The sequence below is a fragment of the Marmota flaviventris genome, chromosome 13 (assembly GCF_047511675.1).
Source record: "Marmota flaviventris isolate mMarFla1 chromosome 13, mMarFla1.hap1, whole genome shotgun sequence".
Taxonomy (NCBI): Eukaryota; Metazoa; Chordata; class Mammalia; order Rodentia; family Sciuridae; genus Marmota; species Marmota flaviventris.
The window spans coordinates 68,336,228-68,476,942 of NC_092510.1; the positions used below are offsets into that span (position 1 = coordinate 68,336,228).

A 140,715-nucleotide genomic window follows, 5' to 3' on the forward strand; every position below is an offset into this window, starting at 1 on the left:
TCCCCTACCCTTTTTTTTTTTTTTGAGACAGAGTGTGGCTAAGTTGCTGAGCCTCCTGAATTTGCAATCCTCCTCCCGCAGCCTCCTGAATCTCTGGGTTTACAGGCCTGCATCACTGTGCCTTCCCAGTTTGTCCACCTATTTGGTTGTGCTGGGAATTGAACCCAGGGCCTTGCCCATATGAGGCAAGCACTCTACCAACTGAGCTAAATCTCCGGCCCCTGTCCAGCTATGTTTACTTGACTTTTTTTCCTGCTTAACTCTTTAACCTGCCCTTATATATCCTGAACCAAGTAAAACATTTCTTGGGGCGGGGCATGGGTCATTGAACTCCAGTCTACAAAGACAAGTAACAATTCTGTCATGGACATTAGGTTACTTACTATCTTCTGTGGGCAGTTATGTAACTACAAAGTTTCTATGTTTACCCTGTGGCTGATAAAGAGAAAGCTAAAGCTGTTTCATTCACTGGTAGTATTTCTCAAGGTGCTTCCTCCTTTTGGTACTGGGGATTGGAATGCATCTGTGCTATACCACTGAGCTACATCCCCAGACCTTTTTTTGCTTTTTGAGTCAGGATCTTGCTAAATTGCCTGGACTAGAGTTGAGGTGCCTCTTGCCCCTGCTCCCCTCCCACAAGTCATTTTAAAGATCCTTAATTCTTCATTTGCCTTTGGTCCCAAACAAGAAAATCTGGGTCAGCTAGTGAAAAAAAAAAAAATTTTTTTTTTTCTTACTTTGGATCCTGTTGCTTTCCTCCCATGCTATTTCAGCCCTAGCCCTGCCCTATTCCCAGTGGCCTTTACCTTCATTCCTTCTGTGCTCTGCTGGGCATCTTTAGAGGAAAACTTCACACCAACTTCCTCTACTATAAATTTGCTCCCTCCCTTCATCTCTACACTTGTCTTTGCCAACATACACCACAACTTCTTCCCTACTTTTTTTTTTTTTAAGCCCATATCCCTTCCTGGCTCTTTTCCATCTTTAACACTCTTGTTGAAATCCTCCCCCCTCCTTTTTTTTTTTTTTTTTTTTTTTTTTTTTGATGAGAACTGGGGTTTTTTAAAAGGCTGGGCTTTGGTTATTTATTCTGCATGATCCACTTCTGCCTTCCTTCCTCTTCTATCACCTTTTTTCTTATTCTGGACTGTTTTGAAACTCCATTATGCTTATTTTCACCCAAAGCCTTACACTTTTATGATTAAAATTATTCCTCTGAATTCAGTAAAAACTACATTTTTTTGTATAAAAATAGTTCTCAATTCACATCTCGTTCAGTCTCTTCTCCCAATGTTTTGCATCCAGAGATGTGACAGGTCCATTACTGTAAAGTTCATTGAGTGAAAATTTAAGATTTCTTAAAATAATAAATTTAAGATTGGTGTTGTGCTAAGCACTGTGTAGTGAATTTCATAATCCTGGTACCAGATTCCTAAATGCTTACAAACAAAAAATGCTATCACACATGTGCATGAATGTTGCCATACACTTCGCACAACAGAACCAAAAGCCAACAAATAAATAATGCACACACAGGCACATACAATTACATTACAATCAAGCCAATTACATTTTGGGGTGGAAGATGAGGGTAGGTAAGCAATTAGGATAGAAACAAAAAACCAACCTTTAATATTTTGTTTTCAGACTAGAGAAGGGTGAGAGGAAAGAGTTATCCCTGTGAAGATGGTATCTTCATAAAAGAAGCTGAGTTTCAACAATTGGGAAGGATGACTTTAAGGCTGTGGTGAATGGAAGGAGGATGGGTGGAGGGCCAGAGTTCCAAGAACACAAGGTTGCTATACCCAGCAGCCCAGTATTCTGACAGAGAATATAAAAGATTTTCTTACTGTGATACTGATTGCAACCATAGTTAACTTTCTAATAATCCATTTTGAAATTTGTCTATCTCTATACCATTGGAGTCATTCTTTTTTAAAAAAAAAAATATTTATTTATTTTTTCAGTTGTAGTTGGACACAATATCTTTATTTTATTTATTTATGTGGTGCTGAGGATTGAACCCAGGGTCTCACATGTGCTAGGCGAGCGCTCTACCGCTGAGCCACAATCCCAGCCCTGGAGTCATTCTTTTTTTTTTTAAATTTATTATTATTATTTTTTAGTTGTAGATGGACACAACATCTTTCTTTATTTATTTTTAAGTGGTGCTGAGGATTAAACCCAGGGCCTCACACAGCTAGGCCAGTGCTCTACCACTGAGCCACAATCCCAGCCCTCCCTGGAGTCATTCTTAACCAAAATTTTCTTTATTATTTTTTCTACTTACAAATTCCTATATTCATGATAGCCCCCTACCAATTAACCCCTAGTTAACTACTATTAATTTTCACCAAATTACCTATCTACCTGTATGCTTTGATTTTTCCTGCCTGCTCCACAATCTACTTATGGTAGTAGTGGCTTAAAATTCCACTTGTGACTCTTGCCTTTATCTCATTTGTAGATTACTGATTTCTTAAAATAATAGATTTAAAACTTGATACTTTGAAGGATTCTAGTTTTTTATTTTTTTATTTTGTGTGTGTGTGTGTTTTTTTTACCCAAAACAGAATTTACAGTTCTACTTATCTTTAATAAGCTCTTTGCCCAGCTGTCTCTATTGAATGGATTGCTTCTTCCTGAGATGGAGCTGCCTGTTCTACCCTTATCAAGTTTAGTAACTAGAGAGTAGTGAAGCTGAAACATATCTTGCTTATCTACTCCTTTTCCCCTCTTAATTCTACTCTTTGGAACAATATGGGAGACATCAGTTTTCAATATGGCAGCTTTTTAAAGATTTGAAAAATTTGGGGTTTCTTTTTGTTAGCTATTTGTCTAAGCTTTCTCTTTACTTCAACATTGTCCAATGGAACTTTCTGCCAAGGTGGAAATGCTCTCTCCCATGTGAGCCACATGTGACTCTTAAACATTTGTAATGTGCCTAGTGAGACTGAGGAACTGTATTTTAAAATTGTATTTAATTTTAATTTAGCTAGCCCCATGAGTCCAGTGGCTTCTGTGTTAGTACAGCTCTGACTCTCTAGGAGTTAGTATTTGTCACACAGTTCTCTTCTTGGCCACTTCATAAATCTTATAAAGCATGGTAAAAATGTGTAACTGGCTCTTGAAGTTACTGTCTTCTGAGGCCATCTCACATTATGCAACTGAGAAATAGCTCAAACTCAACTCCCAAAGCCCTGATGAATAATGTCAAATTTACCAAAGTTTTCTTAGAAGGGCAAGAAGGCAAGGTTGTAGCTCACATCCCATACCCCAAAAGAAGAACTTAAAAATGTCTTCATTGAATATCTGTCTTTTCCTAGAGTCCCATTCCCTAGTGGCTCCCATACTGGCTACCAAATCACCCCTCTCTTCTCTCCTTCTCTTCTTTATCAAAAGAAATTCTTTTTCTCATTGAGCTTTGCCTGCCCATTTTCTTTAAGCACCACCATTTGCCCTCTTCCCTTCTGAGGAGAGTTTTTAGGTGTGCTTTTTAAATTCTGGGGGATGGTTACTGGGGATTGAACCCAAAGCCTCATGCACGTAAGGCAGACATTCTTCCACAGAGCTCTACCCTAGCCCTCAGCTGTGCTTTTGCTTTTCTATCCTGTCTGCTTTAAAACCAACAGGCATTTTCTGGACCCACTTTCTTGGGGGGTATAACTAGGGGAAGAAGGTGATAAGTACATATATATTTTTTCCTCTTATACATAATTCCTGAATTCCTTCCAGTAGTCCTCTCATCTTTGCTGGACATTCTTTTTTTTTTTTTTTTGCATTGGTTTTTTTTTTTTTGCTGGACATTCTTAAGCATTGTTTTACAGAAGAATCTTTAGTGTCTTTTTTTTTTTTTTTTTGGTGGCGGGGTGTGTGGGTACCAGGGATTAAACCTAGGGGCACTTAACCACTGAGCCACCTCCCCAGCTAATTTTTTTAAAATTACATATTAAATTTTTGAGACAGGGCTTTCTCTTTACTAAATTACTCAGGGCCTTCCCAAGTTGCTGAGGCTGGCTTTGAACTTGTGATCCTCCTGCCTCAGCCTCCTGAGCTGCTGAAATTATAGGTGTGTACCATAATGCCGGCTAATGTCATTTTGTCATTCTATATCTACAGTTGAATATATCCTAAAGCTACTTTTATAGATAGTTCCTTTGTCTATTTTCCTTTGGTTTTTGCTCTTAACTTTTCCTTCTATGTTATTTGTAATAGGTTTATCATTTTTACCGGTCCAGGCATAAATATGCCACATCCACTGAAGGAGCAGCATTTATTTTTCTGCTGCTTGTCACTCAATATCTCATCCTCCATTAATTAACTTTTTGACTCATCATTGTTGTCCATACTTACTTCCCTTTAATGTCTGTTGTTCTCATCTCTTCCAATCCATCTCTGAATAAAATTCACTTTTTTATTTTGGGGGGTGGGGTGGGTACTGGAGATTGAATCCAGGGACACTATCACTGAGCTATATCCCTAACCCTTTTTACTTTTCTGTTCTGAGACAAAGTCTTGCTAAGTTGCTGAGGCTGGCTCTAACATGTGATCCTCCTGCCTCAGTCTCCTGAGTCACTGGGTTTTCAGGCATGTGCCCCTTTGCTGGGCAAAATTCACTATTAAAGATAGATAATTTTCGGGGTCTCAAAAATATTTTGAGGGATCTTACATAAGTCTTTGTACTGGGACCTAATTTTGTATACGTAGCATTGATTTCCCTGTGGATTGGAACTGATGGGGTTTTGGGAGCAGAATATCCTCTCATGCAGAGTTTGCCAACCTTGGCACTGTTACCATTTGCGGCTGGATTATCCTTTGTTGGGAAAGGGGTGCTCTCCTGTACATTGTAGGATATTTAGCAGCTATTCACTAGATGCCATTGGTATCCTCTCATTTATGACAACCAAAAATGTTTCCAGACGTTGCTTGTTCCAGGTAGGCAATATTTCCCCCATTCCAGTGTTGAGAACTATTGTACTAGAATAATTGCCTTCTGAATTTTGTTAGTTGTACCTTTTCTCCCCAGATGCCGATTTTGCTTAACCTGGCCTGTAAAAGTGTGGTCTTTGAACTTACTTGATAGGAGATTGCCTCTCAAATCGGGTTCCTGAGCTTATCCTAGATCTACTGAATCAGAAACACTGGAGGTAGAATCCAGAGATGGGATTTTTACATAACAGTCCCCCTGCCCTTAATCAGGTAATTCTATGCCCTAGGTTTGACCCTCCTGTGGCATAACTGCTGCATTACCCACATTTTTTCCTACAAGTCTTCCTGGTGCTTCAGCTTTGCTTCCGCTCTTGGACTCATGATGCCAACACAAATAGGGAGGCCTCAGGTAACCAGGACAACTGGAGCACAGGAAACCATAAAGACTCAGCGCTCCCACAGGCATCACGGATGGTGGCTATCCTGGCTTGCTTTCTCCTTAGGGATTCAGTCAGCCTTCTTACTTCCTAGCCTCAAAGTACCCAGACTGGAAGATACCCAGGTCCATACCACAGATCCTGACTTCACAGACCTGGTAATGGAATATGGAATGGGCAGGGGCTGGGGATGTGGCTCAGCACATGCTTGGCATGAAGTCAGGGTTTGATCCCAAGAAAACAAACAAGACACAAAAGGAATGGTGAGGGAAGCTTTTGTTCTAACATTGATATTCCATGTCACCTTGGTGATAACTAAATGGTGAATTTTTTATGGTAAGAATTACATTTCCCCGAGAGCTAGTTAGATTACAAGTTTTGAAGTCAGGATGTTTCCATTTATTTATATTATTAATACCTATTTCATTGGACCTTGAGTATTGGATGTTTTTCATCCTCCTCACTAGATGTTCATAATTTGTTTTGGGCCAGAAGATTTAGAAAGGTACTATTTTTTTTTTTTTTTTTTTTTTTGATTGTGGTGCTAGGGATCCAACCTAGGCCCTCATGCATGCATGCCAGACAAGCACTCTACCAATGGGCCACAACCCCAACTTAGTAAAAAGAATTTAAAAAAAATTTTTTTTAAATTTTTGTTATTGAGGATTGGACCCAGGGACACTTAACCACTGAGCCACATTCTCAGCCATTTTTATTTTTATTTCAAGATAGAGTGTCCTTAAGTTGCTTAGGGCCTTACTAAGTTGCTGAGGCTGCTTTTGAACTTGCAATTTGAACTTCTTCAGTCTCTCAAGCCACTGGGATTTTATGTGTGTGCCACCACACCCAGCTCAGCAATACACTTTTAATACACTGGGAACAGGTAAGGTTTAGCCAGAAAAGAATAGTTGCTAAATAGTGAATTTAGATTTAATTTACACTTCATTATCAAAGCTAATCATTTGTTTAAGGAAAATCATCTGGCTTGGTTAAGTCCTGTTAAAATCATGAATAAATGAAAAGCTACTTAGATGCTTGAAAATGTTAAATTGACCACCTCCATGGAGCATTCAAGACAGATTAAAGTAAGGGACCGAAAAGATCCCTTAAAGTAAGGCAGAATTGCTAATTCTTTTCAAACAGTGGAAGGACTGTCATGTGGGGGAGGGATCACATTTACTTGGTTTAACTCCAGAAGGTGGAATGAAAACTTTTATTTAGATGACAGTAATAGTGGACACATTTTGGCTTGATAAGGATGAACTTTTGAATAATTTTAGGACCCCAAATTGGAATGAGATAAATTATTAGGGAGTGAATTATTTGTGACCTCCATACATTCCTTATGTAGAGGTTAGATTACCATTTGCACAAGTTTGGATAAGGTTTTGGTCATTAAATTAGGTTTAACCTGTAAGGAGAAACAGGCAAATTTAGCCAAAATCAATTCATCTTTTTTTTATTATATGATTCTGTGGCAACTGTTCAAGTTATTACTATTTTTTTAGGCATTTCTGCCAAGTTTACCCCCTGAGTCATTCAACATTAGAGTTGTATAAAGGTCTTTAGAGAGTTCTCAAACTTTGTTCCTTAGCCTTCAGGATATTCATGGTCTCAGAAGTGGTTGAGAAGGGTGAAGTGAAAATCTCTGGGCCCTTTACCTATGCTTTAACCAGAACAATCTTGCTTTTATTTGTTTTAAAAATTAGATTTCCTTCAAGAAGGAGGGCTGCTAAAAAAAAAAAAAAAGTGCATTCAAGGGTGCTGGTATTCTAATATCTTTATTTATGGAGGGAAATTTAAGATATGGACCAGGGAAGTGTCACACAGCTAATAAAATTCACAATCAGTTTTCAAATCTAGCTCTTCTAATTTTTTTTCCTTTCTCATTTTTCTTTTTGGTGGTGCTAGGGATTGAACCTAGGGTATTACACATGCTAGGCTAGAACTCTGCTATTGAGCCACATCTTGAGGCTGGCGTCAAATTTGTGAACCTCCTGTCTCAGCTACTTGAGTTGCTGGGATTTATAGGCATGAATCACCATACCCAGCTTTCCCTCCTCATAATTCACTAAAAGTATTCTTTTGTTTTGTTGGCCTCCACCATAATCTAGAATTTTATTTCTTTAGATTTACTATTTTATATTAACCACAAGTAGTCTCCTTTCTACCCAATCTATCCTCCTTATGGTTGGCATCATATATACCATTGCCATTTTATTATTTTTAAAATATCTTCATTGTGAGATTTTCCTGCTGAAGAATCTTCTCTCTATTGCCTTTAGGACTTTTTTTAGCCTATAATTTTAGCATTCTTTAGGATTTTCCTGTTCAGCTTAATGTGAGACCAAATCCATCCTAGTATGAGTAATTAATGGGCTATATAATAGTGAGAATAACTGAGTCCCCCCCTACCCTACCCCTAGACTCCAACTTTGGCAGGGATTTTCATGTGTATGGTTTTGTTGTTGTTGTGTTTGTTTGTTTTTTTTTTAACAGGAATTAAACCCCGGGGTGCTTAACCACTGAGCCACATCCCCAGCCATTTTAATTTTTTTTATTTTGAGACAGGGTCTCGCTAAGTTGCTTAGGACCTTACTAAATTGCTGAGGCTGACCTCAAACTGTGATCCTCCTGCCTTAGCCTCCCAAATCACTCAGATTACAGGCATGTGCCACCATGCTTGGCTTTCATATATATAGTTTTAATCAGATGTGATGAGAAGATAAAAAAAATCACAGCTAGTATAAAGCAGTTTCATAACAACATGTATAATCCTATTTATAGCGTGCTTGCATAGAAATTGGAAGAAAACACATAAACCTATTGACATTAATTCTGATGAAAGAGGTTGAGAACAGGTGGGGAGTGGGCAGGTGAGGAAGGGGAAAATTGAAATATATATTTCTCTACCAAGATGAAGCTTCCCAGGATAGGAGGGAAACTGAAAGAACCCATCTTGGAACTGATGGAGAAGAGCTTGGTAGCCAGAAACTACTCGACTGATTTGCCTGGCTCCATTGCTCACCATTTCTTTGGTTATTGTATTATTGCTAAAGAAGTAAGTAAAATCCCAACAGATAATTTGGTTGGTCAAGTGCCATCCATTGTTCTATCAAGATGCACAGAGAAAGAATCTAAGGGAAAGAGTTCCTAGGGAACTCCTTGGTTTCTGTTAAAGGAGGGAAAACACTTGATTTTAATCTTCCAACAAAGGCTATACAACAGAGGTGGTGAGTTAATTGCTTGAAAGAACACCAGAATACTCAGAGGAAGAACATGGATGCTGGAAGCTAAAAATGACAAATTTCCAGTTCACTAAATCCACCCCCTTCACACACACTTTTTATCTATACCTTGATCCTGGGACTTTTTTTACACTTGACCCAACCCAAGCCTTCTGGTATGATTTTAACACTTCCTGAAGATTGACAGACCATGTGTTAAGGGGTCAGGAGAGAGGAGAAGTGCAAGATGGGCAGGTAGGGCAGTTAGGGTTCACATTTGCTTTGATTCCATTCCTGTGCCTGTGCCAAAAAGCCTTTTTGGTGCCTGATACTTAAACTTTGAAGTTGAATTACAAATTTTAAAAAAGTATTCATCTAGCTTTTCTAACAACCTACATCTCTGATGGTGGAGCCATTCTTTGCTATGCCATATCAGAGTGGCCAAAGGGGCATCTCTGACTATCTCCTGTGCTTGTGTGTGGAGTGGTGGTAGTGTCCTGCTAGATGATTCTCTGCCATCTTGAGAAGGTCCAGGCTCTAAGCTGGTTATGTAACAATGTTCTGTTTTTCCTACAGCAGGGATTCTTTACTTATGAACTATTGACCTTTTGATAAAAAATGGCTCATTTTAATCCTTTTCATAGCTTGGGGCTGATTTTTAAATTTGAGTTAATCATGAAAGGGTATGCAAATTTACACTATGAGTTCTTTGGATGGGAAAACAAATTCCCTAACCCACTCCATTTCCACTAGATAGACACATCCATTACTCTGGCATGTTTCAGAAGGCTAAAAGAGCAAGGATAATCTTATGCTGCCAATGAACTAATTAACCTCTGTTATGATTTGTTAGACAGCTACCATTGATAACAAAAAAGAAATTTTTTCTCTCTCTTTTATCTTTTAGTATTAGGGATTGAGCGCAGGGGCACTTAACCACTGAGACACATCCCCAGTCTTTTTTATTTTTATTTTTGAAACAGATCTCAGTAGTTGCTTGGAGCCTCACTAAATTGCTGAGGCTGACCTTGAACTTGTGATCCTCCTGCCCCAGCTTCCCTAGTTGCTGGGATTACTGCACAAAAAAGACTTGTAAGTAACTCCTTAACTGTCTCAAAATAGTTATGTTTTCCATTTTTTAAAATAAAATTTACACATGAAAAGGTGCACAAATCTTAAAGGACCATCTTAGGTCCTATGGTAAATGTATGATTCAGTGAGTTTTCACAGATATGGTGTATACCTGTGTAGTTATCTCCCCAGTCAAGGTATAGAACCCCTTATTATCCCCTCATTATTATTATTTTTTTTTGTTTAAAATTTTAGTTATAGATGGACACAACACCTTTATTTATATTCATGTGCTGCTGAGGATAGAACCCATTGCTGCATGTGTGCTAGGTAAGTTTTCTACCACTGAGCTACAACCCCAGCCCCTATTTTTAATTTTTTTTGGAGAAATGGTCTCACTATGTTGTCCAGGCTGGCCTTGAACTCCTGAGTTCAAGAAATTCTTCTGCCTCAGCCTCCTGAGTAACTGGCACTACAGGTGCTTGCTACTGTGCCTAGCCCATTACCTTTCACATCATTTTCCCTCACCCAGTCATCTGATTTCTATTCCTGTAGGTTTTTGGTGTTTTTTTTTTTGGCCTATTGTAGGGCTTTATAAACAGAAGCACAGAGTGTGTATCCTGTGTTTGGCTTCTTTAATTCAGCACACTGTTTTTGTTGTTGTTGTTCATGTGTCTGTGTATATCAAACATAAAGTATTGTAGAACAGTGTTTCATGGGGTGTCCTATACCACAGTTTATTTATCCATTCATCTGTTTATGGGTATTTGGGCTAATTTCCACTTTTTGGAAGCTGCTATGAAAATTTACAGACAAGTCTTTTTGTGGAAATATATTTGTATTTTTCTTGGATAAATACCTGTGAATGAGACATTAGATCCTGTGGTAAGTGAATGTACTTGATATAGAATGAGCTGCTTAACTGTTTTCCAAAGTGCCTGGACAATTTTACACTTACCAGCATTGTGTGAGAGTTCCAGTTACTCTTCAGCCTCATTAGCACTTAGTATTTTTAGTTTTTAAAAGAATAATTCTAGTAAGTGTGTAGTGGTGGGTGTCTCATTGTGCATTTTCCTGATGATTAATGATATTGAACATCTTTTCATGTGCTTATCTGCCATCATTATCTCATATTTGGTGGAGTCTACTCAAATCATTTGCCTATTTTTTTTAAAAAAGTAGAATGTTTGGTTTCATTTTATTGAGTCTTAAATGTACTTTATTTTGGATACAACTCCTTTGTGAGTATATGAATTAAAAATATTTGCTCCCAGTTGGTGGCTTGCCTTTTTATTTTCTTTATATGGTGTCTTTTGAAGAGCAGAAGTTTTAAAATTCTGGTCAAGCCTAATTTCTTACTTCCTTTGGCCAATTATTGCATTTAATTAGTTTCTTCCTTCCCCAAACAGGGGAAGGAAGAACACTAACAACATTAACCTAAGAATTTTAAATATATACTTTGCTGACTTCTTTTTTCTATTTATGTATTATTTTTATATAGTTTGCTTCATGGAGCAGGAGGGAAGTTTACTGCCATTAAGGTCAACTCTCTCAAATCTTTCAAACAGTCTTTTCCTTGGGGAGTTGTCCCATAAAATTCTAATCATTACTATTACACAATGTCAAAATACCTTATATATGTAGCATCAGCAGCACACATGCCCACACCCAAAGAAGCAAAGTCATTTCCTATGGAACTCGTGTGTGTGGTAGGTGATACCATGATTGTGGATGAACTCACCAAGGAAGTCTGGGAAGAAGGATGTAGAAACTGGAGGACAGGAGCTCAGGGGAAAAGCCTGTAGTTCAGAGGATGAAGAGGCTCTTCATGGTGAGAAATTAGTTGGACCTTGAGAGTGGAGGATGAGTAGGAGTCTGGGTTGTTGTAGAAACTATTGTAAGAGATTTTGGAAGGAAGTGACAATCACCAGTGTCAAATGATTGAGGTGTCACTGGAGGGACATGATGTCACCTGTAAACTAGTAACTTTACTATGTTCTTCCTCATTTAGATCATTTACTAAAATTTGACACTTGACTATTCAACTCTATAACAAGTATTTATTATTGAGCTAAATGCAAGCTGTGGAGGTGTTGTCTCTTTCTCGCTCTCTCTCCTTTTGTTCTTTGCAGTGCTGGGGATTGAACCCAGGGCCTACACATGCCAGGCTAGCACTCTACCACTGAGCCACATCCCCAGTCCAATTATACCTCTTTGTAGACGAGTATACTGATCATTTATACATGAAATCTCTATCAATTTTTAATGGTTGCTTTAGTTCATTTTGTGCTGCTGTGACAATGCTCAAGAGTAGGAAATTTATAAAGAACGGATTCATAGAGATCCATTTCTTCCAGGTCCAGGGGTCTTGCTGGTGAGGGCCTTGCTGCATCATTCCCTGTGTGGAAAGTAGAAGGGTGGGGGGAGAGAAAGAGGGAGAGAGAGGTCAAACTTATTCTTTTTTTTTTTTTAAAGAGAGAGAGAGAGAGAGAGAGAGAGATTTTTAATATTTATTTTTTAGTTTTTGGCGGACACAACATCTTTCTTTGTATGTGGTGCTGAGGATCGAACCCAGGCCGTACACATGCCAGGCGAGCGTGCTACCGCTTTAGCCACATCCCCAGCCCAAACTTATTCTTTAGTTAGGAACACACTTCTGTGATAATAATCTTGATCCATCCATGAAGGGACAAGTCCTCAGGACCTAATCACCTCTTAAAGGGCCTACCTCTCAACTCTGTTGCATTGAAGATTCAATTTCCAACACATGAACTTTGGGTGACATAGTCAAACCAGAACACTGGTATATTTGTTAAATGAACTTATTTCAGTGATGTTTAAAATAACTCTTTATTCGTTCATCCTTATGGAATCTTTTTAAGAAAAAATTTTTTAGATGTTGATGGACCTTTATTTTATTCATTTATTTATATGCAGTGCTGAGAATTGAACCCAGTGCCTCACACATGCTAGGCAAGCACTCTACCACTGAGCCATAATCACAGCCTCTCCTTGTGGTATCTATTTTTTTTTTTAAAAGGAGAGAACATTTTTTTTTTTTTTAAAGAGAGAGAGAGAATTTTAATATTTGTTTTTTAGTTTTTTGGCGGACACAACATCTTTGTTTGTATGTGGTGCTGAGGGTCGAACCCGGGCCTCACACATGCCAAGCGAGCGTCCCCAGCCCTCCTTGTGGTCTCTTTAAAAGAAAACTCTCAGACATTTTCATTACAAAAGTAATAATAATCATTGAAAATCCAGAATATGTGTGTGTGTGTGTGGGGGGGGGGAGTGTTAGCCTCTGATATCCCCAAGAGATAACCACTCTTAATATTTTGATTTATGTGTATGTATATTTTAGGTGAAAGTGAACATTCTGTACATTTTCAACCTTCTGTTTTAATGACGTATGGTAAAGTCTTTGATATATCTCTGAAAAAATATTTAGTGGGTTGCTTAGATTTTAATATACAGGCATAAAAATTTATACAGTATCTGTAGGTGGTGAAATATAAGACAAGTTAGTATGTGACAAAACTGGGATATTACCATTTCAGAGTCACATCTATGTTAGTCAAAAAACAACTTTACCCATATTAATCATTTATTTCATTCAAGTAATTTAGAATAATTTCTGGCTTTTATTTTTATTTATTTTGTTTATTAATTTATTTTGGTACTGGGGCCCTTAAACACTGAGCCACATCCCTAGCCCTTTATTTTTTATTTTGAGACAAGGTCTTGCTAAATTGCTGAGGCTGGCTTTGAACTTGGGATTCTCCTGCCTCAGCCTCCTATAATCTATGAGTCACTGAGATTATAGGAATGTGCCACCATGCCCAGCAATTTTTGGCTTTTTAAATAAAATTTGTCTTCAGAGAATAATTATTTGTTACCAATAAATGCATATTTTTTTTTATTGTTGGTTGTTCAAAACATTACAAATTTCTTGACATATCATATTCCACACTTTGATTCAAGTGGGTTATGAACTCCCACCTTCACCCCATACACAGATTGCAGAATCACATCAGTTACACATCCATTGATTTACATATTGCCATACTAGTGTCTGTTGTGCTCCGCTGCCTTTCCCATCCTCCACCATCCCCCCTCCCCACCTCTCCCCTCCCCTCCCCTCCTCTCTCTCTACCCCCTCCACTGTATAACCCTGAGGGTCTCCTTCCATTTCCAAATAAATGCATATTTTTAAAGATGAAATAACAATGGATGTTATTTTTTCACCTATAAAAAAGACTTTTAGGAAATAATATACTGTTTATAATAATGAAAAATTAGGAGAAATCTAGAATTTTTTTTTTTCTTTTTGACGATAGGGATTGAATTCAGGGACACTCTGCCATCAAGCTACATCTCAGCCCTTTTTAAATTTTTATTTTGAGACACGGTCTCACTAAGTTGCTCAGGCTGGCCTCCAATTTGTTGTCTTCCTGCCTCAGCCTCCTGAGTAATTGGGATTATAGGTATTATTTGGAGTTTTTATGTAAGACTGATCTCTGACTCATCCCAATGTTTAAGGGTTGTCAATCATGTTCTGTTCCTTGTCAGCAGCCCCCTTCCCATGTTATCCTGAGGACTGGGATTTAGTTCACTTTGGATAGGAAAGACCCTTTAAAATTACCATAATAGTTAACATTTACATAATGTTTTACAGCACACAAGTTTCTTTAATATTTATTTTCAGTATAAATAGGTCTTACTCTGGGGATCCTGGAATCTGTTTTTTTTTAACTTTTATGAAGTTAGTTTAAAGCTTAGATTTGAAAAGAAAACATGAGGGTTGTTTTGATTTTTTTTTTCTTGTGAGCCACAGGTGATGGGTAGACTTTTTTGACCTTTTTGTTAGCAGTTGAGTTACTCTCCAAAGCTGACAGGAGATGTTCTCAGCTGTCACTTAGTGGGAGAGGCCAGTATCACATTACCACTTTTTTCCTTCCCAGAGATCTAGCGGGTATTGTGGACAATGACTGAATACCCTACTGCTCACATGGTGTTTATGCAGCCATATAGATAATGCCTGTTGTTTTTAGAATCCTATTCTCATCTAAACACATGTTTTATTTTTTGATTATCATTCGTGGTTCTGAAGGAAGAGTATACATCAAGTCTTGTAGTTCATCTTGTCTGGTGTTTGATCCAGATTTGTTTCATGGAAAATCAAAACAATTGACTCAGTTCTAGGGCCAGAAAGACACAACCAATCTCAGTTTTGTTTTTGTTTTTGTTTGTTTGTTTGGTAGCAGGGATTGAACCCAGGGATGCTGTGTCTCTGGGCTACATTCCCAGCTCTTTTCCTTTTATAATTTTTAAAAATTTGAGACAGAGTCTCACTAACTTTTTTTGGTGGGGGAGGGTACTAGGTATTGAACTCAGGAGCACTCAACTACTGAGCCACATCCCTAGCCCTATTTTGTATTTTATTTAGAGACAGGTTCTCACGGAGTTGCTTAGGGCCTCACTTTTGCTGAGGCTGGCTTTGAACTCTCCATTCTCCTGCCTCAGCCTCCTGAGCCACTGGGATTATAGGTATGTGCCACAGCTGAGTCTCACTAACTTGCCTGGGCTGACCTTAAATTTGTGAGCCTCCTGCCTCAGTTGCCCCAGTTACAATGTGTGCCATCACATCTTGTTTAGCTTTATTTTTATGACATTATACATGAAATTATTTAAATCATGTTTTGTGCCTTTTTTTGGTACCAGGGATTTAACTCAGGTGTGCTTAACCACTGAGCCACCTCCCCAGCCATTTTTAAAAATATTTTATTTAGAGACAGGGTCTCACTGAATTTCTGAGGCTGGCTTTGAACTTGTGATCTTCCTGCCTCAACTTCCGAAATTGAGGATTATGGGCATGAGCCACTGTACTCAGCAATACTTATTTCTTGTAAGATGTTTTAGTCATAATGCTTTTCTTTATACCTATTAATGTGGGACTACACTTTCTATAATACTTCATTATTGTCTTTTGGCTCCAAATTATTGGCTTTCAGAAAAGCCCTTTTAGTTCTGATATCACCATTCTGCCCCCCTGATGTTTTTAATCTCTATGATGGCCCATTTTGTCCACTGCACAGTATGATAATCACTGAAAGTGTAAAGGTCAGGCGAGAGTCGGAGGAAGAGACCACCAAGAGACTGTCTCATGCAACAGCAAAGGGTTTATTGGGGTCCAGCATGCTGGGGCTCAGAGCTCACTTGAATAGAGCAAAGAGCCCTGAGAACAGCTTAAGCAGAGCTTATATACTTTCCTTGGAGAGGGCAGGGAGGGAAGTTCATTGACGGGTCAGGGCGAGTGGGCGGTTTGCCTGCAACTGGGTGAGGGGATACATTCTGCAGTTTGGCAGTTGGGGACAGCACATTTTGGGAACAAGATTAGCAAACAGTTCTCAAGATTATTAACCTTTCAAAACTTTGAGTTTTATAAAACAGAAATTGTTAATTTGAAAGGCACCAAATCTGTCTCCCCCTGTTGCAGGTTTAGAGATATTTGTGGGATAAAGAAGCAGAGTAAGCTGGGTGCAGTGGCGCAGCCTGGAATCCCAGAGGAAGCTGAGGCAGGAGGATTGTGAGTTCAAAGCCAGACTCAGCAGAAGCAAGGTGCTAAGCAACTCAGTGAGATGTGAGACTTGTCTCTAAATAAAATACAAAAATTGGGTTGGGGATGTGGCTCAGTAGTTGAGTGCCCCTGAGTTCCTGAGTTCAATCCCTAGTGAAGAAAGAAGAAGAAGGAGAAGGAGAAGGAGAAGGATAAGAAGAAGGAGAAGAAGCAAGGGGAAAGGTGATTGGAGGGGAATATTAGTGGTAGGCACGTGCATAATTAATCTTTGTGGCTCTTCTTGTGATGCATATTCAAAAATGGTGGCATTAGCATGATCTGAGGGCGATTTCAACCTCCTGACACCAAAAGGCCACCTACCATATACCCATGCAGACGCAAGTGAAGAGTTGGTGGTTTCAACAAAAACAGCCTACAAGCTGGGTGTGCTGTGGTGTGTGCCTGTAATCCCAGCAACTCGGGATGATGAGGCAGGATGATTGCAAGTTCAAAGCCAGCCTCACCAAGTTAGTGAGGCCCTAAGCAACTTAACAGGTCCCTGTCTAAAAATAAAAAGGGCTGGGAATGTGGTTCAGTGGTTAAGCATTTCTGTGTTCAATCCCCAGACCAAAAAAAGAAAAAAAAAAAAAAAAGAAAGAAAGAAAAGAAAAAAAATGCCTACAAGTTTCTGAAAAAGTAACCTGGGCAACTGTTGTCATCATAATGCACATGTCAGCAAAGCTAGTGGAAGACTAATAATACATTGTTCAGCTGTGTTCCCTCCAAAATTAGTGATTTTTAAAGTCAAGTAAAAGCAAGTAACTAATAGCAAGTGAAGTGAGAGGGTTTATTCAGGATTTCTTTCATTTCACTATGAGGGATTTATCACGTGGGTTTATCTATGTAAGGACATAATTTCCTTTGAGGTCCCATTGTCTTCCTTTAAGACATTCAAAATAGCAAGCATCCTCTATTGAAGGTATCTTTTTATATTTTCTTATTTATGATTAATATTAGTTTAACTTAAAATTTGGAGAGGCAGGTTAAAAAATTAACCTGATAAAAATAATGAAAATATTATTTTTAAACATTGAAAGGTAGTACTTGCACATGTTACAAAATTAAAGAAATATAAAATGATAAATAATAAAAAAAATTCCTTTGCATCTTGTCCCTCAAATACCTCATTCCCTTTTAGGTAGGCTATCAATATTAGCAATTTAAAATCCAACATCTATTTTGTAAGGCATAATCAATTTCTGGCCCCTTTTCTGAAGTCCCTCTATTATTAATCATATTTTACTATGTAGTAGAATATATCATGGCTTAATATTGAAAAAATAAATTGAAGACACAGAATACTTAAAATTTTTTTTTGGTAGTTGTAGCTGGATACAACATCTTTATTTAATTTAATTTATTTATTTATCTTTATGTGGTGCTGAGGATCGAACCCAGGGCTTCACTCGTGCTAGGCGAGTGCTCTACCACTGAGCTACAGCCCCAGCCCCAGAATACTTCTAAACATTAATTTTTTTTGTAGTTGTAGATGGACAGCATGCCTTTATTTTATTTGCTTATTTATTTATTTATTTTTGTATGTGGTGCTAAGGATCAAACCCAGTGCTCATGTGTGCTAGGCAAACAATCTGCCACTGAGCCCCAGCCCCAGACCCACCAGAATACTTTTATATTAGAACATTGCATTTAGAAAATTGGCATGCACTGCTTCTGGATGTATTCAAGCTCCTAGATGTCTGACCCCCATGCCACGCATGTGCTTTGCCTGCCTCAATACTTGACCTCCCTGAGGTTACAAATAAAGTTGTAATAATTATACAAATAAAGAGTTATACAAATAAAGAACTGTCAACTTCCTGCTTGCTTACTTTTAGCCCAAGAACTTGTTAATGTGGGGTCCTTTGGCCTCTTTGAGAATGTCAGATGATCCTGGATCTTTGTATACCTGCCTTTAAATTAAAAAAATGCCATTGTTGGGCTGGGTTGTGGCTCAGTGGTAGAGCACTTGCTTTAGCATGTGAGGCACTGGGTTCGATCTTCAGCACCACACAAAAATTAATAAAAGTATTGTGTCCATCTACAACTAAAAAAATGCTGTTGTTGGGAGCCATGTTGCACAGCTGTAATCCCAGTGACTCAGGAGGCTGAGGCAGGAGGATCATGTTCAAGGTCATCCTGGGCAACTTAGTGAGACCCTCTTTCAAAAGAGAAAAATAGAAAGGACTGGGGATATAGCTCAGTTGTTAAGTGTGGCCCAAGTTCAATTTCCAGTACCAAAAAGAAAGCTTTTATTTGCTATTCTACCCTCAATCTGTCTTCTTTCTTTGTCTGATAATACCTGTATTTTTTTCTCACTTAGAAGATGACTTTACCTCCTCATTAGGAATATAGTTGAAATCCTTATTTCATATGACCCTCCCTTTGTTTCAATGTATTGTAGAAGATATTAAATGAGTTTTTTTTATTAATGCCCTGAAATTGGGGGCAAAAACTGGGGCCAAGGAAGCACAAAGTACACGTTTTAGAGATGGTTGCTAATAAATTAGATCAGATAACTTTCTAAGGCTTACAAAGAAGTAGCAGAACTGGCCCTGCTACTTCCAATCCGTCCCTTACACCCAACCTCCATTCCCAACCTATCTAAGATATGACTTTAAGGGAGGGAGTCAGGAGCCTGCCAGGAGTGTGTTCCCCTTCTTTCCCTCCCAAACAAAGCAAGTGGATATCAAAGAGAATCTACATGAAGGAGAGGCTGACTTTGTGTTCCTTGGTTAGACAGTTTAGACAGTGCAGTTGCTCAAGTGCTGTACCTAGCTGAGAAGAAAGGCAATTAGAGACAGGTGGAAGGGCAGAGTGAGGGAATTATCTGTACTCCTTCTGCTTGGCTTAGCAAGGATATGCAAGTTTCTATGATGTAAGGGATACTGAGGAAGATAGCTGAACTTGAGTCATCTTGCTGGTAACACATTCAAAAGTTGCTTGCTGAACAGAAACTAGGAGGATTAAGAGATGGTGCATGCCTGTAATCCCAGTGACTCTGGAGGCTGAGGCAGGAAGATCACAAGTTCAAAGCCAGTCTCAACAAAGTGAGGCGTTAAGCAACTCAGTGAGACCCTGTCTCTAAATAAAATACAAAATAGAGCTGGGGATGTGGCTCAGAGGTCGAGGCTCCTGAGTTCAATATCTGGTACCCCCCTCCCCCAGAAAAAAAGAGATGACTTGGAGTAGAATTGTCTACGTTAGGACATAACTCAGTGGAGAGGCCCCAAAGGACCTTCTGAAGAATGCACAAATGTCCCATATTGGAGCTAGTATCTTGACATCTGTGAACAGTGCAATTGCCACCATTAAATAGACAGTTGTCCCTTTCCTTCCTGCTTTCCTCCCAGTTCTCAACCACTGAAGAACTAGAACCCGTCTAGAGAAACTTCCAGAGGATTAGAAAGAAGAGGAGAAGCATCAGAAGGGACCTTACTCTCCTCCCCACTTCAGGTTCTTTATGCCATCACTCAAGTCTGGGATGGAAGAAGGGAGGCGATTAGCTCTTCACTGGACCTGAGACTGGTGTTTTAAACTAGGATGGGCTGAGTTTGTAGGTAGCCAAAAGGGTACAGAGTGTTATGGACCGTGTCCATAATGTTGTGAAGAAATGCATATAAGGTGTTTGTCATGGCATAGATGAAGTCTGTGGTAAATCTGGGAGTGGTAGCACATACTTGTAATCCTGGCTACTTGGGAGGCAAGGCAAGAGGATTGCAAATTTAAGGCCAGCCTTGGCAACTTAGATACTGTCTAAAATTTTAAAAGTCTGGGGATGTAGCTAGGTGGGAGTGCTTATCTGGTATGCAGGAGGTCCTGGGTTCAATCCGCAGAATTGCCAAAAAACAAAACAACTGAAGTCTATATCCAACTGAAATACATTATATTTACCTATCACTAAATCCATATTTAAATTTATCTATCACTAAATCCATCCCTGAATCCATTTTCCAGTCTTTCCTTGAAGTCTCAGGGGAATTATTTTTTTCCTTTAATGTGAATTTCTCCATCTATACTCTTGTTTACCAATAAGAAAACATTTCTTTGACATCTAAAATATATTGCCAGTGTTGACATACAAAGATGAAACATGGTAAAATTCCTTCTGTCATGGAATGTACCACTTAATGGAGAAGATGGAGAGTAACTACCTAGTTTAAAATCAAAGCACTAAGTAAGAGATTATGAAAGATGGTCTGGGAAGGTCTTAAAGAAGAGTAGTTATAAGGTAGGAGAAAAGGTATTTCAGGTGAGCTGGGACTGTGGCTCAGCAGTAGTGCACCTGCCTTGCATGTGTGAGGCACTCGGTTTGATTCTCCGCAGCACATATAAATAAATAAAATAAAGATCTATCAACAACTAAGGGGAAAATATCTTTAAAAAGGATATTTCAAGATGATGGACAACACATAGGCATGAAATTAGGCAGCTCATTTAGGAAATTATACATAGGTTTGTGGGTTTAGAAGACATACATGGCTTCAGAGAAAGCTGGAGATCCTGTGGGTGAGGGTTCTTATTCTGTATTCTGTAGGCTAGTGACTCTAAATAGTAGTAGGACTTCCCCTGGAAAGGCATTTTAGAAATCATGGGCATTCTTAGTTGTGATGAGGGGTGGGGGCTACTGGACTGGCATTTTAGTAGTTGGGGACCACAGATGCTAGACGCTGCAATGTGAGAACAGTTCCACATAACCAAGAATGTATTTCATGAAAGACGGAATTTTGTCTTAATCTTTGTATCTAGATGCTGATAATACACTTTAAATGTAAAAAAAAAATGTCCTGAAGTCTGCATGATTTAGATATTCTGAGTTCTGCAAGATCTTTGTATGTTCCACTGAACAGTTGTGTAAGGTATATATAAAAAAAATCTTGTTTGTTATCCTAACACTGGTGTTTAATGTATTATCTTTCTTTATGGAATGGCTTCTGACCTTATTTATCACTTTTTCTCTGTGTTTTTTATTGGTGCATTAGAGTTGTGCATAATGGTTGGATTTGTAGTTACATATTAATACATGCATGCAAAAAAACATAATCTGGTCAATATCATTTCCCAGTAATTCCCCCTTTCCTCCCTTCCTCCCTCCCCTGATCTCTTTACTCTACTCTATTTATCTCCCTTAGATTTTCATGACAGATTTTATTTATTTTAAATTCTGACTTACTCATTACTGTAATTAGGTGGGAGCATCTGAGTACTTCCTTAAATCTTTTTTTTTTTCTCCTCCTCCTCCTTCTTCTTCTTCTTCTTTTTTATTTTTGATACCTGGGATCGAATCTAGAGGCACTTAACAACTGAGAACATCCCCAGTCCTTTTTATGTTTTATTTTGAGACAGGATCTTGCTAAGTTGCTTAGGGCCTCCCTAAGTTGTTGAGGCTGACTTTGAATTTGTGATCCTCCTGCCTCAGCCTCCTGAGTTGTAGATTTTATTTGTGGTGTCATATGGTGTCATACCACCATGCCCAGCTTCCTTATCTCTTCTATGCATAGTCATTCAACCATTTGCATATTGAAATACCTATTATTTTATTATAAACTATTGTATTTTATTTCTTGTTTATATTATAGTTAGAATATTTTGTTGATGCTTTGAAATTGTGTGTATATGTTGGTTGCATCATCTATGAATTTCATTTTGGGTTAATAAAGCCTCATTTACAAAATATTTATTAGAAGAGGGAAGACAGTCTTTTTTTGGTGGGGAGGGTAGCTCTATTTTGTATTTTATTTAGAGACAGGGTCTCACTGAGTTGCTTAGTGCTTTGAAGTTGCTGAGGCTGGCTTTGAACTTGTGGTCCTCCTCCCTCAGGCTCCTGAGTTGCTGGGATTATAGGTATGTGCCATTGTGCCTGGCAGGAAGACTTAGTTTTGATAGCATCAGGAGTCACTATATAGCCATTGATTTTTGGTGTTATTTTGAATTTCAGAGCTCAAATATTTTTGTTTATGAATTTCTTAAAATAATAATTCCCTCATACAGTTTTAAGTTGAAATCTAACACTTATTAACACAAGTTTAAATTTACACATTGTGAATAGGAGATAGAAAATATTAATCATAAATCAAATAAGCTGAGCATTATATTTTGTGATGATTTAATAAAGCAGACTTTTAACTATTTTATTGAATAAAGCACACCAATTATGAAATAAGTCACTGAGTACTTTTTTAATTCATGGGTTTTATTGAGTTTATCTAAAATTTTTTGGTGGCTTGCAAAACTTTCCAGTTGCATTTTTCTGTTTGTTTTATATAGGTTATTAAATTTTTGTATAGTAAAATTCAACTTTTTAGGTGTATTCTAGATCTTTAAAAGAAGATGTGTCACACCACCAATAACAACAGAAGAAGAAAATTACAAACCAATATCCTTGATGAACACAGGTGAAAAAAATCCTCAATGAAATATTTGTAAATTGAATTCAACAGCACACTAAAAAGTTCATATTCCATGATCAAGTTGGTTTTATTCCAGGGGTACAAGGATGGTTCAATGAGTTCAAGTCAATAAATATAATATACCACATAAGTAGAATCAATGATAAAATCACATAATCATCTCAATAGATGCAGAAAAAGCCTTTGACAAAATCTAACATCCCATCATGATAAAAGCCCTGAAGAAATGAGATAAGAAGGATCTTACCTCAACATAACAAAGGCTATATATGAAAAACAAATGGCCAACATTATACTAATTGAGGGAAAACTTTTTCCTCTAATATAGGTCTAAGATATGGATGTTCATTTTCACCATTGAATGTAATATTTGAATTTTTAGCCACAGCAATTAGGCAAGGGAAATAAATAAAAGGGATACAAATAGGAAAGGAAGAAGTCAATTTATTCCTATTTGCAGATGATATGATTCATACCTAAAGGCTCCATCAGAGGACTTTAAGATCTGATAAACAAATTTAACAAAGTAGCAGGATACAAAATCAACATATAAAAATCAATAGCTTTTCTATGCATGAATAATGAACCTGCTGAGAAATCAGGAAAATAATTCTGATTTACTATAGCGTTTTTAAAAAACTAGGAATAAAATTAACCAAGAAAGTGAAAGACTTCTACAATAAAAACCACAGAACACTGAAGAAAGAAATTGAAGAATTAGAAGATGGAAAGACCTTTCATGTTCATAGATTGGCAGAGTTAATATTATTAAAATGACCCAATTACTGAAAACAATATATAGATTTAGTTCAATACCCATCAAAATACCAATGATATTCTTTGCAGAACTAGAAAAAACAATCAGAAAATCCATATGGAAACAAAAAAGACCCTAAATAGCCAAATCCTGAGCAGAAAGGGCAACATTGGAGACATAACAATATCAGATTTCATACTACAGAGTCATAGTAACAAAAACAACATGGTACTGGCATAAAAATGGATGTGTAGACTAGAGGGATAGAATAGAGCTATTTATTTATTTATTTTGCTTTACTGGGGATTGGACCTAGGGTCCTATGCCTACTAGGCAGGTGCCCTACCACATTGAGCCCTACTCTCAACCCAGAACAGAACTTTTCTACATAATGAGTACAAAAAGCTACCGCCATCTGATTCTTGCCAAAGGTGCTAAACACTTACATTGGAGAAAAGACAGCCTCTTTAAGAAATGGTGCTGGGAAAACTGGGTATCCATAGGTAGCTGATTGGAATTTGGTCTTTCTCTTTCACCTTGTACAAAAATCAATTCAAAATGGATTGAAGACCTAAGTGTAAAATCTGAAACTTTGAAACTGCTAGAAGAAAATGTAGGGGAAACATTTCAAGATACAGGCACGGGGCAATGACTTCCTGAATAGGATTCCAGTAGCTCAGGAAATAATAGCAAAAATTGACAAATGGATTGCATCAAAGTAAAAAGCTTTTTGCACAGCAAAGGATACAATCAACGGGGTGAAGACAGAGCCTGCAGAAAGGGAGAAACTCTGCCAGCTACTCTTCTGACAGAGAATTAATATCCAGAATAAAGTACTAAAAAACCTTAATACCAAAACCCCAAATAACCCAATTAATAAATGGGCACACGAATTGAACAGACACTTCTCAAAAGAAGTACAAGTAACTGGTAATTGTATGAAAAATGCTCAATGACTTTAGCTATCAGGAAAATGCAAATCAAAACTACATTGAGATTCAGTTTCACCCCAGTTAGAATGGTTGTCATCAGGAAAGCAAAATAAGTGCTGGTAAGGACACAGAAAAAAAGGAACCCTTATATTCTGTTGGTGGGAATGTAAATTAGTAGACACTATGGAAATCAGCATGGAGGTTTCCTCAAAAAATTAAAAATAGGATTACCACGTGATCCAGCTATACCACTCCTCTGTATATACTTGAAGGAATTAAAGCCAGAAAATTTGGGGCTGGGGTTGTGGCTCAGTGGTAGAGCACTCCCCTAGCACCCGTGAGGCACTGGGTTCCATCCTTAGCACTCCATAAAAATGAAATAAAGATATCATGTCCACTTCCAAGTAAAAAATAAATATATAAAAAATGCTACAGAGATGCCTGCCCACCATGTTTATTGCATGGTTATTCTCAATATTTAAGTTATGGAATCAGTCTAGATACACATCAAAAGATGAATGGATAAAGAAAATGTGGTATATATTAATGGAACATTATTTAGTCATAAAGAAGAATGAAATCATGTCATTTGCAGGAAAATGGATAGAACTGGAGATCATTATGTTAAGCAAAGTAAGTCAGACTCAGAAAGACAAGTATCATGTTCTCCCTCAAATGTGAAATCTAGGGGAAAAAAAGAGGATGTGAAATCAGAAGGGAGAATATTAGAGGGGAAGGAGAGAGGGAAGAAGAGGGGTTGAGGGGATGGAAATGATCAAAGTATGTTAAATGCATGTATAAATATGCCACAATGAAAACTATTATTCTGAATAATTAGTGTATATTTAAAAATGTGTCACTAACATATTTTCCTTTGGCTGTACTGGTTATAGAGAATTATAACATTGGCTAAAACACCCCATTTCTATTTTATTTTATTTATTTGATGGGGCTTGGAATCATATAACACCCCATTTCTAATGCCAGGCTTTACCCTTCAAAGAATATGAATACAATGGGGAAAGGCCAGAAAACACATAGTTTAAGGCATCTTGGTTAATCTTTAAAATTTTCTCTAGGCCAATGCTTTCGTTTAAATATCCTTTTGCTGGGTACTTTGGAAGTTCTTACACCCTAGGACAATGAGTCACAATAAGACTTGGCATGGGTGAAGGATATGTCTTTCTTTTGTAAAGTGGGACAAGGACTGATGTCAGCACAGGTCATACTCAGGCAGATCAGTTTTAGGAAAGGGTACGGAAGAAAGTTGAGGATCTGGAACCATTTCTGTATATATATCCCTTGGAAAACCTTTTTGGGCTACCCCTGTTTGATGGCCACTGCCCAGAGGTTTCTTGAAGGTGCCTCAGAGGCTCTCCAAGAAGGGGGAAAGAGAAAGGGATCTCAGGACCATTCCTACTGCTTCATCTGGAGCAGAAGCATTTTTTTCTTCCAGAAGGGCATTTTTTCTTTTTAGTCATTGTCATCTACTCCTCCCCCTCCTCCTAAATTCTGTTTTACATTTAAACTTTTTATTTGAAGGAAGGGCTTTGCTGCTAAAAATAAGTGTGAAAAACACAGCTTCCATGGGGAACCATTTAAGGATTTTAAGCAGGAAAGTGACATAATTAGGTTTTTGCTTGAAAAGGTCACTTTGGCATCTGAACACATTGTGGAGGCTAGGAGGGAGGCAAACTGGATATCCAGAGACTTGAAATGGTCCAAAGGAAAAATTATCAAAACTGGCAACTCTGGGCTCCATCCCAGAGTGGCAGCATCTACTTTAGATGGAGCAGGGGCTTCTGGGATTGCCAGTTCCCACCCAGTGCCCTCTCCATTTGCCTAGTTCCTGAGGATCTTGTCCCTGTCCTCTACCTTTGGGACCCCTGCCTTAAAGTAATCTTTGATTCATTGCTCTTCATCTTGCAGATGTGATCTATCACCAAGGCTCATTTCTTCCTTTAAGTTATTTGAGTTTTGTTTCTTCCTCTATTTCCATCCCATCAGCCTACATTAGGCACTATTTCATGATTAGATTTCTCTAGTAACTCTTACCTCTTCTTCCTGCTTTCAGTTTACCTGCCAATCAGTCCCTCGTTGCAGTTGCATAACTACTCTATTTTTCATATTACAGCACACGCAGAAATAGTTTTGTTTTGTCAAAATTTTGCTTCAGATTTCTTTCCCTCTCCCCAGTTTTCATCTTCTCTAGAAAATTCCAAGCAAAATAGAAGGTTAAAATAGTGATGGATGGGGGCTGGGGCTGGTGCTCAGTGGTACACTTGCCTGGCATGTGTGAGGCACTGGGTTCGATTCTTAGCAGCACATATAAATAACTAAAGGTCTATCAACAACTAAAAATACATATATATTTTAAAAAATGTGATGGATACTTTTCCATTCTCTGGAAGCTGTAGGTACCGTGTTTACCTTTTTCTGGTGAGTTATTTGAAAATTTGTCAGGACTTAAAAGGTGAGGGAACCCATTGGCACTTCCCTCTCGACACTTCTCAGGGAAAGATTTTGTGAAGAAAGTGGAATTTTAAGTGGAGTAGAGCAGAGCCTATAACAGAGAATATTACATTAGAGATTTTATACTATCTGATGTTCCTCAGAGGTGGCAAATAAATACTGGGGTTGGTAATGATGGTGAAGGGTGACAGTGGGAACACAGGGAAGCAGTCTATGAACTTGGGAAGAAAAGTCATTGGAACACTCACAGAGATGTTGGTCCAGCCTGGATAAATAGACAGGCAAAATACCATTCACCTGGAGGTTGAATCATCAAGAATATATGTGTATATTGTTTCTCCTCCTGACAATTATTAAATTCCTTTTGAAAGAGTCACTGACAGTCTATGATGCATTTTCCAATGGAAAACCATTCATCTGGAGTGTGTTTTCAATAAAGCCGATGTTTCTGGCTCCCGTTCATCTTTATTACACATATGTAGACAGGTAAGGTGGAAACTGAAAATATTTTGAATTTAAAATCTTCTTTCTTTTTTGGTGGTGCTGGGGATTGAATCTAGGGTCTTGCACATGCTAAGCTTGCATTGCACCCTCAAGCCCTTAAAAACTTTTTTAGCTCCTCCAAAGAAAGAGATGTATGAATTCAGAGTAAAAACCCTTGGTGCCTTTACAATCATAGCAGCTTTTTGAGGGTGTTGGGAAGGTGAAGTGGACTCAAGATCTGTGTGCTATGTGGTTCTGGAAGGGAGCAGGAAGTGGAGAATAGTGGTGCAGGAACCACAATGGTTTGACCTGCTTTCAGGATTCCCTCTCTCCCTTGCTGGGGCAAGGGAGAGAAATACAGTAATATAGAATTATAATATCTTTCCTTGCCTTCTCTACACTTTACTGATCTTCTCTTTTCACACTGCTGCCTCCTCTTCCTTAATGAAATGTGTCATGTAAAATGTACCTTTCATGACTTATTTGATCTTACTTTTCATGGCTATTCTCTGCCCTCTGTTGGTAGGTTCTCTTGGACCTGTCTGTTTTATTCTCTCACACCTGTGTGATGAGGGCAACTGCATATAGTTAAAGTCTTTTTCTGTAAGTCTAACTGATCAAGTGGAGACAAGACTGGATGATGTTTTGTTTCTCTGGAATCCTGCGGGGATGGGAGGCACAGTCTGGTGTAGAGTAAACCCAAGGATCCAGATTTAGTTGTGAAATCAGGTCACTTATAAAACTGTTCACTGCTGTCAGTTTGGGGCATCAGGGACAACCTACCATGGAGAAGATTAATATGAGCCTGAATCCCATGGTGGTTCCAGAAGTCTGCTAAAGTCTTGAGTGTGGCTGGGATTAGGATTTCTTTCTGCTAAAGAATATGACAGCTTAGAAACTACAACAACTTCTAACAGCTAGCCAATTTGATGCTTTGCAGTTTGGTTATGGATCAGAACCAATCCAGAAATATGAATCAGTGTTTGGGTTGACTCTGTCCAGAAGACATTACAGGTGATACCTGTGGATTGTAGGAAACCATAATGACCCTACAGAAAGGATGCTGGGACCCTAGCTGGGTGCTTCTTAGGCCAGTAGAGTCTATTTTCTCACACTTTGTATGTGCTGTTCTATGGCTTCCTTTTCTCCTGGGTTTGAGGCAGCAGACATTGTCATTGGGGGCTTGCCTTTGATCTCTGCGCCCTAGAGATTCCAACAGTATGTTCCTCAAAGGAAAAGGTTATATCATTCTGCTTTCTTTATATTCACCCCTACAGATTGTGCACTGTTTCCAGAGTTCAATAAATAAATATAATATCAAAGAATAAAATGGCATTGTCCTTAATATCCTTCCCCAAACCACTAGGTGTCGCCTTCATCTCAGAGAAACTGCCCCTCCTCAGTTTACACTCCCACCCCTCCCTCTGCTCAGGAGCTCTTAGCTTCTTGGCACTGTGATTTCTGAAGTGGCTTGAAGCAGAAGAGAAACGGTGGCTCTCAGCAGGGAAAAGAATGGGCTTATGTGCATTTCCTTTGTGACAGTTTGAGAAAACTCCCCAAGGTCCCATAGCAGTTCCCCCTGCAACCATGATGTCATCTCTCACAAGCTGTTCCCCAGGATGGGATCAGCACTCCAGATGTGGGTACTTGGGTGAACTTTCTAGGTTGGAAGCTTGAGGGGGGCGGGGCAGGAGAAGGAGGAGTACAATGGACTTCTTTGCTGGGGCCAGCTGGCTTAGTCATTCTATAAGCATCCATCAGGTGCTAGCCTCTGCTGTACCGGGAGACAAAAGAAAGAAGAGGCCTCAGAGCAGATGGCTAGTGGAAGCTGGTGGGCTATGGCTGACCTCTGAGGACATGTGGAGGGCACAATAGGGACCGTGGTGTCAGGAAGAGGGTGAGTGGAGGGTTGAGTCCCCAAGAAGGAGACTCATGGGCTTCATAAGGTCTCATGAAGAACGGAAGGTGAGAGCCCCTTGGTGCCTGAGGGACCTGTCTTCCAGGGAGCAGGCTTGTCTTCCTATTGAAGGAATGACAGGTCTCTGTCTTTAGGAAGGTGGTATGGTTTTCTACAAAGGGGACTGGCGAGGATACCATAAGTTTGGGGATTCTTGACTGCTTCCTGCAGATTGTAGCGAGCGAGGGACTCAGGGAGTTAAAGAGAAGGCACCTTAAGAAGAGCAAGGTAAGAGAGGAGGGGCAAGACGGCCATGGGGTCGCCCGTGAGATGGAAAGAGAGCGGCAGGGTGGACCAGGGGCTTGCGGGAGGCCCTTAGAGCATGGGGACGCCCGGGAACCTCGCTGGCCTGAGAGGCGCTGGTGCGGAGCCCCCAAGCGCTCACTGGGTGGGTTGGAGAACTGGGAGGTCCCTGGGCGCCGGGTGGGGGGTGGGGGGAGACAGCAGGCGCCGGAGGGTGGGGCCGGGAGGGGGAGGGGCGGCGGGGCGGGGGCAGGCGGCCTGCCCGGGGAGTCACACTCGGCCGCCGCTGCCGGCGCAGCGAGCGGAGACGCGCCGGGCCGAGGCGACCTGACCTGGACGAGCGGCGCGCGCGGGGGCCCAGGCGGGGGGCGGGAGGAAGCGCCGGGCAGCGCCGGCCGCCGGGGCCCAGGAAAAGCGGAGCGGAGAGGAGCGGGGACACGGGCGGGGCCGCCGCAGCTCCGGATGGGACCAGCGTCCGGGCCCGTTAGTCCAAGCTGGAGCTTCTGGAGAAGCCTTCACAGGGAGATTTACCCCTGCCTTTCCCTCCCCTCCGGCCCAGGCCTCGCTTCGCTGCCCGCCTGCCCATGTCCCAGTCCTTCCGCGGCGCGGGCGCCCTCCCACCTTAGCCCCTTGGTCCTGTTTTTCGCAGCTCCCTGCCCTCCCAGCCCCTTAAACTGTGAGGTGCCCCCAGGCCGTTTCTTTGTACCCCCTTCCCCCCACCCCCCACCCCATCCCAAGCTCAGATCCCCTTCTCTTTCTCGGCTTTGGATTCGTCAGGCCACTTCACCCTCACTGTCCCCATCCCGGTCGCAGGCCCCCTTGGTCCCTCTCTCCTCCTGCCACCCTACGCTTAGTCTTAGGTCCTTCCCCTAGGCTGGTAGCCCACTCCTTCCCCACCCCAAGGCTTTCTCCCATCTTCTCTCCCGGTCCCCAGCAATTTGTGTATCCAGACCGACTTAGCTTGTCCCTGTTTCTCTTCCTGGCCCTCTTTCCCAGGCGCCAGGCTGGGTGGCGCTTGTGCCTGCCCGGTAGGCCAGAGTGGCCCCAGGTTCTGGGGGCGGTGGGGCTGCTGCTTTATCCCCATGGCACTGCCATCATTGCTGCTGGTGGTGGCAGCCCTGGCAGGTGGGGTGCGTCCTCCTGGGGCTCGGAATCTGACGCTAGCGGTGGTGCTGCCAGAACACAACCTGAGCTATGCTTGGGCCTGGCCACGGGTGGGTCCTGCTGTTGCACTAGCTGTGGAGGCCCTGGGCCGGGCACTGCCCGTGGACCTGCGATTTGTCAGCTCTGAACTAGATGGCGCCTGCTCTGAGTACCTGGCACCTCTGAGCGCTGTGGACCTTAAGCTGTACCATGACCCTGACCTTCTGTTGGGCCCTGGTTGTGTGTACCCCGCTGCCTCTGTGGCTCGCTTTGCCTCACACTGGCGCCTTCCCCTGCTGACTGCTGGTGCAGTGGCCTCTGGTTTTGCGGCTAAGAATGAGCATTATCGTACCCTGGTTCGCACTGGCCCCTCTGCTCCCAAACTGGGTGAGTTCGTACTGACACTACATGGGCACTTCAATTGGACTGCCCGTGCCACCTTGCTGTATCTGGATGCCCGCACAGATGACCGGCCTCACTACTTCACCATCGAGGGCGTCTTTGAGGCCCTGCTGGGCAGCAACCTCAGTGTGCAGCACCAGGTGTATGCCCGGGAGCCAGGGGGCCCTGAGCAGGCCACCCACTTCATCCGGGCCAACGGGCGCAGTGAGTGTGGCCCGGGCTGTTTTAGGGTCGGGGGAGGAGGGTCACTGTGTTTGTGAAGCTCAGCACTGGGTAGCTGAAGATGGAACTAGGCAAGGAGAAGCTATGTGTGATGGTTGGAAAGGAGAAATGATTGTGGACAGAGCACCTGGGAGAGGGCTCCGGAGTTAGAAGAGAGATTCCTAGTTGTCATAGGCAGAGGGGTTCATGGTCATCATAGGCAAATGTAAACAATAGGAGTACAAAAAAGTGAAGCTTGTCTTGGTAGAATGTGGGCCTGGGGGATGTTGAGTTTGGGGAAGCAATGTGGGGGCCCTAAAGTACTGGATGTGTTGATGACCACTCTGCAGCCTGTGCCTCTTTGTGAACACAGAATGCACACCCCGTCTTTCCCCACCAGACTGGGGCTCTGGGACCCTTTGGTGGTGTACAAATAGAGAGAACTCCTTAAATGGGTTCAGGGCTCAGCAGATATGGTTGGGAAAGGCAGATAAATCTCACTTTGAGAAATTCTGAGCAGCCAGCATCTTCAAGCCTAGGGAAAGGCAGGGAAGAGGAGCAGCAGGCAAGGCTCTGGGGAAAGGTCTGGGTTGAGTGATCACTCCTTTTTTCTAGGGTCTGGAGTCAGGCTCTGACTTCTGCCAGATGGTCCATATGGCCTCAGGGCACTTATGACATGGGTTTCATGGGGGAAGATGGGGAACATCTGCTGGGTGGTCGATAGGTAGGGCACTCTCTTGCTAAAGAGGGACTTGCAGATGATTGAGAGAGGGGATCATGTGGGGGACTGAATGCTTTCTCAGGGTGCTCCTCTGTCATATGCCTGCTCCCAGTTGTGTATATCTGCGGCCCTCTGGAGATGTTGCATGAGATCCTGCTTCAGGCCCAGAGAGAGAACCTGACCAATGGAGACTATGTCTTCTTTTACGTGGATGTCTTTGGGGAGAGTCTCCGTGCGGGCCCCACACGCTCTACAGGTCGGCCCTGGCAGGACAATCGCACCCAGGAACAGGCCCAGGCCCTCAGACAGGCCTTTCAGGTATCATTTGAGCCCTATCTGAAGGAGGAGGGGAAGAGGTACTTGGATGGGGATTATCTGTTTCTCACACGACCCCACAGAAACTCCAGAAGCAGAGCACAAGTTCTGAGCTACAGAAGTGAAAGGAACAGGCTTTCAAAGTCTAGTATCTGTCTTTCCTCCTTCCCCAGCTTTGTGACTTTTGTTGTGTCTGTCAAAGATCCCAAAAACACTGATTTTTCTAAGTGCCAGTAGTAGGCTACACTGTGTGTGGGGGGGAAAAGTTCAGAAAAAGATCTGAGCCAAACCCCCAGGAGGCCTTCCACTCTTTCTGGAGAGGCAATGAATAATTGTAAACTGTTAGAAAAAAATTCAAAAAAGGGTATGAGTATGTGCCTGAAACAGACAATGAGAGCTTCAGTGGTTCAATGTGGGCAGGGTTTAGGGAAGGCTTTTTATAATGGAAGTGAGACTTCATTGTGATTTTAATGATAGATGCCATGTTCACAGAGTGGAAAAGGGGATCCAGGCTGCCTGGGCAAAAAGAAAGATAGGCATGGGTATGTTTAGGGGACCTGGAAAATACTGGAGTATTCTTCTTGTCAGCAAGAAAGAAGGGCTTACTTAAAGCAGAAATAGGAAATAAAGTTGCAAAAGTATAATCAGATTAAACAGGGCTCTAAACTTTAAGCAGTAGGGCTTGAATTTGGGGTCTTTGACATTTGTTTGTGAAGTTAAATTTAGTGACAGAATTCAGGTTGCATTAGATGAGAAGGAGACCAGGCAGTGAGACCAACTACTAGGTTAGAAAGGAATGAGGTGATTGAACAAGGATGATGATAGTAGGAATGGAAAGAAAGGAATTTAAGAATTTGTAGAGAAGGTTCACGTGACAGTTCATTTCCCTCCTCAGCTCCAAACTTTCAATGACTTGTTACCTCAGAATAAAATCCTGACTGCTCATCATGACATCAGAACATATATAGTATGTTCTTAACCCACTGTTTCTACTCACCTCCCTTGTCCTCAGGCCCAGAACTCCAGCTGAGTAGCTGTGCTCTTTCCGTCATCCCAAATCCCTTCCTTGCAAAACCATGCGGGGGTGGTGGGGTGGTGGTGGTGGGAGTAGGGGGGCCGGGGTTGTGGCTCAGTGGTAGAGCGCTTGCCTAGTACACATGAGGCACTGGGTTCGATCCTTAGAACCACATAAATGTAAAATAAAGACATTGTGTCCACCTAAAACTAAAAAATAAATATTAAAAAAAAACACCCATGAATCCTCAGACCCATAAATCTTTCCCTGGTTCCCTCACTAATTTTTTCTCTGAATCATTTATATAAGTGTTTCATATTTATTTATCCATATCCCTTGTTTTTCCCCAAAAGAATTTGAGGTGGTTTATGGGATACCTTGAGGTCCTTTTCAACCCTGAGATTCTTTGGTTCTAAGTAGACATGTATAAGGGCTGGACCTGGGTGGCCATTCTTCTCCAGTGAGTAAGGTTTTATGTGGCTGTGATTATATATTTGGTTGTGACTGACGAGTGTCTGACTGTGAATGACATATCTGTTTGCATGCCTGAGTAGGAGTCTGTGACTGTCACACTTGAACATGGCAATGGCAGACAGGTTTTATTTATGCTATAATTTTTTCCTAAAACAGCCTTCTCACCTTTTGTGTCTGGATAATGCTTCCATATTTTTTAAGACTCAGACCATTTTTTTTCCTTTCTAGGAAACAATCTTTAAATCTTCAGGTTTCCTACCCTTTGCTTAACTCTATCATAGAAATTTTTCTGTGATTTGTTTGAAGACTGACTCATTTTACTAGTATTACTGAGCATCTTTTATGCCCCAGTGATTGTACTGGTATTTGGTAGAGAACATAATAGATATATTTTTGGTCTTTTTGGAGTTTACATTTAATAGGAGAGACAGACACAAATATAAGAAAATATAGGAACATATTGTGATTAGTGTTGCCAGATGGGGAGGTGAGTGGATAAGAAAGAAAAAGGAAGATAATAGATGGTATGAGAAGAGAACAATGAGGGGATTATGGTCAAGGAAGTTCTGTTACTCTCCCAGATGAGCTGTGTTCTTTTTGTGGGAAAAAAACACCTCTTTCTTATATGAGAATTTCTGCCAGCTAAGAGTTCCCAGCACTTAGAATAGGGACCTAATCAACTAACAATCAATTATATCAATCAATCCTCTGTTCTCCCCTCAATTCAGGTCTTATTGAAATAGGAAAATAGAGAAATATTTTGCTACAACAGAAAGAGAAGGGAAGTAGGTGGTGAAGAATATGCTGAGGGAAATCAGGGTATAGTGATGTGCTCCTGTAATCCCAGGTTCTTGGTAGGCTGAGGCAGGAGGAATCATGAGTTCGAGGCCAGCTCTGGCAACTTAGCAAGACCCTCTGTTAACCAAATCAAACCAAAACAAAACCAAAGAATATGCTCAGGGGAAATCCAAGGTGTGGTATAGGGTAGGATGGGTTGAGGGGTGGTGAGGTTCCCTCTGGCAAAGCTTCTTTCAATTCTTTCCCAGTGCTTACACAGAACAGAGAACAGGGAAGTTGGGTGGCCAGCTCCAGCCAAGGATGAAAAAACAGAGCCCTTCTTCCAGAGTCACTGGCCTACTGGAGTCCTAGTCCAGGCTGGCCTGGAAAAGATGATAGGTGAGGCAAGGTGGCCCTGGTGTAAGTGTCTGAAGCCTTTTCAGGATGGTATCATACTTAAGACAAAGTGCCAGCACAGACTGGATACCAGCCACTGGGGGAGAGGGCTCTGAGATTAAATATGTTGATATGATTTTTTTTCTCCCATTTAGTCATAGCAGTTCATGGTCAGAGATCACACTCATATTTGCATTCCACATGTCTAATATGTAATAGGCATTTAATACATATTTGTTGAATTGAATTAAAGTGTGTGTTTTGGGGCAGGGATGAGACTAAAGAATTCGTTCAGAAAGGAGTAGAGCTTGGTACTATAAACCAAGGTGATCAACCAGGAGAGGGAAGAAAAGTAGATGAGTAAAACTAAATAAGCAAATGAGTAGGGTCTGAGGATCCAGAGGCCCAGGCTGGACAAGTGGGGATGACAGGGTTAGATACCCAGGCAGAGGGGCTGGGGTGTAGCTCAGTGGTAGAGCGCTTGCCTAGCACGTGTGAGGCACTGGGTTGAATCCTCAGCATCACATAAAAATAAATAAATAAAATAAAGGTATTACATTCATTTACAACCAAAAAATAATAAAAAAAAGAAACCCAAGCAGAGAATGGTTTGACCAGCCTGAGACTGGTTTACAGATGGGGAATACCTGCAAGCAAGAATGGAGGAAAGCACTAAATCAACAGTTAAAGCAGACCATCTTCTTGGAGACCATTTGTTGTCTCCTCAGGCTACTGTTGACAGAACCTCCTGCTGTGGCCAGAGCAGGTCGCAGAGTGGGTGGCACAGGCGGAGGCAGGCACCTCTGGCCATGCACATTTCCTAGGTGCAATGTGCACTCCTGGCTACCACTCACCACTGAATCCATGTTTGGCCATCTTTGCTTGTTTTTTTCCACCTGGGGTCCACTGTGAAATGGGACTCATTTACCTACCTTCACCTTCTCTCTAGCCCCTGAGCAAGCACAGAAACTGTTTGGAGTTGTTTTTTTTTAGAAGCTAGTTAGTGACCACAGCAAAACAGTCTAACAGTCGTTTTCAAAGTGTGGTCTTTGGGATCCTGGGGGGCCCTGAAATCCTTTTAGGGGAACTATGAGGTTAAAACTATTTAAAAAATAATACTAAGATGTTATTTGCCTTTGTCACTCGCAGTCTGGTTATACAGTGGAGTTTTCCAACTTGTGATGACATCATGTTTCTGACAGCCATGGAAGGCATGCTTCTGCATTCTTATATCTTCAAAATCTATCAGTTTTAATTTCTAATATGGAAAATACTGATAGATAAAACCCATATGAAGTTCTTTGGGATCATAATTTTTTATTTTATATTTTTAGTTATTGATAGACGTTTATTTACTTACACGTGGTGCTGAGAATTGAACCCAGTGCCGCACACGTGCCAGGCAAGTGCGCTATCACTGAGCCCCAGCCCCAGCCTGTTTTTAAAAAATAGTTTTAAAAACTATTTATTTTTTATTTGTAGTTGGACACAATATTGTTATTTTATTTTTTTATTCTTATGTGGTGCAGAGGATCGAACTCAGGGCCTTGCACGTGCTAGGTGAGCGCTCTACCGCTAAGCCACAACCCCATCCCTGGGATCATAATTTTTAAGACTATAAAGGCATGCTGAGACCAAAAATTTCAATTATTGCTAGCCTAGCAAACAAACCAACCTAGAGAATTACTAAGTGTTAAAAAAAAAGTGTTAAAAACCTCTCATGGCCTTTATTGAAATATAAATTATGTAAACCTGGTCTTTTCCTTCTTTTTTTTAATACTATTTATCAATAATGTCCTACCTCTTTATTGTTCTTTTATTCTTGGAACAGTTGTTAATGAATGAACCCCATTCCCCCGCCACATTATTATTATTATTATTATTATTATTATTATGCCTGAGTGGGAGAATATTAGAGCATCTAACTTCTTTAGCAAAAATAATTACATCTTTTTTTCCTTCTTTCATTCTTTCTTCATTCCTTTTTATTGCTTCCTTTTTTATGAACGCAAGCAAGCAAGCAAGAAACTTGACTCTTCTCTGTTTTTTTTTTTCTTTCTGGTTTGGCTTTTTAATATTGTTGTTTTTAAAGAATAATTACATCTTGAAGCAAACTCCAATTTAATATAGTGAATGCATATTAGAAGTTGGCTTCAGTCAGGAATGGTGGTGTGTGCCTTATATAATCAAAGTGACATAGGAGGCTGAGGCAGGATTGCAAGTTCAAGGCCAGCCTCAGCAATTTAGCCAGTCCCCAAACAACTTAGTGAGATCTTGTCTCAAAAATGAAAAAAATGAAAAGGGCTGGGGATATAGCTCAGTGGTAAAGAAAGAAAGCAAGAAATTGACTTCATTATTTCCTACCTGGAATGAATTTATGGATTGTAGATCATATGTGATATATCTAGTACCTCTGTGATCCACATGTACTTTCTACAAGAATGAATAGAACTTAAAAAAAAATTAATTGTAGATGGACACAATACCTTTTTTTAAACATTTATTTTTTAAGTTATAGGTGGACACAATATCATCTTTATTTTATTTTTATGTGGTGCTGAGGATTGAACCCAGTGCCTCACGCATACTAGGCAAACGCTCTACCTCTGAGCTACAACCCCAGCCCACAATACCTTATTTTATTTATTTATTTTTATGCAGCACTGAGGATTGAACCCAGGGCCTCACATGTGCTAGACAAGTGCTTAACCACTGGACTACAACCTCATCCCCAAAATGAACAAAACTTTTTTTTTTTTTTTTTAATATTTTTAGTTGTAGATGGACACAATACCTTTATTTATTTTTTATATGGTGCTGAGGATAGAACCCAGGGCCTCACACATGTGAGACAAGTGCTCTACCACTGAGCCACAACCCTAGCCCCTGAACAAAACTTTTAATGACTAGATTTTAATCTATCATTTCACAAAGCTAGGTTCATAAAGTATATTGAATTGAAGTCTTCCCTTGAAGTTATAAGACCTATTTCCTGTCTGAGCAGAGGCCAGTCTCAGTGACAGTATGACCTGAATCTGAGAGGTCCAGCAGCTAAAGAAGGGGAAACGTGAAGTTTAGAGAGCCAGGCATGCACTTCATGGGTTAAAGGGAGCCTGGCAGGTGAGCATGAAGAGACACCTTTGAGTCATGTGCCAGTGTGGGCAAGGCTTCACATATCATTTGCTTATCTATGCAATGTGTGTGGGCATGTGACTTGTGAGTTTGTCCCTGTGACACGTCTGCTATTTATTTAGTAAGCAGGACAATGCTGCTTATGGTAGGTGTTCCATACATGTGGAATGACTGAACTCACAACTTTTCACAGGTAGAATTTCTGTCTCGAAGTATTTCCCACAGTTGCCATAGGGGTTGAAATCTCTTTAATTCACTGTGTGGAGGCACTGTGTGCAAGTGACCCACATGAAAATGTCAACTTCGAACCAATAACATTAAACAGTAATTAACACTTTGGAGAGGAGTTGTTGATGAGTGTTGTCCTTGATAGATATTGGTACTTGGAAAAGATGGGATGGAGGGCTTCTGTGAGAGCTGTGGTAGCCCAGCCTGGGAGGCCTGGTGGTGGTAGGGAGTTCAGGAAGATGATGGGCTTGGTTTGGGAATGGAGTTAGCTTCTTCTGTTGCTTCCCAGTCTTACTTTCCCATCCTTGTCTGCCTTTCATGGAGGGGTGCCACTCCCCTCACCCATATCTCACCTCCACATAGTTTCGTGCCCTTTTTAGCCTTTGCACTCTCCTGTGTATATTTAATATCGTGTATTTTACCAAGTTTCCCTATTCTGCTTCTCTCTTCCCCTCATGCTCACTTTGAATCCTGTATACTCTTTCCTGTGTGCTGCTGGTAGACTGTATTGGTGATTACATATCGAGAACCCCCAAATCCTGAATATCAGGAATTCCAGAATCGGCTGCTGATCAGAGCCCGGGAAGATTTTGGTGTGGAGCTGGCTCCATCCCTGGTAAGTAGATAGATCTCTCTCTCCTTGAGAGTCAGGCAGACTGGGAGAAAGGGCTCCCTCCTTAACTCAGCATCAAGTCTTGGCCATGGAGTAAGCCGCACTTGGGGGCTATCCATGTCTATCCAAGATATTTCTTTTTGCTGTAGGGACCAGTTAGGTAGGGATGGTACTTTAGGAATGAGAGGAGGGAAGAAAGTAAACCAGAAGGGAGAAGAGGTAGAAGGATATTCCAGGGCTGGGAAAGGTGGCTGGGAAAGGGCCCTTGCAGGACACTTGGAGAGCACTGCTGAAGTTGCCACCCCCAGATGAACCTCATTGCTGGCTGCTTCTATGATGGGATCCTGCTCTATGCTGAAGTCCTGAATGAGACAATACAGGAAGGAGGCACCCGAAAAGATGGACTTCGAATTGTGGAGAAGATGCAGGGACGAAGATATCACGGTAATAAAAAGGGGCAGATGGAGGCCTGAGGGTTGATAGCAGGCTCAGGAGTGGAGTGGGCAGAAGAAACACATCAGGCTCCACAGGGAGTCAGTAGGGTTTGGGATCTTGGCTGAGGTAGACACACTTCAAGAACAGGGGCAGGCTCAGACTCTGCAGCAGCAGGGCAGAGTTGGGGGACAGGATAGGGGCCTAGGGTAGATCTCAAAGTGAGAGGTACTCTTTTTTATCCTAGGTGTCACTGGACTGGTTGTTATGGACAAGAACAATGACCGGGAGACTGATTTTGTTCTGTGGGCCATGGGAGACTTGGATTCTGGGGACTTTCAGGTGATGGGGGAGGAGGCAAGGAAGAGAGTACAGTCCCGTAAAATCCAGCTTTCAAGTGTTTGGTGGGGGCAGAATCAAAGGTCCTAGGGGCAGGGACTTATTTTTGCTGCCAGAGCTGTACCCTGGCTGGGAGAGAAGCAGCAAAATAGCTGGGGTCTGGGGGAGGAGGCTGGCGGGAGCAGGCCTGTGGGCCCAGTGTTCTGCTTCCTCACAGCCTGCAGCCCACTACTCAGGAGCTGAGAAGCAGATTTGGTGGACAGGACGGCCTATTCCCTGGGTGAAGGGGGCCCCCCCCTTGGACAATCCCCCCTGTGCCTTTGACTTGGACGACCCATCCTGTGATAAAAGTGGGTGTGTGCAGGGACTGGGAGCAATTCTTCCTCCCTTTACTTTCCATTCTTTACTTCCACCCTTGCTGACTCCCTGCTCTTAGCTCTAATTTTATCTCTATATCCGTTGCCCTACCTCCTTACCTCTCCCTCAGGAAATCTGTCTACTCCTTGTACCTGTGCCTCTCCCTTCCCCATTCTTACAGCCTCCCACCCAGTCTTTCTCAGGGTCTCTCTCTCCCCTTCAGCTCCACTTTCTACTCTGGCAATTGTGGCTCTGGGCACAGGAATCACCTTCATCATGTTTGGTGTTTCCAGCTTCCTAATTTTCCGGTGAGTTCTGGGCTTTCCACCGACCTGTTTCTTACCTCCCCATTGCCACAGGGTCTCTGGCTGAGGCCAGGGGTTCCTGTAACGTGAGTTAGGGGCAGCAGATCACCTAATCTGGTGATTGTCTCAGACTTAGTGACATCTTCCTCTTTTACCTTTCTCTTTGGTTGTCTTTCAGCCTAGGTGTTTGTTCTACTTTTGGTTCTAGCCTGGGTTACTAAGTAGTGATTTTGAGTGGGGTTAAGGTCAAAGATGACTTTTCTATGGATGGTACCATTTTAAGAACGAACTTGCATCTCCAACCTCTAAGTTTGTGAGTACATATAGGCATGTGCCAGACTTGTAGAGAATATGTACTTATTTTCTAGTCCTGTTCTGTGTCCCCAGTGTAACAACTGTAGCTTTAGGAGCTGCAGGGAAGCCCCTGCAACCCTACTGTTGGCTTGGGGGGCACAGGATCGGGCTTGCCAGTCAACTGAGTGTACAGTCCTTACAGAAAACTAATGCTGGAGAAGGAGCTGGCTAGCATGCTGTGGCGCATTCGCTGGGAAGAACTGCAGTTTGGCAACTCAGAGCGTTATCATAAAGGTGCAGGCAGTCGCCTCACACTGTCACTGGTGAGTCCTTGTCTCTGTTGTTCCTGCTGCCTCCCTCTGAGTTCCTGTCCTTTCCACCCTGGACCTTTCCCAGCACATTGGCCTATAATGATAGCTCCTGCACTACCACCATCATCTAATGTTCCTTTCATCCTTCCGCCTCCATGTTGCCCTTGGCCCCAGCGGGGATCCAGTTACGGCTCGCTCATGACAGCCCATGGGAAATACCAGATCTTTGCCAACACCGGTCACTTCAAGGTGAACAGTCATCTGCTTGTTCTGGTCCCCACCATTTCATCCTGTCTCATCCCATCTGCCACCTCTGCCCCTTAACCTCTTCCCCTCATAACCCCTTCTAAACCCAGCTGGTCTCCTGGATGCTCTCACGGTTCTTCAGTATTTCCTAGCACCAAGAAACTCCTTCTGATACTTACTTTCCTTTTCACTTTCCACCCTCACTATCAGGGAAATGTTGTCGCCATTAAACACGTGAATAAGAAGCGCATTGAGCTGACGCGGCAGGTTCTGTTTGAACTCAAACATGTATGTAATGCTGAATGGGTTGAGGGTGAGGGATAAAAAGGGAGGGGGAAAGGATAGGGGGAGACTATGGAATACTAACATTGCCTAGGAGGACAAGGGGTTTATTTATAGTTGATTTTAAGTTGTAGGTATAACTAAGAGAAAGGTCCTCTTATAGTGGGAGGTTTCTATATCTGATTTTTAGCTCTTTCAATTCTCCTTCCCATTTTTTCTAGATGAGAGACGTCCAGTTCAACCATCTTACTCGCTTCATTGGAGCATGCATAGACCCTCCCAACATTTGTATTGTCACTGAGTACTGTCCTCGTGGGAGTCTACAGGTGAAGGATGGGTGTAGGGGATAATGGTGTGTGTGTGTGGGTGGGGGGATTCCCCAAAGTTACATTGACTTTGTGCCAAATGATAGCCACTGGGACTGGGACAGACACATTATAAATCTATTCCATGTCACTTACCAGGATATTCTAGAAAATGACAGCATCAACTTGGACTGGATGTTTCGTTATTCACTTATTAATGACCTTGTTAAGGTGAGTCTCTCCCACTCCTTAAGAGCTTATCCTCTTTTAAATACCTCCATCATTCAGTCTTTGCTATGATCTCTCTCTTCCTAGTCCTCTGAAAGTCCTGTTCTCTCCATCTCCCCTTATTCCTGTCATTGGGTGATAGTGGATAAACAAAGATTCTGGGGTTTATATTTGGGGGGTGAGATTTATAGGCCACAAGGAGTCCTATACTTGGAGAGAATTTTTGTCTTTCTGCCCTAGATATCTCAGATGTTTCTCCAGTATCTTTTTAATAGCCAAAAGATCATATTAAAATCCCTACACAGGGAAAAGATAAGTGAAATATCCAAGTGCATTTACCTCCTGTTTTTACTCTCATCATTTTACTCTCTGACCAATATTTGGCACACCTATTTTTTTTTTTTTGTTCAGAAACCAAAATTTTAAAAAGAACATTTACTGTTTAGACTAAGAGAAACCAAGGAAGATTGTACTTTATTATTCTTCCAGTATACTAGGTTTCAGCTATTTTGAAATACCCAGAGGCCAAGGAATTGTGGAGGCATAAAATTGAATCCTGCATGGGTTAGACAGGTGTTGAAAAGAAAGTCTAGTGGCTCACACTGCATTGTACCTGAAGCCGGCTTTGGTTTTCTGCTAAAATCTCATGAAGTAGTTTAAAATTTGTGTGTGTGTGTGTGAGAAAGTTTGCCATCAAATGAGAGAGAAAAATATTAGGTAAAGTTGATACATATAAGAAAACATGACTCTTTTGAGAGAACAATGATTTGATGGAAAAGTGGTTTTGGAAAATATCCTTGCAGTTTCCACACAAGTAAATTCAGAAATTGGGAAATTCTTGAAGTTTTGTGGCTAGAAAAAAGAATGGAAAGGAAGAGTTCACAGGGACTAGTTTTGAGTTGTTCCAAGTCCAGAGCTAAACATTTAGCAGAGGTATTTTGTGATAGCATATAGAACTTATATCCTTTGTGTGTGTATGTTACTGAGGATTGAACCCAGAGATACTGTATCTGAAAGATGCATCCTTAGTCCTTTTTAATCTTTTTATTTTGAGACAAGTTTTCACTAAGTTGCCCAGGCTGGCCTCTAATTTGTGATTCTCCTGCTTGTCTCTCAAGTTGCTGGGATTATAGGCATGTACCACAGTGCCTCACAGTCCTACTGGCACTGACTGGGGTGGCTCCCAGAGTTTTGTTTTGGGGAAGCACAGCCCTGTCCTTTTAAGATCTTTTAGTTTTTGGAAGCAAAGTTTCTCTCATCTCTGGGCCTGTGGAGCCAGCAGCCTCAGGCTTCTGCATTGGCCTGACAGTTGTCTTCTACTTTTGTCCATTTTCCAAGTTTTTCTAATTTACTACTTTCTCCACTTTCTGCTGGTCCAGCATCCCCTCTAGTAGAGCATATTCATCCTCCATCCTGACCCATATGTCTATATATACATGGTTATGTGTTAAAGTTTACAACTGGTTAGTCTTTGGTGCATCTAGCTACTCTTGTAACAGGGTCTCAAGTGTGTCTTCCTATTAGTAGCCTAATTAGGCATTAGAGGCCACCACGAGTGCATATTATTCTTGGAGTTCTCCTTCATAATTCTTTTCCTTTCACTATTCAGAAAATTGACTGCCTTTCCAGGATAGTAAGTGGTAGCTCCTCTTATTCCTGCTCTTAAGCATTTTTTTATATTGCTGGGTACCTATATATATTCATATTACCAGGAAGGAATGACTCTCCTATTCTTCCTGCTTCCTTGTATAGAAACTATTTAAGGGATGCCTTCCAAAATCAGCTTATTGTTTTTATGGTCCCAAGATCTTTAGGTAGCTAACCTAGTGCCCATCTGTTGGAAAGGGTATAGTTAAAGTCAGTTATGATCCAGATACTTGATCTGTATCCTATCCTGCAGGGCATGGCTTTTCTCCACAACAGCATTATTTCATCTCATGGAAGTCTCAAGTCCTCCAACTGTGTGGTGGATAGTCGTTTTGTGCTCAAAATCACAGACTATGGCTTGGCCAGCTTCCGATCAACTGCTGAACCTGATGATAGCCACGCCCTCTATGCCAGTGAGGCCTGCCCCATAATGCACTTTTTACACTGCTCCTCTGGCCTTGATCAGTTCCACTTAGGGAGGGTGGGAGAGGGAGACAAGTTACAGTAATAAATGAGTGGGTGGGGGTACCCTATTTGGGGGACCTGGCTAGCTTGTTTCCTCTTTTCAGAGAAGCTGTGGACTGCCCCAGAACTGCTCAGTGGGAACTCCTTGCCAACCACAGGCATGCAAAAGGCTGATGTCTACAGCTTCGGGATCATCCTGCAGGAGATAGCACTTCGCAGTGGTCCATTCTACTTGGAGGGCCTAGACCTCAGCCCCAAAGGTGAGAGTTGATCTGCTATCCATAGTCTTTTCTTCCTTGGGGGACTCTGTTCTTCATCCAAACCTTTTATCACCCTCAGAGATTGTCCAGAAGGTAAGAAATAGTCAGCGGCCATATTTCCGGCCAAGCATTGACAGAACCCAACTGAATGAAGAGCTAGTTTTGCTGATGGAGAGATGTTGGGCCCAGGATTCAGCTGAGCGACCGGACTTTGGACAGATCAAGGGTTTCATTCGCCGCTTTAACAAGTGAGAAGACACTAAAGGGCAAGGGCTCCATAGGGATAGAAGCCTCATCAGGTCTTCATGGATGAAGTGGGGCTGGTGGGTTGGATAGAAAGTCTGGGGAGTCTTGAGAATCTTGGAGCAGGTGACATATCCTGGCCTCCCTGCAGGGAAGGTGGCACCAGTATATTGGACAACCTCTTGCTACGCATGGAACAGTATGCCAATAACCTGGAGAAACTGGTGGAGGAACGCACACAGGCTTATCTAGAGGAAAAACGCAAGGCTGAAGCTCTGCTCTACCAAATTCTGCCCCAGTGAGAACTTTGTCCCCCTTCCTGAATTTTCCTTTCAGATTCAGCTGTTGAATTCTGCCTCAGTCTCCTGAAAGCCCACTTCCCAAGCCTCCAAACCTGTTTTGTTATATCTTGCCATAGTGAGCCCTCCTGGCTATAGACTAATTGCTTTCATTCTGTCTCCAAATGAGCTGGGCTCTTTCTGGGGTTTCTCATCCTTCCTCCTTAGGACACTGTTCTACCTTGCCTCTGCTTCAGCAAGTATATGTAAAATAATCCCAAATTGAAACACTGTGTCCCCACCACTTATGCACCTTACTATGTGCTAGACAATGTCTTCTCAACCACTTTCCTTTTCCTTCACCAACCCCAGCTTTCCCATTACAACTTAGCTCTGTCTGCTGCAGCCACATATTGCTTTCCTCTTTCCCTCTCCCACATCTTTCTTGGAATTTCGCTCACACTACACCCTTGTTCTCTAGTTCAGTGGCAGAGCAGTTAAAACGGGGAGAGACTGTACAGGCTGAGGCCTTTGACAGTGTTACCATCTACTTCAGTGACATCGTTGGCTTCACAGCATTGTCAGCTGAGAGCACCCCTATGCAGGTAAGAGCCATGTGTGAGAGGTAGTGTGTAGGATAGGGACCTGGGAGCTTCACTAATAGGGAAGACTAGTTCATTCTGGAGTTCCCATATTTTGTTAAGAGTTTGTAGCTTGAGAATGCTTAGAAAGTTGGGCATGAGCTTCAGGGCCTCTTCTATCTTCTTAGGTGGTGACACTTTTTAAATTATTTTAATTTAGGTGGTGACACTTCTTAATGACCTGTATACCTGTTTTGATGCCATAATTGACAACTTTGATGTCTACAAGGTGAGAGTTGGGGTTGCCTTCCTACTGAGACCCCTTTAAGGTCCAGGCTCCTGGAACCTCCCCACATAGATTACCCACTCCATGGTCAGTTTTCACTCTAGGGTCTCTAGAGTGCAATGCTGAAGTGCACTTCGTACATGGATGTGGCTCCAGGATTCTAATTGTACATTCAGGTCTAATAACTTGTGAACCCTTAAGCTTCTTTAATCAGAACCATCACAGACTTTAGTCCCTATCTCTCTGAGTATATAAATATTGCCTACCCATCTTCTCTTTTTCTCCTCCAGACATGGAACAATCCCTACAGGATATGGGTACAAATTGATTCAGTGGGGTGAGGGGCAAGTATGAATAATGTTGTAAGGCTTTTTGTTGAAGTCACCGACTTGGCAGAGAGTTAGCTTTATTGTCCTTGGGAGTGCAAATGAGCTGTATTTAAATATTGGCTTTATAGCTAGCTTTGTGGTCTTAGGTAAGTAACAGCACCTCCCTGATCCTTGGTGGTTTTAAGATGGGAATAATAGACTGAGTGCAGCAGTGCACACTTGTAATTCTGACTGTTTGGGAGGTTGAGGCAGAAGGATCACAAGTTCAAGGCCAGCCTGGGCAACTTAGTGAGACCCTGTCTCAAAATAAAAATAATAAAATAAAAGGACTAGGATATAGCTTAGTGGTAGAGAACCTTGGGTCCTGGGTTCAGTCTCCAGTATCAAGGAAAAAAAAAAAAAAAGGAATAAGAGATTGTATGGGAAGTGCCTAGCACTGTGTAGTGCATGGTAGATAATAAATATCCATTCCTGCCCCTTCCCTTTGGGTTTACTGATCTATAGTTTCTGTAACAAAGAACTCCCATCAGATACATCAGTTATTCTGTCAGTTGTTTCTATTTTCCTCTATTTTATTAAAAAATCTATTTATATAATTATTTTCTAAACCAAGAGTAAGTTTCAGATAGAGGACCAGTTTATCCCTAAATTCTTAGTGTGTATATCCTAAAAATTTCACAGCACATTTCCTAAAAATAAGAGCATTCTCTTGTATAACTTTGGTACAATTACTAAAATCAAGTGCCTGCTTTCTCACTGTCTGGCAGTTTGGGTGGTCTGGCTCATGTCATTGGTCTGCTTTACCTTCTTGCCAATCTTTGTGCTCTTCAGGTTAGCTCGTTTTCTTGCTTTCCATTTCCTGGCAACAGGGCCTGTCTGTCCATGTCCTGTTGTGGAAAGGGTGTCTAGTCATTCAGCAAATGCTTACTGAGTATTTGCCAGGGTTTCTTGACTGCCCTTCTTCCCAGATTCTCAGGACTACAGCTTTTATTTTTTAGTTGAAATTTTGGCCTCCCAGGTGGTCAGGATGATGCCTGATACTGTCTAGCTTGTCTACAGGTACTTTTTCTCATTCCTACTGATACAGAGAGAAGTGATGTTTTAATCCCCCTCTAAATCAGGTGGAGACGATTGGGGATGCCTACATGGTGGTGTCTGGCCTCCCAGGCCGAAATGGTCAACGCCATGCACCAGAAATTGCCCGGATGGCCCTAGCGTTACTAGATGCAGTTTCTTCCTTCCGTATCCGCCACCGACCCCATGACCAGCTGAGGCTACGCATAGGGGTTCATACTGGTAAGACTAACTCTCACTCCAACCCTAGATGCCATGTTTCCCAGGCTCTCTCCAACCTGTTTCTTTTCATAGGGCCAGTCTGTGCTGGGGTTGTTGGCCTGAAGATGCCCCGCTATTGTCTTTTTGGAGATACAGTGAATACTGCTTCCCGAATGGAGTCTAATGGTCAAGGTGAGACATTAGCCTTCAACCCCAGCCTCAGCCTCACTCTGTCTTGCTCTCTTCTTTTCAGAGCTCCTCCAAATCTTCAATACAAGAGACCACAACTCCTAAGTGGCCCATCCTTGTGCACATTTTGGTTCTAGTGAATGTGTGTGCTGGGAGGACTGGGAGCCTCCTGGGGGGTGGTTGGTTGGGTAAGGTGCTCTTCAGCACTGTCAATTCTTCTATTTCCTTTTTCTTTGACTTTTTTTTTTTTCCTATCATACCCCATGCTACCCCAGCCCTGAAGATCCATGTCTCCTCTACCACCAAGGATGCCCTGGATGAGCTAGGATGTTTCCAGCTAGAGCTTCGGGGTGATGTGGAGATGAAGGTGATGGCAGGCCATGGGGAGGGGGTCATGGAAAGGGAGAATGAAAGTGATTATGTGGCTGGGGGTGAAGAGAGGGAGATCAAGGACTAACAGAAGAGTCTGAACCATGTTTACTCCCTCTGCTTCCAGGGAAAAGGAAAGATGCGAACTTATTGGCTCATAGGAGAGCGGAAAGGACCTCCTGGACTGCTGTAAACCCTACATCTTCCCAAGCTAGACAATCTCCTGCTTCTGGCACCTGGATGAGCAGTAGCCACCATCTCTCCATATACCAGAAACAGACGTTGTCACATGAGATGGAAAATGTGCACAAAAACCCCACCTTATATGGAAGTCATAGCCCTCTGCAGCTCAGTTTTGTACATATATCTGTCCTTCTCTGGTTTGGTCCCCTTCTTCCCTACCTCCTGTAAATATATATATCTAAACCAGAATATTTTGGCCAAATATAAAATAACAAGAAGTAGTAGTCATGGTGTCATAGTCTGGGGTAGGTAACTCCAAGGAAAGGTTATAGGGTATGCACACAGTGACTCACAGAATCAGTCAATTAGCAGTCTCAGGATGAAGAACCTTTATGTAAAGCTCCTTCATCAAGTACAGAGGGAATTAACTTCCTTCTGCTCACCTCTCTGATATAAGCAGAAACAGATTCCAAATTCCATATCCAACTTCCCCCTTCAACTTTTACACAGGACCCATTCTGCCCCCTGGATGCCCCTGCCCTTCTCTCTGACAGGCAAGGGAAGACATTTCCCCTAATTGGTGGGGATAATTCTCAAGTTCATAGGGCAAAGGCTGACCCAGAGACAAGGGCACTGGTGTTGAGAAGCTGCAGTTCTTCCGGAACGGTGTGTCCAGTGTCCTGATGTTACTGACACCCTGGATCAATGCCAACATGAGGACAGGTCCCTCTCCCCACAATAGACAGACTCTTCCCTGTCTTCTCTTCTCCATCCCCCCTTCTCCATCCCCCCACACCTAGTCACTCTCACACACCGGTAACTGCGGTGCCCTCTGAATCCAGAAGCTTTCAGGCTGTTCCCGACGATAATCATGAGGCTGTAGGGAGAAATACTGAATAATTGGACTTTGGTCCTTTCTCTCAACTTCTGGACTAGGAACTTTCCCACCACCTATCAATCAGAGCCCTGCTGTGCAAGTGGGGTAGGATGGGTTCTCACCTTCGTTGGGGCAGGAGGCCCTCCTTGCACCAGCTCCATTTTGTAGTCATGGTGTGTCACTGACTCCGCCTTAAAGGGCTTCTTTATGGGTTCCAGATCTGCCTGTACCTCTTTACTATGCAGCCCTGGGAGATGTCAAGGCCATTCTCCCCAGTTTTGCTCTTCCCCCTCCCCCTCCCCCTCCCCTAGTTTCTCACCAGATCTGGTGGTGCAGGAGCATCTCCACCATGGCTTCACGCTTCCCTGTGGGAGGGTGAAGTGGGAGTGTGATTACAAAGCAGGCCCCAAAAATTAAAAAAAAAAAAAAGAAAAAGAAAAAGAAAAAGAAACAAATTTGAGAAAAGGAATGGGAATCTTAGATTTTGCCCTTATATCCATCACACAATCCACAGTCCCACCAGAAATTCCTTCCTCTTTTTTTCTCTGCCTGATGGGCTCATTCTGGCTGTCATGCTTCACACCTTGAAGAGGCTGAGAAAGGTTTCTTGGGGGCTGGTATGAATCCTTCTGGGTGGTACTCGAGGGCATGGGTGAAGGTGGTTGGGTGGTCAGCAGTCCCTGGTGTCCATGTCGGAAGAAGAAACTCTCAGAGATATCCTGCCAGTTTGGAACTTGATCCAGGTGGTTTGTAGCTCTCTGTGGGCCGTAAGTTGAATGACTGTGATATCCCTTGTTATCTACCCTCATCACAAACTATTGGCTCCCCTAGAAACTTGGGTCAGCCTTCAAAAAAGAAAAGAAGGTCAAAACTTAATACCTCTTCCTCCCAGTTGTAGAGGAGGCACTGGCCCCGTGGCATTGTTTCATAGAGAAACTTAGGCTTCCCTTCATCTTCTCGGGTTTTCCACAGCCCTCGGGCACCAGGTTCTGAGACTTGCAAAGATTCCCAAGATGGTTGTTTCTGAGGATCCCAGTGGCAGTATTGATTCCAGGAGGTATAATTAGGAAAAAGATCTGGCCTAAGGTTTTTGAACCTTTGAGGAGTGCTGGGCCTGGGCTCAGGGCCAGGGCTAGAACCTGGACCAGCTCCAGAGGCAGGATCAGGACCTGAGGCAGGACCGAAGCCTTGGCCAGAGGTATGGCCACGACCAGTGTCAGAACGAGGGATAGTGGCAAGGCCAGAGGGAGGGATAGTGGCAAGGCCAGAGGGAGGGATAGTGGCAAGGCCAGAGGGAGGGATAGTGCCAGGGCCAGAGGGAAGGATAGTGCCAGGGCCAGAGGGAAGGATAGTGCCAGGGCCAGAGGGAGGGACAGTTCCAGGGCCAGGACCAGTGAGGAAGCCAGGGCTAGAGCCACTTCCAGGACCAGTGCCAGAACTAGGGACTAAACCACGGTCAGGAACAGAACTGGAGCCAGGGAAAGAACTATAGCCACGGAAGCCAGGACCGGGGACAGGGCTGGAGCTGGAACCAGTTAAAGGGTCAGAGCTGAAGCCAGGAACAGGAGCAGCGCTAGAGCTAAGGTCAGTTGTAGTATAGGGATGCCTAGCAGTAGAGGAAACATAGTCAGGGTCAAAGCCAAGAGTTTCACGGCCTATTTGTGGGGTTCCAGCATAGACTGCCCCAAGAAAATTGTCAGAGGAGGGCTCTGTGAACCTAGAATAGGGTGCTGGGGTCTCTGTAAATAATGCAGCTGCTCTGGCGGAGGCGGCGGCTGCGGCAGCTGATGCAGCTGCATCAGCTGCAGTGGTTGCGGATGCCAGGGCTGATGCATGGCCATGTGAAGAAAGAAACGGTTCCGAAACAGTCCCTAGTTCTTCAGCGCAGGGTTGTACTTCTAAAGATCTAAAAGAAAACAAAAGCGTCAAGGTATCAAAAGCCCAGCAGAGGAAGTCCGCTGACCTTTCTTGTCCCTTTTCACTTGAAGCCAGAGCTGTGGCTCTCACCGCGACGGCGATCCCTCTGTAGATTCGTTGGGCTCCATCTTCAGGCTCCAGCTACACGGTTGCCATAGAGACAGCAAAAAATTCCAAGAGACTGCGCAGAACTAAAGCTGGGCGGAAGTGGAGGGAAGAGGTGGAGGCAAGTCCTCTGAGGGGCGGAAGTCTTAAGCTGGGTGCGCTCTCTTTTCTGGTCCCGACTCCATGCTGCCTCAGACGCGGTTTTAAGGTTCCATTGGCCTGAGACCTCGACTTCCCTGTTCAAGCCTGATTCTTTGCGGCTAAGGTGATTCTTTATGGGGATACCTTGGAGACTGGCATAGGACCGTGGCATTGGACAAACGCCTAGTTGATGTGTTGTGGAGGACCAATAGTAGCTTCCTCTTAATTTGCTTGGTTCATTCTCAAAAGTGAGGAGTGAGGAGGCTTTAAAATTGTTTTTAAGGATGAAAATATATAAAACAGTTAAAGAGCAAAACAGAGAACATATGGAGCAGCATATAGCTAACAGCTGGTGTGTTCGTGTGTGTATGTTACTACTTTTCAAATATTAGGCCCTTATATTGACTACCTTCCTCCCAATTCCCTTTTGAACCTGGTTGGGCCTCTGAATGAAGTCCAGGATGCAGCTAGTCTTACACCTGGGTTTTAGTCTCTTTCTACTCATTCAGGCTCATTCCTACTGCTACTTTTCTAAAGTTTGACCCAGGGCAGATTACTAGTCATGAGGCATATCTACAGGCAGGTGCTTTTTTTGACCACACAGTGGGCTTCCTCAGTGTCTCTTACTTTGATCACTGTCAAAGGAGCACACAGCAGAATCACTCTTCTTTCCCCTTTGTGGTATAAATCCTTTTTATTAAAGACAGGCATGCAAAAGTGAGGGAGAATAGGTTTATTAGCATCACAGGGTTCCTTTTCCCATCCAAACATCCAGATCTGAGTTTCTTGGGTCAGTTGGCAGGTTCAACCTGGAGGCCACTGGAGCTGCCGGCCCCCAAGTACGTGAATGTGAAGGTGATATACAGATTGTGCTCCCAGCTTTCCATCATTGATCACTGAAATAGAGCTTGAAGTTAGGGGGTCAGGATTATGGGAGAGGTCAAAGAATGAAGATCATATTGAGGAGCAGGAATTCATAGATGAGGGACCCATGGGCCAAGTCACTCACCAAGTCGGTATCCATCTCCCAGGCCCTCAGCTTTTGCTGTTTTCTTGGCTACAAGGAGAAGGTGTCCTAGAAGCTGTAGGGAGAAGGGAGGGACATAGTTGTCTTTATTCACAGAGGGCAAAACCTCTAGCTTTACCAGGGCTCTTCCCACAACAACTCCTGGCCTTGTTCTTCCCACCTGCTGGTCTTCTTCTTCAGCCTGGCTAATACGAGGAATGGGCTTCTTAGGAATGACCAGAAAATGCACAGGGGCTTGAGGGGCCACATCACGGAACACCAGACACTGGGAGCAATGACAGGCCAGAGACAATCACATTAGTTTATCAGGCTAGCTGTATCTATGAAATTCCTAAGGGGTTTGGTTCCCACCTGTTGGTCCTCATATAGAATGTCAGCTGGAAGGCTTCTGTCCAGGATCCGGGAAAAGATGGTTGGAGCTGCTCCTCCAGGAGCTGCCTGCTGGGCCTTAGCCACTTCATTCCCATTTATCATACCTGCAGCTCCTCGGACCTGCAGGAGAGTCAGATACACCCAAGGGAGGGAACTGGCAATAACTCTTCCATGTACTCACTTGGAGCTGGCAGAGTTGTGCTTTGATAGTTATCAACCTATTACATGCTGGTATTCCATATGTAGGGTGTGTGTGTGTGTTTGTGTGTATGTATATATGTATATGTGTATGTATGTATGTGTGTGTGTGTGTGTGTATATATATATATATATATATATATATATATATATATATATATATAAATGACTATGAGACACTGGGACATAACTGGCAATATTATGCAAGATTCAGGAGTGCAATTGATTCCTGCTAATGTGTGTATAAAATCTAACACGTGCAGGGAAAAGGATCCAAAATGGGAGTCTCAAGATTTATGTCTCAGTTCCTGTTCTAACACTGAATTACCTCAGAAAAATTTCTTCTGTAGCTTCATATAAAAAGGGGCGGTTTGTATTATCTCAACACAGCTTGAAGGTCTGTATACTCCCACCTTGTTAGTATGTGTTCACTTATTTCCATTACTTGTTTTCTGATATTTAAGCCTGGTTACCTGTTTATTTAGGTTTTAATGCATATGTCCTGTTTGACTCTAGCTCTTTCTCATTTGGGTGTCATGTCTGATCTCTTACGTGGATTTTAACTCTAGTAACTTACATCAGTGGAATTACATATTAATTTAGCCAGGCAGTGGTGCACACATGTAATCCCAGAGGCTTGGGAGGCTGAGGCAGGAGGATTGCGAGTTCTAAGCCAGCCTCAGCAATTTAGCAACTTAGTGAGACCCTGTCTCTGAATAAAATACAAAAAAGGGCTGGGATGTGGCTCAGTGGTTGAGTGTCCCTGGATGGTTCATTCCCCAGTACCAAAAATATATAAATAAAATAAATTAAAATAAAAAATAAATAAATCAGCTAAATGAACTCAGTCCTCCCCCAGTTATCCAGGAGGAAGAGATATACCCGTTTCCCATGGACTCAGAGAAAAATAAAGTCAGTGCGTCATAATGGGGGAGAAAAGAACTGGACGAATTAGGCTCTTGACTCCCGAGTTGCTACTGAAAAGTGGGGAAGATCAAAGGTTAACACCTTTGCTTATTAGAAGGCCCAAGGGAGCAGGCAGAGGACTTGCTCTGAGAGACCTCACTTTCTGCTGAGGGAACTGAGGTGACCGGCCAGCTGGGCTTCAGACAACGGAGGGCAGCAGCTGCTGCATTGACCCCGTCCTGACCTCGGCGCCAGGGCCTGTGCGGGGAGGCGGTGATCGCTAGTTCGCTACACCCGCAGCCATCAAGTCCGACCTCACCGCACAATCCTAGAGCTTGATCCTCGGAAAGGGCAGTGGCTCTGCAAGGCTGCTGGGTTGCTTGCGCCGTGGCTCCCGCCACAGAGGGCGTCAGAAACTAAGGAAGTCCCTCCTTGTCCCCGCGGACACTTCTCACCTGCACCCCCCGGGGCCCAGAGGCCGCCAAGGCTCTGCTCGCCGCGCGCAAGCTGGCGGCTAGCACCACCGCAGCAGCCATCCTCCCGGAGCTGCGGGAACCGCTCACTCGTCCCGCACTCTGCGGCCTACGGAAGGTGGGCCGTCGGAGAGGGAGAGCTGGGGTCATTGGCCCCTTCCGCGGCCGGGGGCGGGCCTGGCCACCTCCATTGGATCGCGGTTCCGGGCGCTACTCAAGCCATTGGCTCCGCTGCCACTTTAGAGGCGGAATCTTTTCATCCAATTGGCTGCATCTTCCAACGCAGGGCCAATTCCCACTCCATTGGCTTCGTCTTTTAGCGTAAAAGTTCCTTCTTGAGTGTTGTCTCTGATTTCGCTACGAGATAAATTTCCAAGGATTAAGAAACTTGGAGGTGTAATTTTTCACCTAGTTGGCTTTGACTCACAGCCATAGCTCGGTTTAGGTTAGGGACCCCGAGCTTTCACGTTCCCGGCTAGTCCTTCTCAGTTCTGGCCCCTTCTGGTGGGCTGGAGGAAGGGGGCGGGCTCCGTCAGTTGCTGCACAAAGGTCTAAACGTACTTTGGATCCTTTCACTGTTTTGGCCAGGCGGCGGGCAAGGTTCTGAGGGCATTAGGTACATGTGGTTCCAGGAATCACCTGGGTGGGGCTAAAGATGAACCGGAAGGGGGTCTTTCTAGTTGGTGGTGTTGATACCCAGCATTTTCTCCACACGGGCGGTTTCAGTCACTTGACCATTTCAGAGATTTTTTTTTTTTTTTTTTTTTTTTTTTGTGATACTGGGATTGCACCCAGAGCCTCAGGCACACTAGGCAGGCGCTCTACCACTGAAGTACGTCCCCAGCGCCCCTCACCTTTTGGGGATAATTATTTTCAAATTTTGAGACTGGGTCTTGCTAAATTGCCTAAGCAGTCCTCAAACTTGGGATCCTCCTGCTTCAGCCTTCCAAGATCACAGGCTTGGGTCACCGCGCAGGAACCATTTGGAAGATTTTAAAAGGCAATTCATTCTTGTGTTCTCATTAACACATTCACACCATAAATTATTTCCAGGTCAGTTTTTTTTTTTAATTGGTTTTAGATATATATGACAGTAGTGTGTGTGTGTGTGTGTGTTTTATATATATATATATATATATAAAATATATATAAATTATATATATAAATTATATATATAAATTATATATATATATATGTGTATATATATATATATATATATATATATATGTGTGTGTATATATATATATATATATATATATAATTTTTTTTAATCGGGTGAAGATGGGAACGTCCTACCTTTACTGCACCAAAAAGCAAAGGAATATGCATCTAATGTTCTTTTCTAATCAAGAGTATGATATAGTTAGCTCAGGAGTTTTCAGGGAGACAGGTTCACTCTGCTGGGGTTCATACTTTTGATATAAGAAACATCGTGTCACGAAAATACTCAAGACAGGGTGAATTTAGTCTGAAGTTTAACACAGGATAAATCTCCACTGTTTTTCTTTTTTAAAAAAGCACATGACCTGCCACATATAGGAGCTTAATAACTGTTTGTTGAATTAATCAAATTTGGTGTTACATTTTTTTATAATATATGGCATATTATTCTCCCATCAATTTTTCAAATTATTACATAGGCTATGTCAATATATCAGGTAATGGGGCTGCATACTATTTCCTTAATGAGTTTACCATAGCACTCTGTAGCTGACTTTTAAATGAATTAGTTTTAGATGAATGGTTATCAAGGAGCATATAATCAGTATTGGAAAATTCTTCTAGAGTTAGTACAGTCTCCTTTTCTTTAAAGTTGTGGTGCTGGGGCTTTATGCCTGCTATACAAGGCTCAATCACTGAACTACATCCCTAACCCTACCTGATCTCTTTTATATAACTATATTATTGTTAGAAAGTCCATTGTTCTCCAAAGGGCAGACATTTTTTTTTAATTTTACTTTTTAGTTTTCGGTGAACACAACATCTTTTATTTTTATGTGGTGCTGAGGATTGAACCTAGTGCCCGCGCATGCCAGGCGTGCCAGGTGAGCAGGCTATGCTTGAGCCACGTCCCCAGCCCCAGGGCAGACATTTGATCCTGTGATGTTCCCTAGGGGTCTTAGTAGTCTAGGCTGTATTCCTTCCCTTGGTAGGACAGACGACCTCCCTAAATGTGAGGAAATGTAGAATGACCTCTTCTCTGTATCCCAGAGGCTTCCTTTCTCTATGCTTCTGGGACACCTGAAGACCTTAAAACTCCCTGGAGAAGGCAAGAGGTAAGTGGAACTGAGATCTAGAAGAGGAAGGAAACCAGCCTGGAGGGATAGTGAATACAAAGCTTGTTAAAACTGGTTATTTCCTTGGGTTTTCACAGAGAACAACACTGGTTAATCCTGTTTTACAGATCCAGAAACCAAGGCCCAAAGTGGGGAAGTTCTTCTCTAGAGGCACAGAGCTCCATCAGTGTCAGGCTTTCCAACTCCTGGAAGAATTACCTATCAACTTCCTTGTTACTCCCCCAAATTCACTGTTTTTTTCACAGTTTTCTCTATTCTAAGTCCTTGTTATCACCTACAGCTGTTCTCATGTGAAAGCTGTAATGCTTTGCAGGCTCTGATTGTTGTCTCCTTAATTCAGTCCATGCCACTACAACTGCTACTGGACCTCATTAGAGACTTTTATTCCCTTTCAACTCATCAATTGATTCCTGGAATCATTTTCTTTCCCTATTTGTATCATCCACACCCTCCACATCTTTATGCCAATTCCTTTTGCCTCATTTTCCTGATAATCCTTCCCGACAACCTCCCATCTCCATCTATCAGGTAATCTAAACATTTTTCTTAGGTTTTTCACTTCCAACTGTACCTGAATCCTAAACTATGATCAGGATTTTCTCCAATTCCCCAACATTAGCCTGCCTAAACTCTCACCTTTCCCTTCTTGTCTCCTAATACCCCCTCATTCTTATCCTCTTCATAGAGAAGCTATCAGAAGGGAAATTCTCTAATATGTTTCCTGAAGCTCAGTGAAGGCTCCAAACTTTCTTTCCTCTTCTTGGTCTCAGGAAGTGATGTTCCTTTTTGTTCAGAGCATATCCCTTCACCTCTGCCTGATCTCATACCATTTCTTTTTCTCTGGGATCTTGTCTCACTAGGAATCTTTCCTCTTTCTTCTGCATCTTTCAAGGACATTTTATCTACTGGTCTCTTCCCCCTTTCCTTCCTAAAAAACTGCTTCCTTGACTCCATATCTCCCTCTGGATATTGTCTGACGTTTTCCCTGCATTTTTCATCCAAGCTTCTGGAAGAGTCCCTTTCAAACTCATAGCTATTTTGTTTCTCCCTCTACTATACCAGTATGAAACTGTACTCTCTGAAGTCCCCACTTTCTAATTGTAAAATCCAATGGGCACTATTTAGTCTTTATCTTACAGAAGCCCTAGCTACATCTTAAATCATTGCCCACTTTATCCTTCTTGAAATTTCCTCCCTTCTTGGCTTTCTTGAAATCACTCTGCTTGTGATGTCACAGCCAGAAGGTTGAATGTGGGCATGATGTGGGGCAGATAGCTGGATCCAGCCTTTATCCTGCTTGGTGCTGTCTCTTGCCCCCAAACAGTGCCAACTCTAATGACTTTTGGTTGGCTCTTGGCTCTACTGCCCCATATAGGACTACGTCAAATTCTAGTGGCTTCCATTTTATTGCTGATCTGGGCCAGGCTCAGAAGGGCCTATGCCGTTTGTTGAAGTGTATGTCCCTGGAGGATGGGAGAGTAAATGTTTAAAGGATCAGGTATGGCGGTCAGATGGGGGACCAGGCTGGAGTCTGTGTGGGCTAGGGAATGCAGGGGAACTAGGGTGGGGACTGGGATGACAAGGGAGCCTTTGCATCTGGAGGGCCTCGAAGTCAGAGCTGTTCAGGATGGTTTCTTGGAGGACAGGCATGTCTGCAAATGTCACATATTCTGCTCCTGGGGGTAGAAACCAGTTCAGGCATTGGATTTGGGGAGTGAGAAAATACAGTAGTCCTGGAGGGGACAGTTAAGGTGCCTTTCTGCCCAGCCTCCTGACTACAGATGCTGGGCTGGCCCCCTGTCCCAGATTGCATCCTTACCATGAGGTCTCCCTCCTCGTCGGCGTGTCTCCTGGGTCTCAAAGAAAGTCTCATGTTCCTCCCAGCGCCGGTCACAAGCGGCACAGAGGAAATTAGACTCAAAATTATTGCAGCCACAACCTGAGACAAAAGGACAGCCCAGGAGAATATAGAGAATGGAGAGGCATCTCCATGGGCTGACTACATTCTCAGCTCTTCCTTACCCACCAAACACCAAACAAGTATCTTTTTTATCAGCTCCCCACTCTCCTCCCCAAACTATTTGCATCCTATACTCACTTCTTCCCACCCAATACTCCCCTGCATTAGAAGTTACCACGATGCCTGCAGGGATGAGTTCCAGTGGCTGCATGCTCTTCATGGCTATGTTTGCAGCGACATTGAGCCCTCCAGGCCTTGGGATCAAAAGTGGCTCGTCTCTTGAGCCAGAATTCACCCACCTCTTCTGGGCGTGATGGGATGAAGCAGAACATGAGGCAGCGGCACTGACTCACATTGCAGGGCACAGTTATGTCTATGGGACAAGGATGGGTGGTAGGGTTGGATGAGCACCTGACAGGGCCTGGCCTGCCCATGCCAAATCCTCCCCATATTAACACACACACACACACACACACACACACACAGTTTCACATATCCCAAGACATGATGACAGAGTTGTCCCTCCATACCTGACAAAGGCTGGTCACTTCTCCCCTACCTGAGATAATGTGGTGCTCTCTCAGTAAGTGTCCACAAAAGCACTTGGACTCATCCCCAATCCGGAAGCAGTCCCATAGGTAATGGGGACAGCGCCAACCAATGTAGAGACCTATAAATGGTGAATAATAGGGAATTGTGGAAGGAATGAATAATATGGAAAAGTGAGAAAGAAAAAAAAATCCTAAGCTCTCCCAGATATTTTGACCTATTTCATGGGGTCAGGGTGGAGCTTCACCTCTACCCCAGGTATGTTTATCTCCACCCCACAGTCCTCACAGCTACCCCATTGACTTTTTCCCTCAAGGTTTTCTGATCATCCCATGTCTTCAATTCCCTTCCTATCCCAGGATCAATTCTATATGAGTCCGCCAGAGATGACTGAAGAGTCTTCAGTTTCTGAGCAGGAAGATTACAGGTAAAATTTTGTTTGAAGGTGAACATGAATCTCACTGAGTTCTTTGTGACTGTGGGGTTTCTTTTCTCTTCCCCTCTCCACATTAGAACCCAGCTTTGCTTTGTTCTTTGAAGTGTTAGACACTTAGAGGTGAGGAAGAGGAAACGTGGCCAGATATACAGTATGTGATAGGGATTGGTTCCTAAGGAGAATGGTTAGTGACAGACCCTGAAGAAGAGGAGCTGGTTGGGCACCCTTGGTACCAGGAAATAGAAGGAGGACTTCCCCTATCTTCTCTAGATTGGCTCCTTCATATGTCTCTTCTGTGTTCCTAGTGTTAAGGAACTAATACCCTCTTTGAGCCTGAGAAGGGCTGCCTGTTGCTCTCCAAGGCCCAGGAAAAGGGGGTAGGCCAGAAGTTATGGCTGTTGAAGACCAAGAATATGTTCTGAGACTAGGAAAGGAGACATAGAAAGGAAAGCAAGCTTAATAAATATCCCTGAGAGCAGGCACCAGCAGAAGGCTACAACCTTTGAGAGCCTGGTTTCAGCAGTGGGATCTGAAGCTTTCTGGCTTCATGGCCAGTCTCACCATGAGGCAAGAGTGGTGCTATGTCAACATGGTAGGAGAACCAGAGAGCACCTCCCACTCAGATTTTCTCATCCTTTGTTCTTCTAACCAAGAATTCTGCCTGAGTCCCCATGGAGTAGGACCTGAGGCTGCAGGACTCTTATTCCCATTTGAAGTTTCAACTGAAATTTCACCTCTTCCAAAAAGTTGCCCCTGATTTCCCTTGTCTGTCTAGGACCCATTCCACAGCTTCTTGTGTTATTCCTACCATGATTCCCATTAGTGTGTGAGCTCCTTAAGGGTAATACCTGTCTTTTCATACACATCTCTATTCCTAGCACAGGGCCTGGCATGAAATAGGTACTCAGAGAACACAGACTGCCTGACTGTGTGAGCAATTCTAGGCATAAACCTGAAGTTCCACAAGGAAAAAGAATTGGCATGCTTTGTTTTTAACTCTGGCCAGGGTCACAATCCACAAATTTGTGCCTCAGGCCAGGTTTCCTAGTCTTACCCATAGCTTCTTAGGACCTAAAACCTGTTCAGATGCGTCTTTTGGCTTGGCTGATTCTGTCTTGATGCTGACAGCTTGTAGTACCAATGCCCTATTACACCAAGAAAGCTTGGTTGAGGCAGTGTCACAATGGAAATGGGTGGGAGCCAGGATTCCACCAGAGGAATCCTGAACCCTGTCTGGAGTAACAGGACACAGTGGATAAGCAGGTGATGTACAGAAGTACAGAACAAGGGTCTGTGCCCATAGATCAAGGCTTGGCCTGAGATATGGAATTACCTGGTTATCTTTATATGTTCGGCCTTATTTCCATCTTAAGGGAAAGGAAGTATGAAAGACTTTTAGTGATTCTGAGTTGCCCTCAGGATATAATTCCAACTCTTTAGCTGGGCACAGAAATGCCTGCATAATTCTTCCCTTCCAAAGCTGAGCTGGGTTACTCCCCCTCAAAAACACTATTTGCCAGGTATAATATACTGCTGCTGTTCCTTAAGCTGCCTTGTCGTGTCTCACCTTACTCTTTTCTTGACTTGGCCGCCTCTCCTTACTATCTTACAGATATCAATTGAGAAATCTTTCCTTGTAAGACATTGTTCCTTTACTACCAAAGATTGGGTGTCCCTCTTCTCTACCCCTGCAGCATTCTTGGTATAGAAATTATTAAAGTGAATTATAATTGTCCTTATTGGTGTCACTTATTAGAGTGCAAATTAGTTTTTTGGACTCTAATGAGGAATTTTGTTTTTGAAACTTTTCCAATCCCACCACCTCCACAGCTAGGCTCGTACTGGCACATAGTTGGTGCACAAATATTTGTTGAAATAATTAAAAAAAGCTTACATTTGACATTTATCAACATGTTACATGTACTGTCATGTAGTCATTACTTTCTAGGGACTGAAGATACCCAGTATTAAAAGGGGGCCCCAAATATCTTTGATCAGGATTAAATTACACTTCCTGTTTCAATAGGAAAATGAAGGCATTCAATTTAGAAGAAGAAATGAGAAGAAGGTAGTAGACAAGAGTGTCTAAGAAGGGAAACTAACAAATCCTATATTTGCAAGAAAATAAGCAAGAGTAACAGAAGATATTAAAATAAGCAAAAAACAAAACAAAACCTGTCTCAATGCCTGAAATAAACTAAGAAGCAAATTAGATCATTGTGACTTCATTGGCTAGAGGTAGAGTGGGGAGGGATCCTGCATGGGAATGGGGAAAGTAAATTACACAGAGAAGGGATAAGGATATGGAATTACCTGGTTATCTTTATATCTTAAGCCTTATTTCCATCTTAAGTAGAAAGGAAGTATGAAAGACCAACATAAATGTAGTGACATATATAAATTTATTCTAGAAATCTCAGAATCTTCTCATCAGGTCAGGGTGGCCCTCTTACTGAAGTCAGTAATCCCTATAGATATGAAGTTCAATAACACAGGTAGACATTGTTAAACACAGGATGGTATGTGTTTACACAGCTTGTCTGCACACCCATTACAGAGATACTCAGAGCATGCTGCTAACAGCACAGTTAAAGGTACTAGCTCTGGACTGAGACTTAGATTCAACAGGGCTAGAGGACACAGCTCTCCTCTTCGGTGGGGAGACTCAAAACTTTTGGATATACAAGTTATCATGGATTTCACAAGCAGGGATGGCAGCTTTTTTTTTTTTTTGTACCAGGGATTGAACCCAGGGGTGCTTAATCCCGGACCCACATCCATAGCTCCCTCCCTTTTTTTGGGGTATCTGGAATTGAACTCAGGGGCACTCAATCACTGAGCTACATCCCCATCCCTATTTTGTATTTTACTTAGAGACAGGGACTCATTGAGTTGCTTAGCACCTTGCTTTTGCTGGGGCTGGCTTTTAACTCATGATCCTCCTGCCTCAGCCTCCTGAGCCGCTGGGATTATAGGCATGTGCCATGTGCCCAGCCTCCCAGACCTTTTTATGTTTTATTTTGAGACAGGGTCTTATCTTTCTGTGTTGACAGCCACACTAAGTTGAGTCTGACTTTGAACCTGTGATCCTCCTGCCTTAGCCTCCTGAGCTGCTGGATTATAATCATAAGCCACCACACTGTGTGAGCAATTCTAGGCATAAACCTGAAGTTCCACAAGGAAAAAGAATTGGCATGCTGCTTTGGGATGACAGCTTTTAATTGAGTTGCACCAAAGAGGCTAATGGTTTTTGCCATATCAGAACAACAAGTCTCCTGGAGACTGACCATGGTCCTGGGCCATGTCTGCCTTAGGATCTGTCTGGTACAGGCTACCTGGATCTGGGCCCTAGATCTTGGGCTGGCCTCTGGCCCTTCTGTTTTTAATAAATTTATTAAAATTATTATGGGCCATCTGTGCCTGCCTGGACTTTGTATGAATATTCTCACCTTTTGTCAGACCCACACTGCTATTTCTTGGCTTACCCGCTTGCTCCCCTTCCAGATTCCAGGCAGAATGGCATGGCTGTTTCCACAAGGGGCAGCTATCTATGGAATGGGCAGGTTTCCAGATCCTATTGGATTGGAAGATATCCATGGGCCCTCTTACAGGCCTCTGAAAGGCCACCTAGGCTCACCTGTCTGGATAGCATTCAGGGATGCATCCTTCTCCCATTGGAAAAGATGATTCAACTGAGCACCAGACTTCTCCCTCTCCATTTCCTTAGTCAGGTCCATCAGCTCTGCCTGCTTAGCAGGGACCACTGGGCTGCCTATGTAACCTGGGAAGGAAGGGGATGAGTAACCAGGCGGAAGTGAGAAGTCCCTAAAATTAAGAGGAAGGGCCATGTCCAAGAGGAACACAGTCCTCTCCTTCTGGAGTAGGTCAAGAACAGTAGACAGTGATGAGAACAGGGGAAAGGGCAGGAGCAATTACGGCCAACTCCTTTCTTCTCCTTTTTCTTGCCCAGCTGGTGTTCAGGATGGGCTGTCTGAGCAGTGATGTCATTGGTATCCATTCCCTCCTTGTTCTCCCCTGAATCTTCCTTCTGCTTGGTAGATGTATCCATGTGGTTCTAGGCTGAAGGGCCTGAAACGAAGTGCTTTGGAAAAAGCTCCTGGGAGGATGTCCTTGTCCATGAGACCTCAGTGGAAGAAGACTCAGAGAGGTCATCATCGCTCAATGTATCAGAGGAAGAGAGCTGGTTTACTGGTGAGGACTGAAAAGCAATATGCTTCTCTGGTACTTCAGAATTGTGAGTCTCAAAGGTAGGGGCTTCCAAAGGGACCATGGAGGCTGACTCTTTTAAAGAGGTTACATAGAGATAGAAGGCTCCAAAGGATTTTCAGAGGTATGGGGCTCTAAAAGGGTCTTGAAAGTGGATTTATCTAAAGGGGGTTCAGAGACAGAATGCTCTAAAAGGCTCTCAGAGGCCTGGGCCTCTAAAGGGATCTGGGAGATGGAAGGCTCCAAGGTAGTTTCAGAGAGGGGGGGCTCCTATAAATCTTCAGTAGAGGGGTCCTTGGAAGAGGGGTGTTTCTTGGCATCCATGGTGGTATGAGGCTCTTCTGTGACCTTGTCTGCTTCAATCTAATGGTAGAATAAGGTACAGGCTTCGTTAGTTTTAGACTGGAGGGTCTACAAGTCAGGACAGAGAGCATAGGGTTCACAGGGTTGGGGGCGGGGGTGTTATGGAATTAGGAGAAGATTCTCAGTACATGTGAGACACAAGAAGAAAACAAAAAGAGTGTCTCCAATCCCAATTGATTCAAATGTATGAATTGCCAAGATCATTGTAATGTCATGTGTAGCTAATTAAAAAAAAAAAGAGTGTCTCCAGGTATAATGCCAGGAGGTTCTCTCATGTGTCAAACATGATGAGGCATGCTGCTAATGGGAGGTTAGGGAGCTGAAACTTAAAAGTTTGAAAGGCCGAAGTAGGGCTGGGGATGTGGCTCAAGTGGTAGTGCACTCACCTAGCATGTGTGAAGCACTGGGTTCAATTCTCAGCACCACATAAAAATGAAATAAAGATATTGTATCCACATAAAAAACTAAAAAAATAAATACTTTAAAAAAAAAAAGAAAGGCCGAAGTAGTCAGAATCCCATCAGTAGATGGTAGCAGAGGACCATGCCCTAGGAGGGAGCCTGAACATAGCTATTTGGCCAGTCCAAGAGTTGGGTCCTAGGTATGTCTTTGGCCCCTGGAGGTCAAGCTATGGCATTCCAGAGATTGAGAATATCAAGCCAAAGTTGGGGTTGGCTCTCAAGAGTGAAGAGTATGCCATGATGCCTAAGGCAGGGAGGCCCTGCCTGTAGTCTGGTTTTGTTTAGGGACCACATATACCCTCTCTTGATGATGTCATTTATATTTAAGGATTCAACTACTTCTAGCTGTGTGCTGCTGACTTCTAAGTCCATATTTCCAGTGTAGATCCTCTCTAGACTCTTGTATTTCACACTCACCCAACTGCCCATGGGACATTTCTAAATGGATGTCCCAGAGACATCAAATTGAACTCTGAAAATTATCCTAGTCTTCTTTTTGCTAAGTCCCGATCTTCAAATAGGTAATGAGAACTGCATTTCTATTTTCTAAAAAGTCTTGATACACATTCTCTCCTTTGCTATTCCTCCAGTTTTGTTCATGTTCTCATTATTTTCTGCCTGAATTGTGTAATAACTTTGCCTCTGTACTGCCACCCTCAGCATATTAATTCTTTTTTTATTGGTTGTTCAAAACATTAAAAAGCTCTTGACATATCATATTTCATACATTAGATTCAAGTGGGTTATGAACTCCCATTTTTACCCCAAATATAGATTGCAGAATCACATCGGTTACACATCCACATTTTTACATAATGCCATATTAGTAACTGTTGTATTCTGCTACCTTTCCTATCCTCTACTATCCCCCCAGCATATTAATTCATTTACCCATTATTTTATTCATTTATGTAATTTACACTTTTTGCAAAGAGCCTGATCTTATGCTTTTACTCAAGCACTGTACTAAGCCTTGGATTCAGCTGAGTTTGGGAGAGACAAGTCAACTAACAATGACAAGGAATAATTGATATTATGCTGGGGTAAGTATAGGATGCTATGGGGCTGTCTAATTCCTCCTGGAAGGAGGCCCCAGATAGGTAGTCCTTCTTCCTGACCCAATCAACACAAACCCAACATTAGTCTTGCCTTGCTTAAAAGCATTCAATGACTCAGTTTAAATTTGGATTAAGTCCAAATTTCTTTGCCGTTGACATTCAAGGTCTATTATCATTTGCGATACTACTGAGAATTTCTGCCTTTACTTTCTCTGCTCTCTACTTTTTGCCTTGCTCCAGAGACACTAGATATATCACTTCTTAAACTCATTGGGTGGGTGCAGTGGCACATGACTGTAATCCCAGGAGTTTGGGAGGCTGAGGCAGGAGAATTGCGAGTTGAAAGCCAGCCTCAGCAACTTAGAGAGGCTCTAAGTAATTCAGAGACACCCTGTTTCTAAATACAATTAAAAAAAAAAAGGGCTGGGGATGTGGCTTAGTGGTTAAACACCCCTTGGTTCAATCCTCAGTACCAAAAGACAAAAAACAAAACAAAAACAAACAACAACACAACAAAAAACCCATAATCCATCAGAGCCTTTCCAAAGGAAAGTTTGGGACGGGAAGTAGTGACAGAGGTAGGGTGATAAGTGGGAAGAGGCTCAAAGTCACTTAGAGGGAAAAGTAGCCGGAGGCTGAAGAACTGAAGAATGGGAGGAAAGGAAAGGGAACCAGAGGGGGAGGAGGGACTGAGGGATGGGGAGGAGAAGGATGAAAAGTAGAAGGTGGCAGGACAGGTATTAGGAGGGGACGAGGTTGAAGGTTTGGGTGGGAAGAACCATTGGAGAAACTACATACCTTTGGGCTTTGGCTTGGTTGTTGTCCTTAGATCAGGAAATTATGGTAGATTGAAGAGCAAAGTGTCGATCCCAAGAGAGGAGATGATCTTGGTTGTGGATGAGCTCGGCTGCAGGAGGTGAAAAGTGAAAGGCCTTGCTTGAAAGTCTATTGTTTGGGGAGACTTGAACATCCTCAGACCTTCGCAAAGGGGCTCTTAACCTTACCTGGGGAGTGGCGATAAGGAAGAGGGGGTCCAGGGTCAAGGAGAGGGGATTGACTGAAACCCCTAGAATCCGGGCCGGGAGAGGAGGGATCGGTCACCAGGACAACCGGAACGCCCAGTATTCTCCCTGCCAAATAGCAGTCTAAACATCTTTCTCGAGGCTGCTGTTTCCTGAGGGGACTACCTTGGACCTGCTAAGGGGGTTTTCAGCGAGTCTCTAGGTAGGAAGTGTCGATATTGTGGGTACAACCGTGGGGAGTCTGGATTTGTGAGGGTCCCTCTAGGGTTCCTGTGAGATACCTGTGAGGTGTTCAGTGGGGGCTGTGAGGATCTGAGGGGTCAACGGGCTCAGTTGTATGAGCGAGAAGGAAAGGGTCTCAGGTGAATTGGGCTGGGCGGAGTCTGTTCTCGAAACCCAGCAGGACTAAGTTAGAGACCAGTAGAATTGGTCAGGGGGCGGGCTTTATTGAGAGGGACCAATCGGACTGGGACAGGGGCGGAGCGTCATACGACGTCAGGCCCAGGCCGCCGCCGCGGGGCCTGGTTATCGCCGGTTCAGCGCAGCCCGGAGTCGCCCAGGCCTGAACTCCTACCCAGGTCCCAGACCCCGGCCCCAGGCCCTCGAGGACACCGGAGGCCACCCCTAGGGGGTGGGGAACGGAGCCGCGGGTCAGCTCTGCGAGCGTCCCGCATTGGCCAGTCCGGCCCCGCCCCCGCCCCGGGCCATGGCCCAGCCCTTATCCCGGCCCCTCATCCTATCCCAATCCCAGTCTTGGCCTCCGGCCCCGCCCTCGCCCCATTTCCCAAATCTGTCCCAACCCCGGTCTGGGTCCCAGCGAATGCCAAGGTCCGGGTCCCAATCCAGGGCCCCCCTCCAGTCCCAGTCCTTGTCTCTGGCCTGGCTCCCATCCCGGCCTCGGCTCTTGTTTCACCCTCTGTCACAAATTCTAGCCCAGCCTTTGCCCCCACCCCATTCCCAGGGTTCGCTTAAGTCCCTGACCCAACCTCGGCCCTTGCTCAGGTCCCCACCACAGTCCCACCTTCCATCACACCCCCTGCCCTTATTCAAGCCCCAGTGCTCAGCTCAGCCCAATCCATTATCTCAGCCTTTGCCCTCATCTCTGTGTTTACCCAAGTCTCTCCCGCTGGCCCCCCGCCCCTCTCATACTCTGCCCCTCTCCCAGCCTCGACTCAGGTCTGGGCTCCAGCTGCCGCCAGCCCTATTGCTGTTGTTGCTGTTCTCTGTCCTTGGTCCAGGGGCTGGTGAGTGCGGAAGCAGGAAAAATTGAGGCAAGGATGGGGTTCCAGTAGGGCTGGGTGGGCTGGGGAGAGATTCAGGAGAGATGGGACCTGGGGAGCTAGATCTCTGGGGAAGAAGTGGGGAGAAATAGGGAGGAGAGAGGGTTTATACAACAGAGGAATTGGCAGCATCAAGAGTGGAACTGGGTTTGAGACTCAGCAAGTGGCTAAGAGTTCCTAGATCAGAGACTTAAAGATTTTCTCTGCTGGTGTGTCCATCTTGACCTACCTTGATTCTGGCTTTTCCAAGGAAGTCTTGAGGGCTTTGCTCCTCCTTCTGTCAAAGTTTGATAGGGGAAGACATAGCCTTGTATCAGAAGCCTCTAGTCCACTCTGAGAAGATATGGCCTAAATCTTTGAGATATTGGATATGCTTAGTGCAGAGTATTGAAGATAACATGTAGCAAATAGATGGACCTAGATTAGTTGCCAATATAATGAACTTTCTTCTTGTAGTGAGTCTTTTTCCAAACAAGCTTGATTTGCCTAGAAATAATTCTTGATAGTTTTAGAGCATGGTTGAAACCCAGAGGCTGTTTTACAGATGGGGAAACTGAGGCTCAGTGAGGGAGCAATTTTTAAAGGTCATATCATTTATAAATGGTGCTGGGGCTAGAAAAAGATTTCCTAAATCCTGTCCTTAGTAGTGTTTCCCTCTTCCCACCCCATTGCAATGTACACTGAATAGGAAACAAGATGAAGTAAGGAAAGGTTCAAAGTACAACCTCTCTTCTCCCCAGTCTGCCTACAAAGGGGCTTCATCAGTGAACTGTTTATTATTTATCAACTGTCAACCTGGGGCCACCATCTAGCCCAGAAAGTAACTTGGCTACTAAGAGGTCCAGCTTCTTAGTGAGTGGAATGAGGGAGGAAGAAGGGGTCCTGGCCTAGGGGATTTGCCATATCAGTGGCTCCATAATGAAATGACTGTAGTCTTCATGGCTTCAGCTTCTAACTACCTTCTAACTACCTCTGCTGGATGATGGCACTCTAGATCACATGGAGATGTGCCTAGTGGAATCTTTGGCAATAACAGCTAACAGAACAGCTGTGGGTAAATGTGGGTTTCATTGAGCTCTGTGGGTCTGATTTAGTGTATAGACTTGAGGAGATCAATGCAAGCCAAAGGTCACATACCCTGCAGAGATGCCTGCACATTTATATGCTGTGTGTTAACTGAGGGATCTGTAAGAATATTGGCATGTGCAGTGTTTGTACATGTTTGTGTGTTGATGAGTATAACCACAGGTTTTTGTGGGGTACGTGTAACCCAAGTGTCCTCAGAATACCTATTTTTTTGTGTGAGCATGAGGGGACATGTGGTTCATGCATAAACCTCTTCATCTCTATCTGCTGCTTGTACAGACTTATCACTGAAGTGTTACCTTTAGAAGTAGATGGTTCCTAGGTTGAAGACAGTGTTCACAATATGTAGAACTAATCCACTGGTCTCCAGCCCATCTCCTAGAAGGAAGGAATCATTGAGGAAGATGGGGTTCAGTGTTGATTGTTACATTTGGCAAGTTGGGCACTCAGCAGAGTCAGCAGCCCATCAGCTTTTCAGTTTTGATGAGGGAACCCATACTGGTTAGTTAGCCTAATCCATAGCTTCCATCCCTGCCACCAGAGTTTCTTTGTTCATGAGCCCACTGGGCTGGCTAGGGGAGGAGGGAGACTGCAAGCCACAGTGTATAGGGCTGAAAGTTGTGGATAAAAATATGATTGCCCAGAAGCAGGTTCACTGCTTTGGGGAGAATTATAATGAAACTGAAAAAGAATTCCAAATAGGCCCAACAGCAGGTGGGGCTTCCCTTAGTACTGTTATTAGCCAGTGCCTTGACAATTGTGACCTGGCATTCATGGGTGCTCTGTGACCTAGTGGTGGTGATGGGCTTTGTTTGAAGAGAAACTGTCAGTGTCATAGGATCATCATAGTATAGGACTGCACAAATTCTTATTGTTGATTTCTGGATCTTCTGATTCTGTCTCTGATCTTTGGGTCATTCCTTAGGTTTAGCTGACTCTGGTTGATAACCTGGGCATGCCTTGTCATTTTGAGAAATGATCTTTTGGTGAGGTGTGGTAGCACATGCCTGTAATTCTAGTGACTTGGGAGGCTGGGGCCAGAGGATTGCAAGTATGAGGCCAGTCTCAGCAACTTGGAGGGATCCTGTCTCAAAATAGAAAAGGGTTGGGGATATAGCTCAGTGGTAGAGCACCCCTGGGTTCAATCTCCAACATGTAAATATGTGTGTGTGTGTGTGTGTGTGTGTGTGTATGTATATAAGTATATAATATAAATATATTAAAAATTCTATTTTGTTCTACCTAGTGCTGTTAGGAGCAGTGTCAGCCTCCATGTATGTATATGTGTGTGTATGCATGCATGTGCACATGTGTGTGTGTGTGCAGGGGTTAGTAGTGGTAAATCTCCCTAGCTTCATCATAAAAGTACTGGGACATCAGGATAGGATCATCTGATCTTGGCTAAGGCCTTACTTATGTTTCTTCTTTGGCACAGCTCTGATAGGCCCTGTTCAAGCCCCATATAAAAGCTTGGGGTGAATGGAGCTGTGGACCCTTTCTCAAGGATGTGTCCCCAGAACCACTTCAAGGTTCCTCCCAGCATTCTCAGCTGCTGCTCACTCTTTTTTGCCACCAGCCTATTCTGTGACCTCCACAGCCCTGATTCTTCAGGTCATACTACTGTCTTTCAAATCCCAGGACTCTTTGTGCTCATCTATCCATGTTTGCTAAAAGTCACAAGCTGCTGTTTACACTAGCTCTCTGAGGGACTGACCAACATGTCTCCTAAGAGTAGCAAAGGCTCCGCTACCAGCTTTGAGCAGGAGCAGCCCTTCCCTAAACCCAGCAGAGGGTGCTCTAGAGCTCTTATTTTTTGTAACAGAATCCAGGCTCTTCAGCTGTAGGCCTTCTGTTTCACAGTTGTCACAGCCAGGGCTCCTAGAAAACCTGCCTTCCCCATCAGTTGGTCCCGATGTCCTTTATCACTCTTGGATGCATCTCCTTTGCTTTCTGAGTGCTGTGCTGTGAGCCTAGAAAGGTTCCTGGGCAGTGCTCAGCTTGCAAGGTGGCAGATCTTTGCTGACAGTTGAAACTGATGGTACTGTTGGAACTGGAAAGAGTAGTGCTTGAGTGTAACCATTACCTTTGAGGATGAGCACAGACCAATTTAGAGCAGTGACCTCTACCTATATAGGGAAGCTCTCTGGAGTGTCTGTGACTCTTAAAGTTGCCTCAGTTTAGTGGGGCCAATCTTTACCATGTTCTCTCCTTCAGTAGCCATGCTTTTCTAGATGCCTTTTTCTTTGTTATTTCAAGGAAATAACATTTTGGGAGTTTGTGTCTCCTGTCTTTAGAGACTGTCAGATTTACACCCTTTTGATATTTCCTGCTTGCCTGAAAACTCCCTTCCAGAAACTCCCCACCCTAACCCCTGTTCTGCCTGAAAATACTTGATTTCCCTACCTTCTCACTTGTCATTAAGACATGCTACTAGGCTTCTATGGGGACTGGTCTGAAGTCTCCAGAGTGGTCAGACTCCCTAGAGCTTTACTCTGGAAGACCTTGCCTGTCTTTTAGAACCCTCTTTTTCTATCCAGATAAACTGCTGGGTTATTTTCACTACCACAGCAGTCCTAGTCACCACATGTTGGCTTGGATGGTGCTGACACCACGTTCCTGCTCACCTTGGCTCTGCTCCTGACAACTATGATCAGGTATCTCGGTATTTCAGCTAGAGATGACCGCTTCCTCCCCACCTCCCAGCCTGAATATTCCCAAGTGGTTTGAGATTCCACTGGGTCACCAAATGACTGCCTCACAGGGCCTCCCTCAGGGTAAACACCCCTGGCTGCTTACTCTAACCCTAGAGGGCCTAATGACTCTCTTTTCCTGGGCATTCTGCTGGTGGTCTGCCAGCTCCTGTTCTTGCCTCTGCCACCCAAGCAGGCCCCCTTGCAGCCTCACCACACCTTCCCCTCCCTTCTCCTGCTCTGAGCTAGTATACAGACAGCTCTTGTGAAGCTTCTGAGGGATTTTGCTGCTCCTAACCACCAGGGAACAGAAAGGGGCAGAAAATAAACAAGGAAGTTACACAGTTCCATGCTGACTCCCAGGCCCCACAGGTGGAGTTCTAGCCTGCTCAGTGGCTTAAGAGCCTATGCCAACACACACACACACACACACACACACACACACAAACAAACAAACAAACAAACACACCTTCTATACCTCTGTTTTGTTAGGTTGTTAGGTTTGGTAAGAAGAAAACAATGTCTCCTAAGTAAGGGGGCAGCTGTAGATTATCTAAAGGGCCCTGGTTTTAAATCCTCAGTTTGGTCTAGGTAGGAGCCTCAGTTTCCTTATTTGTAAAATAAGATATTTTTTCTTTTTCCTTTTTTTTTCCTTCTTAACAAGGTCCCTATAAGGATTATACCAAATGCTTACTAGGGCATCATGAGATCTACTTCCTGGCTTGGAGGAGAGCATTTGTTGATTTGGTGCTATGGTTAGGGTGACTGGCATGCCTAATGGAAATGCCCTCTGTTCTGTTCTGCTCTTTTATCTTTCTCCTACTTCCTAGGAGGCCTTTTCCTGACTGATTACTCCACCTGCTCACCCCGAAAGCTGAGTCCTTTTCGCTCCTTTGCCAGCACCGAGCTCTTCCACTTCCATGTTCCTGAAGACACATTCCTGGCAGTTTGGAACCTCATCATATTCAAGGAGCAGGGAGGAACCTTTGGAGATCACTGCCCAGATCAAAGTGTGACTGTGTAAGTGTCTGGGTTGCCCTCCCACTTCCCCTTCTAAATCCAGAACACTTTCCAAACTAAAGTGTGACTTTATGAGTATGTAAACTGATCTCTTGACCCTGATCTTGACCCTTATCCATATTGGAGGGTGACTGAGGGCCGTGAACTCTGTCATCTAACTACTTCCTGACTACTGTATAATAGTGTGAGCAACTGAGCTTACCCTTTTCCCCTTATAGCCTGAACTTCTAACCTGGAACCACTTTATTGTATGGGTCAGTATAGGGAATCCTTTGTTTTTCTGATGATGAGGTACAGTTCTCCTTTCTTTCCCCCATTTCCTATCTCCTATTCCATTGCCTGCTTTCCTTCTCTCCTAATTCTGGTCCCTCAGGTATTTCCGGTCCGGGGCACCCCCTGTCATCAATCCCCTGCATACACACTTCCCAGGGGACACAGCTGTGCCTGGGGTTTTCTCACTGACCCTCAGCTGGACATTGCCCAACCGCACCTCAGGCATCTTTAACGTCAGCAGCCCGTTACCTGGGGACTGGTTCTTGGCTGCCCACCTTCCCCAGGCGCATGGCCACATCTCTGTCAAGGTGGGTGTATATTGCCCAGGGTAGGAGGGATCAGAGTTGCCTCTCCATCTCTGCTGAATTTATTGCATGGGCTACCAGTCACACTAATCTTGAGCCAGGGTGGGCAGCAGCACAAGGGTGGTTGTGGTAGAGCATGGCTTCAGGCCAGCAGGTCATTTGGTGAGATAGTCTGCAGGATACAACTTGGGAGCCTTAGGGAGATATAGTGGTTCCAGGAAAATGAAGACAAAGTCCATAACCTGGAATTAGAGGTTCTGGCACTGGGGTGTAGTGTCCCTTCCTATTGGAACTTACTAGGGTTAATCAAGGTGACCAGAAGCCAACAAGAGACTGGTCATATCTGCTGTACAAATTCAGCACTGGTCAAATCTGCTGTACAAATTCAGCAGTGTTGTTTCTAGGATCTTGTTTACATTTTGGCTGGTGAGATCCCTGAAGTCTCTCTTATTTCACAGCCTAATCTCTAGAACAAGAGGGAGTATGTTGCTCATCCATCATAGTTTCAGACAGCACTCCTCACCCTGTGGAAACCATAAGAGAAGCCCTCTTCTGTTAAAAGGAGATTTTGGGTGGCCAGTGTCCATTATGACTTGGCCTTCATTTGATTTAAATATCAGCACTGATTTTACAAAGCAGAGATTATTAAAGTCTAAAGGGCAGGTTAAAGGTCAGGGTGCTTCTCTGGTTGGGAGAGGAAGGAAATGTCACAGTGTTTTCCTGCCACTCTCATGTGTTTGGCTGGGTTTCCTTGCAGTTGTAAGGAGAGCTGTAAGTTTCCTACTCCTGTTTGTTGGAGAAGGGGGGAGGGCACGATGATTTGGACATTGTCAGAGTGGGATAGCCATATGTGTGGGGCTATTAGTAAGGGCAAAGGTCAAAGCATGAACAGAGAAAATATTTAAAGAACAGGACATTATAGAATAAGAAAGCTGGTGGAATTTTTGGTCACTGATAATTGGGAGTGGAAGAAATTCCCACCCAGGTCAATATTTGACTTTGATATATCTCTCCAGGATAAGTTTCTTGAGGAATGAGACAGTGATTGTGTCAGACTCACCTCTTCACTTCCTGTTGGAGTCCAGCATTAAGAACATGTGTTAATAATGCCTTTGAATGAGCTGTGAATTGCACAGGGACAAGTACACTGGCTTTGTTATTGGCAGAGACATGAACTAGGAATGAGGTAGTCTCTGGAGGCCTCGATAATAGGCCTAGTTTTCCTAAGAGTGATGAGGAAGAGAGCCTGGGAGCCCTCTGGATGAGTTCATGCTGGAAGCTTACCTGGAAAAGGCTCTGGGATCTAGGTAGGCCTTGAGCTGTATCAGAACCAGGGAGGAATGTCTTCATGGGTCTTTGGCCAAATTTCAAAGAACCTGCTCCGAATCCCAACTCTGATCCTTGACTTGCTTTTTGAGAACTGATGAGGAGACTCTTCAATCCCTTCTCTAATTATCCATAATCTTCCTAAATGAGCAGAGGATCCTGGGGCTTAGTCCTGGGCTGGGATTATGGCAGCTGTGGCCTGAGTAGAAGTGGACAGGATTTCTTATAGCTGCCAAATTGGGAAAATGGGGAATCAGAGATAGTAGTACAGAGAAAGGCTGCTCTAAACCTAAAGCATGATTCAAAGTGCTCAGATTAAAGGGAGCTGGGTAATAAGAAAAGAACCAGGTCTTATTTACTTCTATTTAGAACAAGTCCTTGCTACTGTAGCTGGAGCCTCAGCCAGCAGGGCTCCCAGGCAGCAATGTGACTAGGGGGAAAGGGCACAGCTCTTGCTCATGAGGTGGCAAAAGGTTTAGACACCAAGAAGATGTAACTCTTTAGCCAGTCCTGCTCTAGAGGTTAGTTGTGTGTGATCCTTCTAAGAATTTGTTTGCCATCTGAACTCTTATACGCACCTCCAAGCTCTCCATACCATGGCTAGTTTTCCACACTCAAACCCATGGGTTTATGCCCAGAACATTCCTCCATCCTCTCTACTTGTGTAGTCCTTGTACCATGGTTGTTCTGACTTCCTGTGAGACTCGTCAAACACAGGAAGTTATGGAGAATCAGGAATAGACTTAGGTGAGAGCTAAAGAGTTCCAACAATGAAAAGGCAGTGTTGTTTCTAGGATCTTCCTCAACTCTGGGGATAAGCTCAGATAGCCTTTATTCCTTAGTCCTTTTGCACCTGCTTGTACTAGGCCTTGTGTTGGGTGCTGGGAACACTGGGGTAAATAAGATATATATTGGTGAGATACCGGAAATGTTTTAAGAGGACAAAGGAGAAATGGCTAATTCAGTTTGAGAGTTTGTTGGAGGTGATATTTGGCAAATGTTAGAGGAAGTAAGACCTAAGGATGAGGAGGGAAGGCATTCCAAATAATGGGAGTAACATAGGCCAAAGTTCAGAAGGGAGAACTGGAGTAGTTCAGTGTGGGCTGGGTGTTAGGTTGGGTGAGGAAGGTGGAGGGATTAATGGAAGTCATCTCTTGAAGGGCCTAGAAGTTTGAACTGTATCCTGAGACTGTTGAGGAGCCTGGAAAGGTTATAAGAGGGAAGTAATTTATCTGGTATAGGCTGCTCTTCTGAGCTCCAGTCCCACACTCTGCTAGAGCCCATATCTGCATTATTTATTACTAGTACCCAGAACATTATCTGATCCATGGTGGAGCCTTGGCAATTTTTTTTGCCCTCCTGCCACCTTCTCAAACTCTTATATCCCAAACTGACTTAATTTCTCCTCCTTCCCTTGTTGCCTTCTTCGTGTCAACCACTTCTGTCTTGTTTCCCTGTTCCCAATATCCTTGCCTTTCCTGTCTTGAAGAATGTGTTTGTTCTACAGTGCCTAGTTGCCAGCCTGCCTGGAGAGGCTGGCCTTTGGCTTGTAGATTTCAGCTGGCACCCAAATGGCTCATAAGGATACTTCATAAGGAGAAACTTCTCCTACATGGATAGGTGTAGGTTCTCCTCAAAACCTTCCTCTTCTGGGTCTAAAATTTGAAACTAAATAAAAGGTGAAATAAAGAAAACAACCAAAAAGAAAACAAAGAAGCTGAGTTTATGGAGGAAAAGAACCTGTTCGATCCACTAACTAGGACTAAGTTTGACTCAATCTCACCTGAAGTGGTTCAAATCTACTAATAGTACCATTGCTATTTTTCCTCCTCCTTCTAAGTTATTGTATTTATATATTTCAAATAGGTAATATATGCACCTGGTACAACATTCAAATGGTACAAAAGGCGTACAGTGAAAAGTAAGTCTTCCCTTTTTCTCCTCCCAGTTCCCAGTTTCTCTCCTCAGAGTTAACTTGTAATCAGCTGTTAACTAGTTTCTTATATTACTCTTTCCTTCTTGAAGTACTTTCTCCTCTTGACCTTTGTAACATTATAGCACTGTCCTTGTTCTCCTTTCCACTACCCCTGACCCCCTCTCTTTCTCTTTTCCTGGCTGCTTCTCTGCTTGATCTGTATGTACTGTAGTGATCTGATGAATGGTCCTAGAACACCTCCTTTTTATTTTTTTATTCTCTTGCTTGGTGTAACCAGCACAATTGTTTAAAATATCATCTATGAGTTAATGCCTTTTAAGAGTAGGCAGCCAGTCCTAATTTCTTTGAATCTCAAACTCAATTTTCAACTGCTTATTTGGCATCTGCAATTGGATGTCCAAGAAATGTTTCAAGCTTAGTATGTACAAATCAAAGCAAAGTTAAAGGTAAAAAACTCTTTGATTCCCATTTCACTTCTTCCAATCCAAGCCTCTTCTTTTTCCAGCTATCTTCTTAGTAAACGTCACTGTCTTGATTCCTATTTTCTCCATAACCAATCCATAAAGAAAAATTTTTTGTCAACTTCTAAAGTGTTTCAATTCCATTTTTATCCATTTCCACTCTTAGTGTACCTTCTCTTAGCTTTCTCCTGGGTCACCATGTTAAACTCCTAAATGGTCTCCCTGCTTCTGCTTCTGCCCCTTGCAGTCTCTCTGGCCATCATTTACTTTCCTGTTGAGTTGGTGCTGACAACTGTGGGCAAGGGAGCTGTGCCAATAATAGGCTATTTCCAGAGAAGGCCAAGTTTCTTTGGGCATCTTCCATCTTTTAAAGAAATGCAGCTCACCCATACAAAGACATTCCAGAATCCATCTACCTTGTCTTCCACACCAGGATCTTTCAGATTGTTTCTCGTCTACTTCTAATTCTTGACTCTCTGGTTTCTTGAGTTTCTTTGCTTTGAACCTGTTCCTTCCATGGCTGTTAATGTTGGCTTGGTCTGTTGGTTTAGTCTGAACTCTCTTACATGGTTTCTGCCTTGTCAGTTCTTGAGGACCTGACTTCTGGGCCCTTTCTCTGCCCTGTAACTTCTCTGTTTTCTATTCCATATCGAGGGAAGGGGCTGGACATGCATGTTTTACAGTTGAAGGAAGGAGCCCATTTTAACTAGAGAAGTCATGTCATATGATCCTTACTGAAGCCCACAGCAAATAGCAAACAAAATGTGGAACAGTGTTTATATCCCTGAACTGTCTAGCAAGGAAATGGGCTACTTCCTGAGCATGAGCCCCACCCTCAGGACTCACTCACTGAAAGATTTTTGTGGTGATTTCCAACTTAAGAGGTGGGGCCACTGAAATGCCTTGTTGAGAGTATTTCTGATCCTTAGGGTATGACACCATAAATGACAGACATGTGCTTTGTATATCAGAGAGGGAAATTTGTGAGCAACTAGATTGTTCAGTAGCTCTTTGGAAGAACCCACTTTTGACACTTAACTTACTTGATGGCTATTATTTCAACTTGATGGCTGTTTTTCTTCAGCACCCAGTGTATGCCAGATCCATGCTAGGCACTGGGGATGCCATTCTTGTTCCAGGAAGAGGATAGTGAGATCTTCTGGCTGTCATCTCTCAAGGCCTCCTTCCAACCTCATGGAACTTGGCAGGGAGTCAGTATCTTGACTGGATTATTCCATGGCATGAAACTCAATGGAATGTCAGGGCCTAGAAATTTTATTTCAGAACAAGGTTTGGAGGTATGTCCTGGTCAGAATAACCACATAAGTGGGTCATGGCCTTACTTTCTTGGGCCAGCAGAAGACCATTTGTCCAGAAGATTATAGGAAACAAATTAGGAGACCACTCTGTCCCTTAACTGTTAGGTTTTTAGAATTATGTATCTGAAAATGCTGGAGAAGAGGCACCATAACAAATGGGACTGTGTTCACTGGAGTAATGGGGCTCAGTTGGCTGGGGTGGTGTCAGTGCAGTAGAGAAGAATGGGCTAGGTAAATTGTCCAGGACAAGATAAGCTGGGGGAAATGTTGTCCTCCAGTGTCAGAATAAATAGTCTCAGGCTGAGGAGACAGGTGTAACTGTGGGTCTCAAGGACAGAGAGGTGGGAAGGGGATTCAAAGATGATAGGTTTTGGCTTCAAAAATGTTCGAGCTGCCCCAAGCTGGTATGTTTCACTATTGATTCATTTATTTATTTTTATTTTGTTTATTTATTTTCATGTTGTGCTGAAGATTGAACCCAGTGCCTCACATGTGCGAGGCAAGAGCTTTGCTGCTGAGCCACAACCCCAGCCCCTATTGATTCATTTATTAAACAGACATTTATTATGTATTTTGTATACTACATTTGGCTTTATATCTGAAGGAACAAAAATAAAATAAAACAAAGGTTCTTGTATTCAAGTTACAAAGAGTCTGGAGATTGCCTGAGAGGTGATGAGTAACCATCACTGGGAGTATCGAAGCAGAAACTAGACAAGGGAGGGAACAAGGTGGGACATAAAAGCAGTGAATGATTCAGATGGTGGTGGTGGTGGTGGTGGGAGTTGGCTAGGAAGGCTTGAATGAGCTTCCCCTGACCCCCACCCCCCAGAGAGCCAGTGTTCTGGTCAGGGAATGGGGTGGTTTGAAATTACAGCATCTTGGGGCTAGATAGGAATGCTAAAGAGAGGGGGTTGGGTTGGGAGAAGCACAAGGGCCTGATTATTGGGTGGGTTTGGGCTTAAGTCCCCAAATCTGTCAGTGCTGAGGATCACAGCAGACTTTGAAGACCCCGGTAGACAGAGGAGATCAGAAATGACTGCTCAGGCAGGAAGGACCAGAGCTTAGAAAGACCACAGTCAGAGCCCTGGGATCAGGTGGACAGGGGAGGGGGATGGGCAGGGAGGGTTCTCTCTAATCTGTTTAGCAGATTCCTTAGCTTTGGTTTACTAGCACCCCTGCTGTCTCTCCTGCTCCTGCCACCCTTGCTTCTGTCTCAGGGTCTCCAGGATGAGTGTCAGTATCTCCTTCAACCGCAGCTGATTGTCCGGCGTTTGCTGGACGTGGCTGTACTGGTTCCTGGCCGACCCTCAGAGCAAACCCTTTTTCCACACAATCGCTCAGCTCTGTACAAGTAAGTCAAATACTCTATACTGGGCCCCTTTTCACTTCCATGTTGGATCTTAAGCAGATGGCAGGGTTGTTTTGGTTTCTCAGCTACCTGCCTGGTCCTGTTCATCCTCTGGCTGAACTAGATGGCTGGGTGACCCAGAACCCCCAGGGTGGGTTGGATTCCTGCCTCCTCTTTTCTAGCATAGAGGGCAAGACTTGAAAAGGCCACCTATGCTCCTGTGTTTCCTATCCCCTCCCTGTTCCCTTCTTCCTCATGTTTCCCTCCTTCTGGTGTCCCTCTCACCTCACTGTCCTTTCTTGCCCCCAACCTCTCCTCTGCCCAGGGTCTTTGTGCCCAGCTTTACTTACAGGGTTTCAGCGCAGCTGGTGTGTGTGGGGGGCCGAGGGGTGTCTGCCTGCCCTCTGACACTGCGCCTACGTCCCAAGGCCCCACCCTTGCACAACTCAAGCTCCGTGGCCTGTGGCGGTGCCTCAGTATGCCAGCTGGAGCTGGCACTGCCCCCCTGGGGGCACTGGGTCTACGTGCGTGTGGAGACATCATACCGGGGCCCTGGCAGGACCATCCGCTTCCAGCTATGTGTGTGGCTACAAGGTCAGAACCCTCACATGTACCCCAGTCACTCAGCCTGTACAAACATCCATGACTGGGAAATGATCTGGATTGCTGCGTTCAGTGACCCTCTGCCATATCTCTACAATCTTCCCCATCCCACCCAGGTTTCTTCACATTCCCTGAATCCCCCACAATTTGGGCCTCCAAATCATTAATGGCATTGAGATCATTGTTTTGCACCTGCCTTGAGATAGCTGATGACTCTTCATTATTTTTCTTGATTTAAACCTCTTTCAATTTCCTGGGGTAGGCAGGAACAGCTAGGATTTCTGGGGATACTATCATTGCCAAAGTCCATGCAATTCAGTGAGATGGTCTGTCATACTTAGTTACCTGTTTCAACAGTGTTTCACTGCCCTTAGGGGAGGGACAGATGACCTTGATTCCTTCAACATGATGTTATATTAGCTGTGTCCACTGGGAAACACCTGGACCCTGTCTTGCAAGCTGGATGCCCTACACTCCCAAGAGATATCATATTCTAGTTCTTACCCCTCATATCCTTTGAAAATTCCTGTCTGGCTCAGTTCTGGTTTGTGGTGTGGCTGTAGGGCTGTGAGGGCTACAGGTGTCAGCTCTGGTTTCTTCTGCTTTACAGAGTGCCCACAGCCCAGTCTGTCCCGTGCCCTGGTCCCTGGAGCTGCTATGAACATGCCTCAATCACTGGGCAACCAACCACTTCCTCCAGAGCCACCATCCCTGAGGACTCCTGCAGAGGGGCCTGAGGCCACATCTCCACCTGAGCACTGCTGGCCAGTGCGCCCGACTCTGCGCAATGAGCTGGACACCTTCTCTGTCCACTTCTACATCTTCTTTGGACCCAGTGTGGCTCTTCCACCTGAGCGCCCAGCTGTGTTTGCCCTGAGGCTATTGCCAGTTCTGGATAGTGGAGGTGTCCTCAGCCTGGAGCTCCAGCTCAATGCGGTACTCTTTTGTAGAATGGAGTGGTTGTCCTGTGGGGGAGTTGAAGGGGAAGGTGTCAGCGGTGTGGAGGGCCTTGCTTCCTCCAAAAAGCCAGTCCAGACTGCTTCCACCTAAGCTATTGAATGGGTCACTTCCACCTATCCAATAAGACCGTGCTCCCATTTTAAGAGAACTTGTCTCAGTCCAGTTTTGGTCAGAAAGCATGCTCTGCATATTGACTCTGCTGAGAACAGGCTGGGTCAGCCAGGGCAACTCAGAGTGGTCTGAGTTTCCATTTTTGTAGGCTGACTGCCTTTGCAGAGGGCCTCTCTAATGGTAATTGGTAATTGTTCATTTTTTTCTTGCATATCTTCTGTAAAGAGGGGCTCACCACTTCTTGTGGCCAGGCAGTCCTTGTTTGGGTAGCTCCTTTTGCCAGTGATGTTTCTGACATTCCATCAAAGTCTGCCTGCAAGATTTTTTTTTTTTTTATCTTTGTCTTGCTCAGAAGTCATAGCTAGTAAATCTATCCCTGTCCTTTTAAAAAAATTAATAGACGTACTAGGCACAATGGCACATGCCTGCAATCCCAGCAGCTTGGGAGGCTGAGGCAGGAGAATCTTGAGTTCAAAGCTAGCCTCAGCAAAAGCAAGCTGCGAAGCAACTCAGTGATACCCTGTCTCTAAATAAAATACAAAATAGGGCTAGGGATATGGCTCAGTGGTTGAGTGCACCTGAGTTCAGTCCCTGGCATCAAAATAAATAAATAAAATAAAATTAATAAACTACTTTTTTAGCGCAGTTTTAGTTTATAGAGTGAGCAGAAAGTACTCAGTTCAATGCCCTTCTCTGTCTGCACAGTGTTCCCTGTTACTGACATCTGATCTTGGTGAGGTGTGTTCACTATATCCCTATTGTATTTGAACAGCCCTCTGATGTTTCCCTTTAGATTCCCCAAAGTTGAAACAACCTTGGTGACTTGGGCCCCTAGTATTCAGATCTTTCTTTATCTGCCACTTCTTCTCTGGTCATACTTCTACTGGTCATCCTGTCTCTGAAATAAATGATCTGAGGTAGTCTGACCAGAGTGGCAGGCAAACCTTGCCTTAGATTAAGTGAGGTCCAGTGAGGTCTGGAAGGGTGGCTGGTGTAGGAGTCTGGCGGGAGGTGGTGGACCCACCTGAAGAATCTGACAACCTCATCTCAATACCTTTTCCTGCAGAGCTCTGTGCGCCAAGAAAATGTGACAGTGTTCGGATGCCTGACTCATGAGGTGCCTTTGAGCCTGGGAGATGCTGCAGTGACCTGTTCCAAAGGTGGGGTGAGGAGTAGGAGGGAGAGGAGGCTGATGTCTGGGCTTGGTGGGAGATGGTGTGGAGGAAGGACAGGGTCTCTGGGCAGTGGGTAAAGGTGGGTAGAAGGTTCCTGGATCCTGACCCCAGGCTGACTGCTTCTCCTCCCTGTCTCTCATGCTTCTTCTTTCTTCCCTCTCCCTTCCCTCTTCAGAATCCCTGGCTGGCTTCCTGCTCTCAGTCAGTGCCACCTCCAGAATGGCCAGGCTACGTATCCCATTTCCACAGACAGGGACCTGGTTCTTGACTCTCCGCTCCTTGTGTGGTGTAGGGTCTCGGTGAGCAGTGCAGCATGGATGGGGGTGGAGTGGGGAAGACCCCGGCTCCAGGTAACAGTCATTGTGTGTACAGGTTTGTGCGGTGTCACAACGCAACTGCTGAAGTGCGGCTGCGCACTTTCCTGTCCCCGTGTGTGGATGATTGTGGACCCTACGGCCAGTGCAAGCTGTTGCGTACACACAATTACCTATATGCAGCCTGCGAGTGCAAGGCTGGTGAGCATGCTGGCAAGGGAGTGGGCATGCTGGCCTTCCTGACCCTGGGAGGTGGCTTGGAGTGGGGAAATGCTGGGCCCCAACATGGGCTTAGGACTCTGGGGGCCAGCAGAAGTATCTGCTGAACTTGTGGCTACCTCCTGTTCTCTACCCTGTGCCCTCCCTACCTACAGGGTGGCGGGGCTGGGGCTGTACCGACAGTGCCGATGCACTCACCTATGGATTCCAGCTGCTGTCCACGCTTCTACTCTGCCTAAGCAACCTCATGTTTTTGCCACCTGTGATCCTGGCCATTCGGAGCCGGTATGTGCTAGAAGCTGCCGTCTACACCTTCACCATGTTCTTCTCAACGGTATGTGATGCATCTTTCTCTTTACCATGTTCTTGTCCATAGTGATACATGAGGGTCTGCATTTCCATCATGTTCTCTACAGGCTGGGGGATGCATACCTTTAGGATGGCTTTTATAATAGTATTCCAACCTCCCATGGCATGCATTGAAAGTGATAGTTTTGGTAAAGACCTTGGGGTAAAAATGAACAAAGCTGTTTGCAACTGAATACAACAGGGTGAGACTCTAGCTGCCCCATACTCTGTTCTTCTGGAGGGCCAAGGACAACTCTATTCAGCACACTGGCCAGGAGACAATACAGAAGTATGTCTATACCTTCACTCTGATCTCCTCTGGGTGGGGACAGGAAATCTATGCTTTTACCCATATCTCTGCATTGAGTCTTCACCATCATGTTCTTTCTTTTTTTTTTTTTTAATTTTTTAGTTGTAGATGGAAACAATATCTTTATTTTTTATTTATTTATTTTTATGTGATGCTGAGGATTGTACCCAGGGTTGTATGGTTTGAGGCAAGCGCTCTACCACTGAGCCACAACCCCAGCCCCTCATGTTCTTTCTTGATATGAGCTCTAGCTCCTTTGTGCTCATGTTCTCAATCATCCTGGGGGAATTTCTATTATCTTTAGCATGTTCATCTGTAGCGCATGAAGATATGTCTCCCATTCAGTCACCATGGGCTTCTTGACTTCTCATAGGAACTTTTGGAAGGCAGAGGAGATTTAGAGACAGGTAGGAAAGCCTGGGTCTCAGATACTTGGTCCTGAGATATCGTGGGATATGGCAATGTGATCTAAAATCCCAGCTCAAAGGAGTGCATTTTGATATAGATTTGTAGAATTTTGTTGTTGTTGTTTTGAGATGGGGTCTCACAATGTTACCCAGGCTTGTCTGGAACTCCTGAGCTCAAGTGATCCTCCCACCTCAGCCTTTTGAGTAGTGAAGGGCTACGATGTATGCCACCATACCTGGAAAGATTTGTAGTTTGGAGTCCCTCCATTCTCAATAATGGAATCTCCATGATTCCTCCCCTGAATTTTTCTACTTCTCTTAACCATAAAAGTTCATATCACAAACAAAAATTTCAGGTACTATTAGGGAATGTAGAGAAGTGAATCTACTAATGTGATTTTCCCCAAAGGAGACTTTATGCCCCACCAAGATTCTACATCTAGGGATCTTGTCATCTCATCTGTTCTTGGCATCTTATGGCATAGAGTGCCTGCCCATGAGTACTGCAGGAATCTTAGAGGGATTCAGACTGTCCTCATGTCTTGGCAACAAGGATACCACAGAAACCACTGGTGCCTCCCTGGTGTCCAGCATTACTAGATCAGACATATGTCCACGTTACAAAAACCTACTTGTCATCTGGGAGAAAGTAAAGGTCCAATGTGCTGAAACTGAGGGTCCTACCACCTGACCCCCAATGCTGGTCCCTGGTTGAGGAAGTGTGGGCTACAACCATGTTGCACAGACAGACCTTGACCCTTTAAGCTGCATGAGAAGAACATAGCCCAGTTTTTCTTGGTTGGGTCCCTTTTCAGGCCTGCTCTGATAGTGGCTCACTCTATTTTTATATTAGACACTGTCTCCCCTTCTCATTGCCAGATGCCCTCCATGCTGTTGCTCACCAAATCCTGTAGCAACAGCTGTTCCACCAGCCCACTCTTGGCTTCATGCAGGTGGAATGTGATTCACAACTGGTATAAGTGCTTCAGTGTGTCAGGAGCATAGAGTGTGTGGGGAGAGCATATTCAGTCCCCTGGACTTGGCACAAGCATCCTGGGCATTGGCTCCAGAGTGTTCTAGGCTGGATGACCTTTCCTTTTCTGGATTCAATGACATGTTGACTTGAGAACAAAAGACCTTCTTTTCCCTAGTAGGAGTGCTGAGAGAGAGAGAGCTCCCACTTTCTCAAACCAGGCAAGAAGCAAGAGAGTAAGGAAGAGCTTCTGGCTTTAGGTGTTGGCTGGAGTCCTTCTCTGACTCCTGTTCTTTTATTACATGGGCCAAAATGAGAGGTCCTGGTCATCCAGTTTCCAGGGAAGTTTCCCTATAGTCTCTCCTTTCCCATTCTTTCAGGAGTCTAGACTTGTTTCATTCTGCAGCAGTTCCATTTGAGGAAGCATTGGTCATGTTGCAGTTGACAGTACCAGGGCAGTAGATGACAATCAGGTTCCTTGTCTTAAAATCTAGGATACTATACTCCTGGGATTGTTACATGGGTTCCTAACCAGGGCACAGAAGCAGAGAGCAGGTTTATAATTCAAAAGTTTACAGATATGAAATATAGGGGGAAAAACAGGCCACAAGCTTGCTGTTGATTTTGTATGTAGTCAAACAGTTCAGATAATAACAGCAAAAAGACATACATGTACTGAATATGTGTTGTGTCACATTCTGCTAATTTAATCCTTACAGTAGAACTATATAATAGGTAGGTCTTTTTATTCTTTTTAAATTTTAACTTTTTGTAGATGAAGGAAAGTTTTATACTTTGTCTAAGAGAGAAGGTGAATGGTAGAGCCTAGATTCTCATTCAGCCTGACTCCAGGTCCCTTACGAATAATCATTGAGATATATTGCTCTTCTGATATCCTGGACAGTGAAATTATTCATAAATTTCTAATCTGACTTCTGTTCTTCTGATATCCTGGCATATATAAACTCATGACCTTAGATTAGTAGTTCTCCCCACATTCTTGTGATAGTTTTTTTTTAAATTTGTAAATATATATGGATAGAATGCCTTTATTTTATTTGTTTATTTATTTTTTTATATGGTGCTGAGGATAGAACCCAGTGCCTCAGGCATGCTAAGCAAGTGCTCTGCCACTAAGCTACAGCCCCAGTGTGATAATTTAAAAAAATTTTTTTTTCAGTGCTGGGGATTGAACCCAGGACTTCATACATGCTAGGCGAGTACTGTATCACTGCACCACATCCCTAGCCCTTCTCCAGTTCTTAAATAATATACCAAACCAAACCAGGAAGAACACTGCAATTGTGCAGTGCTCACCCCTTCGGTGCAAGCCACAGATCCTTCACAGTGCTACTTATAATCAGATCCCAAAAGGCCCAGTTAGAGCCCACATCGTGGGCTATGCAGCCTTCCTTGCTGATTGCTGACATCCTGGCAGCAAGCCCACCCTCTCATTACCTCTTCAGTTCCTTGACCTGCCACATGTAATTCTCAGTGGCCCTTAGCAAAATCCCAAAAGTGTTTCCAAGAGAAAATGAATTTAGGAAACAAAAAAATGAGAGTGACAGTTAAGTTACAGTATATGCTGAGTGTAAGTATCCCAATGTGTGCATGGGTACCCTGTTTTGGAGCATTAGATGAAGTATATTATAAAAATGTTAAATTGTATAGAAAAAAGAATTTAGGATAATTTTCCCAAATTTACTTCAGATAGAATATTATGTTAAATAAAATAAGTTTGACTTATAATATCAAGGGTTGATTTGGACACTAGAGAGAACAAAGGAAAGAAGGTGGGATGGGGGCACGAAACTCTTGAAAACAGATGGGAGACCAGTAGAAAAAGGGGGAGAGGAGTGAAAGAGGAATTAGATTGACCAAATTGTGTTATATGCATGTATAAATATGTCACAGTGAATCCCACTATTATGTATAACTGTACCAATTAAGAAATAAAACATACAAATGTCCTCATATATAGTATCCAAATCTGAGAAAGTCATTAATTTGGATTAGAATTATTTTAATAGAATCCAGTTTGTAATGGAAAATTTTAAATTCCCGTTTTTCTGTGTCATTTCTACCACTTTTTATTGCTGTTGACAAAAAATACCAATCTAAAAATAAGCCCACACATTTCAATGGAACAATTCCCTCACATGGCAATTTAATTTAACCCTACTCCTGTGGAGTTTCCACAACCTGAAACAATCACTACGACTTTTTATTGTATTAGGAGAATTCTAGTCACAGAATATCAGTGAGATGATTTCTCTAAAACATCTCTACTCCAGAGACAATATATGCATTCCCCCGAGTCTTTTTTTCAGTGCGTAGAAATTCCTAGAGAAAGTCGGCTCTTAATGTGTCTTCACTATTTGGTTAATTCAACACTGCTGATCTGTATCTTCCTTTATTTTTGGTCAAATGATTCATTACAAGTTCTTCTTCCAGACACTTTGGGACATTCCTTTCTATATACTTGAAAGTCATGTATATGAAGCAAATGCTTAGTTAAGCCTGAAATATAAAAAGATGTTTGAAAAAAAAACACTCTAAAATGTGAAATAGTTTGGGTAATTTGGTGGCTGTAGTGCTTACAATCTGGTCTTAGAAGTGGAGAATAATCAGTGTTTTATAGCTAAAATAGAAAAAGATAAAAATGTTGATTTGTTTAAGAACAAAATCAATCAACAATTAATCAGCATGTGTAAGAGAAAAATATGAAAAATAAACAAATCTCAGGCATAGTCAAACATTAATTCTCCGTAGTGTAGGAGAGGTGGATACTGTCCCCATATTGTTCCCTGTGGTGTGAAGCACCATGTTGTTCTCCTGGGCCTTGATGACTGCCTTTTTGCCTACTGTGTGCTCCCCTTGGCACTGGATGGGAAGGGATGAAGAAGGCCAGTGTGTGCAAGTCCTGAAAGTGAAGCCCATTTCATAATCCGATCGATCTATCAGGAGAAACTGGAACATTTAAGGGAATTGGCGGGTCTAGGCTTTCAAAGAGGCCAGAGCTAGACCCAAAGCGTGGGCCAGGGATGGCGATTATTGATGGAACCTATGATGAGCATGAGGAGAGAGGGAAGGGATTGACCTCATCTTGAGAGATGTGTGCTCCCCTACTCCTGGCCTGGCACACTTCACAGCACATTCCAGAAGTGGAAAGATTTAGAAGGCGAGGACCAAGGTCAAAACTTCCAGATGCTTATGGCTTATGAGGCAGACCTGGCCTCCTTACCACATTCTTCTCAGGAGTGGGGAGTTGAGCATTTCCTGGTTCTTCTCACCTGTGGTCTCTCACCTCTGCTTCTCTGACAGCAGTATACCACCCCTGTGGCCTCTTTCTCTAGTTTTGTAGACCTAGATCTTGGCCCCAAGTTCCTTTAACACCTGTCATTTCTTCCTCCAGTTCTATCATGCCTGTGACCAGCCAGGCATTGTGGTTTTCTGCATCATGGACTACGATGTGCTACAGTTCTGTGATTTCCTGGGCTCCCTAATGTCTGTGTGGGTCACTGTCATTGCCATGGCTCGGTTACAGCCCGTGGTAAAGCAGGTCAGTTTGGATTGGGCCCTGGGGGACAACCATAGCCAAAATCTACTTGAAACCCACTCCTGCCTTCTCCCTGGGGGATTTTCCAAGTACCTCTGTCCATTCTGGCCCAGTCCCTAGAGTGCTGTCACTTGGCATTAGCCCAGCCCCGGAGTCCTCTTTCCCTAGGTGCTGTATTTACTGGGGGCTATGCTGCTGTCCATGGCTCTGCAGCTTGACCGACATGGACTCTGGAACCTGCTTGGACCCAGTCTCTTCGCTCTGGGAATCTTGGCCACAGCCTGGGTAAGGGCTGGGAGGCTGTGTGTGTTGGGAGGCAAGGGAGGAAGACTTGGATGAAGGGCCCTGGCCATCTGCTCTCCGTTTAAGGTGGGCATGGATTCTTGTTACCACCTGCTGTTCATTGTGTACACTGTAGTCTTGGCAGGTGCCTTTAGGTCACAGCTAGGGCTCATGGGAAGCCTGAGCATGACTGGCTTTGGCTTGGGTCCCAGGGCCTTACATTTCTGAGCCCCATTTCTCTGCCTCCCCTAGACAGTACGCAGCGTCCGCCGCCGGCACTGCTACCCACCCACGTGGCGCCGCTGGCTTTTCTACTTGTGCCCAGGCAGCCTTATTGCAGGCAGTGCTGTCCTCCTGTACGCTTTTGTGGAGACCCGGGACAACTACTTCTACATTCATAGCATTTGGCATATGCTTATCGCTGGCAGCGTGGGTTTCTTACTGCCTCCTCGTGCCAAGACTGACCACCGGGTCCCGTCTGGAGCCCGGGCCAGGGGCTGTGGATACCAACTGTGCATCAATGAGCAGGAAGAGCTGGGCCTTGTGGGCTCAGGAGGGACCACTGTCAGCAGCATCTGTGCCAGCTGAGTGGGGCTTTGGGCCAGGCCCCTGAGGTTATGAACCCTTCCTAGGGATTTTCCTGGGAATGTGGAGCCCTCCTGGTGCCAAGAGATTGTTGTATTTCTTGAGGACATGGAGCATTTCTCAAGGACATCAAACTCTTCCAGGGACCTGGAGCCCTTCCAAGGACATGGGGAACTTCCTGAGGGCTTGGAGTTCTTCTGCAACCATGGAGTCCTTCTTAAGGACTGGAGCTATGCAGGGCAGAGAGCCCCCTCAGGACCAAGGAGTCCCTCCTAGGGGCTCTATGCCCTATAGAGCCCTCCTATATAGACACTAGGGAGACACTGCTCTGTTAGGAATGTGGCATTGTTCCAGAGGAAATGGAGTCCATCTTGGGGAAACTGAATCTTAAGATTTTCCCAGAGACTCAGCAACTCTGGCCTCAGGCTTCCTTCCCAGAAGCAGCATCTGGGCCTGTGCTGTGCTGGAAAGGGAGGATTGTAGGACAGACGTAACTGGAACTGGGGCTGGGTGGCTGACGTCCTGAATTGATGCAGGTGGGATCTGGAGTGTCTCCAATGAAGTATGTGCTGGTTCTGTGCTGCCTTTTTCCCCTGGGCTCAGGGAGTGGGGAGAAGAGGAGGAGAAGGGTCCCTGAGGTAATAGAAGGGGTGACAGGACCCCAGCCTACAGGAGCTGCTGGGAGCCTACTGTCTGAGGCTTCTGCCCTATCATGTACACTCCTGCATCCCTCTCATCTGGTCCCTGTGTTCATTTCTAAACAGTTCCTGGTGCCTACTTTTCAATTCCTGTGGGACCTAGACTGCAGTAATTAAGAGGGGTGTGTGTGTGTGTGTGTGTGTGTGTGTGTGTGTGTTGGTCACATATAAGCATGCACGTGTTTGTGTATGCTGAGATGCTTGAATCAGTGAGACAGACCTCCTTCATGATAAGCCCACACTCACAGGAAGGAAGCTGAGGTGCCAGGAAATTAAGTGACAGGTACAAAGTTCAGCTGTGCAAGAAATATCACAAGAATGTCACTTCTATTTTGAGCCTCCATTTTTTTTCTGAGTACCAGAAACAATCTTTTGTTAATTAGGATTTAATAATTTCCATCAGGGTCATAGCTGAGTTCTGAGGGTTTTACAAAATGCCAAGATATTGATGTTGAAAGGAGCATTCTCTCTCGCCTCCAGAGAGAATGGCCTCACCCATCCACTGAGACTTCCATCATCCCATTTGGTTCCCAGTTAGCATTCCAGGTAAGTCATCTGGATGAGGGAGAGATCTTGTTCCTATCTATATAACCCTTCTGGTTTGAAGGTCTGTGCCACATGCAAAGACCTACAAGATTGTCTAAGGCCTTTGTTATGTGGACACCATGAAGCCATTTCTACTGTGGGGTCCTTTTCTGAGTTTCTCTTGACAAACAAGGCATAAGTTGCTCTTTTAAATCCTACAGACCCACGCAGGGGCTTGGCTCAGGGCCCCTCCCTTTGGGATCTTTTTGTGGCAGTGATATCACTTCATTTCCTCTTCCTTTCTCTTCCTCCATTTGTTAATCTTAAGGAGAGGATGGGGGAAGCCTTATTGTTACTTGCCATGTTTTCTCCCAAATCTTTTATCTGTGCCTTAAGTTTTTTTCTGTTCCCTTTAGGGACTAAGCTTTTGATCCTCAAATGCCAGGAAAATCTCCCTTTATCCTCTCCTCCTACAATCGCATCTCTTCCTTGGAGTTACTTAGTAGAGAATGATGTGGCCAAATGAATTGTGAGAATGAAGATATATGACCTTGGTGTCTGTTTTTACATCAGAAATTTTATTTTCTTTCAATACTCATTTGGATAGAGCCATGTTACTAAGATGCTTGAACCCAATTAGCTGGGATTCAGGATAGAGTTAGTGGAATCCAGAAGACACTGGAATAGGCAACCGAGCTAGGACACACCTCACTCTGCTAGGATGGGTTGGAAGGGGCTTCTGGAAATGAGGGGCTTGAATGAGGATTAAATGAATTTCTATAATGCCAAGATGTTGGGAGAGTGTTCTCTGAGGTCGCCAAGTCCATGTTATATCCCTTCCACGAGATTCTTATCATTCCATCTGGTTCCCTTTCAGTAAAAAACTTAGCACAAAGCATATTCCCTAGGCTAGTGTGTGACGTGTATCCAATATATGCTAGTCAAAGGCCGTGGAGTACTGGGATGTGGGGGGAGACTGAGGGTGAGACACAGGCAGGAAGGAAAGATATTTACTCAGAAAACTGAAGAGTGCAGTGCGTATGGGCCATGTTTGTTTGTGTATGCCTATGTGCATTTGTGCGTGCGTGTAGTGGGGTGTTGTTGGAATGCAGCCAGTGATGTAGTTGGACAGGTAGGTGGGTTCTGGTCTTTGCTCAATAGGAAATGAGGAACTGGCTGGTGCAGGGGACAGGTTTTAGGGAGAGTTTGGAAGATGAGAGTGCAGTTATACAACTGTTGCACTATTTGAAAGAGAAATAGTAAAAACTTTATGTGGCATCAGTAGAAAGGAGGGGACCACTTTAAGAGCTCTTAGGAGATAGATGGTGCAGGACTTAATAACTGATTGAACATGTAGGTGGTGAGGTGTGAGAGAAAGTCTAGGATAACCACTATGTTTCTTACTTGGGGTGATGGTGTCACTGAGATGGTCCCACCACTTGAGGTTGAAAATGATTTAATTTTGGACATTTTGAGTTTGAGGTGCCTATAGGTTCATGGGGGGAGGGGATTAGCAATAAAACCAGGCTGGGTATAGCACTCAAACCAGGCCTAGAGCCCTTGTCTCTCCCCTAGCTTGTCTTATTGGTGACAGGCCAAGAACCAGACCAGCCCTGCCTTCTATAAGGATGGGGCTGTGGTCAGCTGTGTTAGTGCTCATTTCACATATCTTTACACAGCCACACTCTTAATTCCTGACCACTGGCAACTGCCTGTAGCACATTCAGCACCACAGAGCTCAAGCCCCAATGGTGAGCTGCTGGGTGAACATTTAGTTCAGAAAAACTGCTCCTGGGAAAGCCCTGAGGGCTATAGAAATAAGTAAGATATGCTGACTTCCAGTCCTGAGGGAACTCAAATGGTGGTGAAATCGCACAAAAGAAAGGATGAAGTACCAAGGGAAAGGTGCCATAGGATGTAAAGAGGACAGTCTCAAAGTGCATCAGAGAAGATTGCATGAAAGAGATGGTGTCTGAGCTGGCTTTGAAATCTCATCCCAGGGTGACTGAGAACAGCAGGAGCAAAGACCTGGAGGTGGAGAAAGCGCAGCGGATGTAGTAAGGGGCCAGCCTGTGTGGAGGGGGAGAGGAAATCAGGCCAAAGAAGCAGATGTAGCCAGATTCTGGGGAACTTGAAGACTAAGCAAAAGAATTTGAACTTAATGCTATGGTGATGGGGAACCATGAAAGATTGTTGATCCACAAGAGTGATAAATCAATTGGGATTTCACATTAAATGGCAAAACCACTATGAGATGTAAGAAATTTCATTCAGAGACTAGATGGACACAGTCATGGGAGCAGCTGGAGAAACCAATGAAAACTGGTACCTCTGCATTAGGTGTTGGGCATAAAGTTGCTCCAGGCCTCCTGGCTGGCAGTCAAAAGGAAAATTGAGTGTGAAAGGGGGAGAGGAAGGGCAACGGAGAACCCAGGATGACCAGTGTCTGGCTCTCAGTGCCTTCAAATTCATTGACATAGGTGACTTGAGGGAGTAGCTGGCACCTTTTGCCATGGAGCTGAACCTGGCCCAGACTGAGGACAGCTGAAGGAGGAAACATGGCCAGAACTAGGAGAGCCAGTGCATTGGTAACATAATGTCCCCCAAGGCCTGGTGCTGTTCACCTTTGCCTTCCACCCTATGTGCATTTATCTTATGGGCAAACACAGCCCACCCATAAGGGAAGGAAATCCCAAGAAGCACATTTCCAATCTAGCTTGGATGACCCATTGGAGAGCTATAAGTGAGCTAAGCTGGGCTTTCTTGAGATGATTGATCAGGCAGCAGCCTGTGAAGGAAACACCATGAAAGAAAAGGAAACCAAATCTCTACGAGCACCTGGATAGGAGCTGCAGCATAGCGTATGGTCATTGGGTACTCACAAACCTCTCAGTCCTTTTGACCTATCACACACATTCTCCATGTGAATCTCCTGTCCTTGATGTTAAATGTGACCATGAGCCTGGTGTTGATCAAAGGAGTGTGAGTGGAAGTAGCATGTGTCACTTCTGAGTGGGAACTAAGGTCAGTTCAGGCTGTGTTACCTTCTCTTCTCCTTTTGTTGTGATGCCTAGCCATGTTGCAGATGGTAACTGCTTTGTCATTATGGGTACCAGAAAGGAGAAGATAAGGATTCAGAGCAGAACCCCAACTAAGTCCTTATGGACCTGGGGCATAAACAAGAAATCGATTGGTTTTAAGCCACTGAAATATGAGGGAGGCCATTACCACAAGATAGGTTAGTTCATCCTGACAGAGACAGAGGGCAATGGTAAAGTTGGCTAATTTCCTGGTGCACAGAACTCCCCCAAGCAGAGCTGTGACAGCTGCTTTCACCTCTGCATTTCTTAGGCTGTAGATGATGAGGTTCAGTGAGGGTGTCATGACTGCATAAAACAGTGTGATAATCTTATCCACATTGGGATTCTTTGCCTTAGGCTTGAGGTACATAAAGTAGATGGTCCCATAGAAAATCACCACCACTGTGAGGTGTGCAGAGCAGGTGGAGAAGGCTTTGCACCGGCCTGAAGCAGAGGGAACCCGAAAGATGGCAGCCAGGATGAAAATGTAGGAGAGGCAGATGAGCAAGAGAGGGGTCACTGTCAGGATGGTTGTAGCCACCATCAATACCAGGGCATTAAGGGAGATGTCCCCACAGGCGAGTTTCAGCACTGCTAAAATCTCACAGAAGTGGTTGATGACATTGTGGCCACAGAAGGGGAGGCACCAGATCAGGATGGACTGTAGCAGTGAGTTGACAAAGCCTGTCCCCCAGCTCAGTGCTGCCATCTGCATGCACATCTGTCCAGTCATGAGCTCTGTGTACCTGAGTGGGTGGCAGATAGCCACATAACGGTCATAGATCATTGCAGCCAGGAGCAGGCACTCTGTAGTGCCCAAAGCCAGGGTCAAGAATATCTGCAGGGCACAGGCTGGGAAGGAGATGGTACTTCTGGTTTGTAGGAAGTTGGTGAGCATGAGAGGTATGAAGGAGGAGGTGCCACAGTTGTCTATGAGGGAGAGGTAGCTGAGAAAGAAGTACATGGGGTTGTGCAGGTGGGGGTCCAGCATGATCAGCACCATGAGGAGGGAGTTCCCCAGCAGATTCATGCAGTAGATGCCCAGGCAAAGCACAAACAGGACCATTTCTAGGTCATGGTGCCCATGGAGCCCCAGCAGGACATAGTCCATCATGGCTGTCTGGTTTGTCTCCTCCCATCTCATCCTCTTTGCTCTTTCATTTGGACCACACAGCTTTTAGAAAGAAGCTCTTGCTGGTGTGGGGACCAAGGGTGCTGCTGGATATGTGACTTGCAGTGTGTCAGCCTCCCTCTCTGGAACCGAGTTTTATCATCTGTACAAGGAGAGAGAGGCCTTCAGGCCTGCATCTGGCCCTCCCAGCTCTGCTGTTCTATGGACTTTGAGGGGAATGTGCAACATCCTGGCTCCCTAGACTCTTGGCTGTTCTTCCCAGGAGATTTCAGAGGGGACAGTAGAATACAAATATATGTGACATGTTTTCTTTTTTTTTTAAAAAGTTCCTACCAATTCAAAGGAACCATCTTTTCTCAGTTATGACTTCCTATTCCTAATAATGCCCACTGTATTTCAGATTCTTTCATTCAGTGATTCATTCATACTCTGTGATAGGTGTTGTTTCAGGTGCTGGGGCTATACCAGTAAGAAAAATAAGAGAAAAAAAAGATTCCACACTGTCTCTGTTGTACCCGCACTTCCTTGACTGAGGTGACATTCTGGGAAGCAGGTATATGATGGCTGATCTTACCCAGTGTCCCTCAGGGCCCTGGGGATGGAACACTTTGGTGTGTAATTCTGAATTATGGTCATTTCTCCTTAAGGAATCAGAAACCATTCATTGCTTTTTCAAACGAACACACATGAACATTTGTACCCTGCCGCAGTCTGGCTGGGCACAATCAGGAGCCACTTGTCAAAAGAAACTAACTTTATTTTTAGAACCACACACGCCAAACAACACAGCCTCTCAGGAAAAACCCTCAGAGCCCCAACTGCCACCACCGGCTTCCCACAAGCCTCTCTCTCCAACACAAGCCTCTCTCCACCTCCCACAATCCTCCTGCTCTTGAGGCCGATTGGCTGGGTCACGTGGGCGGAGCCAAAAAAGTCCCCCAATGAGCAGCTCTGTGGTCTGAAAGGGCAGGGAAACAGCCCAATGAGCATCACCGCAGAGGAGCCAATCAGCTAGATGTTGCTGGGGCCGCTGTGAGCCAATCATCAGCTGGCAGCTGGAAGTTTGCTGGGACCCCTTCGGCTGTGGCTCTCAACATCTCCCCCTCTCTGTTTAAACAACAAGCATGTGGCTTAGGGACCGTGCCTGCCTTAGGTTGTCCAATAGTACATATGGTCCTTACCCGTTAGGTTGGTACCATTGCAATTGGATCTTACCCGTCACTGACTACCGGTCCAGTATACAGCCACACCTGTGGAGAGGTCTTTGTACCAGCGGGGGGGTGAGGTTCTTTGCCTCACCTCTGTTGGCCCCCAAATTTTAGCTGGACGATCATGACAAGCAGAAGAGAGGAAGATACACCAAGCCAATTGATGGCTCCTTTTGGAAAAATTGTACCACCAATGACATCATCAGCAAAAATACCCCAACACTACCACAAGTCGCTGCACCAACAGATAGTTCACAATGCATACAGGTGAGTTCACAATGTGTCCAGGCAAGTTCTGCAAGCAGTTCAGTGATGGCTATTGCAGAAGCTGTAGATTGGTTTTATCTTTGACTTCACCAGCACTGGGATGAAGATAGGAATTCTGGCAATAATGGCTAAAGAAAAAATTATGTAACATTCCAGAAGGCACTAAAAGAAAACAATTTTCTTAACAATTTACATTGTCTTTAAGAGAATTATTAAATATAATGAAAAGGAAAGGTGAAAGTAAACAAACAGATCTGTTAACCTCCTTTTTTGTTCACATATTAAAACAATCCTCAACAGTTGTTTACCCAATTTAAATTGAACCATTTAAATCACGTGAATATAAAAAATATATATATTTGGATCCATTTTTTCATGAGCGCTCATCATATATGATATATGGACATACGTACATTCAAACATATAACACAAAACACAAGTGTGCACACATAATATAATACATACAACACATAACATAATAGTAAAGGCCTTATAACTTTTTACAGGTGAAATTTCCATTGCAATGTTTAAAAACTCTATAGTCAAAAAAATAGAACTGATCAGCAAAACATTAACCTAGATCTGTATGAGCTCAAAAAACAAAATAGAACTTCATGATATGGCAAAGGACAATAATAAAATAGATATTGAAAAAAGCATCCTGGTTCTGTCACAGATGTAAGAATAGCCAAACTGGAGTTTTGGATATCAGTTGTTATGGATTTGAGCCAAATCATCTTCTTTTTGGCCTGTAGAAATTGCTTTAGTTAATCTTTCTGGAATCCAAATTGGCTGCTGTTCTCCCTGTGGAAACACACAAACAGACCCCCGACTCCAGACAATCACTGGGTCAGGACCTTGGTTAATCTCTCTGGAATCCAAATCGGCTGCTGTTCTCCCTGTGGAAACACACAAACAGACCCCCAACTCCAGACAATTACTGGGTCAGGACCTTTCCATTGTCCTGTTAGAATATCCTTCCAAAGTACCTTGGGCTTATGCACATTTTTTGGACACATATGCCTTTCCACAGCACTAAGTCCTGATGAATCCAAATTTAAAAAGTTTAGAGTAAAAAGGGTTATTTTACGTTTATCTTTGGGGAATATATACCCCTTCCTAATTCCCTGTTTTTGCTTTAATAAGTACATTTTAATAGTTTGATGAGCTCTTTCAACTATGCCTTGTCCCTGTGGATTGTATGGGATTCCTGTTATATGAGTAATGCCAAATGTTGAGCAAAATTGTTTAAAAGAGGTAGAAGTATAACCAGGGGCATTATCTGTTTTTAACTGTTTTGGAACACCCACAGTGGCAAAATTTTGTAAGCAATGAGCTATAATATCTTTAGTTTTTTCTCCGGCATGAAGGGAGCTCATCAAAAATCCAGAAGAAGTATCAACTGTAACATGCAAATATTTTAATTTTCCAAATTCTGGCAAGTGTGTGACGTCCATCTGCCAAATATGGTTAGGTATCAATCCTCTAGGATTGACTCCAAGATTAACTTGTGGTAAAAAGGTCACACAATTTTGACATTGTTTTATTATTTGTCTAGCTTGTTCCTTAGTTATTTTAAAACACTTTTGTAAAGTATTAGCATTGACATGGAACTTTTTATGAAAATTTATAGCTTCTTCTAGTGTAGAGAAAATATGTATGTCATGTGTAGTTTTATCTGCTAAATCATTGCCCAAACTAAGGGCTCCAGGCAATCCTGTATGTGCCCTGATATGTCCTATAAAGAATGGATCTTTTCTGTCCCAGATTAGACTTTGTATAGTGGAAAGCAAAGAGAAAACATTAGAGGAAGGGGAAATCCTACCAGCATCTTCAAGGGATACTATAGCGTTAACTATATACTGACTATCGGAAAATAAATTAAATACAGAATCTTTAAACATCACAAAAGCTTGTAATACTGCATTAAGCTCTACCTTTTGAGCTGATTGTTTGGGTACTAATAATGTAAAAGTTTGATCAGGTGTAACTATTGCTGCTGTACTATTATTTGATCCATCAGTGAATATATTTGGAGCATTCATGATAGGTGTTTTTCTTGTCATTTTTTGAAAAATTACAGGATGCGATGACCAAAAAGACAATAAAGGATTAGATGGTAAGTGGTTATCAAATGAAACATTAGATTTGCACATGATTATTGCCCAAGTATTTAACTCATTAGCTAACTCATCAGTTTGATTCATAGTATATGGAGTAATAATTTTATTGGGAGAAATTCCAAACACTCCCTTTGCTGCTTTTATTCCTTTGAGTATTAATTGTCCTACAGCCTCAGGATACCTAGTAAGAATAGTGTTAGGAGAATAAGATAAATGTATCCATAATAATGGACCTTCTTGCCAAAATACTCCTGTAGGAATATTTTTTGTTGGTAGTACAATAAATAATAAAGGCAAACTTATATCAATTCTATCCAAATGCATATTTTCCATATATGTTTCAATGATTTTTAATGCCTTTCTTGCTTCAGGCGTTAACATTCGGGGTGAATTTGGATCTGATGGACCTTTTAGGATATCAAATAAAGGTCCCAACTCTCCTGTTGGTATACCTAAATAAGGCCTTATCCAATTTATGTCTCCTAATAACTTTTGAAAGTCATTAAGTGATTTGAGTTGATCTACTCGTATTTGAATTTTTGGTGGACGGACCATGGTTGAGGATAATAGAACTCCTAAATAATTAATTGGAAAATTTAATTGTACTTTATCTATTGCTATCTCTAGATTATAATTTTTTAATAAGTTTGTAAGTGTGGCATAACATTCTAGTAATGTGTTTTTATCTTTGTGTGCTAATAATACATCATCCATATAGTGAAATATTTGTAGTTCAGGATTTTGATTTCTAAGTGCCTGGATTACTTTGTTAACATAAATTTGACACATAGTTGGGCTGTTAGCCATCCCTTGAGGGAGTACTTTCCATTCATATCTCTGATCAGGACCTTCATGATTCAGTGCAGGGATAGTAAATGCAAAACGTGGACAATCCTCAGGATGAATTGGAATTGAAAAAAAAAAACAATCTTTAATATCTATAACTAAAACATACCAGGTTTTTGGCAAAGCAGACAATTGAGGAATCCCTGATTGAGCAGGTCCCATAATAACCATCTCATTATTAATGGCTCTTAAATCTTGCAATAATCTCCATTTACCAGATTTCTTTTTGATGACAAAAATGGGAGTATTATGGGGAGATACAGAAGGTTGTATATGTCCTTCCGCTAATTGTTGTTTGACCAGGTCATGGGCTGCTTGTATCTTTTCTTTAGTCAGGGGCCACTGAGGAACCCATACTGGTCTTTCTGATTTCCAAGTAATTTTTATTGTCTCAGTGGCCCTTTCTGAAAATCCAACCCATGTCTGTCTGTTCCTTGATCTATTTGTATTGGTGCTGCTATACCTTGTTCTTGTTTTTCTAATCTTTTTCCTTTCCTAAAACCTTGTCTAGTCATAATAGTGGGTGCATTTTGGTTGATGTTATTTGTTAATGTCAAATCTAATTGATCTAGGACATCTCGTCCCCATAAATTTACGGGAAGATGATCCAATACATATGGCTGTATAGTTCCCTCACATCCTTCAGGACCCTTCCAATCTAATACCATTGCACTTCTATGGGGATTAGTCGCCGCTCCTAGGCCTCGAAGCATTTGAGTGGCTTGTTGTAATGGCCAATGTTTTGGCCATTCTTGACGAGAGATGATGCTAAGGTCTGCGCCTGTATCCAGTAGCCCATTAAATTCATGTCCTTGAATATTTAGTTTTAGCATGGGGCGAGAATCTAAATTTAAAGAAAGCATAGCCCAATCTACACCTGTGGAGCCTAATCCCTTGGAACCTCTTTCTACAGCACGACTGGAAAATTTATCATGTAGGCTGGGTATTATTAGTAACTGTGCTATTCTATCTCCTGGTGAAATTACTGATATACCCTTTGGAGAACTGGCTATAATTTTTATTTCACCTTCATAATCGGGATCAATTACCCCAGGACTTATCATAAGTCCTTTTAGAGTAGAAGAGCTGCGTCCCAATAATAAGCCTACTGTTCCTTTGGGAAGAGGTCCTTTTACCCCTGTGGGAATGATTTGAACTCCCATTTCTGGAGTTAGTACTGCTCTGGCGGAGGCACAGATGTCCAACCCTGCGCTCCCTCTGGTTTGTCTGATGAGGGATCTGATGGACAATGTGTCCTGGGCACTACCCTGATGGGGTTGCTGGGTTCCTCCAGTGCTCCGTATATTTGTGGTTTTGGGCCCCGGAGCATTGGGCCCCCCTGTCCATTTTTTGGCAATGGAGACCGATGCCTTTCTCCACGATATCGTGGATAAACACCTGTTCCTTGTTCATTTTTTGATAATGGAGTACCCTGTATGGTGGTTTGAGAACGGCATTCATTAGCCCAATGTCTCCCTCTACGGCATCGTGGGCAAATACCTGGTATTCTACTCCTTTGATACCTAGTTTTGTTAAACCCTCCTCCTATGGGGCAATTCCTTTTAAAATGTCCTGTTTGTTCACAATTGTAGCATGTTCTTGGCCTGGCATCTAAAGCCTGTTTTACTGCAGCTGCCAAATTTGCCCTTGTTCATTAATGTCTCTGGCATCTAAAGCCTCTTTTACTGCAGCTGCCACGACTTGCTCTTGTTCATTAATGTCTCTACATAATTTAATATATGTGTTTAAATCTTCATGTTTCCATGGTCTAATGATATCTCTGCACCAACGATTCGCTTGCTCATAAGCCAGTTGTTTAATTAATGGCATTGCTTGTTCTGTATTCCCAAAAACTCTGGTAGCTGTTTGAATAAGCCTATCTACAAATTCAGCATAAGGTTCATTAGCTCCTTGTATTACCTTAGATAATTGACCTTGTATACCTCCATGTCCTTGTAAAGTCTTCCATGCCTTAATTGCATCTACAGCAATTTGTGCATATACACCAGGATCATATGCAATTTGTTGCTGCTGATCCTCATAAGGTCCCTTTCCTAACAACATATCTATATTTCTCTGAGGATAACCAGCTGCTGCATTTCGCCTAGCCGTCTCCTTGCAAAATTCCTCATTGGCAACCTTCCATAACAGGTATTGTCCTCCATTTAGCACAGCTTTACACATATTAGCCCAATCTGCTGGCGTCATGTTCAAGTTGTTAATGGATTCGACCATGCTTACAGTGAAGGGTGCTTGAAGACCATAGGTTGTTACAGCCTCTTTTAGCTGCTTCACTGTTTTGAAATTTAAAACATGGTAAACTCGCTGCCCTCCTGCCTCAAATACAGGGCATGTTAATATTTGAGATCTTGTCTCAGGATCCCAACTATCAACTGCGGGGGTTGGGGGCCTCCCAGCATATGGAGGTGGCCTTGTTAGTTGGACACTTACGTCCTCTGGTGATAGAACGGTGTTAGTAGCAGTCTCCTGTAGAGCTGGTGCTGTTGGTTGGACACTTACACCCTCTGGTGATAGAAAGGTGTTAGTAGCAGTCTCCTGTTGTAACTTTCCCCCTGATGGCTTTTTCTGCTTTACACTTTCTTTCTCTGCCTGACTAGCTTGAGAGGCCTTCTCTTTTACTTGAATTTTTTCCTCTGTCTGACTAGTTCGAGAGACCTTCTCTTTTACTTGAATTTTTTCCTCTTTCTGACTAACTTGAGAGACCTTCTCTTTTACTTGAATCAATATGTCTTCTCCTTCCTCTACCTTTGTCTGAACTGAAGGCTTTGGACTAAGCAAACAAGATACCAACGTCCACAATGGCAATGTGCCAACTGGCAGAGTCCCTGGGCTTTTCTTTTCTATTCTTTTTAAATCTTCACCATGATGGTTCCATTGTGATATATTTAACAACTCCTCCTTAAAAAGCCATGGGCTACATTTTTGTATTGTATCAACGTATGCCCTGATTGTTCTTGATTTTACTGAGATGCCTCCTTCCTCTAACAATTTACTTAACACTCTTTCAGTTTGTTTTTTACTAATTTCTGATCCCATATTTCTACTATAATACAACCCAACAAGATAACGCCTAACAAAACTGAAACAGAGTGAAACAAAATTGGAACAACACAAAATCATTATAATAGCCTCCTGAAATGTCCATCCGTCCTTTCTCCCTATCTGTTCCTCAGATGTGAGCGGTTTTTCTTCCATCTTACACATCTCCAGGGACAGGCAACTTAAAACAAAAGTGAAACAAAATAACAAAAGAAGAATCTTAAAATGGCTACCCATCCTCTCGCCCTGCCCTCAGGGGCGAGCAGTTTACCTTATCACTTACCCTCAGTCGCTCCCCGTGCGAGCCACCAAATGCCGCAGTCTGGCTGGGCACAATCAGGAGCCACTTGTCAAAAGAAACTAACTTTATTTTTAGAACCACACACGCCAAACAACACAGCCTCTCAGGAAAAACCCTCAGAGCCCCAACTGCCACCACCGGCTTCCCACAAGCCTCTCTCTCCAACACAAGCCTCTCTCCACCTCCCACAATCCTCCTGCTCTTGAGGCCGATTGGCTGGGTCACGTGGGCAGAGCCAAAAAAGTCCCCCAATGAGCAGCTCTGTGGTCTGAAAGGGCAGGGAAACAGCCCAATGTGCATCACCGCAGAGGAGCCAATCAGCTAGATGTTGCTGGGGCCGCTGTGAGCCAATCATCAGCCGGCAGCTGGAAGTTTGCTGGCAGCTGGAAGTTTGCTGGGGCCCCTTCGGCTGTGGCTCTCAACAGTACCCCAATAGAGGTAGATATAGAGGTACAATAGAATTGCTGGTCACAGGATTTAGCCCTGGTCAAGAGAACCAAGAGACTCACTTGTGGGCTTCCTAGTTGCTTTTTGGGATAAGTGAGATTGGCAGGGATACCAGGCAAGTAGGCACACCTGGAGCTCATCTAGCCTTGGCTTGGCCAGTTGTTGACTAGCTTTAGAAAGGCAGGAAGGAGGCTGAGGTTTGTTCCTAGCAGCCTCCATTGCTGTGCCAAGCTGGTCTCAAGGCCTTCTTGGAATAGGACAGTGTTAAAATTCACAGGAGGGAGCTCTCATGTCCCCAAAGCCCAATAGTGTTGTCAGCACATGAGAGCTGTTTTAGGGGTCAGGTGGCTACTACAAGCTGGTGCCTGTGCCTGGTGCTGAGAGCACGCCAGACACAGTCTTGTCTTCTGCCTTCCTGGAGCTTACAAGCATTCTCTGGATCTCAGCAAGCATCCATTCCTTCCCTGGCTTTAGACCTCTGACATTGTTCATGAGTCTAGGGTGTAAAGATCACTGTCAAACCTGGGAAGAAGTCCTGGGAGGGTGATGTCTCTGCTCCATGTGTGCTTACAACATGACCTATATTTATTTCAAATTCTGACACATGTTTTCAGACAGGGGATAGTGGAAACCACTGGGTGTGCCTCTCTCTCCTCACCCTGGCCTCTGATCAAAGACCCAGAGGGAGAGGTGCAGGCATTTGAGGCTTCTGGCAGCAGGCTCTGCTCCTGCCCTCCTGTCTCACTTCCACAGCACACCTCATGCACACCTGTTCCAACCTGGTCAGACTATTGCTATTGCTGGGACAAAGGCTGCTGGACTGTCCTTTGTTGTTCACTTATTCTTCCAGGCTGAGTTCACACTGTGCGTTTGTGTGCTACCCCCTCTGATGGCACAGGGAAGAACTGACCATCCCATCAGTTGATGGTTGTCCAGTTTTAGCACAGGTTAATTTCATTGTGCCTTGAATTCTGGCAAGATTGCTGATTCCCTCCGTCTGACTAGATTGTTGAATATTGAGCTATTGGAGAGAAAGTGCTATGTTTGGTTTATCACTGTCACCCTCCAATTGCCCTGTACCCAGGAGTGTCAGTGGTTGCCATTCTAATGCAAGTGACTATTTATTGAGCTCTAATGCTGCCATTCTTCCAAAAATCTTGATCCCAGTGTCTCACCTTGAGATCAACCCCCTTCTCTATCCATCATACCCCAAAAGATAAATACAAACATTTGGAAGAAATGCTTTGGGGGCCAGTTTTACCTGGAGGGACAGTCTTTGTTTCTGGAGCACTAGATCAGGAGCAAGGTGGGTTTCCTAGCAACTTAAGGGTCAGGTCATAGCACATTCCTGTCTAGTAGAAACAGCCATATAGAAGGAGTATGTGTATAGAAAATGTGATGCTCTTCAGATGAGCAACAGCTTTGATTATTACATGGGCATAGGATGCGACTTGTGGGAGAACCAGTAAGGATGGGCTTGGTTTTGCTGCAGTAATGCAAAGATATAATTTTTTTAAGATGTATGATTTTTTAAAAAATTATTTTTGTGGTTGTAGATTGACAGCATGCCTTTATTTTTTTCATTTTTATGCAGTGCTAAGGATCTAACCCAGTGCCTCACACATTCTAGGCAAGTGCTCTGCCACTGAGCTACAGCCCCAGCCCCCAGAGATGCATAATGTTATGAATTAACATGAAGAGGTTTCTTGCCTTCTCATGCTGCATGTCCACTGTGGGTTTCAGGGGCCTGTCCACACAGTCCCTGGTGGAAGGAGGCTCTACAATCTGGGCTTTACAGTTATGTGGCCAGGGAATGACACCTAGAATATCTTCCACCAACAATGAAATGCTCTGACACAGAAGTGACACACTTCACATATGCCCACAACACACTAACCCTGACTATTTGTAACGTATGTCCAGAATGAAGGAAGCCATCGCTATTACTGAGCAGCTCCTCTCTGGGTGACTTTTTTTTTTTTTTTTCAGCACATTCAAAATGCTATTCTAGCATCTCTCTGCCAATGTCACACACTCTATCATGTCCCCGCATCAGATTCACAGAGCAGTAGAACATTGAGTGGCTCTGAAAGTAATGGTCTAGTTTCACTTCACAATTTTTATGACTTCTTTGTACTGGGTGATGCATTGAAGGAGCCCTGGAGTGGGAGTGTGGGGCCCAAGTTAGATTCTTGGCCTTTGTTCTAGCTTCTGACTTAATCGAGCTCCTTTTCCTGAGAAATGAGGTCAATTATGTGACCTATGGACTCTATAGTCTTGCAAACATTTTTTTTCTGAATCTTTATAGAATCCTTCAACTCTGTGGTCAAAGAAACTAAGGTTCCTTTGTAAGGCTAGTAAACCTAACTTTACCCATTTAATGCCTATTTTAGGCTTCACACATATTTTAAAAGAGAGGAAGGGGCATCACAAACAGGAAGCTTCAGGTCCAGCTTTCAAAATGCCTGAATCTGGGGTTCCTGGATCACCATGTCATGTTGTATGGCAGAGGAGTTGGCATGGGCTTGAATTCAAACTGACTGGGTGTCCAGACCCTGTCATTTGCTACAGGTTCTCCACCCAGGTTCCTTACCTGTAACAGGAGGTAGTGGTATATCGTTGTTGGGCGAGTATCAGCTGGGGATCAGTGAGCTTAAGTAGAACTCTTACTGCAGAGTCTGGCCTGGGGTCAATGTGGATCCAGTGGTGGATGATATTATTATTATTATTATTATTATTATTATTATTATTATTATTATTATTTCTCCTTCTCCAAGCAAATATTCTGACTTTGAGATATTTCAAAAAGCTTTTTGTCCTACTCACTGGCTTGTGACAGAATTGTGTGCAGAGAGCTGGAGCCAGGTGAACTGCTCTGAGGTTCGAGAGAGCCATGGAAGAAGTGCTGAATTCATTACGAGCAGCTTCACTAGGCTGGGGTGGGCCAGGCTGAGGGGCCCCAAGGACTAGAGACCTAGTCCCCTGACACACAGACAGCCTGCTTGTCTCTTGCTCCCAGGGACCTGGTAGTCCCTGCCCAATTTAAAGTTCACACTCTCCAACCATACAAAATTTCGGGTTAGGCAACTAAGGGGCCTGGGCTTCAGAAACTCAGGTCCATTTTGCTATCTCTGGAGTGCCTTGCTGGATTGAGTGGGCACAGGAGAGACACTAGGAGAGCACAGGCATGGGCAATCTTCCTTTATTCCTTTGTTCCTTCATTCGTTTGTTCTTCTTTCTGGACTCGGACTTGAACCCAGGGATGATTAATCAGAGTGACCTCCCCAGTCCATTCCATTTCTTAAAATTTTGAGACAGGATCTCCTTAAGTTGCTGAGGCTGTTCTCCTGCTTCAGGAGTCTCTGGGATTGCCGTCATGTACAACTGCATCTGCATGTTCTTGTATTCTCACAGGAAATTTTGGAAGGCAGAAGGGATCTCTCTTTGTCTCTGGACAAAGTGTGGGTAAGTCTGGATCTCAGGGTCCTGAGATACTTGGTCCTGAGGCATCATGGGACATGGCAATGTAATATAAAATCCCAGCTCAAAGGAGTACATTTTGAAAGAGATTTCTAGATGTTTTGTTGTTGTTGAGATTGGAGTCTCACTATGTTATGCAGACTGATCTAGAATTCCTGAGATCAAAAGATCTTCCTGCTTTAACCTTCTAAGTAGCTTGGGTTACTGTGTGTGCCACCACACTCAGTAAGATTTGTGTTGGAATCCCCTGAACTCTCATTATGGAATTTCCATGATTCCTTTCCTGAGTTTTCCCACTCCTCCTTACCCAAAAATGTTCATATCACACACAAGCATCTTATATATTATAATTTTTCCATAATTTTTATTGGTGAATCAGCATCTTGGATATCAGGAAATAAGAAAAGTGAATATACTAATGTGATTTCCCCCCAAGTAGGCTTTCTGCCCCACCAAGATTCTGCATCTAGGGATCTTGTCATCTCATCTGTTCTTGACATCTTGTGACATAGAGTGCCTGCCCATGAGTACTGCAGGAATCTTAGAGGGATTCAGACTGTCCTCATGTCTTGGCAACAAGAATACCACAGAAACCACTGGTGCCTCCCTGCTGTCCAGCATTACTAGATCAGACATATGTCCACATTACAAAAACCTACTTGTCATCTGGGAGAAAGTAGAGGACCAATGTGCTGAAACTGAGAGTCCTACCCCCTGACTCCCCAGCCTGGTCCCTGGTTGAGGAAGCATGGGCTACCACCATGCTACAGAGACAGGCCTTGATCCTTTAAGCTGCATGAGAAGAACATAGTCCAGTTTTTCTTGGTTGGGTCTCTTTTCAGGCCTGCTCTGATAGTGGCTCACTCTATTTTTATATTAGACACTGTCTCCCCTTCTCATTGCCAGATGCCCTCCATACTGTTGCTCACCAAATCCTATAGCAACAGCTGTTCCACCAGCCCACTCTTGGCTACATGCAGGTGGAATGTGATTCACAACTGGTATGAGTGCTTCAGTGTGTCAGGAGCCTGGAGCATGTGGGGAGAGCATATTCAGTCCCCTGGACTTTGCACAAGCATCTGGGCATTGGTTCCAGAGTGTTCTAGGCTGGCTGACACTTCCTTTTCTGGATACAATGGCATATTGACTTGAAAACAAGAGACCTTCTCTCTAGTTGGAGTGCTGGAAGAGACTCCTGTGCCTAGCACCACAAAGAGAGCTCCTACTTTCTTAAACCAGGCAAGAAGCAAGAGAGTAAGGAAGAACTTCTGGCTTTAGATGTTGGCTGGAGTCCTTCTCTGACTCCTATTCTTTTATTACGTGGGCCAAAATGAGAGGTCCTAGTCATTCAGTTTCCAGGGAAGGTTCCCTATAGTCTCTCCTTTCCCATTATTTCAGGAGTTTAGACTTGTTTTATCCTGCAGCTGTGTTTATTTGAGGAAGCATTGGTCATGTTGCATTGACAGTACCAGGGCAGAAGCTGACAGTCAGGGTCCCTGTCTTAAAATCTAGGACACTGGACTTCTGGAACTGGTAAACAGGTTCCTATCCAGGGCCAAGGAACAGATAGCAGGTTTATAATCAGTGCTTACAAACATAAAACTTGTTGAAAAACTCCTAAACAGGCCACAAACTTGCAGTTGATTTTGTGTATAGCCAAAGGGTTTGAATAATGATAACAGCAAAATGATGTCTACTGAACATGTGCTGTGTCAGACACTGCTAATTTAGTCCTCATATTAACACTGTATTTGGGTTCTCTAAAGGAATAGAATCCATAGAATATATATTATATATATTAAATGTAACATATGAATATATAAAGAGAGTGTGTGTATATACATACATATTTATGCATATATATGTGTGTGTATATATATATATATATATATATATGCATGTATATATGTATGAATTTAAAGGTGGATTTATTAGTTTGGCTCACATCATCAAGTCTGTATTGTCCCACAATGACTGTCTGTAAGCTGGAGAGCCAGAGAAACCAAGAAGGATCTGAATCCCTCTGGCCAAGAAGCTGGAGTCTCAGGGTAAGAGGGACCAACAATGTAGTCATGGCTCTATGCTGAAGACTTGGAAGCCTCCTGAAGGGTCACTGGAGGTGATTCCAGGATGAAAGGCTGAAGAAGCCAGTCTGATGTCCATGGGTGATGGGCAAAGCAACAGACACACCTGCTCTCGTAGAAGAGAGCCTGCAGGTACTGTGTGGCTTCCTCTTCTGCTTTTGTTCCATCTGTAGGACCATGCTGCTCACTTTCAGCTTGCTGTCCCCCATGCCAGTTGTCTCTGGAAACATCCTCTCTGACTCTGTTGGAAATATGCTTTATTAGTTAACTAATCATCTCTCTATCTAATCAAGAGGATACTCAGATTTACTATCACAAATCCTGTAATAAAATGCATAAAGTTAGATTCTTATAATTTTTTTGTAGATTAAAGAAAGTTATATAGTTTGCCTAAGGGAAGAAGTGAATGGTAGAGCTTAGATTCTTACTCAGTTTGACTCCATGTCCCTTAAACTATGATATACCCACAGCAGTGAGTGTTGATCAATTTCTATTATGACTGTAGTTTTTCAGAAGTGTTGGAGTATGGAAACACATCACCTTAAGTTAGAGGTTCTTCCTAAATTCTTGCATAGTTTTCCCCCCTTTTTGTGGTGCTAGAAACCTTGGGCTTCCTGCATGGTAAGCAAGTGCTCTCTCTACCACTGAGACACATTCCCAGCTCTTCCCAAAATTCTTAAAAGAGCCAATCAGGAGATCAAACATATAACCACACCAAATATAAAAATCCATCAGGAAGGGGATACCCAACCATGCCGTCATGCAATGCTTATTCATAATGTCCGATACTTCACAATGCTACTCCAGTCCTTATAATCACATCTGAGAAGGCCCAGTTAGAGCCCACATTCTGGGCTGTGCACACTTTTTTGCTGATTTGCTGACATACTGGAAGCAAGCCCACTTTTTTTTATTACTTGTTCTGTTCCTCAAAGCCTCAAGAATAATTCTCAGTGACCCTTAACAAATCCCAAAAGTGTTTCCAAAGAAAATGGAATGAGGAAACAAAAAATAAGAGAGTGACATTAAGTTCCATTTTATCCTTAGTGTGAATATACCAAGGTTTGCATGGTTTAAATAGATTTGCATTTTAAATTTGACATTCTCTGGTGCCTGGATACCTTATTTTGGGTCCTCAGATGACCTATGTAGTTACATTATAAAACTGTAAATTTCCTCAGGGGGAAAGGAAAAAACAATTCCAAAGAAGGTGAACGATTTGGATTAGAATTATATTAACATAATCCAGCTTGGAGTGAAAATTTATTTTGTTAAATTCCCCAAATTTTCTGTTTCATTTCTGTCACTTCTTTTCATTATTGTTGACAAGAGAAATACCAGTCTAAAAATTAACCCACACAATCCAGTAAAACAATTTCCTTGAATGGCAATTTTAATGAACTCTACCCCTGTGGATTTTCTATGACCTTCAACAATCACTTTGACTTTTTAATATGCTTAGAGGATGATCGGCTATAGAATATTAATGAGAAGAATCTCACAATTCTCTCTACTCCAGATATTACTGGCATGGATACAGGGATCCCCAGAAATTTCCGGGCCCAGGTTCTTGATGTTCAAACAAAGAATTGATTAAGACCTATGAAGTTGACAAGCAATGCAAAGGTTTATTGGAAGTAAAAGCATACACTCTGGGAGAACATAGTGGGCTGAGCTGCGAAGTAGCTCAAGGTTCTGACTAAACAGTGGAGTTCACTTTTATTGGGCTGTGATAATTTTACCTACCCCTTTTAACCTGGGTGGATTGGGGTTGATTGGAACCTTGATTGACAGTTTACTTTAGTGTAATTTTTTCTTTACTGGCTATGTGTAAATTTATTTTTCCTTGGGAAATGCACACAGGGGGAACAAACCACAATATTAATGATATGTTAACTAGCAACAGGTGAATTTTAGGTCAGTCCCTCAGATTATTGCACATACACAACCAAGATCTGGAACTTTCACATTAGGGGCTTGAATTCCCCCTTGTGGCCATCTAGCTTCCTCCGTTAGTTGCAATATAACCCAGTTTTCCTTCAAAGAAAAGTGATTCAGACAGTGTATTAGGTGGGCTAAAAGCTTGGGGGTGTTACCTACATTTCTGTCTTTGCTATCTATCCCTTTTTATGCTCTAAATCCTACTTAACACTGAGAATGTTAAGTAGACGATCAGATGATTTCCCCAAATCTCCACACTCCAGAAACAATATCTAGATTTTCCCACAGTCTTTGTTCAGCATAGAATATTTCATAGGAGAAAGTCAGTTCTCAGTGATTCCCCTGGGTGTGTCTTCAATATTTGCTGATTCAGCTTTGCCTCCCCACCCCCATGCTCTGTATCCTGCCTTATCAAAGATAGAAGGATTTAATACAAGTCCCTTTTCCAGAAACTTTTGGTCATTTCCTTCCTTCTATACACTTGAAAATGTGGTTTATGGAGCAAGTGCCTCATTGAGCCTGAAAGGGGAAATGATGTTTGAAAAAACACCCCAAATCCTAAATGAATTCTGGGTAACTTAGTGGACTGTAGTACTTGTGTCTGGTCTTTGAAGCAGAGAATAAGTGATGTCTTCTGTACTGTTTTAGAATGGTGCCATTCCTGAAGATGGTGCCATCACTTGGGGGTAGGGGATGATTTCCGATTTGGACATGTTGAGTGTGAGGTGCCTGTGGGATCCCTGGTGGGAAGAATACCACCATAAGACAGAGCCAGGCCTAACAGCCAAGCAGGTCAGCAGCCCTTGGCTGTCTCCTGACTTGTCTCACAGGAGACAGCCCAAGGTCCAGAGCAACTTGCCTGCATCGAGGACAAGACTGTGGCCAGCAGTACTGCTGCTCCCTTCACCTGTCTGTACATAGCCATGCCAGGACCCCTGTCCACCTGCCACTGCTTGGAGATACTCAGCACCACTGGACTCAGTGCTCAAAGCTTCTGGGTAACAAGTCAGTTCAGGAAATCTGCTGTAGAGAAAGCCCTCCCAAAGCTACAGCAGTAGGTGAGACCTGGTGGCAGGCTGCCCCCAAGGAGCTCTGATGATGAGGAAATGTCACAAGTCAGGATGAGACAGGTAAAGTGAAAGGTGCTGTAGGATATAAAGGTGACAATCTCAAAGTGCATCAGAGAAGAATGCATGAAAGAGATGGTGTCTGAGCTGGCTTTGAAAACTCATCCCAGTGTGACTGAGAACAGCAGGAGCAAAGACCTGGAGGGGGGGGCAGTGCAGAGGATGTAGTGATTGGCCGGCCTGTGTGGAGGGGGAAGTGGAAGTCAGGCTGAAGAAGCAGATGCTGCCAGACTCTGGGGGCCTTGAAGACTCAGCAAGGATATGGACTTAATGCTGTGGTGATGGGGAGCCATGAAGGGTCTCGATCAAAAGAGTGATGGATCAATTGGGGCTAGACTTCAATGGCAGAACCACTATGAGGAATGTGAGGAATTTCTTTTAGAGACTAGAGGGACAGAGCCTTGGGAGCAGCTGGAGACACCAATGAAAGTTGGTACCTCTGTGTCTTGTGGTGGGCCTGAAGGTGCTCCAGGACCCTGGAATGACAGTCTGGAAGAAGGTGGGTGTGAAGGGAGAGAAAGGACACCTTCTCTTCTCGTTTTGTAATGGTGCCCAGCCATGTTACAGATGGGTCCTGTGGTGGGGGTGAGGGGTGGATAAAAGGAAGCAGAGCAGAACCCCAGCCAAGCCCTTATGGACCTGGGGCATAAGTGAGAAATCTGTTGGTTTTAAGCCACTTAATTAATGATTCCATTACCACAAGATAGGCTAGCTCATGTTGACTGACAGAGTTGGAGGGCAACAGTAAACGTGGGAGAATTTTCTAGTGAGCAGACCTCCCCCAAGCAGAGCTGTGACAGCTGCTTTCACCTCTGCATTTCTTAGGCTGTAGATGATGGGGTTCAGTGAGGGTGTCACGGCGGCATAAAACAGTGTGATAATCTTATCCACATTGGGGTTCTTTGCCTTAGGCTTGAGGTACATGAAGGAGATAGTCCCATAGAAAATCACCACCACTGTGAGGTGTGCAGAGCAGGTGGAGAAGGCTTTGTGCTGGCCTGAAGCAGAGGGAACCCGAAAGATGGCAGCCAGGATGAAAATGTAGGAGAGGCAGATGAGCAGGAGAGGGGTCACTGTCTGGATGGTTGTAGCCACCATCAATACCAGGGCATTAAGGGAGATGTCCCCACAGGCGAGTTTCAGCACTGCTAAGATCTCACAGAAGAAGTGGTTGATGACATTGTGGCCACAGAAGGGGAGGCGCCAGATCAGGATGGACTGTAGCAGTGAGTTGACAAAGCCTGTCCCCCAGCTCAGTGCTGCCATCTGCATGCACATCTGTCCAGTCATGAGCTCTGTGTACCTGAGTGGGTGGCAGATAGCCACATAATGGTCATAGGCCATCGCAGCCAGGAGCAAGCATTCTGTAGCACCCAAAGCCAGGGTCAAGTACATTTGCAGGGCACAGGCTGGGAAGGAGATGGTACTTCTGGTTTGTAGGAAGTTGGTGAGCATGAGAGGTATGAAGGAGGAGGTGCCACAGATGTCTATGAGGGAGAGGTTGCTGAGAAAGAAGTACATGGGGTTGTGCAGGTGGGGGTTCAGCATGATCAGCACCATGAGGAGGGAGTTCCCCAGCAGATTCATGCAGTAGATGCCCAGGCAAAGCACAAACAGGACCACCTCTAGGTCATGGTGCCCATGGAGCCCCAGCAGGACATAGTCCATCACGGCTGTCTGGTTTGTCTCCTCCATCTCATCCTCTTTGCTCTTTCATCTGGAACATATAGCTTTTAGAAAGAAGCTCTTGCTGGTGTTGGGACCAAGGGTGCTGCTGGATATGTGACTAGCAGTGTGTCAGCCTCCCTCTCTGGAACTGAGTTTTATCATCTGTACAAGGAGAGAGAGGCCTTCAGGCCTGCATCTGGCCCTCCCAGCTCTGCTGTTCTATGGACTTTGAGGGGAATGTGCAACATCCTGGCTCTCTAGACTCTTGGCTGTTCTATCCAGGGGATTTCAGAGGGGACAGTAGAATACGAAATATATGTGACATGTTTTCTTTTTTTTAAAAAAAGATTTCCTACCATTCAAAGGAACCATCTTTTCTCCATTACATCTTCCTATGCCTAATAATGCCCACTGTATTTCAGATTCTTTCATTCAGTGATTCATTCATACCCTGTGGTAGGTATTGTTTCAGGTGCTGGGGCTATACCAGTAAGAAAAATAAGAAAACAAAAAGATTCCACACTGTCTCTGTTGTACCCTCACTTCCTTGACTGAGGTGACATTCTGGGAAGCAGGTGTATGATGGCTGATCTTACCCAGTGTCCCTCTGGGCCCTGGGGATGGAACACTTTAGTGTGTAATTCTGAATTATGGTCATTTCTACTTAAGGAATCAGAAAACATTCATTGCTTTTTCAAAAGAACACACATGAACATTTGTACCCCGATAGAGGTAGATATAGAGGTACAATAGAATTGCTGGTCACAGGATTTAGCCCTGGTCAAGAGAGCCAAGTGACTCACTAGTGGGCTTCCTAGTTGCCTTTTGGGATAAATGAGATTGGCAGGGATGCCAGGCAAGTAGGCGCACCTGGAGCTCATCTGGCCTTGGCGTGGCCAGTTGTTGACTAGCTTTAGAAAGGCAGGAAGGAGGCTGAGGTTTGTTCCCAGCAGCCTCCATTGCTGTGCCAAGCTGGTCTCAAGGCCTTCTTGGAATAGGACAGTGTTAAAAATCACAGGAGGGAGCTCTCATGTCCTCAATGCCCAATAGTGCCATCAGCACAGGAAAGCTGTTTTAGGAGTCAGGTGGCTACTACAAGCTGGTGCCTGTGCCTGGTGCTGAGAGTACGCCAGACACAGTCTTGTCTTCTGCCTTCCTGGAGCTTACACTCATGTACTCATTCTCTGGATCTCAGCAACCATCCATTCCTTCCCTGGCTTTAGACCTCTGACATTATCCATGAGTCTGGGGTGTAAAGATCACTGTCAAACCTGAAATCTGGTAAGAAGTCCTGGGAGGGCGATGTCTCTGCTCCATGTGTGCTTACAACATGACCTATGTTCATTTCAAATTCTGACACATGTTTTCAGACAGGGAATAGTGGAAACCACTGGGTGTGCCTCTCTCTCCTCACCCTGGCCTCTGTTCAAAGACCCAGAGGGAGAGGTGCAGGCATTTGAGGCTTCTGGCAGCAGGCTCTGCTCCTGCCCTCACTTCCACAGCACACCTCATGCACACCTGTTCCAACCTGGTCAGACTATTGCTATTGCTGGGACAAAGGCTGCTGGACTGTCCCTTGTTGTCCACTTATTCTTCCAGGCTGAGTTTACACTGCGCATTTTGTGTGTCACCCTGTCTGATGGCACAAGGTAGAACTGACCATCCCATCAGTTGATGGTTGTCCAGTTTTAGCACAGGTTAATTTCATTGTGCCTTGAATTCTGGAAAGATTGCTGATTCCCTCTCTCTGACTAGATTGTTGAATATTGAGAAATTGGAGAGAAAGTGCTGTGTTTGGTTTATCACTGTCACCCTCCAAGTAAGTGCCCTGTACCCAGGAGTGTCAGTGGTTGCCATTCTAATGCAAGTGACCTTTACTGAGCTCTAGTGCTGCCATTCTTCCAAAAATCTTGATCCCAGCGTCTCATCTTGAGATCACCCCCGTCCATGTTCATTCTACCCCCAAAAGAAAAATACATACTTTTGGAAGAAACGCTCGGGGGCCAGTTCCACCTGGAGGGACAGTCTTTGTTTCTGGAGCACTAGATCAGGAGCATGGTGGGTTTCCTGGCAACTTAAGGGTCAGGTCATAGCACATTCCTGTCTAATAGAAACAACCATAATGAAGGAGTCTGTATATAGAAAATGTGATACTTTTTAGATGAGCAACAGCTTTGACCATTATGTGGGCAATGGATACGACTTTGGGGAGAACCATTAAGGATGGGCTTGGCTTTGCTGCAGTAATGCAAAGATGTATATTTTTTAAAAATTATTTTTGTAGTTGTAGATTGACAGCATGCCTTTATTTTTTTCATTTTTATGCAGTGCTAAGGATCTAACCCAGTGCCTCACACATTCTAAGCAAGTGCTCTGCCACTGAGCTACAGCCCCAGCCCCCAGAGATGCATAATGTTTATGAATTAACATGAAGAGGTTTCTTGCCTTCTCATCCTGCGTGTCCACTGTGGGTTTCAGGGGCCTCTCCACATAGTCCCTGGTGGATGGAGGCTCTACAATGTGGGCTTTACAGTTATGTGGCCAGGGAATGACACCTGGAATATCTTCCACCAACAGTGAAATGCTCTGACACAGAAGTGACACACTTCACATGTGCCCACAACACACTAACCCTGACTATTTGTAACGTATGTCCAGAATGAAGGAAGCCATCGCTATTACTGAGCAGCTCCTCTCTGGGTGACTTTTTTTTTTTTTTCAGTACATTCCAAATGCTATTCTAGCATCTCTCTGCCAGTGTCACACACTCTGTCATATCCCTGTATCGGATTCTCAGAGCAATAAAACACTGAGTGGCTCTGAAAGTAATGGTCTAGTTTCACTTCACTATTTTATAACTTCTTTGTATTGTGTAGTGCATGGAAGGAGTCCTGGAGTGGGAAGGTAGAGACCAGCTTAGATTCAGGTTAGATTGATCGAGGTTGGATTAGACCAGGTTAGATTTATCGAGCTCCTCTTCCTGAGAAATGAGCTGGTCAATTATGTGACCTGTGGACTCTGTGGTCTTGCCAACATTTTTTTTCTGAATCTTTCTAGAATCCTTCAACTCTGCATCATAGAGACTAGAGTTCCTTTGTAAGTTGGTATCACATGATTCTCATTGGCTGGTAAACCTAACTTTACCCACTTAATGCTTATTTTATGCTGCACAGATATCTTAAAAGAGGAAGTAGCATCACAGACAGGAAACTTCAGGTCCAGCTTTTGAAATGCCTGGATCTGGTGTTCCTGGATCACCATGTCATGTTGTATGGCAGAGGAGTTGGCATGGGCTTGAATTCAAACTGACTGGGGGTCCAGACCCTGTCACTTGCTAACAGGTTCTCCACCCAGGTTCCTTACCTGTAACAGCAGGTAGTGGTATTTCCTTGTTGGGCGAATTATCAACTAGGGATCAGTGAGCTTAAGTAGAGCTCTTACTGCAGAGCTGGGCCTGGGGTCAATATGCAGCAAGTGGTGGATGATATTATTATTATTATTGTGTCTCCTTCTCGAAGCAAATATTCTGACTTTGAGATATTTCAAAAAGCTTTTGTGAGTCTCACACACCAGACTGACAGCTCCTTTTGTCCTACTCACTGGCTTGTAACAGAGAGCTGGAGCCAGGTGAACTGCTCTAAGGTTTGAGAGAGCCATGGAAGAAGTGCTGAATTCATTACGAGCAGCTTCACTAGGCTGGGGTGGGCCAGGCTGAGGGGCCCCAAGGACAAGAGACCTAGTCCCCTGACACACAGACAGCCTGCTTGTCTCTTGCTCCCAGGGACCTGGTAGTCCCTGCCCAATTTAAAGTTCACACTCTCCAACTATAACAAAATTTCGGGTTAGGCAACTAAGGGGCCTGCGCTTCAGAACTCAGGTCCATTTTGCTATCTCTGGAGTGCCTTGCTGGATTGAGTGGGCACAGGAGAGACACTAGGAGAGCACAGGCATGGACAATCTTCCTTTATTCCTTTGTTCCTTCATTCGTTTGTTCTTCTTTCTGGACTCGGACTTGAACCCAGGGATGATTAATCAGAGTGACCTCCCCAGTCCATTCCATTTCTTAAAATTTTGAGACAGGATCTCCTTAAGTTGCTGGGGCCGTCCTCCTGCTTCAGGAATCTTTGGGATTGCAGTCATGTACGACTGCACCTGCATGTTCTTGTATTCTCAAAGAGGAATTTTGGAAGGCAGAAGGGATCTCTCTTTGTCTCTGGACAAAGTGTGGGTAAGTCTGGATCTCAAGGTCTTGAGATACTTGGTCCTGAGGCATCATGGGACATGGCAATAAAATCCCAGCTCAAAGGAGTACATTTGGACAGAAATGTCTAGATTTTTGTTGTTGTTGTTGATTTGAGATTGCAGTCTCACTATGTTATGCAGACTGATGTGGAATTCCTGAGATCAAAAGATCTTCCTGATTTAACCTTCTGAGTAGCTGGGGTCACTGTGCCACCATACCCAGCAAGATTTGTGTTAGAATCCCCTGAACTGTCATTCTGGAATTTCCATGATTCCTTTCCTGAGTTTCCTACTCCTCTTATACAGAAATGTTCACAGACAAGCATTAGATATTATATTTTTTTCCGTAATTTTTATTGGTGAATCAGCATCTTGGATATCAGGAAATAAGAAAAGTGAATATACTAATGTGATTTCCCCCCAAGTAGGCTTTCTGCCCCACCAAGATTCTACATCTAGGGATCTTGTCATCTCATCTGTTCTTGGCATCTTGTGACATAGAATGCCTGCCTATGAGTACTGCAGGAATCTTAGAGGGATTCAGACTGTCCTCATGTCTTGGCAACAAGGGTACCACAGAAACCACTGGTGCCTCCCTTGTGTCCAGCATTACTAGATCAGACATATGTCCATGTTACAACAACCTACTTTTCATCTGGGAGAAAGTAAAGGACCAATGTGCTGAAACTGAGAGTCCTACCCCCTGATCCCCCATGCTGTTCCCTGGTTTAGGAAGCGTAGGCTACAACCATGCTGCACAGGCAGACCTTGACCCTTTAAGCTGCATGAGAAGAATATATACCAGTTTTTCTTGGTTGGGTCCCTTTTCAGGCCTGCTCTGATAGTGGCTCACTCTATTTTTATATTAGACACTGTCTCCCTTTCATTGCCAGATGCCCTCCATACTGTTGCTCACCAAATCCTATAGCAACAGCTGTTCCACCAGCCCACTCTTGGCTACATGCAGGTGGAATGTGATTCAAAAAGTATGAGTGCTTCAGTGTGTCAGGAACGTGGAGTGTGTGGGGAGAGCATATTCAGTCCCCTGGACTTGGCACAAGCATCCTGGACATTGGCTCCAGAGTGTTCTAGGCTGGCTTGACACTTCCTTTTCTGGATACAATGGCATATTGACTTGAAAACAAAAGACCTTCTCTCTAGTTGGAGTGCTAGGGGAGCCTCCAGTGCCTGGTACCACAGAGAGCTCCTACTTTCTCAAACCAGGCAAGAAGCAAGAGAGTAAGGAAGAGCTTCTGGCTTTAGGTGTTGGCTGGAATCCTTCTCTGACTCCTATTCTTTTATTACATGGGCCAAAATGAGAGGTCCTAGTCATTCTGTTTCCAGGGAAGGTTCCCTATAGTCTCTCCTTTCCCATTCTTTCAGGAGTTTAGACTTGTTTTATTCTGCAGCAGTGTTTATTTGAGGAAGCATTGGTCATGTTGCAGTTGACAGTACCAAGACAGTAGCTGACAGTCTTGTCCCTGTTAAAGTCTAGGACACTGGACTCCTGGGACTGGTAAACAGGTTCCTATCGAGGGCCAAGGAAGAGACAGCAGGTTTATAATTCAGTGCTTACAAACATAAAACTTGTTGAAATACTCCTAAACAGGCCACAAACTTGCAGTTGATTTTGTGTATAGCCAAAGGGTTTGAATAATGATAACAGCAAAATGATGTCTACTGAACATGTGCTGTGTCAAACACTGCTAATTTAGTCCTCACATTAACACTGTATTTGGGTTCTCTAAAGGAATAGGATCCATAGAATATATATATAATATATAATATATATAATATATTATATATTATATATATTACATGTGATATATTTATATGTAAAGTACATGTATGTGTACATATAAATTAATATGTACATATATGCATATATGTATATATGAATTTAAAGACAGATTTATTAGTTTTGCTCACATCATCAAGTCTATATTGTCCCATAATGACTGTCTGAAAACTGGAGAGCCAGAGAAACTAAGAAGGATCTGAATCCCTCTGGCTAAGAAGCTGGAGTCTCAGGGTAAGAGGGACCAGTGATGTAGTCATGGCTCTATGCTGAAGACTTGGAAGCCTCCTGAAGGGTCACTGGAGGTGATTCCAGGATGAAAGGCTGAAGAAGCCAGTCTGATGTCCATGGGTGATGGGCAAAGCAACAGACATACCTGCTCTCATAGAAGAGAGCCTGCAGGTACTGTGTGGCTTCCTCTTCTGCTTTTGTTGCATCTGGGGCCCTGGTCTGTAGGACCATGCTGCTCACTTTCCGTCTGCTGTCCCCATTTCAGTTATCTCTGGAAACACACTCACTGACTCTGTCAGAAATATACTTTACTAGTTAACTAATCATCTCTCGTCTAAACAAGAGGACACTCAGATTTACTATCACAAATCCTGTAATAAAATGTAGGCAGTTTTATTCTTATCATTTTTTTTAGATTAAGGAAAGTTATGTAGTTTGCCTAAGGGATAATGTGAATGGTAAAGCTTAGATTCTCACTCAGCCTGACTCCAGGTCCCTCAAGCTATGTTGTTCCCCTCACACCCACAGCAGTGAGTAGGTGTTGATATATTTCTCTTATGACTGCAGTGTTTCATAAGTGTTGGAGTATGGAAACAATCACCTTAAGTTAGAGGTTCTTCCCAATTTCTTGCATCGTTTTCCCCCCTCTGTTTTTGTGCTGGAGATGTAACCTTGTGCTTCTTGCATGCTAAGCAAGTGCTCTACCACTGAGACAAATTACCAGCTCTCCCCAAATTCTTCAAAGATAAGAGCCAATCAGGAGATCAAAAATATAAGCAAACCAAATATAAAAACCCCAGCATGGCAGTTGTGCAAACTGCAAAGGCCCAGTTAGAACTCACATTCTGGGCTGTGCAGTCTTGCTGATTGCTGACATCCTGGCTGAAAACTCTCCTTTTCATTACTCTTTCTGTTGTCATCCCATCACATGTAAATCTCAGTGACCCTTAGCAAATCCCAAAAGTGTTCCTAAGAGTAAATGGATTAGGAAACCAAAGATAAGAGAGTGACAGTAGTTCCACTAAATCCTCAGTGCAGATATTCCAAAGTTTGCATTTTGAGTTTGGACATTCTCTGATGCCTGGCTTGTCCATTTTGGAGCCTTAAATGAACTCTGTAGTTATATTATTAAAATATCAAATTCTGTAGAGAAAACAATTCCAAAGCTGGGAAAGTGATCAATTAGATTAGAATTTTATTAATAGAATCCAATTTGTAGTGGAAATTTCTTTTGTTAAATCCCCCGAATTTTCTGTGTTATTTCTAACACTTCTCTTTCTTAATATTATTTTTCAGTTGTTGATGGACCTTTACTTTATTCATTGACTCATATGTGGTGCTGAGAATCAAACCCAGTGCCTCACACATGCTAAGCAAGTGCTCTACCATCGAGCCAGAACTCAGCCTTCTTTTTCTTGTTGGCAAAACGAATACCAACCTAAAAATTATTTCACATGTTTCAGGGGAACAGTTGCCTCATAGAGCAATTTAAATGAACTATACCAGTGTGGATTTTTACTACCTTAAAAAATAACTGACTTTTTAGAATTTTTTTTGGAGAACATTATCAGTCATAGACTATCAGTCAGATGATTTCCCCAAATCTCCACACTCCAGAAACAATATCTAGATTTTCCCACAGTCTTTGTTCAGCATAGAATATTTCATAGGAGAAAGTCAGTTCTCAGTGATTCCCCTGGGTGTGTCTTCAATATTTGCTGATTCAGCTTTGCCTCCCCACCCCCATGCTCTGTATCCTGCCTTATCAAAGATAGAAGGATTTAATACAAGTCCCTTTTCCAGAAACTTTTGGTCATTTCCTTCCTTCTATACACTTGAAAATGTGGTTAATGGAGCAAGTGCCTCATTGAGCCTGAAAGGGGAAATGATGTTTGAAAAAACACCCAAATCCTAAATGAATTCTGGGTAACTTAGTGGACTGTAGTACTTGTGTCTGGTCTTTGAAGCAGAGAATAAGTGATGTCTTCTGTACTGTTTTAGAATGGTGCCATTCCTGAAGATGGTGCCGTCACTTGGGGGTTGGGGATGATTTCCGATTTGGACATGTTGAGTGTGAGGTGCCTGTGGGATCCCTGGTGGGAAGAATACCACCATAAGACAGAGCCAGGCCTAACAGCCAAGCAGGTCAGCAGCCCTTGGCTGTCTCCTGACTTGTCTCACAGGAGACAGCCCAAGGTCCAGAGCAACTTGCCTGCATCGAGGACAAGACTGTGGCCAGCAGTACTGCTGCTCCCTTCACCTGTCTGTACATAGCCACGCCAGGACCCCTGTCCACCTGCCACTGCTTGGAGATACTCAGCACCACTGGACTCAGTGCTCAAAGCTTCTGGGTAACAAGTCAGTTCAGGAAATCTGCTGTAGAGAAAGCCCTCCCAAAGCTACAGCAGTAGGTGAGACCTGGTGGCAGGCTGCCCCCAAGGAGCTCTGATGATGAGGAAATGTCACAAGTCAGGATGAGACAGATAAAGTGAAAGATGCTGTAGGGTATAAAGAAGACAATCTCAAAGTGCATCAGAGAAGAATGCATGAAAGAGATGGTGTCTGGGCTGGCTTTGAAAACTCATCCCAGTGTGACTGAGAACAGCAGGAGCAAAGACCTGGAGGTGGGGGCAGTGCAGAGGATGTAGTGATTGGCCGGCCTGTGTGGAGGGGGAAGTGGAAGTCAGGCTGAAGAAGCAGATGCTGCCAGACTCTGGGGGCCTTGAAGACTCAGCAAATATTTGAACTTAATGCTGTGGTGATGGGGAGCCATGAAGGGTCTCGATCAAAAGAGTGATGGATCAATTGGGGCTAGACTTCAATGGCAGAACCACTATGAGGAATATGAGGAATTTCTTTTAGAGACTAGAGGGACAGAGCCTTGGGAGCAGCTGGAGACACCAATGAAAGTTGGTACCTCTGTGTCTTGTGGTGGGCCTGAAGGTGCTCCAGGACCCTGGAATGACAGTCTGGAAGAAGGTGGGTGTGAAGGGAGAGAAAGGACACCTTCTCTTCTTGTTTTGTAATGGTGCCCAGCCATGTTACAGATGGTAACTACTTTGTCATCATGGGTCCTGTGGTGGGGGTGAGGGGTGGATAAAAGGAAGCAGAGCAGAACCCCAGCCAAGCCCTTATGGACCTGGGGCATAAGTGAGAAATCTGTTGGTTTTAAGCCACTTAATTAATGATTCCATTACCACAAGATAGGCTAGCTCATGTTGACTGACAGAGTTGGAGGGCAACAGTAAATGTGGGAGAATTTTCTAGTGAGCAGACCTCCCCCAAGCAGAGCTGTGACAGCTGCTTTCACCTCTGCATTTCTTAGGCTGTAGATGATGGGGTTAAGTGAAGGTGTCACGGCGGCATAAAACAGTGTGATAATCTTATCCACATTGGGGTTTTTTGCCTTAGGCTTGAGGTACATGAAGGAGATGGTCCTGTAGAAAATCACCACCACTGTGAGGTGTGCAGAGCAGGTGGAGAAGGCTTTGTGCTGGCCTGAAGCAGAGGGAACCCGAAAGATGGCAGCCAGGATGAAAATGTAGGAGAGGCAGATGAGCAGGAGAGGGGTCACTGTCAGGATGGTTGTAGCCACCATCAATACCAGGGCATTACGGGAGATGTCCCCACAGGCGACATCCTTCATTTCCTACTTGACTAATAGTCACTGGGCAAGTACTACGAGCTGTACTTGCATAGCAAGTACTATGCCAGGTACTGAGAATACAGCAGAAATAGTCATGTCTTCTACCCTCCTGGAGTTTATATTCATTTATTCACTCTCTAGGTCCCAGCAACCTTGGACACATCTCTTTCCTCCTTTGCTTTAGACCTCCAGTATTGTCCGTGATTCTGGGGTATAAAGACAATTGTCAAATCTGAAATCTGGAAAGAAGCCATGGGAGGGCTCTGTCTCAGCTCTGTGTGCACTTACAACAGACCTATGTTCATTTCAAATTCTGACATTTTTTGTTTTTTTTCAGGCAGAGGAAGGTGGTAATTCCCTGAGTCTGCATCTCTCTCCTCACTCTGGTCTCTTACCAAAGACCCAAGAGGGAGAGGTGCAGGCATTTGAGGCTTCTGGCAAGACTGTGGCCTGCCCTCTTGCCTCACTTCCACACCACCCTTCACACACACCTGCTTGGCCAGACTACTGCCATTGCTGGGACAAAGGCTGCTAGACGGTCAGGGGCTCATGCATGCTAGGCCAGTGTTCTACTTCTAGCTACGTCTCCATCTCCTGCTTAGCTTGTGGTGTGGTCTTAATTTTTGTGCTATACTGTCTCCACTGGTCACTTGGCCAGGTGGCAGGAGGGGAGCAGACATTGACCTCTTACCCTTAGACCCTTTGTTGTCTACTTATTCTTATAGGCTGAGTTCACCCTGCATTTTCTGCATGCAGCTCACTCTGATGGCTCTGAAGGACTGTCCACCCAAACTACAGGATGGTTGCCCTGCATTAACACAGATTAATTTCATTGTGCCTTGAATTCTGGCTAGATTGCTGATTCTCTCTTACTAGACTGTTGAATAATGAGCAATTGAAGCAAAAGTGCTGTGTCTGGTTCATCACTGTCACCCTCCAAGTGACCTGCCCAGGAGTATCAGTGATTGCCATTCTAATGCAACTAGGCATTCATTGAAATCCAGAGCTGCTATTCGTCCCAAAATCTCATCCCAATGTCTCACCTTGGGACTAACACTCCTTACCCGCTTCCCTGTCCATCACACTCTTCAATAGAATGATGCCACCATTGTGATTGCTGGGAGATGAGCCTTGTGATCCAGGTTTCTGCCTGTGGGAAGAGTTGCTCTTTCTGGAGAGCTACATCAGGGGCATGGTGAGTTTCCTTGCAGCTTAAGGGTCAGAGTATGGCACATTCCTGGCAAATAAAAACAGCCCAAAGAAAGGAATCTGAGATAGAAAAGCCAATGTTGCAGGTGCCCAACAGCTTTGACTACAACCCAGGCAAAGGATAGGACTTTGGGGAGAACTGGTTAGGATGGCTCGGTTATGCTGTGCTAATGCACAGGTTCATATTTTTTATGACTCAACATGACAGAGGTTTTTTGCCTTCTCATGCTGTATGTCCACTGTGGGTTTCAGGGGCCTATCCTCAGAGACCCTGGTGGATGGAGGCTCCACCATCAAAAGCTTTACCAGTTATTACGGCCAGGGAATGACACCTGGAGCATCTTCCACCAGCAGTGAAATGCTGTGACACATTTCACACCTGCCCACAATACCCTGACCCAAAGTATTCTTAACGCATGCCTAGAGCAGCTGAGCAGCCCCTCTGCCTTTGGGTGCCATGTTGTTTTACCGTATATTCCAGGGCATCTCTCGGCCAATGTCACACACTCTGTCATCTTCCAGAAGACTAGATTCACAGAATGATCAGACACTGAATGGCTCTGAAAGTAGTGGTTTCAGTTCACTTCACAATTTTATACCTCTTGAATGGTGGGGTGAGCATGAAATGAGCCCTAGAGTGGGTGGATGGAGCCCAGGTTTGATTGTTGGCCTTTGTTCCTGTTCTGCAGTCTGACTAGATCCAGCTCCTCTTTCTGAGAAATGAGCTGGTCAGTTAGGTGACCTCTGGACTCTGTAACCTTGCAAACATTTAATCAGACTCTCTAGAATCCTCCAATCCTGAGGTCAGAGAAACTAGAGTTCCTTTGTAAGGAAAATATCACATGAATCTCATTGGCTGGTAAATCTAACTTTACCCACTTAATGCTTATTTTAGGCTTCACAGATCATTTTAAAATAAAGGAAAAGGCATCACAGGCAGGAAGATTTAGGTCCAGCTTTTTATTTATTTTTTTTAATTGGTACTTGGATTTGAATCCAGAGGCACTTTACCACTGAGCCACATCCCCAGCCCTTTTTATTATTTTTAAAATTTTATTTTGAGAGGGTCTCACTAAGTTGCTTAGAGCCTCCCTTAGTTGCTGTGCTTTACAATTAGGGTCCTCCTGCCTCAGCCTCTGGATTGTGCAGATTACAGGTGTGCAATGCCTGCCCAGCACAGGTCCAGATTTTGTAATGCCTGGATCTGGGGTTCCTGTGTCACCACTTCCTCTTGTGTGTCAGAGGTGTTGGGGTGGGCTTTGGAGTCACACTGATTGGGGGTCCCATCCCTGTCACTTGTTAACAGTTTTCTCAATCCAGTTCCTTACCTGTAACAGGAGGTAGTGGCATTTCCGTGTTGGGTGAGTGCCAACTGAGGATCCAGTGAGCTGAAGTAGAGCTCTTCCTGCAGAGCCTGGCCTGGGGTCAATATGCAGCAAGTGGTGGATGATATTATTATTATTCTTGTGTCTCCTTCTCCAAGCAAATATTCTGGCTTTGAAATGTTTTAAAAAGCTTTTGTGAGACTCACACACCAGATGACTGCTCCTCTTAACCACTGGCCTGTGGCAGAATTGTATGCAGAGAGCTGGAGCCAGGTAAGATGACCTGAGGCTTGGGGGAGCCATGGACGAATTGATGAGTTCACTACCAGTAGATGCACTGTTCTGGGGTAGGCCAGGCTGAGGGGCCCCAAGGACTAGCGTCCTGGTCCCCTGCCATGCAGACAGCCTGCTTGCATTTTGTTCTCAGGGACCTGGTAGTCCCTGCCCAATTCAAAGTTCAAACTCTGTAATGACACAAAGTTGCAGGTTGGGTATCTGAGGGACCTAAGTTCCTTTCACTGTCCCTTGAGTGGCTTGCTGGGGTGAAGTGGCCACAGCAAAGAGACTGGACAGAGAATCTGATGATGGTCTCATTGCAGTCCAGCCCCCTGGATATTACAGGTTCTGAGAGTGGGTCTCTCCTTCACCAGGCCTGGTCACCTGGACTGAAGTGGGCTGTCTCCTTCCAGGATTGCTGCAGGACCTGAGTTTATTCAAACCGAAAGAGAATCCATTGCTTCATCATGTGGAGACCAAGAGTGTGTGAGAGGGAGCTTTTCTAGCCAGGATCTACTCAGGCACGTGGGTGTGTACAGGTTTCTTTCTTCCTTGCCTCCCTTCTTCCTGTCCTTTCACCATAAGGGTAAACAAATTCACACAATTCAGATACTGAAAAGCAGACTTTAATAAACAGCAGAAGGTATCTGTTGCCACATTATATTATGATTTGTGATCTGGAATTTTATCAGGAGCATAGGTCAAGGTAAACAACTGGAAGACTATTCGCACTTATTCCATCTGTTCACAGAACAGTGCTCTTTGATTGCCCTGTGGACACTTGAGTTCAACAGACTCATTCTGTCTCCTTTGTCCCCTCCTGCTCACTCATCTTCCCCATCTCAGGGTTCAGTGGTGGCAAATCAATGCCCACAGTCAAGCCTGAAACTGGCATCAGCCTACAGTCCTCCCTCTCCCTCACCCATATCTGTAATCCCAGAGATTGTATATATATATAATATATTTTGTCATGTATTAAATCTCTATTTCCCAAATATCATTGCACATATATAATATATATGTCAATATCCTCCACATATTTCTCAGCCCCACCCTGTCTGCTTCACTGTCTGCCTGGTTCAGCCTCATCAAGTGTCTGGAAACTGCTATGTCTTCCTCAATTCCCAGCCCTTGGCTCAGGCCCTATCCTTTGTCCTCTTTTGTAGAGCAAGAAGATCTCCCATTTCTTAAAATAGATTTCTTAATTACTTTCTTTTTCTTTCTGTCTCTCTCTCTCCCTCCCTTTCTTCATTCTCCCCACCACCCCCCACCACCAGGGACCCTCTGTCTTTGAGCTACATTCCCAGTTCTTCTTTCATATTTTCTTTTGAGACAGCATGTTATTAAGTTGCCTGGGCTGTCTTCGAACATATCATCTTCCTTCCTTCTTGTAATATTATTGCAAGAAATAATGTTTTTTAAGTCCAAAGTCATATTCATTTCAGAAATATTGGATGATATTGAAAAGAATAAGGTAACAGTACTTATCTGTAATCCTATCACCCAGAAATTATCTCTTACTATTTTTTCATAGTTTTCCAGAATTTTCTACATACTTTTTTTCCATCGGTTTATGAATGATACTTTTAAAAAATAAATGTATTAAATATGATGTCTTGTGATCTGCTTTTTTTTTCTATTGTATTGTGAACATTTCATCATCAAATTCTTCACAAAATAGGTTTCCTAGCAACTGTATCACATTTCATCACTGAACCTTCACCAGAATTTATTTAAACACACTTCTGTGATTGGGCATGAAGAATAGGATACATATATCCAATCCTGGAAGGAGACAGTCCACTTCAGTCCAGGTCCCAGGGGTGGGTGATTGATGAAGAGCAAGTTCCCTTAGAGCCAGGTGATGTTTCTAGGTAGGAGTACTGAAAACAGGGGCTACTGCTGCTGCTACTAAAGTGGGAAGTTCAGGGCTCCAGCTGGGGCAGCTCTGGGTGGTTAGTGTCCCAAGGTCAGACATGTTTGGGGATGTTGGACTTGAGGCATCATTGCTGCATCTACGGTGCCTTCCCAGAGGGGCTAGGCCTTGCCTGTCATCCAACTCCATCTCAGCTCTGCTCATCCTTGAGGACTCAGGCTCTGCCAATATAATGGCTACACCTGTGCTCATTTATATATTTAGAAAACTTGTGAGGGGCCTGGGGTCAGGCAAGACTGGACTCTGGGACAGAGTGGTATCAGAAACTCGCTGGTTTTGGAGTAATTACGGGAAACCAAGGGCACAGGAGAGTCACAGTGAAAGGAACAGAGTGGGGTGGCTTCCTGGTTAAGGTGGCATGGGACTGAGCCTGAAGGGCCAGGCAGTCCATTTATATGTGTAGTGTGTGCTGGGGGAGGCTGCCTTATGGTGAGAACCCCAAAAGAGCTCTGAGTTGGGGAGAGCAAGGAAGGGCAAGGCTCACATTTACCTGGTGTGTGGCTGTGAGGTGGGAGACTGTGGGGTGCAAGGCTAGGGAGCTACATCAGATGGGGTCAGCTGTGAGGGCCTTGAAGAGCACCCCCAGTGTCCTGAAGGCCTATTCCAGGTGTCCATCAGAAGAGTGATATGATCCCATTTGCTCTCTGGATGCCCATATGAGGACAGATTAGAAGGGGGAATAAGACAAAAGTCTTAAGACCAGACAGTAGGTTGTAAAGGCTGAGTGAAAGCCTGAGACCATAGCAAGGCGAGGAGCAAAGGGTGATTTGTGAGCTATTCTGTGGCAGGATTAGTGGGACTTGGTGCTTCCATCCTAGGATGAAGGTACATGTAACCCTGTGCCCTGCCCCACATTGCCATTGGTATACAGGAACCTCACCATGACACCAAGCCCCTCGGCCATGCAGAGCCCTTCCCTTTCTCACCTACAGGCCTTTCTCCTGCCCCACACTGTCCTGACAGCCTCCTTCACCTCCTTGTTCCGTAGGCTGTAGATGACGGGGTTAAGCATGGGTGTGACCACGGCGTAGAGGACTGTAAAGACCTCATCAGAGATGTGGGCCTCCTTGCTCTTGGGTTTCATGTACATGAAGATGACAGTGCCATAGAAAAGCAACACCACAGCCAGGTGTGCTGAGCAGGTGGAGAAGGCTTTGCGGCGGCCGGCAGCTGAGGGTACCCTCAAGATGGTGGCCAGGATTAGCATGTAGGACAGGCAGATAAAGGTCAGGGGCACAGGCAGCAGCAGGATGGCACCCACTAGCAGGAAGGCCTCGCTGACTGACGTGTCACCACAGGCCAACTTCAGCACTGCCAGGATCTCACAGGTGAAGTGACTAACCATGTGGTGGCCACAGAATGGCAGCCTCATGACGATGACTGTTTCAGTCACTGACTTGAGGAGGCAGAGAACCCAGGCAGCCCCCGCCAGCAGCAAGCAGAGCCGGGGGCTCATGAGCACGGGGTACCTGAGTGGTCGGCAAATGGCCAGACAGCGGTCATAGGCCATGATGGCAAGCAGCAGGCACTCTGTGGAGCCCGTGGACAGACTCAGACACATCTGGATGGCACAGCCAATAAAGGAGATGGTCTTCTGAGATGACAGGAGGTGAACCAGCATCAGAGGCACAAAGGTGGATGTGTAGCAGATGTCCAGGATGGAGAGGTTGTCCAGGAAGAAGTACATGGGTGTGTGCAGGCGGGCATCGAGGATGCTCACTGCCACAATGGCCGTGTTTCCCAGCAGGGTCACCAGGTACATGGCTAAGCAGAGTGGGAAGAGCAGATGCTCCAGGACTGGGTAGCCAGAAAATCCCTTCAGGAAGAACTGAGAGACCACGGTCCTGTTGACAGACTCCATGTGAATAGGCCACACAGCTGGGATGGAAGGAGAGAGGGTACATGTGGTGGGAGCTCACGGAGCCTGTTGTGGGATGGGGTGGATTGCTAGGGTCTTCTGCTCTCAGACACACTCTCTGGCTTTTGGGCAATCCCCTCACCTCTGTAGACCTCAATTTACCTATATGAAAAATGAGGATTCAGAACAGTGATTCCCTAAGAGAGTGTTAATGGAAGTGGGGGGTGGGCAATCTTAAAAATCAAGTTGAGGTCAGGCTGGATTAATGAAAACAAACAAAGCTCTTTATAGGAAGCCTTTGATATGCTAATGTGATTCATCGTCCTCCAAATGCAGTGTAGAACTTGTGCTCTCCAAGCTGATTTGACCCTGGGTACCCATTTCAAAACACTCCTTAATCTGCTGTAGATAAGTGTTCTGTGAACATAGTTTGGGAACCCAGGGGCTGCAACTTGAATGAACACTAGAATCACGTTGTTGACACCACTCCCTCCCAGAGGTTCTGACTGAGTAGGTGTGAGCGATGCTGCTGGCACAGGTACCACACTTGACAACTCCTTGGCTAGATGGTCTCTGAAGGTCCTCTTGGTTTTCAGGCAAACTCTGAGCCATTGCTTATGCTGTTCCTATGGTCTGCAATGTCCTTTATCCCTCAGTTGCAGCAGTGGGTCTAGTCTTCAGGTACTGAGGTTTCCATGTACAAATTGTACATTGTGACTTGCTTCAGTGGGGCTGTTGGCCTCTAAGTCTATCAGTGGACACATCCACCTGTCCCCACAGGGCCTGCTTTGTCATTTACTTTGTATGTGTTAGACCTTCAGAATCTGCCTTCATTGTGGGCTTTCTAGCTAAAATTTAACAGACCTCCTGACCTACCCCCAATCCCTATTTCCTCTGGGCCAGAGCCAGGGCTGCTTGTCTGTGTGTACTCTGAGGATGTCCCATGGAAATGCCTTGAGAGGTCAACTTGGCTCTCCCTGGTATAGGTCGGGAAACTGAGGTTGTACGGTTGGTCTCTGGTGAAGTGAATCTCAAATACAGCCCTCCCAACATTATGACCACAACACCATGTTTAGAGGGGACAGTTGCTCCCATCAAACCCCAAACGCCTATGGTTCTAGATGATGGTCCTTCTTCAATGTCCTCCCCACAATCTTCTCACCTGCTAAGCAGCATTACTCAATCTCTCCTCAATGTTTCAGAGCACCTGGCAAGGTGCCTTTGGCCCTATGAAACCCTTGGCCAAAGCCTTGGGCCGGGAGGTTCCGCTCTGCCTCACTTGCGTGCAATGTTTTCCTATTTTCATTCTTCCCTTGTTTATTCATTCCAAAATCAAGAAGTAACTGATGAACTATTGTGTGCCAGGCATTAGGGGATAAGTCAGGACAAGTATTCTCCCAGGTCACTGAATCCAAATACTTTCCAGGAAGAAATTCCCTCTACTTTCCCAGGTTTGGCCTCACCCTGCTTCTTTTTGCACACCCCTAGTAATGGGAAGCCCATTTCTTCTTTTCTTTTGCTAACACACCACCTGAAGGGTACAGTGGGACTCTCCTGCCTGTCAGGTGACCAGGCAAGGTGGCCCCTGTGAATACTCCTTCCTCTCACATGATAAGTCACCAGGTTCAGAATGTATCCCTATACCCTGAACCTTACCTTGGGGAATTAAGGGCCATTTCTGCAGCAAAAGAGATCTCTGATCTAGTCCTAGGCCTCAGGTGGAAGGTCTGGCCTCAACCAGACTGTGTCTAGAGTTGTCAGGGGGAGTGTGAACTGGGAGGTCACTCTGAGACCCAATAAGGAGTCCTCCCTCTCCTTTGGGCTCCATAGTCTTGCATTTGTACTTTTAGGCTGCTGCTTGCTTCTCTCACTCTCTTTCTGCCTGTTTCCCACTCCTACCAGCCCACTGGGCTGTCATCTCCTCCTTCTCCTCTCTCAGGTTCTAGAGGCCACATTGAGGGTACCAGCTTGGCCACAGCCAACTTCTTCCTGTCTTGTAATGACTTCCAGGGATTGGGATAAACTGAATGGGTAGGTGGCTTCCAAACATGGGTTTCTCCCAGCTTGGATGACACTCTGGCAAAGCTGGGAGGGGTTGTATGGATTAGCTGGACTACTCCCTTGTTGTACATGAAGACCCAGGCCCAGAGAGGGGAAGGTGCTTACACAGAGTAACACAGTGAGTGGGAATGGAAGCCAAGCTCCCAGTTATTCCTCAGAATCTTGACTGCTTCCTCTACCTGCACTTCCCCATTTCCCACTTACCTTCAGGCTCTTTTGGGTCTGTGTCCCTGGTTACCTGGAAGATGTTTCTGAAGGTTTGAGACCAGAGTCTCTGACTAGCCTTAGGGGGTCACAGGTCAATGAAGTTGGGCTGAGCCTCTTCTGTGCAGAGGATTATGGTGGGTATACTTCAGCCAAGATTCCGAAACAGAAAATTTACTCTCATGAAATTCAGTGAAGCATTTGAAAGTTGATTTAATTAAGTGAAGCTTTTAGAATTGAGCAGAATATTCCAAGTGCTTAGATTTTGGTGGTGTTCTCTGAAGTGTGTCAGATACAGTAGAACTCTGGTGGGCTCAGGGCTGAACAGTTTTTGTAGGAAGCAGGAAGTCCCTGGCCTGGGCAGCTTCCAGCTCCATCCTGGCTAATGGACAGCGTGGGGGCGAGCAGCAGGCCAAATGGAGGTGGCACTTTTCAAAGCTCTCTGTGTACCAAGGGACTGCTCAATTCTCAAGGCAATTTATGAGGAGAAGAAGAAATGTGCCCAGTTTAGAAACTTTGGGGGTGCTTCAGGGATGATGTCCCAAAGACCCAATTACACAATCTACTTAGAGATTTTAATTGGCGTGGAAAAGTTGGAGAAAGTGGCTCACGGCCAGGGATCCATCCTCACAGGTCAGTCCCCAGTCAGTGCTGGTCCAGGAGTGTTTACAGAATGAATACATGAATGGAAATATGATCAATTAAATGAATGCATAAGCAATTCTCTATGAACAAATTTAAAAATAAACGAATGAGTAAGTGAAAAAATGATAGGCAGAGTTGCTTTCCTGGGAGTCAGGGGGATGGTCCAGCTCCCATAAGGATCTTACAAAAGTGCAAAATCTGGAGTGAGGCAGGGGAATGACCAGGATGAAGAGACACAGACAGAATTCTATAATATCAGAGCAGGACGTCCCTAAAGGCCATCCTGTCTGATATTCACTATACAAACCAGAGACTGCCCTTGAGAGGTGCAGGAACCAGCTCAGCATCATCAATGAGGCAGAAGTACTGTTCATTCTGACGCTGATTTGCCCACTCTTTTTTTTAATATTTATTTTTTAGTTGTAGTTGGACACAATACCTTTATTTTATTTATTTTTCTGTGAGGATTGGACCCACGGCCTCTCACGTGCTAGGCGAACGCCTTTACTGCTGAGCCACAACCCCAGCCCCGCCCCCCCCCATTTGTCCACTCTTGAACCTTATGTCCCTCAGCCAATGCAGAGCTGGTCTGTCCTTGGGAGCCAGTGACTGTTTTCCCCCATCCTCAGCAGTTCCCACTTCCTTGTGTTCAGAACATCCAGCCTGATGGTTCCTTCAGGAAGTTCCTTCTAGTTAACAGAGTCCATGATTTTGCAGGCTTCATAGCCTCTTTAAAACGATATCATAGGACTGGGGATGTGGCTTGGTGGTGCTAGAGTGCTTGCCTGGCATGATCTCAGGCCTGGGCTTGTTCCCTGGAACTGCAAAAATAAAATAAAAATAGCATCATTTTAATTTGTAACTGGGTGTTGTTGTTGTTAAGTTTTATTTAATTATTTTAAAACAAGTAATTTTATTAGCTTTTTATTTACTTACAAAAGTAATACATATAAAACATTCTTGTAAAAAATTTGTAATATAAATATGTAATATAAAAGTGACACTTCCTTTCCATGTCCCCTACAGCCCCCTTCCTCAAATGTAACCAGTGTTATAAAATGCACACCCACCCACACCCACATACACATTTTTTAAGTCATTTGCATATGTTGATCTATACATAGAAATAGATTTTGTGATCATATGTACTTTTTTAGTATGCTTTTTTTGGCTGCAGCTTTATTGAGGAATGTACAACTGCACATATTCATATCATATAATTAGATGAGTTTTAATATATGTATTCAGCCATGAAATCATGACCACCATCTAGATAATAAACTTACCTATCATTCCACAAAGTTTTCTTGTGCTCTTGCTAGTCCATTCCTCCCAGCTCCAAACAGCAACCACTGATCTGATTTCTGTAACTGTAGATTACTTGTATTTTCTAGCATTTTACGTAAATGAAATTATGCAGTATGTACTCTTTTCAAAATCTGGTTTAATTAAGAGCAGATCCCAGCTAGTTGTGAGGCTGAGGCAGGAAGAACAGCAAGTTCAAGTCCAGCCTCAGCAACTTGCACTTGTCTCAAAATCAAAATAAAAAAGGCTAGGCATGTAGTTTAGTGGTGTGCCTGGGTAGTCTTAGTACAACAACAACAAACAAATATATATGTATACATATGTGTGTGTTTATGTGTGTGAGTGTGTGTGTGTGTGTGTGTGTGTGTGTATATATATATATATATATATATATATATATATATATATATAGCTTCTTTGCATTAGCATAATTATTTTGAGTCATCCATCTTACAGTTTTAAATAGTTCTTTTTAAAAAGTATCTTTATTTAGCTATAATTAAAATATCATATACAATTCAATAGATTTTAGTATATTCACATAGTTGTGCAACCATCATCACAATCAAGTTTAGAACTTTTTTTTTCAGTAGTGAGTATTGAACTCTGGGATGTGCTAACACTGAGCTACATCCCAGTCGTGTTTAGTTTTTCATTTGAGACAGGGTCTTGCTAAGTTGCTGAAGCTGGTATACTGCCTTAGGGATTACAGGAGGGTGTTACTGCACCTGGCCAATTTTAGAACATTTTTATATTATTTCCAAATGAAACCCCATACCCATCAGTTGTCTCTCTGCTTTACCCCTCAAACCTTCTTCAATCTCAGGAAATCACCAATCTACTGTCTCTTTTAAATTGCCTATTCTGGACATTTAAAATAAATAGAATCCTAAAATATGTGTCCATTTGTGACTACTTTCTTTGATTTAGTATACTGTTTATTGCTAAGTAATATTCAATTGAAGAGATATTCTACTATGATGAGATTTTGTGGGTGAATATGTGTTTTCATTTCTTTTGAATATTTTCCTAGGAGCAGAATTGCTGGGTCAGATGGTAATTCAATAAGTGACCTTTTGAGAAATTGCCAAACTGTTTTTCAAAATGGCTACTTCCTTTTACATTCCCATTAACAATCTATGAGGGTTTCAACTTCTCCACACCCTCACCAATTAATATTTTCTTCTTCTCCTTCTCCTTCTCCTTCTCCTTCTCCTTCTCCTTCTCCTTCTCCTTCTCCTTCTCCTTCTCCTTCTCCTTCTCCTTCTCCTCCTTCTCCTTCTCCTTCTCCTTCTTCTTCTAATAGCCATTCTAGTTATAGTGCGGTAGTATCTTGTGGTTTTGATTCGCATTTCCTTAATGACCAATAAGGCTGAGCATCTTTTATGTACATATTGGTCATTTGTGTATCTTTCTTTGGGAAAGTATGTGTTCAGATCATTTGCCCACTTTCAAATTGGGTTTTCTGTCTTTGTATTACTGAGTTGCAAGAGTTTGTTGTTTTCACTGCAGGGAATCAAACCCAGGACCTTGCACATGCACTGAGCTATCTCCCAGCACCTGATAGGGTCTTTTGTTGGGCCACCAAGTTTACTAACATTTTCTCCTGTAGGTTCTAATCTGCTATCGATTCTATCCAATGTACTTTTTAAACAATTTTTTAAAAAAGTTTAGGTTTGCAGGAGAGTTCTAAAGATAGCACATAGATTTCCTGTATTCTTTTCATTTCATTTCTCCTAATGTGAACATCTTATATAACCATGGTACATTTATCAAAATTAAGAAATTGACCTTGTCACAATTAACTACGATCAGTACTATTAACTAAACTACAGACTTTATTTAGATTTTACCATTTTATCCATTAATATCCTTTTTCTGTTTCCTGGAGGTAATCCAGGACAACATATTGCATTTAGTCATCTAATGTAATTTTTATCTCAAAAATTGTATTTTTCTTAATCTTTAAAAGTTCTATTTGGGTCTTGTATAATCTTCTATGTCTTTCCTTAATATGTGAGACTTGCTTTTAATAAATCATAGTGTGCTTTCAGATAGTTCTATATAATTACTTGTTTTTTAGAAAGTAATACATAATAATTTATTGTATGAATATACTATAGCTTATTTAAGCATTTTCTTTCTTTTTTTTTTAGAGCGAGAGAGAGAGAGAGAATTTTTTTTTAATATTTATTTTTTAGTTTTTTGGCAGACACAACATCTTTGTATGTATGTGGTGCTGAGGATCGAACCTGGGCCGCACACATGCCAGGCGAGCACGCTATGGCTTGAGCCACATCCCCAGCCCCATATTTAAGCATTTTCTGTTGGTAGAAATTTAGGGTATAGACAGTATTTTTCTTTTTTCACGCAAATAATGCTGCAAAGAATTCACCCAACTCTTTGACACGTGTCCAAATACCTCTCTAGCTAGGAGTGATGCTGTATGCCTGTAATGCCAGCAACTTGGGAGGCCAAGGCAAAAAGATTGAAAGTTTGAGGCCAATCTCAGCAGCCTAGAAAGACCCTCAACAACTTAGTGAGACCCTGTGTCAAAATAATAATAATTTTATAAAGGACTGAGGATGTAGCATAGTGGTAAAGGCTACTGGGTTCAATCCCAGTACCAAAACAACAACAAAAAACCAAATCAAATACTTCCCTAGGTTAGCTATCTTGATAGAGAATTGCTAGATCAAAGGCATGTTTACTTAAATTTTTTACAAGTGTCATCAAATAACCCTCAAAAATATCTTAATTTAACTTTCCATCAAGGTACAGTACAGCAGTACCCACTTCTCCATACCTTAACTGTTCTGGGTATTATTAGTCTTTTAAATTTTGCATTATAATGGATGAAAATAAAAATATAATTGTTTTATTTTTACATTTTTTTGATTACAAGAACACTAAGCATATATCCATGGGCTGTATTTTTTGCTATGAAAAAATTGTTTATTTTCTCTTCATGTTTTTTTGCCTTTCCCCCACCAATTTTGAAAATATTGATATTTATAAGTCCTTTGTATATTCTCCGTAGTATTCTTCTGTTTATTATCTCTGTGGCAAACATTTTATGTCACCTGCCTTGTACATTTGTTTATGGTATCTTTTGTTTTATAGAAGCTTTACTATTTGGGGTAGTCAAATTTCTTTTTCTTTTTGTCTCTTGCTTCATGTTCCCAAGATTTTAAATATATTCTCATTTTTCATTTTTCAATTTGACTCTTATTTTATCTGGAACTTATTTATTTACGCACTGATTGAGGTAGGATGAGCTTATTTACTTTTGACAGCAAATTTGGTTATAAAGTTCACTGTTTTCTCACTGATTTGAAAACACGACCTTTACTGTGAGATAATTTCACAGGTATTTATGAGTCTCTTTCTGCACCCACTGATATGTTCTGAAGAAATTTTATTTTCTCTTGCTGTCCTCATCTCACACTGTTTCAATTTCCAGAAACATTTTATTGTGATCTATAGTTTTATATTGTTATCTACTAGTCTAAACCCCCTCTTGCCAGCCTGTTTTCAATAATTTCTTGGCTATTCTTGCACATTTTCTTTTCCAGATAAATTTTGCAATCAACTTGTCATATTTCATAAAAATTCATCTGGGATTTTGCCTTTAATTTCTGGGCTAATTTGAGACACAGCAATGACATTTTTACAAAATCAAATTTTCTCATCCAACAAAATTATCTCTCCACTAATCCAGGCCTTTTGCCATATCCTGATCATGTTGTTCTTCTTCTAATATGTTAGTGAAGTGATTTACCTAAGCATATATATTTTTTCCTAATGTTGGATTCTTTTTGTGTTTTGGGGGTGCATGTGTAGTCTTGTCCATGGGTGCAGGATTGACTTGAGGTGACCTGACTAGCTCCTGGGTTCCCCCTGGTGGACATTGGGTCACTTCTTGCAACCTTTGGGAATGGGGATTGGAATTGCTGTGAAATTCTGGACTCCAAAGCTCTAGTGTATCACTATGTCAGCAGGATCACAGATCTAGGAATCTGGTAGACACAGAGTCTAGGTGCCACCAGCTATGTAGGCCTTCTTGGGATCTGCTAGCTTCTCACTGCTAGGAATATCCTGGGGGAAGGGACTATATCTGTGATCTGTGTTAAAATAATCCATTCTTTCCAGAATCCAACAGTCCATTCAGTGATAGGCCCTCTTCTCTAAGCTTAATCATGATCTTTATGTCTGTTTCAACAAGAGCAAACCCTCAATATTGTTTCATTTCATGAATTTAGCTTTTTATATCAACGAACTTGCAAATCAGGAAACTATGTCCCAAACTTGGTACAGAAAGTAGAATCTTGAGTTGCTGGCACCAGCTCAGTTGGGAAGCTTCACAGTTGTTTGGAGATCTTCCTGGAAAGTTGTAAAAGATAGAATGTGTATAGGCTTAGATAAAAACAAATTCTTAATGGCCCTGAAAAACAAGAGAAAAGTGCTACCAGCCAACCAGCAATGTTGAGGGATTCCTGAAAAATGGTAAGCAGATGAGATTGGATTGTTGGAGTGGAGGGGCAAACCGCAGGCAAATTAAGGAGGGGATTACTAGGACAGCAGAGTAAAATAGACATTATTATTGCTGTGGGTTTATACGTGACTGTATGATCAATGTAATTCTGCAACCTGTACACTCAGAAAAATGAGAAATTATATCCCATCTGATTCAAATGTATGATATGTCAAGATCATTGTACTGTCATGTGTAACTAATTAAAACCAATAAAAAATAAACAGAAAAAAAGGAGGGGATTACTGCAATGAGGAGAGCAGTTTGGGGGGCATTTCCAGCTCAGGCTAGCAGTTACAAGGAACAGGAGGATTGGCATGAGGCACCTATCAGGTGACAGATCAGGAACTCTAATTTGTAGCAAGTAGGCAGCAGGAAGTAGTGGGCATCAGCGATATTTCCCCTTAAACTGAGTGTATCATCATTAATGCTTCCCGAGGCTCAGAGAAGTCCTTGGAGGAGTAGGCAGCATCGACGCTATCCCCCCATCATAATTCTGGGAGACAAAACATGGAAACTGCAGTCCCAGACAGTTCAACAGGGAATCTTCAGTAAGAAGATAAACCTACCAATAAGAATAAGCACACACTTAAGAAAAATAAGCCCTGTAAAAGAGAAGTCAAACCAACAAAGAGGAAATAGCACTGAGAAATGCAGAAGGCTGTTAAAGATATGTAACTGATACCATCAGAGGGACAAGCATGGAGTTTTCATCCAAGGAGCAGTAACTTAATATGAAATGAAAACCAAGTAAAGATTCTGTTGGGGGCTGGGGATTTGGCTCAAGCTGTAGTGCGCTTGCCTGGCATGCGTGCGGCCTGGGTTCGAGCCTCAGCACCACATACAAACAAAGATGTTGTGTCCGCCAAAAACTGAAAAATAAATATTGAAATTCTCTCTCTCTCTCTCTTTAAAAAAAATGGTCAAACTTATTAAAAAAAAAAGATTCTGTTGATTGCTGAAATGAAGGCAAACAACCTCAGTGAATTTGCTGAGTATGCATGAACATATTTGGTGAGCAGAATCTCTCTCAAGCCAGAGGGTCAAAGGCAGTACAAAATATGCCTAAATACAGTGTAAAAAGGAAAATGTGTGGAAAGAAATTTCAAATGATATGAAAGATAAACTCCAGTTGAATAGAATGACAAGAATAAGGGTTGGGGACAGGGATTCTCTTTCTCTCTGTAGAAGAAAAGGTACCAGGGCTGAAGGAATAAGCTACTCTTTTGACTGAAAAAGCCCTCCACACAGATTGAAGAAAAAAAATGAACAAAACCCCTGAATCACTCACACCTAGACACATTTCAGAGCTCTATTATAGAAAATTCCCAAAGGACTCCATGGGTGACGGGGTGGGGGTGGGGGTGGGGGGGGGGTAGTGAGGTAGAGAAACAAATATCTTACAAAGGATCAAGAATCATCATTTTCAGACTTTTCATCACATATCCACTTGGATAGCTATTAGAATTGAAATTTAAGTTGACTGAAACTAAACTATTGTTTTTTCCCAATCTCCCGCCTCTCCAGAGCTCAGTGTAACCTTCAGCTACAATCCTAGTAATTATGCTGATCTCTCTTTCCCTTATCCTTCCAGTTACTCCATTAACATGGCTTACAGACTGTACCAGCAAACCATGTTGCTGACTCTGCCTGTTTTTCTCCTTTTTCATTACCGCCCAGTCCCACCCAATGTCATCCATCCCAGACTACCTGACTGATGGTGATCATCTCCCTCCATCTTTCCCTTGTGTATTTCATGATACTCTCTTCCTCTAACAATGTAGTCCCTCTCTTCTGCCTGATGACAAGCCAAGCTCATTCGTAGCTTAAAAAAAAAAAAAAAAAATTGCCCCTTCTACTTGGAAAACTCCTGGAACCCTCACCTCTGACTCTAGGTATTTCCTTGGCTGACTCTTCATTCAGATCTCAGCTCAAAAGTTATCGCACACATCAGGGAAACGTTCACAGTATCATTTTTCTATATGCAAAACCAAGTTTCCCAGTAGATTTGTTAAAAATCTCAC

General features: G+C 43.6%; 8 protein-coding genes across 15 annotated transcripts; 2 read left to right on the plus strand and 6 right to left on the minus strand.

Moving 5' to 3' along the window:
- The first annotated feature begins 29,822 nt into the window (after positions 1-29,822).
- Npr2 (natriuretic peptide receptor 2) lies at positions 29,823-48,419 on the plus strand. Of its 2 annotated transcripts, XM_027931029.2 has the most exons (22): positions 29,823-31,280; positions 32,111-32,316; positions 38,838-38,951; positions 39,257-39,392; positions 39,628-39,722; positions 39,937-40,069; positions 40,300-40,384; positions 40,878-40,998; positions 41,161-41,235; positions 41,443-41,520; positions 41,736-41,840; positions 41,979-42,050; positions 43,948-44,107; positions 44,264-44,419; positions 44,499-44,667; positions 44,814-44,960; positions 45,422-45,545; positions 45,742-45,810; positions 47,258-47,432; positions 47,505-47,603; positions 47,876-47,967; positions 48,097-48,419. In XM_027931029.2, exons 1-22 carry the CDS (start codon positions 30,614-30,616, stop codon positions 48,160-48,162), a joined length of 3,144 nt encoding a protein of 1,047 aa, XP_027786830.1. In that variant the 5' UTR covers positions 29,823-30,613; the 3' UTR covers positions 48,163-48,419. The 2 variants fall into 2 exon arrangements, with proteins under 2 accessions (XP_027786830.1, XP_071456841.1); XM_071600740.1 differs by lacking the exon at positions 41,161-41,235.
- Positions 48,420-48,526: 107 nt separating this feature from the next.
- Positions 48,527-51,158, minus strand: Spag8 (sperm associated antigen 8). The gene is made up of 7 exons (XM_034635961.2): positions 51,037-51,158; positions 49,909-50,935; positions 49,613-49,787; positions 49,349-49,394; positions 49,152-49,266; positions 48,967-49,029; positions 48,527-48,849 (listed from the first exon to the last, which is right to left on the minus strand). Exons 1-7 carry the CDS (start codon positions 51,072-51,074, stop codon positions 48,655-48,657), a joined length of 1,659 nt encoding a protein of 552 aa, XP_034491852.2. The 5' UTR covers positions 51,075-51,158; the 3' UTR covers positions 48,527-48,654.
- A 752-nt stretch (positions 51,159-51,910) lies between these two features.
- On the minus strand, positions 51,911-54,309 carry Hint2 (histidine triad nucleotide binding protein 2). 2 transcript variants are annotated; one of them, XM_027930897.2, is made up of 5 exons: positions 54,151-54,309; positions 52,571-52,711; positions 52,380-52,484; positions 52,202-52,274; positions 51,911-52,099 (listed from the first exon to the last, which is right to left on the minus strand). In XM_027930897.2, the coding sequence occupies exons 1-5, from the start codon at positions 54,229-54,231 to the stop codon at positions 52,086-52,088; spliced, it is 414 nt and encodes a 137-aa protein (XP_027786698.1). In that variant the 5' UTR covers positions 54,232-54,309; the 3' UTR covers positions 51,911-52,085. The 2 variants fall into 2 exon arrangements, with proteins under 2 accessions (XP_027786698.1, XP_027786697.2); XM_027930896.2 differs by having other exon boundaries at positions 51,911-52,088; positions 54,151-54,306.
- A 3,549-nt stretch (positions 54,310-57,858) lies between these two features.
- Fam221b (family with sequence similarity 221 member B) lies at positions 57,859-66,908 on the minus strand. Of its 2 annotated transcripts, XM_071600741.1 has the most exons (8): positions 66,823-66,908; positions 66,318-66,649; positions 63,347-64,000; positions 63,048-63,191; positions 58,985-59,095; positions 58,601-58,798; positions 58,285-58,404; positions 57,859-58,141 (listed from the first exon to the last, which is right to left on the minus strand). In XM_071600741.1, exons 3-8 carry the CDS (start codon positions 63,477-63,479, stop codon positions 57,960-57,962), a joined length of 888 nt encoding a protein of 295 aa, XP_071456842.1. In that variant the 5' UTR covers positions 63,480-64,000; positions 66,318-66,649; positions 66,823-66,908; the 3' UTR covers positions 57,859-57,959. The 2 variants fall into 2 exon arrangements, with proteins under 2 accessions (XP_071456842.1, XP_071456843.1); XM_071600742.1 differs by lacking the exon at positions 63,347-64,000.
- A 138-nt stretch (positions 66,909-67,046) lies between these two features.
- Positions 67,047-91,448, plus strand: Tmem8b (transmembrane protein 8B). Of its 5 annotated transcripts, XM_071600745.1 has the most exons (14): positions 67,115-67,191; positions 67,707-67,785; positions 72,428-72,617; positions 72,991-73,198; positions 79,458-79,591; positions 79,914-80,182; positions 80,802-81,127; positions 82,329-82,422; positions 82,613-82,736; positions 82,810-82,952; positions 83,126-83,304; positions 88,424-88,570; positions 88,736-88,852; positions 89,106-91,448. In XM_071600745.1, the coding sequence occupies exons 7-14, from the start codon at positions 80,849-80,851 to the stop codon at positions 89,460-89,462; spliced, it is 1,440 nt and encodes a 479-aa protein (XP_071456846.1). In that variant the 5' UTR covers positions 67,115-67,191; positions 67,707-67,785; positions 72,428-72,617; positions 72,991-73,198; positions 79,458-79,591; positions 79,914-80,182; positions 80,802-80,848; the 3' UTR covers positions 89,463-91,448. The 5 variants fall into 5 exon arrangements, with proteins under 5 accessions (XP_027786689.1, XP_071456846.1, XP_027786690.1 ...); XM_027930888.2 differs by having other exon boundaries at positions 67,047-67,785; positions 89,102-91,448; XM_027930889.2 differs by lacking the exons at positions 67,115-67,191; positions 67,707-67,785; positions 72,428-72,617; positions 72,991-73,198; positions 79,914-80,182 and having other exon boundaries at positions 76,682-79,591.
- A 2,368-nt stretch (positions 91,449-93,816) lies between these two features.
- LOC114084314 (olfactory receptor 13C2-like) lies at positions 93,817-94,881 on the minus strand. The gene has a single exon (XM_027925434.2). It carries the CDS (start codon positions 94,879-94,881, stop codon positions 93,817-93,819), a length of 1,065 nt encoding a protein of 354 aa, XP_027781235.2.
- A 17,580-nt stretch (positions 94,882-112,461) lies between these two features.
- On the minus strand, positions 112,462-113,448 carry LOC139701486 (olfactory receptor 13C7-like). The gene has a single exon (XM_071600402.1). It carries the CDS (start codon positions 113,446-113,448, stop codon positions 112,462-112,464), a length of 987 nt encoding a protein of 328 aa, XP_071456503.1.
- A 15,558-nt stretch (positions 113,449-129,006) lies between these two features.
- LOC114089311 (olfactory receptor 13J1) lies at positions 129,007-129,945 on the minus strand. The gene has a single exon (XM_027931131.2). It carries the CDS (start codon positions 129,943-129,945, stop codon positions 129,007-129,009), a length of 939 nt encoding a protein of 312 aa, XP_027786932.2.
- Between the last annotated feature and the right edge of the window lie 10,770 nt (positions 129,946-140,715).

Bases quoted from the DNA above. Each gene is read 5' to 3' on its own strand.
- Spag8 (XM_034635961.2), bottom strand. From the start codon at position 51,074: ATGGAGCCCAACGAATCTACAGAGGGATCGCCGTCGCG. The intron at 49,395-49,612 runs GTGTGAAGCATG...ACCCTCCCACAG, and splicing joins CCTTTCTCAGCCTCTTCAAG to GGAAGCGTGAAGCCATGGTG. The intron at 49,030-49,151 runs GTGAGAACCCAT...TTCTCCCTACAG, and splicing joins GGCCTCCTGCCCCAACGAAG to CCTCATGATTATCGTCGGGA.
- Hint2 (XM_027930896.2), bottom strand. From the start codon at position 54,231: ATGGCTGCTGCGGTGGTGCTAGCCGCCAGCTTGCGCGCGGCGAGCAGA. The intron at 52,712-54,150 runs GTGAGAAGTGTC...ACTCTCCTGCAG, and splicing joins CTGGGCCCCGGGGGGTGCAG to GTCCGAGGAGCTGCAGGTAT. The intron at 52,089-52,201 runs GTGAGTGACTTG...GCTCTATTTCAG, and splicing joins GGGAGATGGATACCGACTTG to TGATCAATGATGGAAAGCTG.
- Npr2 (XM_027931029.2), top strand. From the start codon at position 30,614: ATGGCACTGCCATCATTGCTGCTGGTGGTGGCAGCCCTGGCAGGTGGG. The intron at 41,841-41,978 runs GTGAAGGATGGG...GTCACTTACCAG, and splicing joins GTCCTCGTGGGAGTCTACAG to GATATTCTAGAAAATGACAG. The intron at 45,811-47,257 runs GTGAGAGTTGGG...CCTCTAAATCAG, and splicing joins ACAACTTTGATGTCTACAAG to GTGGAGACGATTGGGGATGC.
- Tmem8b (XM_027930888.2), top strand. From the start codon at position 67,248: ATGGCCCAGCCCTTATCCCGGCCCCTCATCCTATCCCAATCCCAGTCT. The intron at 79,592-79,913 runs GTAAGTCAAATA...TCCTCTGCCCAG, and splicing joins AATCGCTCAGCTCTGTACAA to GGTCTTTGTGCCCAGCTTTA. The intron at 80,183-80,801 runs GTCAGAACCCTC...TCTGCTTTACAG, and splicing joins GCTATGTGTGTGGCTACAAG to AGTGCCCACAGCCCAGTCTG.
- LOC139701486 (XM_071600402.1), bottom strand. From the start codon at position 113,448: ATGGAGGAGACAAACCAGACAGCCGTGATGGACTATGTCCTGCTGGGG.
- LOC114084314 (XM_027925434.2), bottom strand. From the start codon at position 94,881: ATGAGATGGGAGGAGACAAACCAGACAGCCATGATGGACTATGTCCTG.
- Fam221b (XM_071600741.1), bottom strand. From the start codon at position 63,479: ATGGATACATCTACCAAGCAGAAGGAAGATTCAGGGGAGAACAAGGAG. The intron at 58,799-58,984 runs GTAGGGGAGAAG...CTTGTCCCATAG, and splicing joins AGAGCACCACATTATCTCAG to ACATAACTGTGCCCTGCAAT. The intron at 58,142-58,284 runs GTAAGGATGCAA...TTCTACCCCCAG, and splicing joins ACGAGGAGGGAGACCTCATG to GAGCAGAATATGTGACATTT.
- LOC114089311 (XM_027931131.2), bottom strand. From the start codon at position 129,945: ATGGAGTCTGTCAACAGGACCGTGGTCTCTCAGTTCTTCCTGAAGGGA.